General features: G+C 42.7%; 3 protein-coding genes across 5 annotated transcripts in view; all 3 read right to left on the bottom strand.

Annotated features, from left to right (window-relative positions):
• TNS2 (tensin 2) overlaps positions 1-42,455 on the bottom strand; it is a 167,497-nt gene extending 125,042 nt beyond the window's left edge. For all 3 annotated transcript variants that reach the window (XM_083356192.1, XM_083356193.1, XM_083356194.1), the window contains exon 1: positions 42,188-42,455. In XM_083356192.1, the coding sequence (XP_083212318.1) occupies positions 42,188-42,289 (102 nt within the window). In that variant the 5' untranslated portion in view covers positions 42,290-42,455. The remainder of the gene's footprint in view (positions 1-42,187) is intronic.
• Positions 42,456-84,734: 42,279 nt separating this feature from the next.
• Positions 84,735-120,372, bottom strand: EIF4B (eukaryotic translation initiation factor 4B). The gene is made up of 15 exons (XM_083356714.1): positions 120,351-120,372; positions 109,807-109,971; positions 107,753-107,961; positions 106,180-106,302; positions 104,506-104,560; positions 103,720-103,860; positions 98,528-98,644; positions 97,262-97,444; positions 96,235-96,472; positions 95,454-95,563; positions 92,824-93,043; positions 88,977-89,035; positions 88,671-88,785; positions 87,839-87,911; positions 84,735-86,892 (listed from the first exon to the last, which is right to left on the bottom strand). The coding sequence occupies exons 1-15, from the start codon at positions 120,361-120,363 to the stop codon at positions 86,812-86,814; spliced, it is 1,902 nt and encodes a 633-aa protein (XP_083212840.1). The 5' UTR covers positions 120,364-120,372; the 3' UTR covers positions 84,735-86,811.
• A 16,423-nt stretch (positions 120,373-136,795) lies between these two features.
• The window catches only part of KRT18 (keratin 18), a 9,208-nt gene continuing 1,824 nt past the window's right edge, over positions 136,796-144,179 (bottom strand). Inside the window, exons 2-7 of the mRNA XM_083352769.1 lie at positions 140,971-141,053; positions 140,193-140,349; positions 139,848-140,012; positions 139,577-139,702; positions 138,172-138,395; positions 136,796-137,045 (exon numbers count right to left, since the gene is read on the bottom strand). Of these exons, the coding sequence (XP_083208895.1) occupies positions 136,928-137,045; positions 138,172-138,395; positions 139,577-139,702; positions 139,848-140,012; positions 140,193-140,349; positions 140,971-141,053 (873 nt within the window). The 3' untranslated portion in view covers positions 136,796-136,927. The remainder of the gene's footprint in view (positions 137,046-138,171; positions 138,396-139,576; positions 139,703-139,847; positions 140,013-140,192; positions 140,350-140,970; positions 141,054-144,179) is intronic.

Raw genomic sequence — 144,179 nt, 5'->3', positions numbered from 1 at the left:
ATACCGGTACTTGGAGACAAAGACGAGGGCTAGAAATGGAGAGAAAGGATAGACTGTCTCCTCATTGTAGGTATGTAAAAGCAACTTGGCCCACTCTGCTGCCCTGTTGCTATTCTTAACTTGCATTACATTTTCTATGCATCAAATCTTTCTGCAAGTCATCCTGACCAACGTCTCTTAAGTAGAAAAACTGAGAAGACTGGTCCACACCGATGCTCTTGGACATCATGTTTTAGTTTCGCTCTTTAAATCACCAGCAGCCATTTCTAGTAGCAACTCTACAGTCCCCAGAGACTAGACTAGAGCTAAAAAAAAATGGCAGGCTCCTAATGTCTCAAACAAGAGGCCAAGGATAAGGGAGGCAGGAGACTGCAAGCCAGCAACATCTGGGGAGACCCAGATTTGTCCTAGAAGAAATGCTGGCAAAATAAACAAAAAGGGGAGGCGGGGACATGTACCAATGTGAAAAAAGGAATTATTTTTGGACTGAACATTATATTGCTATGTGGGGCAATTTACAGGGGCTTCACAATCAGCAACATGCAAACTACACTTAGGTGATGTTGTTCTTCAGAACATACAATAATCCTGATGGAGCTTGTTACTTTCCACAAGTCGTAATAGCTAATACAGGCTCAAGAGAGTTTCCTAAATTATGGAGAAGCAATAGAGCCTCAGCAGTGTCTACGTATGATCCTGTCTATAGGGTTTAGGTAGCTTCATTGTAGTCACCAATATACCCATGACCACTTCTCTGGATATTTGTTAGGATCCCCGTCCCATCTACCATAGTTGGGTCTAATTGCAGGTAGTCCTCAATTTACAACCACAATTGATCCCAAAATTTCTGTTGTTAAGTGAGACGTTTGTTAAGTGGGGTTTGCCCCGTTCTATGACTTTTCTTGCCACAGTTGTTAAGTGAATCTGGCTTCCCCACTGCCCTTGCTTGTCAAAAGGTCACAAAAGGTGATCACATGTCCCTGGAGACACTGCAACTGTCATAAATATGAGTCAGCTACTAAGCGTCTTAATTTTGATCATGTGACCATGGGGATGCTCAATGGTTTTAGGTGTCAAAAACGGTCACGAGTCACTTTTTTCAGTGCCGTTGTAACTTTGAACGGTCACTAAATGCATTGTTGTAAATCAAGAACTACCTCTATTTTAATTAATAAATAGGAAATTGTCTAGCTGCAAAGGAAAGGGAGGCCTTCTAGATAAACATTGTGCCCACTTATCAAGGAAATTGACCAAGATAATCTGGGGACACAGATGGCTTCTGTGAGGGGGGCCAGGAGAAAAGTGAACATTTGCCTTCACCCTCTCCGTGTGGCTGCCATTTTGGGAAGCGTCTTCGGCCTGCCTAAACTTCCCAGCATCCAACTCTCTTCAAAATCCAACGTCATTCTCAATTAGAATTACTTCACCAGGGATTTGGTAGAAGAGAGACTTGAACTCTAAATGTCCCTCTTTCAAAGCTTTTCTACTTTCCGTCGAGATGCCAACCTTCTCCTATACCTTTAAGAGTAAGGTAATCTGTGAAAATAATTTGCTGGTGAGGTTTCTCCTAGTTATAAATATAAGCATCCACTTAGAAAAGGGAGGTGGTTGTAGAGCCATTAAAATAAGCATACCAATTTACTAAATTCTTTTAAGTTATTTCTGATGTACTATGTTGGAAATTAACTGATTAGTTAAGGAGAAAAGCAACCTAGAACTAAGGAGAAACTTCCTGACAGTTGGAACAACTAACCAGTGGAACAACCTACCTCCAGAAGCTGTGAATGCTCCAACACTGGAAGTTTTTAAGAAGAGACTGGACAGCCATTTGTCTGAAATGGTATAGGGTTTCCTGCCTGAACAGGGGGTTGGACTAGATTTAATTTAATTTAATTTAATAATTTGATTTCTATACCGCCCTTCTCCCGAAGGGCTCAGGGCGGTGAACAGGGCAATACACAATAAAAATCAAATACAAAAATTAAAAAACCATTAAAAAACCATTAAACATCATGCCCATAAAATCAATACATATTAAGTTAAAAATTAATTTTAAAAACCCAACCCCATCCCGTCAGACCAGGCCAGCTTGTTCGAAAAAGAATGTTTTAAGATCGCGCCGGAAGGAGCGAAGGTCGGGGGCCGTCCGGAGCTCAACCGGTAAGCGGTTCCAGAGGTCTGGCGCGCCCACAGAGAACGCTCTCCCCCTGGGGGCCACCAATCGGCATTCTTTGATCGGCGGCACCCTGAGGAGGCCCTCTCTGTGGGAGCGCACTGGACGGAGGGAAGTTGACGCCGGTCGCAGGTGTTGCCGTAGGTAATCCGGACCCATGCCATGAAGGGCTTTGTACGTCATAACTAACACCTTGAACCTCACCCGGAGAGCAACCGGTAGCCAATGCAGCTCGCGGAGCAGAGGTATAACATGGGAGTATCGGGAAGCTCCCAAGACGACTCGCACGGCTGCATTCTGCACCAGCTGGAGTCTCCGGGTGGACCTCAAGGGCAGCCCCATGTAGAGAGCATTACAGTAGTCTAGACGAGAGGTCACGAGCGCATGAGTGACTGTGCGCAAGGCATCCCGGTCTAGATAGGGCCGCAACTGGCGCACCAGGCGAACCTGGGCAAAGGCCCCCCTAGTCACAGCTCCAATATGCTCTTCCAAAGAGAGCTGTGAGTCTAGAAGGACCCCCAAGTTGCGGGCCCTATCTACGGGGGGTAATAGCTCACCCCCCATGGCCAATGATGGAATAATCGGAATTTCCCGGGATGCCGGCACGAACAGCCACTCAGTCTTGTCAGGGTTGAGTCGAAGCCTGTTCCTCCCCATCCAGACCCGGACCGCCTCCAGGCAACGGGACATCACGTCGAGGGCATCACTGGGGTGGTTTGGGGTCGAAATAAAAAGCTGGGTATCATCAGCATATTGGTGATACCCAACTCCAAAACCACGAATGATCTCACCCAGCGGCTTCATATAGATTTTGAACAGGAGAGGCGAGAGAACCGATCCCTGAGGAACTCCACAAATGAGAGGTCTCAGGGTCGATCTCTGCCCCCCTGCTAACACCGACTGCGAACGTCCCAGGAGGTAAGAGGAGAACCACTGGAGAACTGTGCCTCCCACTCCTAACCGCCTGAGACGTCGCAGCAGGATACCATGGTCGATGGTATCAAAAGCCGCTGAGAGGTCTAAAAGGACTAGGACAGAGGAACAACCCCTGTCCCGAGCCCGCCAGAGATCATTCACCAGCGCGACCAATGCCGTCTCCGTGCTGTACCCGGGCCTGAAACCCGATTGGTACGGGTCTAGGTAGTCAGCTTCCTCCAAGAACAAAGGGAGCTGATGCGCCACCACGCTCTCAACAACCTTCGCCAAAAAGCGAAGGTTGGAGACCGGACGATAGTTGTTTAAAATTGCTGGGTCCAAGGCAGGCTTCTTGAGGAGGGGTCTCACCACCGCCTCCTTCAAGGCGGCGGGAAAACTACCCTGACTCAAAGAAGCAGTAATCACTGCCTGGAGCCAGCCTCGTGTCCCATCCCGGGCTGCATAAGTCAGCCAGGAGGGGCACGGGTCCAACAAACACGTGGTGGAGCTCAGCTTCCCCATGATCTTGTCCACTTCTTCAGGGGTCACAGGATCGAACTCTTCCCAGATTAAATCGACAAGACCGCCCGTATCCTCTTCGTCAGACTCTGCCCAGTCGGAGTCCAAACCGGTCCGGATCCGAGCGATTTTGTCCGACAGAAATCGACTAAACTCCTCGGCTCGACCCTGCAAGGGTTCCTCCCTCACCTCCTGATTAAGGAGAGAGCGAGTCACCCTAAACAGGGCGGCCGGGCGATTATCTGCGGACGCAATGAGGGTGGCAAAGTGGTTAGACCTAGCCACCCTCAATGCTGCGAGATAAGTTCTCGTAAACGACCTTAGTCATAACCGGTCGGATTCGGATCGGCTGGACCTCCAACAGCTCTCTAGGCCCCGTCTCCGACGCTTCATCTCGCGGAGCTCCATGGAGAACCATGGGGCCCGTTGGGATCTGCGTCTGGTCAAGGGCCGCATGGGTACAACTTGGTCGTGTGCCCCTGTGGCTGCCCTTTTCCAGGCTTCCACCAGGGCATCGACCGAGCTGTGAGCAAAGGAGGCAGGTGGAGGCCCAAGCGCCGTTTGGACCCGCTCAGGGTCCATAAGGCGCCTAGGGCGGAACCATCTTGTTGGCTCAGCAACCCCACGACAGGGAGTGGCAAAACGGAAGACCATCCGCAGGAGATGATGATCGGTCCATGACAGGGGTGAATTAATTGGGGAACCCCCCCCAAGATCATCTAACCAACATCCGGATAGAAAAACCAGATCGAGCGTGTGACCCCCCCCCCGTGAGTTGGGCCCAGAATAACCTGCTTCAGGTCCATGGCCGTCATGGAAGCCATGAACTCCCAAGCTAACTCAGATGATCCCCCCAGGGATGGTAGGTTGAAGTCACCCAAAACTATAAGTTTGGGGAACTCAACCACCAACTCTGAGAGGATATCGAGAAGCTCAGGCAGGGCTGCTGCCATGTGTCTAGGTGAAATATACACCAGCAGCAAGCCCAACTGAGCTCTGGGACCACATCTCAGGAGGAGGGACTCACACCCGGCTATCTGGACTATGGTGGCCTCCCGCGGACATAAGGTCTCCCTCACAACATGACCTCCAAGGTCCCTTCCAACTTCTTCTTCTTATTATTGTTGTTGTTGTTGTTGTTGTTGTTATCTAAATATAAGATGGTCAAGTAGTTACCTCTCAAAAAAAATAGATAGATAAATAGCACAGGTGAGAACTACTCTATGTCAAGTTAAACTTTTTCTTAGGTCGAACTGGATTTGCAAAAAGAAAAGAAGACTGAAATTTTGTGCCAAGACAAGGGAAAACCACAAACTGCATAGATGTGGTGATCTAATTGCATATCTCCGAGTAACAGAGGCAAGGAGATTAACACAATTTAGTTCTGTGATAGCTTGCGTAAGGCCCCTTAACCTGGCCATGAAATTTCTCTGTTCTTGACTGAGATTTCCCCACATCTCCTAGCCTTCATAAAGGCTTAAATCTTGCTTTTTTTTAAGTGAAAAGACAAACGCGGCTTCCCAAAACACTGAGCTCTGCTCCAAATATCAATACATGGGCAGTGTTTCTCAACTTCAGCAACTTAAAGATGTGTGGACTTCAACTCCCAGAATTCCTCAGCCTGCAGGCCGGGGAATTCTGGGAGTTGAAGTTTACAGATCTTAAAGTTGCCAAGCTTGAGAAATATCGCCCTTTAGAGAAACAGAATTGCAGAGAATTGCAGGGAGGGGGGGGGAATTGCAATCCTGGACAATACAAAAAATCCAGGTCTCCTCAGTTCTCTAGGGGAAAAGCCAGGCCATGATAATGTTTTGTTCCGTTTTGTTTTCTTCAGGACAAACGCTGTCTTTCTTTTCGCAAGGTCTTCTCTGAAACAGAACTATTTAGAAATTGTGTGAAATACTTTAGCCCAGGGGGTCTTCAAACTTGGCCCTTTTATGACTTGTAGACTTCCAGAATTCCTCAGCAGGCTGGCTGAGGAATTCTGGGAGTTGAAGTCCACAAGTCATAAAAGGGCCAAGTTTGAAGACCCCTGCTTTAGCCAGTTCTCCCAATTTTATCACTTTGGCACCTCCAGAACTCTTTGTAAATCAGGGAGTGCCATCTTCTGGTTAGATATTAAACTGCATGAGAAATAAAATGAGTTGTAGAGAATAAACCAGGGGTGTCAAACTCAATTTCATTGAGGGCCGCATCAGCATTGCAGTTACCCTTGAGGGGCCGGGTGGGTATGGCCAGGGTGGGCGTGGCCTACTGTTTGGGCGTGGCTGGAGTGGGTGTGGCCTACTGGGTGGGCGTGGCCAGCTCTACATCGTTCACGTCAAGGGTGCCTATGGGGGCTGGGCAGGAGTGGGACAAATCTGAGGTTCTCTGGCAGGAGATGGGACCGGGGCAAGTGCCAAGGCATGGTCCACTGGAGGAGCCTCACTGATCCTCTCAGGCCATGCGTGTGGGGGGTGGCTGGACGGTGGTGTGGAGGTCAAATGCCCAGCCTAGCCCTCAAGCACCCACAGCATTAAGCCCACCCCCACTTCCCCAAGAGGGTGCCCAGCTGCTGTGCTTGCTCTCCTTAGCCAGGTTGCTCATGATGGGTATGAGAGCAACGTCAAGAGGGAGGCCCGGCTTTGTATCCAAAGCTTCCTTAGCAAAAGGATGGGAGACCACCCAGGTTAGGCCAGGAGGAGGGGGCAAGGGGATGGTGAAAGGGCAGCAGGGAAGGACTAAGGCAGGACTTCCCTCAGACCCTCCCTCTCTCTCCTTCCTTCCTTCCTTCCTTCCTTCCTTCCTTCCTTCCTTCCTTCCTTCCTTCCTTCCTTCCTAAGAACAGTGATGGGAAAATATTTGAAATGAGGGAGGGAGAAAAACAGGAAAGAAATGCAGCTGGGGAAGTGTCATCCTTCATGAGGAATGAAGAAATGCACCATCGCCCGGAAGTGGCCAGCACATGGCCCTCCTCACAGCGCCGAGAGGCTGAGCCAGTGGCACAAATCTGAAGAGAATCACAACGCTGCCAGCCCCTAGCCTGCCCGAAGTAGGCAGGGCCATGTGTTGGCCACTTCCAGGCGATGGTGCATTTCTTCATTCCTCACAAAGGGTGATACCTCCCCAGCATGCACCTAGGGGGCAGGGCCGATGCGGCAGGGGCCAGTCCCTCACTGTTTCCAGAATGGCTTTGCGGGCCACATGAAACCACTTCGCGGGCCGGATCTGGCCCCCGGGCCTTGTGTTTGATATGTCTGGAATAAACTCACAAAAGTCCCTTTTGTTTCCAATGCTCCATTGTGCTGCTATTCACACGCACACGCACACGCACACCCCAACACACATACAAATACACAACTGTGGCTTTCTTCTCACATGTCAGTTAATACAATGCAGTATACTCTGTTTGTGACAATTTTTTTTAAAAAAAAAACAACCCTACATCAATGCATAGCATTGTAATTGTGGGAGAAGTTGGAGGAGTGTAAATCGTTCTTTGTACTTTATCATCTGTGTTTATAGCAGAATCCACACTGAAAGCCGCAAGTACAACTTTGCAGCCCCATGCAACATGGAAGGTCTTACAGATCATTTCAAACATTTCTCAAAATAAGGCTTCTAAATGAATGTGCTGTTCCACATTGGCTTTAAAATAACAACACTGATTTTTTGTTCATAGCCGTGCATATCTAATCATCATTATCATCACTGTAACCCCCTCCCTTTCCAAAACTGAAGGAGAGGAAATGGAGGATAACCATGAATTCCTTGCTTGCAAATGCTTGGCTACTACCAGCAATAAAACTGAAGTTAAAAAAAAATTCCTGAAACCCCCTGGCACCGAACAGTGGTAACATTATAAGATTGCAAAGCACAAAACTCAATCGCCAAGGGACACTGACATCAACAATACCAAAGTCATAAAGTCGGTTAGGGAGGGGGGGAAAGTAGGATGCAAAGAGAGTCTTTGTTAGCTTGGAGAGGGTTTTGTATATCTCAGACATCACACTACCAAGAAAAATATCTTATATACCTTGACATGGCTACCTGCACTGTTTTTCTACTGAGCTGTTCTAAGCACATAAAACAGCGACTGTGCAAGGGGTAGCATTCCCCAGCAGGCTATAAAGTTGACTTGGGTTGATTTCTGCAACTCTGAATAGCATTGGTTCAAGTGGCAAAGGTAGTCCTCAATTTATAACCACAACTGAGACTCTAGAGATTTCCAGTGCTAAGAAAGCTGTCTGTTAAGTGAGCCGTGCCCAGTTCTACAACATTTTGCCACAGTGGTTAAGCAAATCCATGCAGTTGTTAAGTGAATCACATGGTCACAAACTGAATCTAGCGTCCCACAATGACTTTGTTTTGTCTGAAGCTGGCTGGGAAGGTTGCAAATGGCGATCACAGGACCCAGGTGAATCTGTAACCGTGGTAAATATTTGCCAGTTGCCAAATTTCGATCATGTGATTTGTGGGGATGCTGCAATGGTCTTAAGTGCAAAAGCTGGTCATAAGTCACTTTTTTCAGGGCCACTGTGACTTTGAATGGTCACTAAACAAATGACTGTAAATTGAGGACTAATCTGAATTCAAGTGGTGGTTCATGGTGAGCCAACTTTTCACAATTACTTATCTGCGCTGTCTTGTTATTTATTTATTTATTTATTTATTTATTTATTTATTTATTTATTTATTTATTACCAAGATTTATAAGGCTGTACAACTAAAGTGCTGTGATTCTGAGCGGCATACTAAATAACAGCTCCTCCTCTAAAGTTAGGTAGTCCCTTACTTTTATTTTGCTTTTGAAAGAAAACTGATTTAAATTCACTTTTGTGTTGACCCACGAGTGCACCAATCCACTCAAGGGGATCCCTTCGAAACGTCCAGACCAGCTATTTTGTGTATATTCTTTACACATTATTTTGTCACTATTTCCATAAGATTTAATGTCTTCAACAAAGCTATCCAGGATGTCATTGCAGAGGCCAAATATCATTTCTGTAAATGTCTATTCCTCTCCTAGACTTAATAATACCAAATATATATTTAAAAATGCATTTTAATCTGCAACGCTATCAAATACAGACTTGGATTACTTTTTTTTAAAAAAAAAACAACCCACGATCATCCAATAAGGTCTGGAGGGGGTTTTTTTGTAAGTAAAAATTTATATTCAACTAATTGGACAAGTCTTGATTGGATATAGTAGCCCTTAGGTACTTTTTTACTCTTTGGAATATGAGAAAGAAATAAACAATATTATCTGAAAGAAAGAAAAGTCTGCTTTAGAAAAAAAAATAATCAGTGTGAACTGAAGTATCACAGGACGAGACAATATCCAGCACAGTCTCAAAATGTTATTTTCTCTTTTCACCCACCTCCTGGATGCAATTAGACCCACTGAGGTTCATTTTTTTCGGAGTATAGGTTTCACCGCAACATTCACATCTGGGGCTTTCAGTGTTTAAATTCCCTGTCAAGTTAATAACTCCCTTGTTTGGAAAAGGAGAGAAAAACGGAAGTCATTAGATCCTGGGTCTGCTGCAGTCCATCAGGTATGCTGACTTACAGGAAGGAGACACCCACCCCCCTCTTGCTGGAGAGAATTTCTGTGATTAAGATGAATGTTTTACCTGGAATGCTATTTTTCGTTTCAGACCATACCTGTTTTGACAACTGTTGCACCATTTAAACAATGGCAGAAATGTATATCTCAATCTATATGGGAGGGGGATGGAGGAAACACGAGTTAAATATAGGGTGCTATATAAGAAGCAAAGGGGAAAAAAGAGGATTTGGGTTTTACCTGATTTGAAATTATATTTTACAGCTTGATGTTTAGCTTGGGTGAAAGGGTGGGTATTACTGGGAAATAGAAGGCTTTTGAAATCAGAACAACATCAATTTGGGAGATTTGGGAGGCATAGATATTTAAGGTATGATAAAGGTAGGGTTAATATAGATTCTAGAAACTATGACAGGTGGTCGACCTTATTGAAGTTACAACAGCACTGAAAAAAATTGACATGACTGGTTTTCACACATGACCGCTGCAGCGTCCCCATAGTCATGTGATCAAAATTTGGGCAATTGGCAACTGGCATGTATTTAGGACAGTAACGCTGTCCCGGGGTCGTGTTTGTAGCCTTCCAAACTGGCTTCCAACCAGCAAAGTCAATGGGGGAAGCCAGATTCACTTTAACAACTATGTGATTCACTTAACAACTGCAGTGATTCTTTAACAGCTGTGGCAAAAAAGGGTCGTAAAATGGGGCAAAATTCACTTCACGGGTGCCTTGCTTAGCCACAGAAATGTTGAGATCAGTTGTGGCCAAATGTCGAGGGGCACCTGTTGGTCAGTCATTCCATACTGAGAGTAAGGAATAAATACAAATCCAAATTGTGCCCAAAAACAAATTTGTGGTTCTCAGTTCAAGAAGCATTTTTTTTAAGACAAGACAAGATAAGCAAACATCTTGGAGTGAGATATTTGTACCAGAGGATCAGGCAGAGCTGGCAGGCGGAGTTAAACACGCCATCAGCTGCATTGCCACAAGAGATCCAGGTTTAGCGCCCCCCCCCCCGTGAATTCCACCGAGCCTTAACTAGAGCCAGTATAGTGCTGACTGTGAGTTGACTAGATTCTTGCATATAGGTTTGAGTAAATCATCTACGCTGCAACTTTATGAATGGTCCTGATCCTTTTCGCCTGATATGCTGGAACTTTTTCAAGGGGAAGATAAAATAAAATCAAGAGAAGAACTGGTAGCTGATGGATATAGTGCCAATGGTTTTTGTATGTTCAGTTAGAGAGGTTTAAATAAACAAAAGGATTTATGGTTTTGAACATTGTGAGTCTGAAATAGAATTGGGTACAAATGATGGACATGTCATTTCCAAAAATGTATAAACTTTTATTGAAATTTAAAACAGAAGAAGACAAGTAAATGAATGTTAAAAAGGGGGGGTCCTCAAAATGTTGGCTGTAATATACAAGTGGAACAATGGGAAAATATATGGCTGAAAGAATTTTTATAAAGTGATATATCATTGTTATATGTCACCAGAGAAATTGCTAGAACAGGGGTGTCAAACTCAATTTCATTGAGGGCCGCATCAGCATTGCGGTTGCCCTCAAGGGGCCGGGTGGGTGTGGCCTGGGTGGGCATGGCCTACTGGGTGGGCGTGGCTAGAGTGCGTATGGCCTACTGGGTGGGCGTGGCCAGCTCTACATCATTAGGCATCAAGGGTGCCTATGGGGGCCTGGGCAGGAGTGGGACAGATCTGGGGGTCTCTGGCAGAAGGAAGGTCTCTGGGCCAGGGCCAAGGCAGTGGGGGCCGTTCCCTCACTGTTTCCAGGATGGCTTCGCGGGCCACATGAAACCACTTTGCAGGCCGGATCCGGCCCCCGGGCCTTGTGTTTGACATGTCTGGTCTTGAATGTATAAAGGTATCCCAAATGTACCTTGAAAATATGGACAATTTGAAGGGACATTTACACTTTCTGTAAAAAAAAGCTAGAAAGTTTTGGATACAAATACATACATTAATTCAGAAGACCTTAAAGATTAATATATAATTGAAACTGGAGGATTAGCTTTCAGGATTGATGGACAAACTGCTGGAAAAATGTCACGGAACTTCGTTTTTATACATGAAAATCGCAGCACGTTTATTATATGTGCAAAGATGGAAAGACTCAGTATTACCCACAGTGGAGGAATGGTTTGTAAAAATAATGGAACTTGCAGAGATGGCTAAATTGACTTCCTTGGTTAGCGAAAAGACAATATTTACATTCACTGTAGACTGAAAAGCCGTTACAGACTTTCTGTGTCAAAAAGAAAAAAAATGAACTTTTGATTTATGGTTTGGATAATTAGAAGAAATGGATTATAGCAAAAAGATGTTTTTATAACCAAGGTGTAACAGGTAACTTTGTAATTATATTTGCTCCTTCCTCCCCCCCCATAGGTTATAGTAAAAAGATTTCTTTGTAATCATAAAGTAAGAGGTAATTTTGTACCCATAATTGTTGTAGAGAAAATTGAAAACTACTTCTTTCTTTTCCTTCTTTTTTCATGTACTTATTTTTTTCTTTTCTTTTCCTTCTTTTTTTATTCTATATTCTTTTAGTTTTAATCTACTTGTCAAATTTTTTAATAAATATACATTTTAAAAAAGGATATCCAGTTCAAAGCATAAGCATAAGCTATTTAAAGAGTCTTCCAAGAGAGTTAGGTATTTGTGGAGAAAATGAGAGGTGAAGAGTGAAAAGACACATACAACACATAGAAATCTGAGTTAAAAATGAGGGAAACAGACATTTCCAGATTTGTAATTCCAACAATATTGAGTCTATATTTTTTAAAAAATAAAATAAAAATGCACTTAGTGGGAAAGCTGCAGGCACACAGAGCTACATACCCACTCCCATGATCTTAAATGTTTTCCCCAAACCCCATATTACTGGTTTAGATTGCACAGTTTGTAGCATCATTACAATACAGGTTGTTTAACATTTAAGGCTTTGCAAGTTAAATATCAGTCTAGTTTTCCTTAACCTTAGAAATAAAAATGCTTCCTTCTCCAGTTTTGGCAAATCCTTGCCTATTTGTTTTCTTGTTCTTGGTAAATTTTCCAATTCAGTCCCTTGGACATTAATAAGTGTCTTGACCCTCTGGAAGGTACCCAGGCCTGCTCAGAACTATAAAATCTAAGATTTCAAATCTGAAGTGGTTTCCTAGAAAGTAAGTGAAGTAAGGCTTTGATGGTTAATTATTGGTAGCTAAATTCATTGGTAGCTAAATATTGTCACACCCGTTTTAACCCTTGTTACTTGAATGTGCAACACTAGCCTTGACTATACATAGTTAGCAAAAATGGATGCATTCATGTGCACTGCTATGTCAGAATGAGTCCTATTATAGTGTAGCTCAGTTTAATGAGTAAATGGATAGAAGATCTTCAGGAAATCTTAAGGCTGTAGGCTAGCTGGAAGTAGATCCCACAAGAAACCAAGCACAGACCTCTTTTGTTGTTTTTCAAGAAACAATATGCCTTGAATAGTGCCAGGAATTAAGCTTGACTTGAGGGATCCTGCTGTGCTAACTCGTCCTGTTCGGTTGGTTTATGATTTGGTGTATTGGGAAAAGAACCAAGTTAATTGTCTGATGTGAATGCAACCATTCAACCCAACAAAGGCCTCAACTTGGGACAGAACATAAGGATGATGGGAAAGCAAGAAGATTTTTCATTTACAGTACTTGGCCTGTTCTTGATTCACTCTCAAATACCGCTGATCTGAAAAAAGCATTTTTCTAAAAAAAAAAAAATACAATTGAGTAGGATGATTCAGAAGAGCTATTCAATAATGCATTAAAACCAGCAATTTACTGGTCAGGAAACCAGGAGACTGTGAGTTCTACTCCCGCCTTAGGCACGAAAGCTGGCTAGGTGACTTTAGGCCAGTCTCTCTCAGTCCAACCCACCTGACAGGGTTGCTGTTGTGGAGAAAATAGGAGAAGGAAAGGAATATTTTTGTTTACCACCTTAAGAATGAAATATTAAATTATATTAAATAATAAAAAGGAGGGATATAAATAGAATAAAATGAAATAAAAAGCCCATAAAAATCCTGTCAATATGCACAAATTCCCAGATGGAAACATCATTTATTACCCGGATTATATCTGTTAACTGAGAGGGCTATCTACCTGTCTGGCTACTCTTGATGACAATTGCTGTCCCCAACTATTCTGATTTGCTGCTAAACGACTATGCATTTGTAGCACATGATAAGCTAAGTGATTCATTGAGTCCCACGGTTTGTTCTCTCCCTCTTTTGCCCATCACCAGCCAACTGGAAAAACACCTGACAAGCACAGCGTTGATTCTCAGTTCTAGGTCTGGAACGCCAACGGAATTGTTTCCTCCCTCCTCCAAAGCAGCCGAGCCACAAGCTTTTACTTACAACTTCTCTCTCTTTCTTTTCCTTATCAGCAACCAAGGCACGCTCAAGGAGGCAACCATGGTACATTTCACTGTGAACACACTGTCACCAGACTAGTGAGAGATTAGAACTCACAGACCGCCAACTAGTCAGCCTAGCATTACTATGCAATTTCATAGATCAGAAGTCCTCAACCTTTTGGGCACCAGGGACGGGTTACGTGGAGAGAGGTTTTTCCGCGGACCGGATGGGGTGTGGTTTTGTGTGCTGCCTGCATCAAATGGATGGGGCTTTGCTGGTTTGTGCGGACTGGTTGCTGGCAGGCTGCGGCTCAGTACTGGTCCACGGAGCGGGGGTTGGGGATCTCTGTCATAGATGACTATGGCACAATAATCTCAAATGGCAGGGAAAAAATGTGGCCAGTTGCAAGAAGGAACGACCCAAATGAAGACAAGAGCATCTCACGAAGTCTGCATGGACTTTTAAGAGCCCAATATTTTCTTCCTTTGTTTTACCTTTTCGTTCCACCACTCTGCAGTGTGGGGGTGGGAGCACACCAAAGGTGAGTGGAGCAAGGAGAAAACATTCACGTCACTGAATTTAAATTCAAATTCAGTTTGATTCTGTGCCCTACCATGTATTTGGAAGCTCAAGGCAACGTACGTAGGGTTTTTCCTATTTTAAATTTGAACTATATAATTAAATACTGCCCATATGTTTAATTATTTCCCTCTTCTTTCTCGTAGCTTTTGGAGAGGCTGCATGTGCTGTGTGTTGGATGCTTATATTTCCTGTGTCTGCATGTGAGTGCTCTTGAGATGAGAAATCTGATCTTGGCAATGAGTAATGAAGCCAGTGAAGTCACTATTATGACTGGGAGATCTGTTTCCAGAAATGACATTATAAATATGTATAGAAAGCCAGTTCAGTGTAGTGGTTAACGCATCAGGCTAGAAATAGGGAAAACGTGAGTTCTAATCCTGCCTGAGGCACAAAGCCAACTGGGAACGTAGTGGCAGTCACTCACTCTCAACCCTAAAAAGGAGATAATGGCAAAACACTTGCAAAAATGTTGCCAGAGTAACAGGAAACTGCTAGGAATCTAAAAAAAAAACCCTAGAAGGCACAAAAACAATAATAACCTCTGGCTAGCTATATTCCTATCAGGAAGAAAGTCCAGGAGCGTGTGATCCATACATTTGAATTTGGGGAGAAAGGGAGAAGAAAGTGATCTCAGATAATCAATGCTTCCCAATCATAACTGTATTTTGTACTCTAAATCCAGACTCTTCTTATAACTCTTTCTTTGGTCCCAACCTTTCATCCTTTCCCCCTCCCCCAACCTCCTTTCCCCTACTTCCTTTCATTTTAGCATGCAATTAGTAATTTAATTATCTGGATCTTATCTTAAGAACACAAGTGACATTGACAGGCTGTCCCATTTGTCTTCTCTAAATAACTGCATAATTTCCTTTTTCTAACCGGGACTTTCCAAGCACAGAGTACTGTATGGCCAACTTCAAGGGAGCTCAAAGCCAGAAAAATTGTAGTAGTTCTGTCTGTTGCTGTTTCCATCATTACTTCCATGCACACACTACATCAGCATAGGAACCAGTCTGGTCTAGTAGTCCTTAAGGCACCCAGGCTAGAAAGCAGGAACCTGTGAGTGCTAATCTCGCCTTAGCCATGAAAGCCAGCTGGGTGACCTTGGGCCGGTCACTCTCTCTCAGCCCGCCCCACCTCACAAAATTCCTGTTTCGGAATTAGGTAAAGAAGGCTAAACAAGGAGCCACTAATACAGGGCTTTTCAACCAGTGGTACGGGTACCACCTGTGGTACATTGGCACCTGGCAGGTGGTACGCGACCATCCTAGAAAAGTGGTAGTGGGGGAGGGGAATGAGCTGAACCGGTGGCAGCACCCCACAAGCCTGAGCGAGAGATGCCTGGAGCTGCAGGACTGTCAGGGCTCAGTGGAAGCGCCAGGATCAGCATCAGGCTTCAGCTGGAGCTCGGTGCTAATCCTGGCGCTTCTGAGCCCAGAAGAAGTGCTGATCAGCTGGAATGCTGCAGCATCTCCAGGGTCTTCTGATTTACATTCAGATGCTTGGCAACTGATTCATATTTATGACGGTCACATTGTCCCAGGGTCATGAGAAGTGGCCAAAACCTGCTGCAACCACCCAGTAGATGGGGGGAATAAAAACCAAACACCACCCCACCCCACCCCTGGTGCCAATCCTCAACAGAAATGCTCACAACAATGAAAACCTAGGACAGGAGGAAGAGCACCACCTGGCAGGCAGGCAGGCGTCTTGCTCAGCAGTGGCTTGGGGGGCACTTTCATCAGTGCCATTGTAACTTCGAACAGTCACTAAGCGAACTGTTGTAAGTCGAGGACTACCTGTACTTCATCACTTTTTTCCTTTTTTTTTTTTTGGTCATCAAGGTTTTGACACCTTGCTAGGCGACTGGTGGTACTCGGCTGTTGCCATATCCTAAAAGTGGTACAATGGGCGAAAAGGTTGAAAAGCCCTGCACTAATAGAGCGAATGGAATTAAAAATGGCTATATGATTTGGGATGAAACTAATGCCAGGGAGAATTCAACAGCTAGGAATCACGCACACTGCACAGAGTGAGGGGCATCGTTTGTGCAGCTCGCTCCAGCCCTCCAATTTCCAACCATTTCCCTCCAATTTCCCTTTTCCTTCTCTGTTTAAGTTATTATGAATAAGAGAGATATAAATAAGAGTCTTCGTAATTATTCTAAAAACCCCTATTTCAGGGTTTCAAGCTCAATAATGTGTAAATGTTTGAACTAAATAAGGAAATAGCCAAGTGGATATGAGTCATTTTTAAGAGAGGAATAATGGCTACATTATTTGGGATGAAACTAATGCCAGGGAATGCTGGTTAAAGATGTGGATGGACAGTGTTAGATTAACAGTGGGAATTGAAATAAATACTGTGAATTTTAGCATCCAGGAAAAAGAAATGATGAAAATAATGACATAATTGCTCTGAGATGTTGAAGGATGATTCTGACAGCAGGTGTACATGACATAACTAGGGGAATTTAAAAATGCAAATGCGGTTTGCTTACAGAGTGGTTGTGCAACATGTGCAAAATGTATCTGGGCCTGAAAATAGGAATAATGCCATAAGTGTTCCCCTGTAGAAAGGAAAAGATAAGAAGAGAGAATGCAAAACCTACAGAGTGATTTGTTTGTTAAACATACCTGAGGAGATATTTAGCAGAATTCTGAATAATAATAGTAGTAGTAGTAGTAATAGTAGTAGTAGTAATAGTAGAAGTAGTAGTAGTACTAGTAGTAATCATCATCATCAAAATCTGAGAAATGCAGTGCAACATTGCGTTTGAGGTGTGCAGTCCAAATTTTTGCTCTTTAGCAGATTTTTGAGAAATGTCGGGATTGGGGAAAGTACCAAAGATACTTTTCAAAAGGCAGCTGGACTTCTTTGCATTTCTTGAAGACATTTTGTTTGTCATCCAAGAAGCCTCTTCAGAACTGAAGAAGCTTTTTGGATGAGAAGTGAAATGTCTTCAAGAAAGAAAGGATGGAGAATCTTCATAGAATTTGAGAAAGACATTTAATGGCACATTTGTTGATTTGGAGAAAGCTTATGGTACAATGAAGAATAGACTGAATTCCATTACTTCGTTAAATAGAATTGAGAACCAGGTAGGAGAAACCTGAAAATAAAGTGAATAAAGCAGAGTGGGGTACATAAAAAGGTATATGGTGAAATAAGAAGAGATATGGTCAAGGATGAGTGGATGCTGAATGAATGTGGGCTTCATACAAAAGTGACATAGTTTGATTATATAGTGAAAATGAAGATTCAGTTTGCAACAAATATTATGAAGGAAGAATAAATGGATCAAAAGTTGATAACAATCTAAAAACAGGGAACGGAGCAGTCTAAAGCAGGGGTGTCAAACTCAATTTCATTGAGGGCTGCATCAGCATTGCGGTTGCCCTCAAGGGGCCGGGTGGGTATGGCCAGGGTAGGCGTGGCCTACTGGGTGGGCGTGGCTAGAGTGCGTATGGCCTACTGGGTGGGCGTGGCCAGTTCTACATCGTTCGCATCAAGGGTGCCTATGGGGGCCTGGGCAGGAGTGGGACAGATCTGGGGGTCTCTGGCAGAAGGAGGGTCTCTGGGCCAGGGCCAAGGCAGTGGGGGCCGTTCCCTCACTGTTTCCTGGATGGCTTCACGGGCCACATGAAACCACTTCGCGGGCCGGATCTGGCCCCCAGGCCTTGTGTTTGACATGTCTGGTCTAAAGAATAAAAGGCAAAGTTCAAAGCAGAATGTGATGAAAGCAAAGATGATTTGGAAGAACAGAAATGTACAAGAAGAAGAGATATAGTGAACGGGACTGTGTAAAGTAGATTAAAGTCTGTTTCCTTTTCTTTTCTTTAATATTTTTTAATATTTTTGATTTTTAATTCGTTTTTAATATTTATTGCCCTGTACACCGCCCTTCGGAGTCCTTCGGGAGAAGGGTGGTATAAAAATTTAATAAATAAAATAAATTTAATAAATTAATGTCTTTGGCTTACCCTTTCGTGTTCTGTGCTCTGCATAAGAATTTCTCTTTCTTTCATAAAAATCCCCTCAAGAGCCCCCCCCCTTAAATTATTATTTTTTTGAATAGGGGAATACTTGAAGTATTTAATGTGTATGTGACGCTTTCCAGATGCTTATGGCATTGTTTCACCAAATCAAATCACAGAGTCACCATCCCCAGTTAGGCTCTGATCAAATTCACTTTTAAAATGCAGATCCTATCATGCTCTATAAAGGCTGGGGTGGACGTCACAGCACTGGAAGTTGCAAATCCTGCAGCCCTAAGACTTGATTAGGTCACGCAAGACCATGTGCAATGTTGATGGCTGCTTGAATGGAAATGCAATCAGAGCTCAACAAAACGAGGCTAGTAGTAGAGGTAATTGTGCAAGTTTTTTTTTCTTCTGCTGCTCAATTGTGTCTGAAAGTCAGAGATGGCCTGGACAAGTCCCTGCAGTTTTCTTGGCAAGAGTTTGGAAGTGATTTGCCATTACCTCCTTTCTAGGACTGAGCAAGACTGACTGGCCCAAGGTCATCCAGCTGTCTTTGTGCCTAAGGCAGAACTAGAATTTGGGTCGCTCCATTTCTAGTCTGATGCTTTAGCTACTATACCGAACTGTCTCTGAAATACAGATGTGCATAATGATTTGCATACTCTACAGATGGACAGAAAATAGGCGTTAGGTACACAAGTGAGAATCTCTTGAGGAACCTCCGGAGAATCTGATGTGGGGTAGATTCTGAACTGCCACCTTCTGCTCTTCTCTTCTCTTTCTCTGCGGTTCTTACATGCAAAAGAAGCACGTCTCATAAAAACGCGTCAAAGATTTCTTTCAGTTTCTTACTTCCACTCCAAATGAAACTGAACTAGAGAAGGTCGGTCTGTAGAGCATCTTCTCAATCAACAGCAGTTTGGGGAGTTGACTACAAAGGGAAGAAATCTAGCAAGAGGGGATTTGTCCCCCTTGAATAGGCCAACCCACCTTCAAAGTCACAATGTCACGGTCACTTGACTTGTATTAGAAAACAGATCCCAGAAAAATCTATTTGGGGATTCTCATCTGTCATCCTGGTAATGTCCGAGTAAAGACCATGAAACCGGCTCCAGCTACTAATGGGCAATTGATTATAGCTTCTGCCTGACTCTTTCCTTTCCCCCCCCCCAACCCCCATTTCTTTCTTTTCTCCCCATTAAAATGTCTGGGAAAGAAATAAGTGACGGCTGAAGATTTCTCTGAATCTTCCTCAGCTTGGGGGGTCCTAGAGTCACAAAGGATGGTGGGAGCTCTATCCAAGACAGCTGGAAGCTGCCAGGAGAGCCCCTTCCTCTCTCCCACCAAGACCAGAAAACCTCAAAAGCACAACCAGAGGTTAACCCTCTCTGCACCAAAACAGCTGTGTTAACAACCCCTTGCTGCCTTACCGTCTTTTCTCATTGGGAGCCTACAGACAAAAATTACGGTTGTTAAGTATTCAGAGCAGTGCTACTAGGAACTGGCCTACTTCGCTGAAAATCAAAATCCCCCTTCTACTATCTGTCCTAAGACTAACCTAAAAGTTTAACAAGTGGATATAGCTTAGGATCTTCTGAAGTCATGTTCCTCAACCATGCAGACTACGCAGATCCTACTTTCTCACTCTCTGCAAGCCTGAGGATGTTTGAAATCTCCCTCTCCTCTCAAATCCACTGGTGGCTTTCCTTTGTCTCATAAACAGGAGTAACACAAATGTTTGTTTAAATAAAAGAATGGATACAGTTAGAAGGAGCTGGTAGCAGAGCAGGAGAGCTGAGGCATTAACCTGGTCCTTCTCCTGCTTCTGTACTTAAAGTTTACCCCCTCAGCAGGAGCTCCCCTCCAGGGCAAAGGTGGGCAAAGGTTAAGCACTCCAATAAAGGAGAATACTTGTAGCTCAGAGTGGAAGTGAGGGGCCCTTGTTACTCTTTGAGTTTACTTGTTTTCTTGCAGACATTTCATTACTCAAACTACAGTAGGTAACATAATCAGTGCTAGCACTGATGATGTTGCCTAATTTTGGGTAATGAAACATTGGCAAGAAAGCAACTACGGTAAGCTCATAGAGCACCAAGGACCCTTCCTTAAGCACTCCTCTGCTGATTAAGCACTCCTCTGGCTCCTCGAGCTCTCTGGTCCAGGCTGAGAATTTTAATTTTAATTTTAATTTTAATAATTTTAATTTTAATTTTAATTTTAATAATTTTAATTTTAATTTTAATTTTAATAATTTTAATTTTAATTTTAATTTTAATTTTAACTGGGGTTTTACTTATTCAGGGACGAATATAATTTTTTTTAAATTTGTTTTTAACTTTTGTATTTTTGTTTTTAATCACCCTGTAAACCACCCTGAGTCCTTCGGGAAAGGGCGGTATATAAATGTAATAAAATAAATAAATAAATAAATTTACCAGCACATTTTTAATCCACAAAAAGGGCATCGAGCCTCAAATACTGTACACAGTTTAGTAATAATAATAATAACAACAACAACAACAACGAGTATCTGAAGGGTAGTGAAGAAGATGCGCTGAAGCTAGTATATAGGAAGGCCTACTAAGTACTGGAGACACCAAACTGGCCTACAAGAAAGACCAAATGAAGAACAGAAAAGAGGCATGGGAAGACAATGTATTACATGGCCTGTATATTTAAAAAAAACAACTCACAAGGAAAGTAGATAACAACAATACCTGGCTATGACTAAGAGCAGGAAAGCTGAAGAAAGAAACAGAGGGGATAATTTTGGTTGCACGACACCAAGCCTTGAAAACCAATGCGTAGAAAGCCAGAATTGAGAAGACAGCAACATATAGCAAGTATCACCTCTGCAAAGAAGCTGAAGAAAGCTGAAGTTCACCGGGTTAGCTGTTGCAAGAAGACCCACCACAGACTGACTATAAACAAGAACATAACAAAGTGGCAACAACGGTGGATTGGAAGATTCGCAAGAAATATCATTTGCCTGCAAGCAAGAGTTGATGGAAGCATAAAATAAAGAAAGTAATAGAAAATGGATAACCTAATGTGATCTGAGTCTTTAGAATTCAAACAAACAGGCACCTGCTACAAAACACCCCAGATTTAATAAATGTAATGATACCAAAGAATGGGCCATCACTTATAACTAACAAGATAACTAAAAGAGCCTTGGTGGAGCAGTGGGCTAATGCCTCCTTAAGCAACACCAGCTGCCTGCAATTAGTGCAGGTTCGAGTCCCACCAGGCTCAAGGTTGACTCAGCCTTCCATCCTTCCGAGGTAGGTAAGATTGTTGGGGGCAATAAGCTGACTTTGTAATAATGCCGCTTGGGGGTGTGTGTGAAAGCCCTAACAAGCAGGCATATACATAGAATGAAGGCTACTGCTAAGCTTGTAAGCCGCCCTGAGTCTTCGGAGAAGGGCGGGATATAAATGGAATTAAAAAAAAAAGATGCATTCTGGTTTGCTGGCTAGAAAGGGCACTTATTGCAAGATTGGTTGAAAGAACGATCCAGTTGGAGGTTAATTTCTACTGAACTCAAGATTGTATTCCTCATACACAATTAAGTCATGGCAACATTTTTCTCCCTTGTTCTCATGACATAGCTTTCCCCTTATCCAGGACACAAATAGATCACCTCAAGTTGTTCTTTGTATTAAAGAACATTTATTCCAATATTGTCCAACAACAGCTGCAAAGTAAAATTGTCACCCATTATCTTGGAGAGAAGTCAGATCAGTGACAGAGACTAGGAAGAGTAGACCCCCAGTAAGGCATTGATGACACTGATCATGGGGACAGCAAATGCTATACTGAGATGGTTGCTGCCAATTCGTGGATGAATGACAGCCCTTTAAATAGTAAAGAGGAAAAGCACTCCAGTCATAAAAATGGACAACCTTGCTCTCTGCTGAGTATACCGACAGTATCTACTCCAGATTCAAGCATGATTTCTCTTTGATCATCGTCTCCAAACTCTGCATACACTATGAAAACAGGATCCTACTCAGCCAGATACATTAACTAGCTAAGTTTTATTAGCTTTTGTAGGATTACAGCTGCAGAGTAATTCCTTGTATTTATTTAAAAGATATTTTATCCCCAGACACGATCACAATGTGTTTTATTTCAACTTATATTGGTGCACATCAATCCCTGACAGTGTAGGTCAGGGCTAGGCAACCTTGGCTTTTATGACTCGTGGACTTCAACTCCCAGAATTCCTGAGCCCGCCAGGCTGGCTCAGGAATTCTGGGAGTTGAAGTCCACGAGTCATAAAAGAGCCAAGGTTGCCTATCCCTGGTGTAGGTCATCAACTACACTGTCAGTGATGTGTTCTAGATCAGTGTTTCTCAATTTAGTCAGCTTGAAGATGTGTGGACTTCAGCTCCCAGAATTCCCCAGCCAGCCTTGCTGGCTGACAAATTCTGGGTTTCAAGACAACACATCTTCAATCTGCCAAGATTGAGAAACACTGTTTTAGATCATGTCCACAGCAAAAGTTCTTTAGAGAAAAAAGGGGAAATATATCTTCAAAAATGGAATACAGCAGGTAGAGGAGATGAATTTAACGCAGGCTGGGGATGAAATGAAGGCAATGTCATAAGGACATGGCATAAACGTTCCAGCGGCACGGTCCTGCGGTTGGGGAGTTACGGCTCTTGCAAGATCCAGTTTTGGTGTTTATATTTCTCCGTCCTCCAATGAGATTAATGTATTCCTCCTTCCCACCCCATCCCCCTTTTCTCCTTGTAGATAGGCTGGCCATACTGGCCCCAAATCACCCCCTGAGTTTCACGGCTGGGTGGTGATTTGAGCACAACTCCTGTCCTCTTAACACAGCGCTGCAGTTGCAAGTGTGATCAAGGTGAAGATATGGCTCCTTGTGACTTCACGGACACGTCCATGTAAATGGCTGGGGCAGAAGCAATTTACTCTGGCTCTGTTCCAGGACCTTTTCTCTGACTTCCCAGTTTAGCCTGCAGCTTTGGAGTATCCTGGTGGTCTCCCCCATTCCCCCCCCCAATTACTAATTAGGTCCAACCCAGTTAAGTTTTGAGATGCAATAATTCGTAAAGGGATTATGAGACTGTTTTTTCAGAGAACACAAGCTATTCCTTGAAGCTTAACCAATCTGTTTTAGCATAAGCCTTTGTGGCTTTGTTCAGGATAAAAGGGTATTGTTTTCAACCTTATTTAGATGCCAAAAACTGGCGGCATGGGTTCTCACCATTTTAAGACACAAATGTTAAATGCTGCATTAGAAGACTAAAATTGGATTACATAGAGGAGAAAAGTAATACAAAGTCCTAGAATTTCCTTTCAAAATCATGGAAAATCCGAAAATTCTGGTCCTTTTTGATATGGCCACTGCCTCACACTTCCTTAATGTAAATTTTGTGTGTGTGTTAGTGTGTGTGTTTGTGTATGTGTGTGTGTGTGTTGCTAATTGCCCTAAATAGAATCTGGCATTCTCACCTACATGCTGTTACTCCATTCATCTTGTTAAATAATGGACTAAGTAATATTTATTTTTATTTTATTTTATTTTAATTCCATTTATATCCCGCCCTTCTCCGAAGACTCAGGGCGGCTTACAAGCTTAGCAGTAGCCTTCATTCTATGAATATGCCTGCTTATTAGGGCTTTCACACACACCCCAAGCGGCATTATTACAAAGTCAGCTTAATTGCCCCCAACAATCTGGGTCCTCATATCATGTATCATGTAAAGGAAATCCTAAGCTGCAGTTGTACAATAAAGAAAGGATCCGAAAGGAATGTTTGTCTAGGTTAGAAGACGTGTACACAGGGGATTGGAAACAATGCTGTTATATAAATAATCTGTCGTCTTACTATTGCTACTGATGAGTTCTGCATGTCACGGCTTGAAAGTAAGTTGTTTTGTTTAAAAAAGAAAAAGAAACAAGATCATCAATGTTTTAGGGACACTGATTACAATGGAAAAGATTAAAAAAAATCATCTGTAAATACTAAACATGAATTACCAAAGAGAAATTTAGTGTGTCTGTCTGTCTGTCTGTCTGTCTGTCTGTCTGTCTGTCTGTCTCTCTCTCTCTCTCTCTCTCTCTCTCTCTGTGTGTGTACGTGTGTGTGTGTGTGAGAGAGAGAGGGGGGGGGGACTGACTTATGGAAAAATTTCTGTGAGTGGGGCAGATCCTTATGGGAAGCAGAAGATATTACCCAAAGTAAGAAACTAAAAACTTTAGCACTGTGATGTCATTTATGATGAAGCTGAATATGTAATGAGGTTTTGAATGATTGAGGGAAAGAATTACCACAGAATTTAGCACAGAACTTGGAAAAACATTGCCAATCCTTGATTTATCGTTACATACAGGGAAGCAGCAATTCTGTCTTCTTTGTTCCCTGAACTATTGCCAGACCATGGCTAAGATGATTTTGGTTAGTTTAGGGAAGTAAATCAATTTTTGAGAAAGCAGGTTTTTGAGATGCTAAAGACAACTTCTTGTGGGTTGTACAGTCTTTCTTCTCCGCATACAGCAAGCACTTGGTACCAGAAAACAGCCACAAGTTTTCACCTGCTTTACCTCTAACATCCTATGACCAGAGGCATAACTTCAAAGGTTTCCAGGCTGACTTCTTGGCCGACGAGGATGCCTCACAGCAGAGGCTGGCAAATCCTTGGCTTGGATCCCTCACTTCCAAATCAGGGCTACAATCCAAGCCATGCAAACTGTGGTTTTGTTTGACTCCAGCAGGGGTTTGTGGGCAAGGCAGCTGAGAACTGCTCATGATGGAATCTCAAAAATGATTGAACAAGACCTCAGGAATTCTGATCCCAATGTTTCCTTTTCGCTAGAGAGATGGGGAGAATGGGCAGAGAAATTCCCTTGCAATTAAGACTGATGGGCCCTCTCAATTCCTGGCAAATAGATGGGGAAGAAATGGAGGTAGTGACAGATTTTATTTTCCTGGGCTCCAAGTTCACTGCAGAGGGGGACTGCAGCCAAGAAATTAAAAGATGCTTGCTCCTGGGGAGGAAAGCCATGGCAAATCTAGACAGCACACTAAAAAGCAGAGACATCACCCTGTCAACAAAAGTGCGTATAGTCAAGGCTATGGTCTTCCCATTTGCAATGTATGGCAGTGAAAGTTGGACCATAAGAAAGGCTGAGCGCCAAAGAATTGAGGTCTTTGAACTATGGTGCTGGAGAAGACTCCTGCGAGTCCCTTGGACTGCAAGGCGATCAAACCGGTCAGTCCTAGAGGAGATCAACCCTGACTGCTCTTTAGAAGGCCAGATCCTGAAGTTGAAACTCGAAGACCGGCCACCTAATGAGAAGGAAGGACTCACCGGAGAAGAGCCTAACGCTGGGAAAGGTTGAGGGCAAGAGAAGAAGGGGACGACGGAGAATGAGGTGGCTGGATGGAGTCACTGAAGCGGTAGGCGTGAGCTTAAATGGACTCCAGAAGATGGTAGAGGACAGGAAGGCCTGGAGAAATGTTGTCCATGGGGTTGCGATGGGTCGGACACGACTTCGCAACTAACAACAACAACGGGTCCTATTGCCTCTGTTAGCCTTGCATTGCAATTAATCAGTCTATCAAAGCAGGAGTTAAGCTCTAAAACAAATCAACACCAGCAATATTTTTATAACTAAAAATTACAAAGTGATCATTGAAAATTAGTAATGGGATTAGACCAAATCACAAGAAAAATATAGTTCCCCAATATGTTACTGTTCTACAGTAACAGTCCCTGAAATGGTTGCTTACCAACCTGATGGTTTTACCAAGATACAAATATATGGACAAGAAAGTAACTTAATAAGCAATGTTATTGTGGCAGTCCCAGATAAATAAGAGAATTTGGAATATGTGATCTTCCACTTTCTTAATTTGCTGAAGCACAGAATTCCACTTTTTTTTTTTTTTTTTTTACAAAATTTAGGACAACTTTCTCCAAGACTCTGAATACACTCTGGAAATAAATAGTAGAATGTAGGAACCAGAAGTGAATTGTTGGACTTTCAGAGGTTTTAGCTTACAAGAAAGCCAGCCAACATGACCAGCAGCCAAGGAATTGTGAGTCCTGCAATCTGACCACATCTGGGATACTATTGATTACCCGGCTCTGAATTCCAGAGGATGCAAAAGGATTAGAGGAGCTCCTCTCAATTAAATGATCTCAAGCATATTTCATAAAATTCATCCTGTTCTGAAACCTATTCTTCCTAGAGGAATGGATAAGAAAACAACCTTCATTGATTTACAGTCTTAGACCACCCTGTTGGCCCTAGACAAGAAACCAAGTTCTCTTACTTTTGGAAAGGACTTGATAACCAGAATTTTCATCCTGAATTTTACATTAATCTAGATTCCAGTATGAGTTAAAGTGGAACAAGGTATATAGGATGCCGTTTCTGGAGCTGCTAAGCTCCAGAGGCTATCTTTGCATCCTTATTGACATTTCCATTCAGCAAACCTGTGTCGGACAAGTAGAAAAAATACAAACATACACGAATGTGTAGATATCGGAAAGGATTAAACACAGGAAATACCATACACAGTCTTATCTTACTGCATATCCTCTTCAAGCAGGATATGGGGAATTTCAAAATGAAGCACTCACCTGGTTTAGACTGATCTGAAAGCCTAAGCGAAATCAGAATATGTTAGTCTTTGGATGGGAAGTTATATGGCCAGGTTGTTCACCAAAGCACCAGAGGGAAGGACGAGAAACAATGGTTGGAAACTGGTCAAGGAGAGAAGCAACCTGGAATTAAGGAGAAACTTCCTGACAGTGAGGACAATCAACCAGTGGAACAGCTTACCCCCAAGAAATTGTGAGCACTCCATCACTGGAGATTTTTAAGAAGAGATTAGACATTCACCTGTCTGAGATGGTATAGGTTCTCCTGCTTGAGCAGGGGGCTGGACTATAAGCTTTATTCTATTATATATGAAATTCAGGATGAAGAGCTAGATTAGAAAGTAGAAATAATATCCCTGAAGAAGAGAACGGGAAATTACTTCTATATCATGCCATGAAAATTGCATGGCTCAGCTGACATAAATTACTCAAAGCTGAGATCAATCTCGAGGATATTTGATTTGTCATAGTGACATAACTGAAGAATACTAAGGATTGTAAGGACAGGAATATATGTCCTGTATATCTTTGTTTCAAATTATTCCTTTTCTATTGTACCTTGTCTGGTGACATCATAAACTTGCTATACACTTGGTCACCTTCCATGGAGGAAAGAAGGGGAGAGACAGAGAAGGACACAGATCTTGATATCCTTCCATATCACTCTCCATGAATAGAACCTTGCCTTCCATAATCCCCTTGTTGACTGGAAACAATTGAAGTGGACAACCCAACAAAACTAGAAAAGTGCCCAAGTTGGAGAAGGCTTGAATATCTGACCCTCAGTGATGGTTATTTTAGGCAACAGCCCTACGTTAACCACCTTTAGCTCTAGAATTCAGGGATACATTAACTGGAATCCCAAAAGCTGGGATGCAGTCCCATAGAGCTCTTCCAAACATTGCCAGAAAACTGGGAAGTAATCAAATAATTTTTGTAAAAGAAAACCTACTACCACCTACTTTATCCTGTTTCTAACTCCTGACATGCTATATAAAGATTAATTGCCACCTTTGATCTAGACTAGTAAACACAAGGATCTTCAATCTAATGCCCTCCAGTTGGGCTTCATAGGTCCCAGAATCATCTGACAACGTATTTGCTTAAGGATTATGAGAGTTATCAAGCACAACACACCTGGTGGCTGCTAAACCTTGAGTGATCAGGTTATCTTATAGCCCTCATTGTTGCCTCCTAAATACAGTTGCAAGAAAAAGTATGTGAACCCTTTGGGATTATGTGGTTTTTTGCATGAATTGGCCATAAAATGCGCTCTAAACGTCATGTAAGTCACAACAATAGAAAAACACAGTCTCCTTAAAATAATAGTACACAAACATTAGCTGTTGTCATGTTTTAATTGAAGATAAGATGGAAACATTCACAGTGCAGGATGGAAAAAGTATGTGAACCTTTGGACTTAATAACTGGTTGACTCTCCTTTGGCAGCAATAACCTCAACCAAACGTTTCCTGTAGTTGCAGATCAGACCTGCACAACGATCTGGAGTAATTTTGGACCACTCCTCTGCACAAAACTGTTTCAGTGTAGCAATATTCTTGGGATGTCTGGTGTGAATCGCTCTCTTAAGGTCATGCCACAGCATTTCAATCGGGTTGAGGTCGGGGACTCTGACTGGGCCACTCCAGAACGTGTATTCTGTTCTGTTGAAGCCATTGTTTTGTTGAATTACTTGTATGCTTTGGGTCATTGTCCTGTTGCATCACCCATCCTCTGCGGAGCTCCAGTGGCGGACAGATGGTCGTACGTTTTCCTGCAAAATGTCCTGATAAACTCTGGAATACATTTTCCCATCAATGACAACAATCCGTCCAGGCCCTGAGGCAGCAAAGCAGCCCCAAACCATGATGCTCCCTCCGCCATGTTTTACTTTGGGGATGAGGTTTTGATGTTGCTGTGCTGTGCCATTTTTTCTCCACACATAGTGTTGTGTGTTTTTCCCAGACAACTCAATTTTGGTTTCATTTGTCCACAGTATATTTTGCCAGTAATGCTGTGGAACATCCAGGTGCTCTTTTGCAAACTTCAAACATGGACAGATGAAACCAAAATTGAGTTGTCTGGGAAAAACACACAACACTATGTGTGGAGAAAAAATGGCACAGCACAGCAACATCAAAACCTCATCCCCAAAGTAAAACATGGCGGAGGGAGCATCATGGTTTGGGGCTGCTTTGCTGCCTCAGGGCCTGGACGGATTGTTGTCATTGATGGAAAAATATATTCCAGAGTTTATCAGGACATTTTGCAGGAAAACGTACGACCATCTGTCCGCCACTGGAGCTCCGCAGAGGATGGGTGATGCAACAGGACAATGACCCAAAGCATACAAGTAATTCAACAAAACAATGGCTTCAACAGAACAGAATACACGTTCTGGAGTGGCCCAGTCAGAGTCCTGACCTCAACCCGATTGAAATGCTGTGGCATGACCTTAAGAGAGCGATTCACACCAGACATCCCAAGAATATTGCTACACTGAAACAGTTTTGTGCAGAGGAGTGGTCCAAAATTACTCCAGATCGTTGTGCAGGTCTGATCTGCAACTACAGGAAACGTTTGCTTGAGGTTATTGCTGCCAAAGGAGAGTCAACCAGTTATTAAATCCAAAGGTTCACATACTTTTTCCATCCTGCACTGTGAATGTTTCCATCTTATCTTCAATTAAAACATGACAACAGCTAATGTTTGTGTACTATTATTTTAAGGAGACTGTGTTTTTCTATTGTTGTGACTTACATGACGTTTAGAGCGCATTTTATGGCCAATTCATGCAAAAAACCACATAATCCCAAAGGGTTCACATACTTTTTCTTGCAACTGTAAGGCAATGTAGTCTGTGGTTTAGCTATGGTGTAGATCAGAGGTCCCCAACCTTTTGAGCACCAGGGACCGGTTCCATGGAGAAAAGTTTTTCCACGGACCTGAGAGTGCGTGTTTTTGTGGGCTGCCTGCATCCCACAGATGGGGCTTTGCCTGTTTGTGCGGACCGGTTGCTGGCATGCCACGGCCCGGTACCGGTCCACGGACCAGGGGTTGGGGACCCCTGGTATGGATTGTTCTATAAAACCAGATCTAGGTTTCTGTAGGACAGCCTTGTTGCTTCCCTTAGCTGAGCTGCTTCGATGCAAAATCCATTGTATAAAGTATTATCCTTTGCATTGTAAGTGGAGAGGATGGAAAGAGCACTTGCAACACAGTGAAAAGGGGGGGGATCGGGCCTGGGATTTGACATGCAAAAGGCTGGGGGTGGCTGCCATGCAGAACCCCAAAGTTACCTGGAAAAGGAGGGAAGGAAAGAAAAAGAAGCATTCATTCTAAGAGGGGAATGAATGTTTAATCTTTTCTCTAACCATTTCTTTGCTCCTTCTTTTCCACTTGCTGCCAAAATTGCAAGGGTAAAGCTGAATGAAATACGTTAATGGAGCTGAGAAATGACAGGCAAGGAAAGCATTAAGCCACAGGGAGGCAGATTGTTGTCTTGCAGCTCCTTTGCAACTGCCCAATTTTTTTTTTTAGCATTGGCTTTCTATGGGCTAATAAGAGTTGAAATCCAGGATTCCTACCCTTACACTCTTCCCTGCTATTCCATGCTGAAAGAAATCTGTTTTATAGCTTGACCAGGCTCCAGTAGCTACAATCAGTAGCTCCTTTATAGCTGCCACTCTTTCAAGATGCCTTCTCCTTCCCTGCCAGCCAGCAGCCCCTCCAAAGAATCTTTCCATCGCTCCCTTGCGTGGATTAGGCGCCTGTGGCTTAGTGGCTGTTTTTTTCATTCAGTTCACCCCGCCAAAGGAGCATTGCTGCCGCCCAACTTGTTGCTCTTGCTCCAGCCAGGAAATAAAAATAAAAAGAAGAAGAAGAAGAAATCCTCATATCAGGTTTTAACCTCGAAAAGTGCAAAGGTTGTACTCAGAATTGGCCCAAGCCAACAAAACACAGAGCTAAAGAAGAGGAGCCTCTGGGTGGGAAGAAGAGGCAAAGGTCAACGCCTAGCTCAGGCAGAAAAATCAAGACGTCAACTCTGGGAGAAACCCTTTGAGGATGCTGGGCAAGCTTATTTTGGGATGGGGTGAGGGAGAGGAACTACGTTCATGAGAATAAAATACCTTAGGATGGGGGTAACGACAATGATGGTAGAGGACAGGAAGGCCTGGAGGAACATTGTCCATAGGGTCGCGATGGGTCGGACACGACTTCGCAGCTAACAACAACAACAACGACAATGAAAAAAAAGGTCCTGCATTTGGGTAGGCAACCCAACGTCCTTCAGGTCTGTTGGATTTCAACTCTCATCATTACAGCCAACATAGCAGGTGGCAGGAGATGATGGGTGCCAAAATTTAAGGCTATCAGATCTGGACTGCAAGTATTACAGGTAGTCAATGGCTTACAACTGGTTACTAACAACTGCATTTTGGACACTTGGTGAGCAGCCTGCATTGATGGCTACTTGCAGCGCCTTGTGGGCACATGATTGAGACTTAATATTTTTGCTGAAAACCAGCACCCCCTAGAGAACAATAGGTTCACTTAATGATCGCCGCATTCAGTTAATGAGCATCAGTTTCACTTAACAACTGCTGCATTCACTTAACAACCACTGCAGAAATGGTCAGAAAATCGGGTGCGGTCACATGGTAACCCACTTAACAATCATCATGACTTTTGATCAAAATTGCAGGCTCAATTACGGTCGTAAGTTGAGGCCTACCTGTAGATGGTAGCAAGAGATACAGAAAAACTCTGACTCTTTGCTGCCATCTAGTGTCCATCCAGAATGTTGTGGCTCAAATATGGTAAGACTGTAGTCTACTCCCAAATATTTGAAGGGTAGCAACTTTCCCAAATCTATTCCAAATCAGCTCCCAAAGACTGATTGTCTTGGGAAATTCTTCCATGAAATCTCATCTCATTCAGACTCCAGATTTGAATTGACTTGGGACTAGGTTATCTTTTAAGGACAGAATCTATATCACAGCAGAACCCAAAGGGCAGCATTTTCTCACCACTCACCTAGGCAAAACACCATCCATTCTCCAGAAGAACCCATACTATTTTATTTAAAAACAGCCCTCTCCCCACTCAGCAAGGATTGGTGATTTACAGGGCCAAATGCCAGGAAATTGGGTTGGAGTCCAATAAACTGGGGTCAAATGTAGCTTGTCCTAAAGCAGAAGTTTTAAGAATCTCCATACAAAATGAAAATGGTGGTTCTTCCCTAGCAGGATAATATAATAATTTTTAGCGCATATATTCAGCGGTGTGCTGGAGACAGCTTGTACTAGCTCAGGAGAACCAATCGTTCATTTTTTCTGGAATTTTGTCAAAAATAGGGCTGGCTTGAAACACCTTGCAGTGAGGTGGTGGCAATGTAACAGCAGAGCTGGTTATTATACATTTATCATCATCATACTACTACTACTACTACTACTACTAATTATTATTATTATTATTATTATTATTATTATTATTATTATTATTATTATTATTGATCATTGCACAATCAGCCAGATGTTCAGACTGGATTTGGCATTTTTGTCTAACTATTGAATCCTTATCAAGGACCTGGGATAGGCAGATGTGGATGTTTGATAGTATTACAGATATCGTCGCAGGATGGAAGCAGTTCCTAGTAAGGCTGTCTTTTGCTAATGGTGAATTTGTCAATGCCAATGGTGTTCAAGTGGTGCTCCCGTTGTTTTTGGATCATCATCATCATCATCATCATCATCATCTATAGAGAATATGTTGCATGTTCCAAGCATTCATAACTTTTATCCCAGTAAGATGTCCACAGTAGGGTGACATAAAAGATACGTAAAATAGCCTGTACATTTTTCTCCTCTCCCTACATAGTCCTCATTATATTTTCTATCTCTGAAGCCTTGACCGGATGGTTCAAACTGAAAAGAAATGTATTAGCTTATCACTCAATCATGTATTGTATGGAGCCTGAAAATGAATTAATAACCAAATACGAATGGGCATCAGGGGCATTTGCAGTAGGTTTTGCCCAGCCTTATTAAATGGGTTTTCTTCCTTGCAATTTTTCTGCAGAGATACTGAAGTATAATCTCTGATAAAATGTTGCAAGGAAGAAGAAATTCTAGCCAACCATGCCCTTTCCTAAAATGCGACATGCTCAGTCACGCTTATGGGGAGGGCATATCTTAAACAAAATAAGATTTCGGTTGAACTTGGGTTTCCCTTGGGCCTTTTCATGATTCATCCTTGTACACGGATGAGATTATAAGAATTGATACTTGGAGACTGAGCTCAAGTTAAGGAAGTCTGTATTTTAAAATTCTAATAAAAAATTTTTAAAAAAAAAAGACAACAAGGAAGTCTCAATGGGCATGGAGTGCTCTCTTTTGATTACCACCTGCTACACACACACACACACACACACATAAGGCTGATTCTGGTTAGAAGAAGGTGTAAATTCAAGACTACTTTAAAACAACATATCCATTACAGCAATAAGAACAATAAAACAAAGAAAAGGTAATTAAATAAAAGCACAATGTAACTTAAATCTGATCATAAAAAAGGCTACAAAATCAGAAGCAGTATAATTAAAATTAGACCTTAACTCTGGGGAAGAAGAAAAGGAATTTGCATTTCCCTGGGGCCCAAATAATAATGAGATATATAGAAAAACATTTCTCAATATGGCTCCCAGATCTGAGCTGCAAAAGTATTACAGGAAATGTTTTTTGCTGCCGTCTAAAGGATATTAGGATTCTTGCAGCCTTGGTTTGGTAGCCTTAGCTAGAGCCCTAAATATCTATCTATGTGCCAACTTGCCCAGTGTATTATTATTATTACTGAGACTTTCAGAGTTACTTTGTTCTTTTCATTAGAAGCTTCCCCCTCACAGTGCTTGGCCCATTAATTGTTTCTCGTTAATTTCCCATCAGAATTAATGATATATTTCCTCCATTAGTAATTTCAGTTTCCAGAGGTAGGGAAAACTTTAATCACTGGTTTACTCTCCTTAATTTTAGAAAGGGACAACAAAGCCAGAAGTTACAAGGAGGAAGTTATTAATTAAAGTTACAGGGAAATTTATCTGAATATGAGGAAGTATAAGTAAAGAGGTCATGGGGATGGGAATTGCTCAACAATAAGGCATAATAGTAGTGCTGTGTAGAATCACTATTTAAATTCTGCTTCAAGACCAATGCACCAAAGAATATTTCAATAGTTCTTAAAAGAACATGCTGTGGAAACAACATATATCCAAGCAAGATATAACTGATACATAACCCCAAATGGAATTGTTCCATTTGAAATTTTTATAACTAGCCCACTTCACAGAAAGTCCCCTGGCATGTAAAAGTAGATAAAACTAAGTAACATAATTCATATGCTGATTTTTTTTTAAAAAAATAAACACAATAATAATCACACTGCCACTAACAAAATGACACCTAAGGGACTAATGGCACCAATAAGTTGAAGAGCAAAACTCAGAACGCCAGAGTCAAAGGCCAGGTCTTTACTTAACATGAAATGTGGGAGAAGTGCCATAATATTTTTTCATCTTTCCAAGGTCTCCATATAACGCACCTCTCCCAGATGCATGATGCTGTGTGATGTACCTGTTTAGGCAGGCACATAGCAGAAGAATTATTTAGATTCAATTATATTTAAGCCTTAAATGTAATTTCTAAAACCTTGACTGGTTACATATAGGCTGTTCTTTACAGATTGGTTCTTTGGATCACAGGGCCTTACTGCCCCATTCTGTACCAGCTACCAGTTTCCAAGTCATCTCTACGGCCAGATCTCCAGGCAGTGCCTTGTGGTAAACCAAAGGGAAGATCAGCAGAGCACGGGTTTTTTTTTTTTTTTGCTAGAGGGATGATCAAGGTTAGACTAGAAATGAAATCCTTCAGTCTCGAGAGGTAAAAACCAAGTAAAGAGATGGTAGTGTTCTTCAAAGGCTTCAAAGGATGTTCCATGAAAGAAAATCAACGTCTCTTTTCTACTGTTCCAGAGGGCAGGGCACGGAGGAGTAGATTTAAGATATAGGAAGGCAGATTCCAACTGAAAGTTAGAAGAAGTCTCCCAGTGCTAAGAACTACCGTATTTGATAACAGAACCAGTTATCCAGAGAGGAGGTGGGCCTGCTTCAGGAAAATAACTCTTTCTTGAAGATGTTTTAAGGTAGATTCCCATCCTGAGTGCCAGATTGGATTTAATGCCCTAAATGGACCCTTCCAATTCTAGAACTTTATAATTCTGAAAGGAAATATTCGTGATATCAAAATCATTCTCAAATATAATCTGGAATGTCCTCTTCAGGCTATACCACTGACTCTTTTTAAATCAAGAGGACAATTCCTGATGGAATGATGCAAAGAGGTTTGCCACTTCCTGGATCTACCCCAACAATCACTTTTTACAAAGGATCATCAGCTCTATCACCCAAACAAATCTCCCAGACCATCCAGGGATATCTTAAATTCTATCACTTTGGAGGGCAGACCATTGTAATATGTTCTTTGTTCCTATGACAAGGTGATGTGGCTGCGATAAAATGGCTATGAAAGAAATTGTAAGTCTGAAAATTCTTTCTGAAAGATATTCAGGACCATCAGGATGGAGTACTCTAACACTAGGCTATTTTAACTAGCTTTGCCAGGTAGATTGCATGTATATGTATAACATCCCCATTTTATCTCTCTGACCCAAGTACTTGCCCTCAACACTTATGCTAGAACAGAAGGATTCCCTCAAGAAGAAAATAAAATTTATGGGTAAATTCTCCCCCACCAGCACTCTGGCCTAGAACAATGCTGGGTCAAGTACCCAAATGAGCAGAACTGGGTAAACTCAGTTCTACCAAGCACAAATATTAATGATACAAGGTTGGTCTTCTCTTCCCTACGCAAATCATGGATGGCAACTATGTGGCATTTTAAAATAGAACCACAATACCAGAAGAAAGTCGTCCTAAGTTCGAAGTTCTGGATCCAAATTTCTATTTCAGCAGCTCACATTGTCCAGCCACTTTTTCCTCTTATGGAAAGTAAAAATCTATTCATAGTACTATCTGTACTTATTCATCTATACTGCTCTTTATGTTAAGTAGATCATTTTGCAATAACTGTGTTTGTCTCCCTCAAACAAATAAGAGTCATAATTAAATCCATTTATAACAAATAGAAAAATGAGGAACACAGAAATCAAGACCACATATGATGGAGTGCTTTTTCATATCTTTAAGCCAGCTGATAATCACTGAGCTAAAATGTAATTTGCTATTTTATAAACTTTTTGAAGTTGGGTGGATGCTCTCCTCCCAACAAGACGTACTCCACTAGCTTACCAGAATCCCTGAGGGCAAACCTCATTGGATAAGATAGAAAACCTCTATGAATTTTGCATTACTTTTTCTAAAAATACTCAGCCTTCCCACAAAGAGGGTATAAATCCGTTACCAATTACATAACTTCCAACATTTCTCAACTGAAGACAATACAAGAACTTGTGTGGGCCTGTAAGATCATTCCCTGAATGGATTTGCAAACATACTAGGCTAGGCTAAAATGGGGTTGATAATTTATGATTTAGCAAGTTGCAGAAATCTGGTCACTTAGAATGTTGTGAGAACTTGGCCATCGCAATAAGCAATGATATGGTTTATTGGTTTGGGTGTCACATATATTATGAACATAGCAATTGTGTCTTCAATCCTTCTTTGGTGTATTTGAAGCAATTTTTCCATGTATTTAACCTTGCTGAACTGTATTTTTCATGTTTATTTTAAACTTTTTCAGTTATTTTCAATTTTTTTCATTTTCCTTTGCTAATTCTTCTTATTACACGACGTTCGTTGCTTTAGGAACACCTTATGGATTTAAAAAGGCAATATATAGAGAGAACTGCATTTTTGAAAATTAAAGTTATTTGAGGGAAGGGCAGGCAAAGGAGATACACTTTAAAAAACAAGGGGGAAAAACTCAGAACCACCCACAGTTCTAAGGCTGAAATGAAGTAACTGTCCCAACTCATGTATGACTAGAGGGGGAGATTTCATTAGAAGGAAGTTTAATTTTTCAAAGAGTTTCAGAGAGTTCTTGCTACTGATCATGTCTTTCCAGGGGCCATGGATTCCTCTCTTTCACAGCTTTTCCTGTCTTTACAATTCCCTGCCCCCTTGGGAACAAATGGAGATGAAAAAGAAAAAATGGCGCTCACTGGCTGATAATTACTACAAGATGTTACCCAACTATCATAGGTAGAAGTAGACATTTTCTAGAGGAAACCACTGCTTTGCCCACAACAAAAGGCTCCACTGAAATTTGTCAGAACAAATAATCCTTGAAATTACCTCCCTGTTGCAGGTTGCCCCTTTATCCTCAATTTAGGATGCAAATTGATAATATAGCACCCACAGAAATAATACATGTGACTTCTGAATATTAAAATTTAAAATTAAAGTAACTTTAAGAAACAAACAGTGGCCAAATTCTTATACAATTTCAGCAATCTTGCCTGGTTTCATAAAAATGCTGGGCATCTCCTCTGAGAATCCCAAAATCTTACTTGAAATCTATTGACCTTCTTACTTTTGATTTTGGGTGAACAATCATTGGACTCTTGTGAAATTTAGTAACTTCACTATATTTTGGGCATATTTTCTTTTGGGGACAATTGGAATGTTGAGCAGATTTCATAATGCCATTTAGAGACTGAAAAAAATGTGGGTCACTGATTCAAAAACTTGCATTCTCGCTGTGATGCTCTAAAACAGACATGTCAAACACAAGGCCCGGGGGCCAGGTTCGGCCCGCGAAGTGGTTTCATGTGGCCCACGAAGCCATCCTGGAAACAGTGAGGGAACAGCCCCCGCTGCCTTGGCCCTGGCCCAGAGACCCTCCTTCTGCCAGAGACCCTCAGATCTGTCCCACTCCTGCCCAGGCCCCCATAGGCACCCTTGATGTGAATGATGTAGAGCTGGCCACGCCCACCCAGTAGGCCATACGCACTCTAGCCACGCCCACCCAGTAGGCCACGCCCACCCAGGCCATACCCACCCGGCCCCCTGAGGGCAACCGCAATGCTGATGCGGCCCTCAATGAAATTGAGTTTGACACCCCTGCTCTAAAATCTGTTGATTCCTTTAAACACAGAAATGGTTTCCCCTCTAGCATCCAAATAGGCCAGGCAAAGCTTTTGCCCCAGTCCAAATGCACAGTTCTGTCAACGTCAGTATCCTGGTCCCAAACTAAAGTTTGTAGACCATTTTTAATTGAGCCTGGGAACAAACTGATAGCCAAGAAATAGCTTTTGCCACCTGCAAGTTATCTCTCTCTCTTAAGCACCCCGTTTAATTTTGAAGTTGTTGGTTAATAGTAATAGCTTGCAAATGCTTTCCACTGGTAGTTTGGAATCTAACATGAGGTCAATCACAACACGGGGAACAGTGGCAACATTATCGCTTTCTAATCTCACAGGCTGCACCTGAAATAATGATTGGGGAAAAAATAAGAAAAATGAAAATCCCCTTGTAATGAAACCTACAATGGGAGTACAGTTAGTCCTTGACTTATGACCACAATTCTGCCCAAATTTTGTTGTTAAATGAGACATTTAAGTGAGTTTTATCCCATTTTATGACCTTCCTTGCCACAGTTGTTAAGTGAATCACTGCAGCTGATAAGTTAGTAACCGGGTTGTTAACTGAACCTGGCTTCCTCCATTGACTTTGCTTGTCAGAAGGTCGCAAAAGGGGATCACATGACCTTGGGACACAGCAACGGTCATAAACATGAACCAGTGGCCAAGCATCTGAATTTTGATCACATGACCATGGGGATGCTACAAAGGTCATAACTGTGAAAAACGGTCATAAGTTGCATTTTTCAGTGCCACTGTAATTTTGAACGGTTGCTAAGCGAACTGTTGTAAGTCAAGGACTACCTGTACAGAGCAAATCCAGAATCAGGTTAGTGATTCTGATGAACTGCACATTCCGCTATTTGGGAATTAAAGCACAGATGAGTAGCTTTCATGCATCTCATAGGGATTAAAAAAACAAGTTCAGCTGGACTTCCCTGCCATGTCTGCATTAAATGGATAGGAGAACAATTGCACGTCCTCAGCACAGAGATGACAAATAAAGAAATTAAAGTCTCTGGACATCTTTACACTCATGTGCCACACAGTGATGGCCCACAAGGCGCCTAAGATGAGCACTTCCACAGTCAGGGAAGAAAGGTGGTGGAGAGCCTCTTCAGTCTGACTGGGAAGAGAATCTGTTCTTCCTCTTGGAAGGATCAAAAGGCCCTGAATCCATATCAATTTTTAAAAAGTGGGGGGGGGGAATTGCGTGAAACAGCATTCATAGAAGAATGAGTTGAACCTATTGCTCCCACTGTATTTGGGAACTGCCTTCCAAAAGGGGCAGGACAGCCAAAATCCAATCAGCCTACACCAGGGGTAGGCAACCTCGGCTCTTTTATGACTCATGGACTTCAACTCCCAGAATTCCTGAGCCAGCTATGGCTCAGGAATTCTGGGAGTTGAAGTCCATGAGTCATAAAAGAGCCGAGGTTGCCTACCCCTGGCCTACACATTCTCTCCAGAGCAGAGTAACAACTTGGAAATACATTGCGATCAGCATTACTAGTGAATGCTGCTTAAAATGTGGCTGGCCAGTTTATGGAATGGTTGCAATGCAGTCTTTTTTTTTTGTAGATGACTGACACAATTATAGGGTTTATTAAAAAAAATTAGCCCCTTTTCCATATTGCCTTTCAATATGAAGATTCTGAATGAAATATATAAAATGAAATCATGAACAAAAGTCGATGCCCTAATCCAAGAGAAGTAGCTTTGTGATAGTGATGACTCTCACAACTCACTGTTTTAAAATATGCCTTCTCCCAAATGTTCTTGGAAAGAAGAGTGTTTTGATCAGAATGTCTTATAGACATTTCAGGACTATTATGTAGTCACAGATTCAGCAATCCACTCAGAATGATGGGAAATAGAAGTTGGAAGGATTTTTGGAAGGCATCTATTCTAGACTAGTTTACAGCTCAATACAGGGAACTTTCAAATCTAGCATCCCTGACATATGACTAACCAGCCCGTTTTAAAATATTTCCACCCAAGGAGAGGCCAACATCTTCCTTGGCAGTCTGATCTTCTGACCGCTGACTATTAAGCCAAAATCTGGTTCCTTGCCATTTTCACCTATTAATTCCAATCCCAGTCTCCACTGAAAATCATTCTGCTCTGTCTTCTACAGTGCAGCCCTTCCGATATGCAAAGACAACCCATCTTTTTCTCCTGAATAAAGAAATGTCCGATGTTTCTCGTGTTATGAATATCTTAATAGCTTTCTTTCTGGATCGTTCAATGTACCGGAGTCTCCATTTATGCCATTTGGCATATTGAAAAATGACTTGGATAAGGAGTTAGAAAATGTGCAAATGAGACAAAAATATTACAAGGGGGAGAGGGAATAGCAGACACCTCAGAGGGCAGTATAAATGTTCAGGACAATCATGAAAGGCTAATATACAGTAGGAGAAAACAGCAAGATGAATTTCCAGAGTTAAAAACTCAAAAGTTTAAGTAGGAAATGTCAAAACAATGAGTATAGGATGAGGGAGGCACACTGGGCAAGAGTACAAATACAGACCTCAGTTGCATCAAAAGAAATATAGGGAGATGCTCAAGAGTATTTTTCCCTGTTCTGCATTGATCAGATTATAGTTGCAACTACTGGATCAACTTGCAGTGCAGCTTATCTGATAGGGAGCAGCCAAGATAATAATAAAGTGCCTGGAAGGGGGAAGAAAAAATAAAACTTAGCTGAAGGACTGGGATGTATTCAGCTTGGAAAAGGGGAAACTGCAAAGAAGATAACCACTGTCTTCAAGTACCAGAAGGACTGTCGTGCAAATACAGCAAACTTGTTCGGAATTATTTCAGAAGACAGGCCAAAAAAAAAACAAAAAAAACCAGTGGGTTTCAATTCCTGGCAAGTCGATTTCAGCTGGACATTAGAATTTCCTAAATGGTGAGAAGCTGTCCAAGGTGGACTGACTCCCTTTGCTGAGGCAAAGTCAATAGCAGCTGGATGTCATCTGGCTGGAGAACGTCACTCCAAACCCCTTTTATCGGCTTGGTTGCTCCCCATCAGCTATGTATGCCGTAGAAGCAGATTTTTGCACGGGACAAGGGGTCGGACTAGATCAGGGGTCGGCAACCTCGGCTCTTTTATGACTCGTGGACTTCAACTCCCAGAATTCCTGAGCCAGCATAGCTGGCTCAGGAATTCTGGGAGTTGAAGTCCACGAGTCATAAAAGAGCCGAGGTTGCCGACCCCTGGACTAGATCATCTCCAAGGTCCCTTCCGAGCGCTTCCATTCCAGGCGTTTTGCCTGTGAAGAGCACGCACCAATAAAGCTGCCGGCGGCGGTTCGCGCTACCGCTTGGGCAACCGGGGTCTTTTTTCCCCTCAAGAGGTAAGCGACCTTCTCCTTGGCTCCTTTCCGCCCTCAACGGAGCGCGGGATTGTTGGGGGCAATTAAGCTGACTTTGTAATAATGCCGCTTGTGTGTGTGTGTGTGTGTGAAAGCCCTAATAAGCAGGCATATACGTAGAATGAAGGCTACTGCTAACGCTTGTAAGCCGCCCGCCCTGAGTCTTCGGAGAAGGGCGGGATATAAAATGGAATTAAAATAAAATAAATAAATAAATAACAGCCGAGCGGGGGCGCAGAAGCCTCGCGGATCCTCGAGGCGAGCCTCGTCAAGAGGCCGCCGGTGCGCCCGTTTCTCTCCCGCCCGCCACCCCCACCTCCCCCGAGCGAGCGAGCGAGCGCCTTTCCAGAGGCGACCCAGCCTCTCTGGAGCCCCGTCGAACAAACGCCCGGCGAGCTTCAGGTCTCCGGGAACTTGTTTACTTTCACGCCCTGCCTCAGGAGGAGGAGGAGGAGGAGGAGGAAGAAAGCGCGCGCGCGCGAACCAAGCTGAAGTTCTGGGCGCGCATTTGAGGGGAAAGGGCGACGGGGCCGGGAGGGGGAGGAGTGGGGTGTGCGCGCGCGCGTGTGTGTGTGCAAACGAGGGGTGCGCAGCTGCCCCTCCTCGAATAAAAGTCTAAAGAGGCGTCCGCTCTTTGCACGCTTACGCACACACACCCCCTTTAACGTAACGCGCTCCCACACGCACACCTAAACACGCGCACAGGGCCAGGGTCAGCGCCCCTGGCGGCGCCCTACGCCGATCCTATGACGCAGCCCGTAATGCCGCGCTCGCTCGAGCCAGAAGAAAAACCCGAGGTCTCTCTCTCTCTCTCTCTCTCTCTCTCTCTCTCTCTCACACACACACACACACACACTCGCACTCACACACGCGCACGCACCTTGGTCAGCTGCATTCTGGCGGCGCCCGATTGGCTCGTGTCCTCTCGGCCCGCAGAGCAGCACTCGGGCCCCCAGCACTCCGACCCGCCCGCCCTGCCCATGCGACCCCCCGTCGGCTTTCTTGACTCTCGCTCCGGCGGCCAGGTTGCGACTGCGGGGACGATTTGCCTCCCCTTTCTGCTGCTGGAGGATCTGACTTGCAGGGCAAACTCCTCCCTCTCCTCCTCCTCCTCCTCCTCCTCCTCCTCGTCCCTCTGCCTTCCCCGCCCGCCCGCCCCGTCCCTGCCCCGCTCTCTCCATCTCCCTCGCTCTCCCGCGGTCGTCAGAAGAAGAAGAAGACCGAGCTCCGTGCCAGAGCAAACTCGGCCGCGCCAGATACGAAGCCCGGCGAGTTTACAAAACCCGGCCTGTAAACAGGTGGCGGGAAAAAAAAGAGAAAAAAAAGCAAAGCAAAGCAAAACGCCAACCCCGCCCCCCTAGATCAGGGGTCTTCAAACTTGGCCCTTTTATGACTTGTGGACTTCAACTCCCAGAATTCCTCAGCCAGGCATCCTGGCTGAGGAATTCTGGGACCTGAAGTCCACAAGTCGTAAAAGGGCCAAGTTTGAAGACCCCTGCCCTAGATGAAGGGAACTTTTAAGTTGTGCGAAGTCTTGTGGGTGCCCGTGTCTAAAGGTGGTTGTGCCTTTTCGGGGGAATAGCCTGAACTGAGGAAGGGGAGACGGACGGACGGGCGGGCGGGAGGGTGGGGGGGGGACCCGAAGAGCGAGCCGCTGGGAGAGATGACACACTCTTGGAAAGAGAAGGAAGATGGCTTGTCAGAACGCACAGGCTCCATCCAGCTAGCGTAGCGGGATAATTGGAAACATATTTACCCCAGGAAAATCCCTCCAGAGCACACTTGGAGAGTAACAAAGAGGCATGTGTGCGGTTCAGCCAGATCTGTATCCTGTTTCCTTCCAGCTTTTCAGGGCTCTGGGTCAGCGGTTTCATGGCCTGCATCTCAAAAGAGAGGAGGCAAGGCAAGAAGGGGGGAAGCGACCCAGGTCTCTGCATTTTAAGCAGGAATTGGGGGGGACGGACGAGGCTTAAAAGGAGCACGCGTGCCACGGGCGGTAAATAAGTCAACTGATAAATTTTTTGCTTGTGTCAAGTTTTTATACAGAGGAGCAAGTCCAACTAAGATCATTGTCCGCTGCTGGCTTACCTTAGTTTATGTTTATGTTTATTGGACTTCTATACCGCCCTTCTCCCGTAGGACTCAGGGCGCTTCACAAGGTATTTAAAATAACAATACAAATTACAAAAGTTAAGAATGTATTTGGAGGCAGACAACTGTTGATTAGTGAACCAATTCTTCTATCACAGCCATGTTAGTGACAAGGTGGGACTTATTTTTGAGTAAGCGTGCATAGGATTGAGAATCGGTTTGGTGGGGTGGTTAAGGCAGCAGGCTAGAAACGGGAGGCTGGGAGTTCTAGTCCCACTTTTAGGCACAAAGCCAGCTGGGTGACATTCAGCCAGTCACTCTTGCTCAGCCCTAGAAAGGAGGCAAGGGCAAACCACTTCTGAAATCTAGTCAACTAAGCTACAGGGACTGGTCCAGGCCGTTGCCACTTGAAGGCACCAAAACAAAACAAATAAACAGAAATGCGTAAGATTGCTAAGCCTAGCTCTCTCTTCTCTTGGCTGCCGTACGGGGAAAAAACTCAGTAGAAAAAGTTGAAAGCGCCTCCCAGCTTAACTAAAGACAAGCTAAAAAAAAAATATGGCCCCAAATGCTTGGATTCTAATCCTTAGCTTTTCTTTTTTTCTTTTTTTCTTTTTTTAAACAGTTAAGGATCTCTGCTCCTTGTGCTGGCAAAAATACGTGTGCATTGGAAAGCAATTGTGATGGCCGGTTTAAAGCTCTTTCTTCCAGATTGTTTCAGAGTAGAGGGCTTTAGCTAAATGTGTTTAGCTGTAGCCACTACTGGACGAATTTTAAAGGTTTTAAAACTGAAACATTTCTTGCTTGTCTTTTCTTTTATGCTATTATGTGCTGGAACTCTGATAAAAGTTTTATACAGTTTTTATAGACCTGCAAAGTTTAATAAGTTTATAAATTAACAAACTAATGTAAAATATTCATTGTAAAATATTCCATTTCAGTAAGTGAGGGCACATATTGATTGGTGAGCCTGAAAAATACAGAGCGCAGAACTTTTGTTGTTTAGATTTATGTTTGTTTATGGTCTATTATGCAATTATGTAGTTACTTTGAAGTCAATAAAATTATGTACTCTCCCCTTTTAACTATTGAGTGTCAGCTTATATTAGCTTTATCTCGAAACTCTCACCTCCATGTTGTTTCCTATTCTTAGAACTATATGTTGGGGTTAAAAAAAAGTTTTGATTTCCCCCCAAAGTAAAATCAGGAAGACAGCCTGGGAGACTCTAGTAGGTACAACGACAAACTTAATATCAAAGATGGTGCCTGGAGTTTGCACACGTGTAAGACTTCAGACTTAGTTGAAGAATGATTCCCTGCATGCTCCAGAACAGTGTAGAGATAGAGAGATTAGGAGACAGACCATGAGAACATAGTAAAAGAAATTGGCTCCAGGTTGGCAAAGGAGTGAGACAAAACTATATAATGTTCCCTTTATTTATTCAGTCTGTATGCTGAATTATACGTTAAGGGAAGCTGGATTGGAAGTAGATGAGTGCGGTTTTAAAATTGAAGGAAGAAACACCCATGATCTATCCTATGATGATGATGATGACCCTACTTTGATAGCTGAAAATGCAAAGGATCTGCAAGCTGTAGTAATAGAAGTCGAGATGCACGGTGAAAAAAAGGGGACTAAAATATAAAGAAGACCAAACTAAATGACAACTAATGACAGCTACCCTTAGAAGTGACAAAGAAGACATTGAAGTGGTAGATAGCTTCAGCCTTTTAGGATCAACCATCAACATTAAAGGAATCAGCAATCAAGAAACAAACCACAATATTAGTACTTGCTAGAGCAGCCAGGAAAGCAATGAGAAAGATAGTCAGATATTGTGATGTGTCTATGTCTATAAAAATCAGAATTGAGCTAACCACGGTATTCTCTGGGACGCTCTATGGCAGGGGTGTCAAACTCAATTTCATTGAGGGCCGCATCAGCATTGCGGTTGCCCTCAGGGGGCCGGGTGGGCGTGGCCTGGGTGGGCGTGGCCTACTGAGTGGGCGTGGCTAGAGTGCGTATGGCCTGCTGGGTGGGCGTGGCCAGCTCTACATCGTTCGCATCAAGGGTGCCTCTGGGGGCCTGGGCAGGAGTGGGACAGATCTGAGGGTCTCTGGAAGAAGGAGGGTCTCTGGGCCAGGGCCAAGGCAATGGGGGCCGTTCCCTCACTGTTTCCAGGATGGCTTCGCAGGCCACATGAAACCACTTCACGGGCCGGATCTGGCCCCCGGGCCTTGTGTTTGACATGTCTGCTCTATGGAAGCAAAAGTTGGACTTTGAAGAAGCAGGAGAGGAAGAGTAATGACACCTTTGAACTGTGGTGTTGGAAAAGACTCTTGAAATTACAAGAAGACCATCGAATAATTCAACCCAGAATTCTCACTCAAGTCACAAATGACCCGACTCAAATTAATCTACTTTGGACACCTTAGGCAAAGGCCTCATTCTCTGGAAAAGGTTGTAATACTGGCAAAGCTAGAAGGAAAGAGAAGAGCAGTAGGATGGATGAACTCAGCCACAAGGGTGTGAATTCCTGAAGGATCAGGTTAGGGAAGATCATCATGGGGGAAATCTCTGATTGCTAATAGCTGATACAGGTCGTTCTTTACAACTATTAATTTAGTGACTTCTTCAACATTAAAATTACACTGAAAGGAGTAACTTATGACTGCTTTTCACATTTACGACCGTTGCAGCATCCTCATGGTCTCGTGATCAAAATCTGGATGCTTGGCAACTGGCACATAAGGAAATGCCATTTAGGCAAACCGTTTGTATTAATCAAAATTCTGCATTAAGGTCTGGCCCAAAAGACACAGTGCGGGGAAGTACAGGTAGCCCTCAATTTATGATTGCAGTTGGGACTGGAGTCACCATGTGACCAGACTTAATTTTACTATTTTTACTGCAGCCATTCAGTGAATCATCCAGTTTTGTTAAGTGAACCGCGAGGTTGTTAAGCAAATGTGGCTTCCCCCATCGTCTTTGCTTGTCCGAAGCCAGCTGAGATGGCTGTAGATCACAGTGATGGCTGTCGATCAAGTGATTCAGGACACTGCAGCCATCGTAATATACAGTACCTGCCAGTTGCCAAGTGCTCGAATCTGATCACGTGACGGAGGGGGTGCTGCAATAGTCATAAGTGCAAGGAACAGTGGTAAGTCACGTCGTTTCAGTGCTGCCATAACTTTGAATCATCATTAAACAAATTGGTTGTCAGAATCCATTTATATCTCATTTCATAATTGTATAGGTAGAACAACGTGCTATTACTGGGGATTCTGCCATCTCTCCGAGGGGGGGGGGGAGAGGATGGTTACTAAAGCGATTTTCAAACAACAGGGGATGTTTTAACGGGGGAAGGGAGGGGGACAGACAGATCTGGTTTGCATCTTCATTTACAACTGAAAAGGGAAGCAATAACCATAAAACCAAGGAGAGTTCCCTTTCCCATGGAAGGACCTGACACCTAGCAACTGACGACAGCCTGACCAAATGGATGAGGGGAGGGACTGGAATGGGAATGGTTTATATAGGATTGAAATGTAACTTTTCTCAGATTCCGTCTTGTATTCCCACAATCGATTCCTTCCTAGTAAACATTTTCCTTTTGGACTAAACTTGCATCCAAGAGTTCTTATTTCCTAAGATGTGGATTGAGGTGGGTCCTGACAGTCGAGAACTTACGCAAGAGATAAAATTTCTCCATCATCTCCATCAGTTCCAGGTAGAGAAATCAACTATTATGAGAAGTAAAAATGGTGGAATCGAACTGTGCCTACCACTTCGGCTTTTGAAAGTAAAACAGCTTAAAAGTTCAGGGCAGGCTGTGTGATAATCTACAACTTCCCATCGTTGCTTCCCTAGTGTTGACATTTGATATGACTGCTTCCGGTTGCCTAATGGTAGAGCTAGCTTGGTGTCCCACAACGGTCCATAATTTCATTGGATTCTAGACCACTGTGCAAAAATTAAAGTAACACTTGTGATATCCTAATGCTGTTGGGAACGCTAACTTTAGGGAAAGGGGTGGGGGAACTCAGTATACTGTAGGTGACCATGTTGGGACCTACCAAATTGTATTGCCATTGTATCGGCAGTGGCCCAATGGAGCCATTTGCCAGCTCCAAAGACATGACTCCATCTGGTCTTGAAAGATCCTTCTAGAAAGGTTCTGGATTGTTTGGAATACAATAGTCTGTAATGCAGAACGAGAAGCTATTTTGTGAACATAGATATATGACAGGGGAAAGCGTCTATTCATATTACAGTTGCAGAGCCCTGTGCTTGTGAAACAATGACACAAAAGATAACGCTTCAAACCATTTCTCCCCTTCACTGTGGCTCTTTATTAAGGAACCTTACCCTTGTACACACTAGGTGCTTGTTTGGGATTAGGATGGAGCTTGTGCAACCTTGTCTGGGGAGAGACCGGGCAAGTCTCAGGAAGAGACTTAATAGGAAGGTCTATCTATGGAATCACAGTGTCAAAAGAGGTAAATGCCAGATCAAGTGCCAAGGAGAGGTGAGCAGGCAGAGGATTAACCACCCACACAACCCATAAGTTGCAAAGGGTGGAGCTGAAAGGCAGCTTTATAAAAATATTTCTAAAAGGCAATCTTTCTCTCTAGGAGGCCTTAAGGCCAGCACATACGTAGATGAATGATGGACTCACTAGGAACAGCCTGTAGCAACACCTATTCTACGCTAGTCTTTCCCAGCTCTTCTCTCTAAGCTGGGGTGGGAGAGGGGTGTGTATATCAGCAAGCATAGGATTCTCAGTGCAGGCTGAGTATCATGGACTACTCTAACGTGGATTCATTAATTAAGCCACAGTTTCTCAAACTCGTATTGAGGCTTACCGTACAAACATCCGCATGCAGCCCATCTCCCAAGCTGCTGGACAGAGTACAGCTGCTCCATGAAAGGATGTTTGTGTGACGTGGGAATAATTTCGATGCCAGAGTTGAAAGGAAACAAGTGACAGCCACAGCACAGGTTTGTGGTGAAAGAGTTCTTCCAACCCATCCAGTAAGTTGTCTTCAAGGATGCTGCCGCTGAGTTCTGTTTCAGAGTGTCCCCACCCCACCCCCAACAAGCAAAGTTCCTTGGTGTCCCAAGTTCGGTCCAACTTGGGAAGAATTTGGAGTTATATTCAGGAGGTCCCAGGACAGGGTGCAACTCTACTGACAGGAGGCAAACAATCGAAGTAGAAACAGATCCCGCCTGAGGATTTTGGTTTAATGAATGGCAGAGTTAAAACATCAAATTATATGCTGAACTTAATGGTCTCCTCCCAGCCCTTTGAGTCTTTATAGTATAGTATTTCAAAGTATAGTATATGTATTATAGTATATTTCAAAGTAAAGCCTTCCTCAATGGGCCATACTGCCTAGGAATCAGGGCATTGCCTGATTTTTGCAGTCCAAAATCAAGTGGAGAAAGCTGAGTTAGAACCAGTGCTTTTTTTGTAAAAGAAAAAGGTGCCGGAACTCACACATGTCATACAACCCACCTTGCCCTACCCTACAAGGTTCCATCCAAAAAAAGGTGCCGGAACTCCGTTCTGAGCGTTCTATGAGAAAAAAAGCCCTGGTTAGAACATAGGACAATAGAGTTCAAAGAGTCCTCAAAGGTCTTCTAGTCCAGGGCTCCCCAGCTCCCAGACCACAGTCCAATACCGGACTGCAGCCCATTTGGAATCGGGCTGTGCAAGTGGCAGGCAAACTAGAACACAGAACATAGAACGTTAGAGTTGGAAGGGACCTCAGTGGTCTTCTAGTCCAGGGCTCCCCAACTCCCAGGCCACGGTCCGTTTGGAATCGGGCTGTGCAAGTGGTGGGTGAGCATGCATGTGTACTCACCCACCACTTTACATAGAACCATTCCAGTGGTGGGATTCAAATATGCGAACAACTGGTTCTCTGTGTAGATGCCACTCCCGGAAATCCATTCTGGGCCTGGGCAACAAAAAATTAGCTACCGGTTCTGCTGAAGTGGTGCGAACTGGCTGAATCTCACCATCCCCTCTCCACCCCACCCCACCCCACTGGTCCGTAAAGCTGGAAAAGTTGGAGACAACTGTTCTACTGCAACCCCCAGCCCTAGCAAGAGTTAAGATTTATCATCTTCTTCTGTCTTTGCACTCCAACTGTTCTTGGTTTGTATCAGCTCGTTATTTCTAATACGTTTGACCAAATATTTATTCGTTATCTCTCTGAAATATTCAGTTTCACATTTTTGCTTAAGTTAAATAAAGGTGCAATTAGAATTGCAAGAATTAAGTAGAAATTCCCTCAATATCCATCCCCCTTTTTTATATCAGAGCAAGCGCCACTTTAGTGCAGAACAGAGTATATATTTTAAAAGCAAAATAGGAATTGAGTAGATCCTTATCCAGTACCCCCCCACACACACTTAAAAATTCTGTGAAAATCAATTTCAGCCTACGTAACTCAAAGCATCCAATGGCTGGGTGATCTTTCAGGTCAGATCTTTGGATGAAATCCTAGCTGTGGCTTTCTGGATTCAGTTGGAGCTGCACAACTATGTATCTATTGGTCTATTGATGTCATCCAAAATTTTCTGGAATTTGTTAGAAGCAGAAAGAGGGTCAAGCATCATAACAATTAGAAATACCAAGTCAGAGGCCAGTATAAAGAGTGTTGCCAGAAGAATAAGTTCCAAATTTACAATATCTTGTTTTAGAAGAATGTGTTGATTTTTTTTTCTTGAAAGTCTATTATTAGAAAAGAATGTGAACTGCTATAACTTCTAAAAAATGGGTTTGATTTTTTTTAAAAAAATATTTTCAATAATGTGTATAACCCCAGAGATTTTGTTCAGCCTGTTAGTTTTCATGGTAGAGGCTGAAAAGTTTCAGCAAGCTATAACGCATCAAAAAGTAGGCACTTAGTTATTGGGCAAGAACAGTTAAGCTTCCTAGCGCTTTACCAATCGAGTGTGAACTTGCAAAATAAATTCACTTTGGGGAGATAATTCATGACTTTGTAATGAAAAAAAAACCCCCAGAAAAATCAAGTTTAACATTAATTGGCTTTTTAAAAAGTTGTTTATAGCTGCGTTCATTTATTATGATCCAGAATAAATGAAAGCATTTATAGAACACCTCCATTAGAATAAAAAATTGACAGGATAATAATATTTGAGGGACCAATGAGATATGTCAGATTGGTCAGCAAATTTTGCAGAGTTCTTTTTTCAAATTAGACGTTGCACTATACGAACTCGTTGCGGCTGGTTCAACACAAACAGCCTTGTGCAGGGAATGGGCTCATGGTGAATGTGGAAGAGATCTGCAATGAAAGTTTATCTTGCATCCAATATTTAAACTTGGGCTTGATTCTCATGAAATCCTCATTAAGTTGTTCGGGAGAGAGTGGATCTGTCCCAGCCTAGGTATTTCCCCCCACCCCTACAGACAGACCAAGTTCCTGATGGTCCTCTATTTTGTATGGATTGTGTAGATTTAACTCAGAGAGTATTATTTAGGGCATAGCTCAATACTTCTGATCTATTACTAAAGGGAGGCACAGTTTAACATTCTTAAGAAGAAAGCAACAGTTCTTCGTGCATTCCCTCTTCCAGGTCACTCAGGGATGCTAATGATTCAGGTGAAATAATTTATGTGGGCCCACGACTGAATACATTCCATTTGCCTAGATCTTGGTTGGCAATTTCAGGATCTCACTGTTTTCTCAAACCTGGTATGTTCTGCTGTGCAATCCACCCTCCGGCTCTGTTGGACTTTGCTCTCCATCAGTTACAGCGCGAAGATGGAAGATGGAAACTGCAGTCAAAGTGCCTGGAAGGGACAAATGGTTGGGGAAAACTGGCCTAGCACTTCTAAGCTGCTACTGGCCCAGGTTCCTTATATGCCTTTTAGACTCTAAAAGAGAGGGAGAGAGGGAAGGAGGAAGGGACAAAGAGGGAGGGAAGAAAGGTGTTGTGATTCAGGGTCAGCCTGTGAGTTCGGCAGTTGGGTCGGACGACTCAGAGGAGGAGGAGGGGGGGTGTTGAAGAGCTTGCTGATGATGGCATTGAGGCTCCGCAGAGCCCTCAGCCAGGCCCCTCCCACCTGGTCACGACGGAGACCCAGCTGTGTGAGCCTGACAGCGTGGATGAAGATGACCCACAGCTGGCCCTGTTCAAGGACGCCCGACGCAGGAGGCAGTCAATCAGGAGTAAACAGAGGAAGGCAATGGGTCACCTCGGAAGGAGGCAGAGAGAAGCCACGCCCTGAACTGTATAAAAGGGGAATGCGTGGGAGGGCTGGTTTGCTGAAGGCAACCGCTTGATTAGTTCCTGTTTCATAGCTCCTGTTTCATGGTTGGTGTCTTGTTTTGCTGTTTTATGTTAATAAATTTGGCAGGCTTAATTCCAGCCTCTTGCCGTTTGTAAAGGGGTTGTCCCTGCCTTTTCTGCAGGGCCGGTAGCAGGCTGGTACAGAACAAAAGGAAGGAAAGAAGGAAGAAAGGGACAATGGGAGAGAGGGAGGGAGGGAGGGAGAGAGAGGAAGATAGAGGGGAAGAAATAGAGAGAGGGAGAGAAAGAGGGAGAGAGAGAGAGAGGGAGAGAGGGAGAGGGAGAAAGAAAGAGGGGGAGAGAGATTAAATTAGTAACACGGTTGTTAAGTGAATGTGGTTTCCCCAGTAACTTTGCTTGTCTGAAGATTGCAAAAGGTGATCACATGACCCTGGAACAATGTGACCATCATAAATATGAATTGGTTGCCAAGCATCCGAATGTAAATCACATGACCCTGGGGATGCTGTAACGGTCATAAGTGTGAACAAACGGTCATGTCACTTTTTTCAGTGCCGTTGTAACTTTGAACAGTCACTAGGCAAACTGTTGTAAGTCAAGGACTACCTGTACTTTATCACTTTTTCCCTATTTTTTTTTTGATCATCAACTTTTTGACACCTTGCTAGGTGACTGGTGGTACTCGAACGTTGCCTTATTCTAAAAGTGGTACAATTGGTGAAAAGGTTGAAAAGCCATGTTTTAGAGGACAGGAACACACAACCAAGGATGGCTAAGCAGGCCAGCTTTAGATAGCTTTAACATCCCCTTCCATTTCTCTACCTTGTGAACGGTTGATGTTTGTACTGTCTGTTTTCCAAGTCTCATGCCAGATTTGCATGTACTCATATCACATAAGGGTCACATTTATAGGCAAATTTATCTAAATGTAGTTGCCCAATTTAGGCAATCTTTTTGGGACTCTAGGCTTGTGCAAGGAATAGAAAGAGGCTTGTAGTCTGTCTGAAACTCTTTGACTTCTCTGTTCCCCAGTAAAAAACAAATTGGGCACCCAAATGTTATTTTCACAAATAAAGCTAGGAAAAGTCAACCTATGGGGCCACAGCTGTATTAACTTTTTTTATTTTATTCAAAACCAAACGGGGTTGGTTGGAGCTGAGTTACAGACAGCAACGCATGATGAGGCATCACCTCAGGCAATAAATTTCTCCAAACATTTTGTCAAATTTTCATAAAGGGAGAGAGGATGTTTGAGTCTGAGTTACGAGGTGGGTAAAGAATGAATAAGTGCCATTCTTTTATTTATATGATGCTTCTCTCTCCAGCAGTCTGCAGCTTTTCTGGTTTTCCACATCAGTTCCAGGAGGAGACATCATGAGGGGAATTTCTGAGAATGAGGAACAGATGTGCAACTGATGGGAGAGAAATAGGACTCTCCACTACCTTGCAACACTAAAATCTGCTCAAAATTTACCACAAGAAAAATAAAGATCATTTAAAGCTCTTTGAGAAAGAGATAGAAAAATAACTTTTGCCCCAGAAAGTAAAGGAGGAATTGCAAACTGAAAAAGGACAGCTTTGGGTACAAGATTATCTCCTCTAGAGCAGGCAGAAACACCCTGTGCCTCCATTTCATTCAAAGGATAAAAGATTTCCCTTTGTTGTGGTGCTTAATTAAAGGGTGACCACATGGTGGGAACGATGAGCCATTCATTCATTTTTATAGTGCTACTCAAACCCAAAATTGTTTCTCTTAAGGAAGAAGATAAATGCCCAATGTCTATAATGGAGACATAAGAAAGAGGCGGAGTGAGAGCAGGGTTCCTCCGTTATATAAGCTGACACTGATCTCTGAAATGACAAGTCATGATTTGCAATCAATTGCAAAGCAGACTCAGGAGGCGCCCTCTGTGCCTGATGTAGTTCAATCTGATGTCTGGATATGTAAACCATAGTCAAAAACATGGCTTATAAGAGCCTGAGCCCTTAGGGATGTTAAACATGTTCTTACTGGTGGGGGGAAGCAGGCAAATAGTCTAGATTATGATTTCTCTACATCTTGGGAAGCCTACACATCCTCTGGCTTCTTAATCAACAGCTTAACAATTTGACATGAAGCCACCAAAACCGATCTTGGTTTACCTGTTTCTAAAAATGAGTTTCAGATCAAGAGAGGCCCCCTTTTAGCTTTTTTATAAGTTCCTGTAGGGCAGCTCTTTTTTTTTCTTCTTCTTTCCGAGATGCCCTCCATCTGCATTGTACTTTAGTTTCTTTAACTTAACAGCCAGCCTGGACAACAGCTGCTCCCCTCCTCATCTTATTTTGGAAAGTACTGTCTGTTCCAGAGAACCAAACAGACCAGTAGATTTAATCCACCCACGTAATATGGGAAATTGCCTAGAGATGAAACTGATATTGATCTCAAGCCGAATCACAGCCCTATCAGATTATTAGAATTAACTGGCCGCCAGGGGGACAAAAATGTGGCTATGATGGGAAGAAAGCATTATCCAGCTCCAGAATTTCATCTGCTTGCTGTTGTTGCACCAAGTGAAGAGGACATGGGAGGAGGGAAGAGGGAGCTTCACTCATCTATGTAGTTATGTATGAGTCCTTTATAAGTCAAAGCAAACCAAGGGATGGGATTCAGCATCACAGAGTCCGTTTCAAAGCTGCTGCCATGTTGAGACAGGAAAAGGGAGTGGGAGGGATGCTTGGACTTAGGTCTCAAATTCAAGATTGTTTAGAGTTCATCCGTTAAAAATAGCCTGTTTCTGGTTTGTGCTGTTTACAGAAGATACTGCAGAACATTTTGGTTGCATACTTCTCAGCACATATTTCTAGATCTGCCCAACAGTCCTGTGGCTCCTTGCCCTGCCCTCTTCATTAACGCCGTATCATCTAGAGCCATGTGACCCTTGTTTCATCCAGCTGGATTAGCAAATCGCTTCACAACAAGCCAGGGCTGCCAAACCCACCAGATCAACTTCGTTCAACTTGAAGGCTATTTGTGTGGTTGTTTGTTTTTTTCTTCAAAAATCATACTTAATGTATCTCAACATTTCAGGAACCATTCCAAGCCAATATAAAACTTGGTGCCAAACATAGACCAGTGGGCCCAAACTTTCCATCTTTTTTGAAGCCCCACCTGTAGAAAAGGCTACCTTATGCATCGTAAAGGAGTCCACTAGTACGCACTCTCAGTTTACATAGGGCAATGAAAACTTTTGCTGAGTCTAACCATGACCTGGTATGATCCAATAAAGCATAGTGAAACATAGTTAGCTCTCTGTTACAGCTGTGCATTCCAGGAAAAGGACAGCCTTTTAGGGGAAATAATCTGCATAGAATAGAATAGAATAGAATAGAATAGAATAGAATAGAATAGAATAGAATAGAATAGAATAGAATAGAATAGAATAGAATAGAATAGAATAGAATAGAATAGAACAGAATAGAATAGATATTGTAGTTCATCTAGCCCAAGCAGGAGACCTTACACCATTTCTGACAGATGGCAGTCCAGTCTCTTCTTGAAAGCCTCCAGTGATGAAACACCAACAATATCTGAAGGCAAACTGTTCCATTGGTTGATTGTTCTCACTGTCAGGAAATTTCTCCTTATTTCTAGGTTGAATCTCTCCTTGATCAGTTTCCATCCATTATTCCTTGTCTGACCTTCATGTGCTTTGGAAAATAGATTGAACCTCTTGAGAAATCTCCAAGGAATTCCAGAGCACTTTGGATCAAAGTTTGCAAATCATTGACCGGGGGTACACATCTCTTCAGATATGACTGAATTACAACTCCCTGGATAGGCAGTGATGAAGCTGTAGTTCATCCACACTGGGAAGATCACAAATTCCCAACCATGTAGCAGTCAAAAAGAAGCATAAGGTTCCTTGAAACAAAATTTAAGACCCTGTGTTAGAGGCATTGGACAACAACAACAACAACAATAAAGTTAGAAGTGACCTTTGAGGTCTTCTAGTCCAACCCCCTACTCAGGCAGGAAACCCTAAACCATTTCAGACAAATGGTAGTCCAGTCTCTTCTTAAAAAGGTTGTACATATTCTTTTCATTGTCTCCAGAGATTCTGCAGATATTAACAATGCTTCAAAGCACAGCCAAAGAGAGTGGATGAAAGAAACTGTTGCATTATATGCCACAAGGATTGATGGTCTTCTGCGATAATCGGCAAATGAAAACACTCCAAGAGATGAAACAACAGCAGAGAGACCAAAACAACAACAACATGGTGACAGCATTTGAGTGAGGCAGGTTCAAAGCCACTCTCCACCAGGGCCTGGTTACTTGAAGAACCACCCATCTCTGCATCTGGCAGTAACACCAGCTGCCTGCAATTAGTGCAGGTTCGCATCCCACCAGGCTCAAGGTTGACTCAGCCTTCCATCCTTCCGAGGTAGGTAAAATGAGGACCCAGATTGTTGGGGGCAATTAAGCTGACTTTGTAATAATGCCGCTTGGGGTGTGTGTGAAAGCCCTAATAAGCAGGCATATACATAGAATGAAGGCTACTGCTAAGCTTGTAAGCCGCTCTGAGTCTTCGGAGAAGGGCGGGATATAAATGGAATTAAAATAAAAAAATAGATATGCTCTAAGTCTCCTCAATTAAACTTTGTCACCTTGTGGGACCAAGGAAGCCTGCCTTCTCTGTTACAGCACCTGCCCTCTGGGACAGCATTTCCCTGGAGGTATGGACAATTCCCACTGTCCAAGGGTTCCAGAGAGCTGTTAAGGCCTGGCTCTCTTCCCTGGTCTGAAGAAAAGTATTTGTGGACCTTCTGTCAAATCCTTTTTTCTGAATATTGGGAATAAACAGTCCAAACTGTGTTTTAGATGTGTGTGTTAATTTATGCATTACAATAGGTATATCTTAAGCACTCAGTGTCTGTTTGGACAAGGGCAGCCTTAATTAAATAAAATCAACAATTCTGCTGGACTTTTCTCAGAAGGATGGAGAAAGAGGATTGTTGGAATAGACTGGGGACCATTGAAAAGTGAGCCCAAAATACCCTGATTCATACCTGAATCCACATCTGTATCCACATCATCTAATAATTGTTCTCATAACCTTTAACCTTAAACAGGACATCATAAGGCAACAGTTTTTGAACCAAGGTACCTTAAATGAACCAACTTTAAGAATGTATCCAAAATCTGGGGCTAATGACTCCCAAGGGAATGAAATTTCCCATAAGGAAACTCAATAGGGAAGCCGGGAGTCATTCTCGCTCCCACTGGGAACTGGAGGCTAAAACGTATGAAGAATGGTTACAGGAATTGGGCATCTCTAGTCTAATGAAAAGACTGGAGGTGATATGATATCACTGTTCCAATACTTGAGGGACTCCCTAGAAAAAGGAGGAGATCAAACTATTTCCCAAAGCACCAAAATGCAAGACAAGGAACTTAGTTAAAAACTAGCCAAGAAGGGAAGCAATCTAGAACTAGGGAGAAATTTACTAACAGTGAGAGCGATCAATCCATGGAATGGCTTGCCTTCAGAAGTTGTGGGTGCTCCCTCACTGGAGGCTTTCAAAATGAGACTGGACAGCAGTTTGTCTGAAATGGTACAGGGTCTCCTACTCAAGCAGGGTAGGACTAGAAGACTAGAAGACTAGAAGACCGCCAAGGTCCCTTCCAACACTGTTCTTCTATGGTATGTTCTAGATGGGTTTTTTTACTCATTTCTGGTCATCTCTTTCTCTATTTTGGTAAGGAAATATCCCTGAAATGATGACCCAACAGCACATATATGCCTATCCACTAGCTCAGAGGTGGCCAAACTTGGCAACTTTAAGACTTGTGGACTGGGAGTTGAAGTCCACAAGTCTTAAAGTTGCCAAGTTTGAAGACCCCTGCGCTAGCTGAACCTCTTCATCTGAATAGACTCCTTCTGTGGCTGGTTCATGCCTTAAAGCAGACATGTTAAACACAAGGCCCGGGGGCCGGATCCGGCCCACAAAGTGGTTTCATGTGGCCCGCGAAGCTATCCTGGAAACAGTGAGGGAACGGCCCCCCTTGGCCCTGGCCCAGAGACCCTCCTTCTGCCAGAGACCCTCAGATCTGTCCCACTCCTGCCCAGGCCCTCATAGGCACCCTTGATACCAATGATGTAGAGCTGGCCACGCCCACCCAGTAGGCCATACGCACTCTAGCCACGCCCACCCAGTAGCCCACGCCCACCCTGGCCATACCTACCCGGCCCCTTGAGGGCAACCGCAATGCTGATGCGGCCCTCAATGAAATTGAGTTTGACACCCCTGCCTTAAAGTGATGGCACCTCCAAACAGGCTTCCATTCACCCTGTATGAAACAACTGTCAGTATGACAGGTAATGTGCACTGAGAGGGAGATTTTGGCATTTGTAAGAACTGATGGCTGCACTATAATGCCCCTCCATTACTCTCCTGGTAGTAAAAACCCAGACTTTGTACTCGCTTATTGCCTGTGCAACTCTTTAGCATCTCTCTGTGTGAGAGTGTTTATATTTTCATGGGGGTTTTACCAGTTCGGTGTTTCTTTGTGGATCTGAACTGTTTATCTGTATTTTACTGTATTTTTATTTCATTTGTACACTTTAGGAAAACACTCCAGCGATTTTATATTGCAGGCGATTAAAGTATTAGTTCATTCTGCCTTCTTGAAGCTGATGTCCTGACTTCCCAGCCTCCAGAAATGTTGCAGTTGACTGCTCATAATCCTGGACTATGGAGGTTGTAGTCAAATGCTTTTGAAAAGCACCAAGGTGGGGAAGCCTGCCTGAAAACTCAGTGCAGTTATCTCACAGGGGTGCATGGTAGTTCTTAAAACAATAAACCCCACAAATGAGCCAGTACAAAAGCATTATTTAAATGTGAAGTACAATAGATAGTAGAAGGGACGCGGTGGCTCAGTGGGTTAGGACGCTGAGCTTGTCGATCAGAAGGTCGGCAGTTTGGCGGGTCGAATCCCGAGTGCCGCGTAGCAGAGTGAGCACCTGTTACTCATCCCAGCTTCTGCCAACCTAGCAGTTTGAAAGCACGTAAAAATGCAAGTAGAAAAATAGGGACCACTATGGTGGGAAGGTAACAGCGTTCCGTGCGCCTTTGGTGTCTAGTCATGCCGGCCACATGACCACAGAGACGTCCTCGGACAAGCGCTGGCTCTTCGGCTTTGAAACAGAGATGAGCACCGGCCCCTAGAGTTGGAAATGACTAGCACGCATGTGCGGGGGAACCTTTACCTTTACCTTTACAATGGATAGTAGTAAGATTTCTAATCAACTATAAAATAATATTCCACTCCAGTAACAATGAAAGTTAAATTTAACTTGCAATTTTAGGAAGAGTGATGGGGGAATCTCTTGATGGTTTTGAAGAACTGAAATAGAGCACCCTGTCTTAAGAGAAAACGAAGGAGGAATGCTTTTTTAATTTATTTTTAGACTTATACTAGCACAGGGTGTGACTGGAAGCAAGTCCAAGGAATCGCAGAGAGGTATCAGGGACACACCAAATCTCTCTCCTTGTCTCTCTCTTTTCTTCCCTGTCCCCATCGCTGGAATTTCCCAGCCAAGTATCAGATAGTAGTCAGACATGTGACCACTTAAGCAACTCTATATAATTTGTGTATGTGTGTGTGGGAGAACTTTAGCCATGCTGCATTGATTTAAAGGAAGCTGAAGTCTGATTTGCTTCTTGCCATACTGTAACAACTACACTCAGCTTTCTGGAAAAGGCAAAACGACCCCTTTAGCCTTTGGGAATTAAGCATAGTCCCATCTGCAATCCGTAGCTTTACTCTGGATTGAGTGGTTCTCCCTTGTCCTGTTAAGAAGCTGAAAATTAAAGATAGCTCTGGTAAAAAAATACATCAAGGATGGTACTAAGGAAGGGACAGGTAACTTCTGAGTTGAACTATTGCTGAATTATAACTTCCAACTTCTCCGACCAGTCGAATGCCTGGAAGTTGTGATGGTGATTGCCACATTTGGAGAGCCACTAGCTTCCAAGCTCTAGGCTACTGGGGGGAGGGAGCCTTGCCCTGGACATTAACCGTGACAAATGTGAGTTAATAATTCCCAGAACCCAAGTGGTTTGAATTATGCACCAGAAGGGAAGGGTGGGGGTGGGTGGAGTGGGGGGTAGAGTGGGGGTGTCCAAAATCACTGCTCCCTGTGCAGAGTTGGCAGCTTTTTCCAAGAGCTACCCTTCAGAAGAGCCACAACAGAGACTAACCCTTCCTTCCTTCCCCACAGGAAATTCATTCTGTTGTCTGTAGCTCCACTTGCTGATTTTGGCTGTTCTCCGGGCCTGCGATAAGGAGGCCAGACGAAAGGAGTTGGCCTGGGAAGGGAAGGCAAATTTCAACCGCAGGTCGGTCAGACTGCTGGGCTTCAAGCAGGGAAGAAGCCATAAACCTTCCCTGGAGCTTCTGAGGGAGCCAGCCTGAGGCCTCCATAGCAACCTTCTTGTGTGGCAGACCGGCTGCGCAGAATCCCCGGTTCTGCCTTGCTCAAGTGGCTCCACTCAGGAAAACGCTTAAGGACGGAAAGGGAGTGGGGGGGAGGCAAGGAGAGGCATAAACCTACAAAATGTGCTTTATGCACAAACAAGAGCTAGCAGGACAAGGCATACAGGAAGCCCAGTAGGCAGGAATCCGGCTCTGGCTGCCATAATGTATTTTCAAGTTTATATCAAAGGCCTCCGATTCAAGAGAATTGTTTTCTGTTAGCTGGACTCTGTGTCTTTGGTTATAATTCATTCAGCGAACACCCATTTGAATTCTCTTTCCCTTTTCTTGCGGGTGGCGGCGGCGGTGGTGTGTGAATATGATCAACTTCTGGCAAAATAGAATATTTCCTGGAAAAGCGGCCTGCTTTTTGCACTTTTAAGTGTAGTAGCACCCATCTGTACATCTCAGCCAAGGAAGCATTTCACAGCACAAGGAGAAACGCACATCAAGCCTTTGTGAAAGAAACAGGTAGGGATGTTGACAGAGAATGCCTTTCTTTATCTGGGCCAGGATGCATCCTGCCTTTGAAATACAAACCCTCACAGGGCATCTTAAAGCCAGCGAGTAGGGTACAATATATCAAATAATAAGCCCAGGAACTCTGCCCGGTAAGTTAAAACGACTGAAAGGGCCGCAGGTAAAGTATGAAGGGAACGTAAGTCTTGGCGATTAAATTAAAAATAATGGCTAAGATAGAAACAAAGTACTCTCAGACTCCAGCCATGAAAAAAAACAAAGGATCTCAGACTCTTCATTGTCAACTGCTGGCTTCACCTGGATCCTGTTACTCCTTAACGTCCGTTCAAGATCTCTCTGTGTAAACCACAAGATGTAGCAAAGGGGAGTCATATGGTGTGAGTGACACACTGGAACATCGTCCGTGACTTTCTCAAGAGCAAGCCAGAGAAAGAGGCCTCATTGTTAGAGAAACAGAGAGGCAGAATCTGAAGCACAGCCCAGAAAGCTACTGGAACCGCCCTGATTTTCTGATGACTTTTTCCTCAAGGGGGCGGTTAGTTTGTTCTTGAAGTCCATGTGTACCTTGACTTTCTTCAGGAGTTCAGGCTTCCCTCCCCCTTATTTTTATTTCGATCCACAGTAACTAGCTGGTCCAGAATAAAAACTATATTTTCCTTTATTTACTTTTTTCATGTTTATTTTATCCACCCTCTTTTTCTTATTCAGTTTGAAAGCCCCTCAGCTTCATTCTATCTTACTTAACAAAACTCAGCAGTTAAAGAAATTACCGTACACAAAACGTTTTGAGGGCTCCCACCTCAGCAGCTATTTGGCTTACAGGCTTATACATTCATATACCCTAAGAAATTGTACTGAACCTTAGGTGAATCAGATAGATAGATAGATAGATAGATAGATAGATAGATAGATAGATAGATAGATAGATAGACAGACAGACAGACAGACAGACAGACAGACAGACAGACAGACAACCTTTATTGTCATTTTTTACTATGGGCACAATGGCACACATTAAAAATGAAATTGAGTTGCTTGCTCTCACAGTGTACACATACATAACACACATTTAAACGTACTATATACAACATACGCATAGACCTAGACCAGGGGTGTCAAACTCAATTTCATTGAGGGCCGCATCAGCATTGCGGTTGCCCTCAGGGGGTTGAGTGGGTGTGGCCAGGGTGGGCGTGGCCTACTGGGTGGGCGTGGCTAGAGTGCATATGGCCTACTGGGTGGGCGTGGCCAGCTCTACATCATTCGCATCAAGGGTGCCTATGGGGGGCCTGGGCAGGAGTGGGACAGATCTGAGGGTCTCTGGCAGAAGGAGGGTCTCTGGGCCAGGGCCAAGGCAGTGGAGGCCGTTCCCTCACTGTTTCCAGGATGGCTTCGCGGACCGCGTGAAACCACTCCGCGGGCCGGATCCGGCCCCCGGGCCTAGTGTTTGACATGTCTGACCTAGACCTTTACATATAAGTAACATAAATATTAATCCATGTCCACCTGTTCATTTAGACTTCTGGAAACTGAAAAGTCCTTAGATGAATCTAGAAACTATTACCATCTGGAGAACTTTCCCACATGCACTGATCCAAGTTCTGCCATTTACTTGTCGGGTATCTCTTTGATCAAACTAAGCTTGTTCTCTTTTGAAGCAGACAAACAAATTCAGGTTTTATGTCCCGCTGCACCTGGTCCAGTCTCTCCTCCTCCTTTTTCAGTCACGGCTCTCCCTTCCCTTCAGCATTTTTGCCTTGAGTGAGGATTTTCAATGTCAATGGAAAATTCATTTGACCGGATTAATTTCCAGGACAACGCTCGGGTAGTCTAACCATATTCCTCAATGCTGTACTGCTAAGTTTTGGGGGGTTTGGGCAGGTAGCTATGATAAACTATGTGTATAGGAATTCAAGCCCTAAGCTCATAAGTATGGGAAGAAGAGAGATGATAGGGTGGGAGACAGCGGTGGGATTCAAATATGTGAACAACCGGTTGTCTGTGTGGATGCCGCTTCCGGAAATCCATTCTGGGCCTGGGCAACAAAAAATTAGCTACCGGTTCTGTCGAAGTGGTGCGAACTGGCTGAATCCCACCACTGGTGGGAGCCAGCTTTAGGGAATCAGAAATTAGGAATAAATGAAAATTGAACCTGGGCATATTTGGGGAACAAGAGCTGAACATGTACTGAACATATTATGGGAATAATCAGCCTAACAACCTGTAACATTTATCAACACATTTCTCAAGTGTTCCTTGTATTTCAGAGTACTGAATATCAATAATTCAACCCCCCCAAGTAACATCAACTTCATACCGTAGATAAATAGTATTTACTATTTTGATATGGCAGAAGATGTCCATTGATCTTTAGAATAATGCCAGTAAAAGGGTGATTTCCTGTTATCATATGCCATGGAGGAAAACAGTATAGGGATTAAATGCATCATTAAGAAACATTGTAATAACAGCAGTGGAATGCAAGAACTGGAGAAATGCCAGAATTTAGACTCATAGGAAGATGTGGATTACATAAACACAATGAAGTAGGAACTCAGTTAATTGTGTTTTGCAATCTGCAAGGAGAATTTTTTGCTTATTGCCAACGCCTGCTTTGAAGGAGCATAAAAACAGAATATATGCAGGCATTTTTTTAATTGAAAAGTTTTACAGTACATTTTAAACATAAATTGACCCCACCTAAACCCCCCTTCTTCCCTCCCCCTCCCCCCCCACTTCCCAGAGCTGCCTCTAACAAACTTGAGCTAGATAGAATATGCTATCTATGAATACACTTTAAATCCTGTCGCACTTTAACTCCCATTAGACATTGCTAAATAATAATGCATCTTATTAAATTCTAATACTCATTCATATGCTAAATGAAACTTTTTAGTCCCATATTTATTCTGAATGTAGTCAATCTATCTTCTCCATTCTGAAATGTATCTTTGTTGCGATTGATCTTTCAAATATGCTGAAATTTTTGCTATTTCTGCTAGGTTTGAGACTCTTCTATAGTAGGCAGATCCTCCTTCTTCCAATATTGCGATACCAAAAGTCTTGCTGCCATTATTAAATTCAACATCAGTTTAGTTTCTATAAAAGTACAATCTGTAATCATACCCAACAGAAATAACTGCGGAGAAAACCTTATCTTTTTCTTAAATATCTTCTGCATATTCCACCAAATTTTAATCCAAAAAGCTTTAACTTTTTTGCAAGTCCGATAGTACGTTGCATCGTCACAACCGCACCTCCAACATTTAGGTTGATAATTTGGGTACATACATGCTAATTTTTTGGGATCTAAATGCCACCTATAAAACATTTTATAAAAGTTCTCTCTTAAATTTTGTGCCTGTGTAAATTTTACATTTCTGACCCAGATTTTTTCCCAAGTATCTATCGTTATTGGCTCCTGAATATTCTGGGCCCATTTTATCATACAGTCTTTAACAAGTACCATTTCTGAATCTATTTCTATCAATGCATTATATATCCTTCTTATATGCGCTTGACTTTGATCTCTAATTTGTTTTACCAAATTTTCATCAGTTGTTGAAATACCAATTTTCCGATCTTCTTTCCATCTAGCTTGAATCTGCCCAAACTGAAACCAAGTTTGTACTATCTTTTCTTCTTTTAAAATATTGAATGGCTTTAGTTGCCATACATTCCTTTCCAATCTAAGAATTTCTTTATATGTGATCACATCATGTTTGAATCCCGAACTTATATTTTCTATCGCATGTTTAGGTATTGCCCAAATTGGTATTTTATAATTTAACTTATATTGATATTTTTTCCAGACTCGCAACAGAGCATACCTTAATATATGTGTCTTAAAAACATTATCCACCTTTTTATCATACAATAAATATGCATGCCAACCAAATAACAAATCATAACCCTCAATATTCAATATTCTTCCTTCTGTTAAATTGAACCAGTTGCTAATTGTCGATAAAGCCACAGCATCATAATATAATTTAAAATTGGGCATTTTAAGACTACCTCTTTCACGTATATCTTGCATTATCTTAAGTTTTACTCTCTGTCTTTTCCCTGCCTGAATAAATTTATTAATACCTTTCTGCCATTCCTCCAAATTTGAATCTTTTTTAAGTATAGGTATCATTTGAAACAAAAATAAAAATTTTGGTAAAACATTCATTTTCACTGCTGCAATTCTTCCCAATAAAGACAATTGTAATTTTCTCCAACTGTCTAGCTCTTTTTGTGCTTTTAGCCATAACAATTCATAATTGTTTTTATATAATTTCACATTTGAAGCTGAAATATATACCCCCAGATATTTAATCTTTTAAACTATTTCGAACCCCGTTAGGTTTTCTAGGAATTCCTTTTGTTCTATAGTCATATTTTAGACAATATTTTAGTTTTTTGCCTATTTATCTTAAATCCTGAAACTTGTCCATATTGCAAAATTATCTCCATTAAATCCATAACCGATTGAGTTGGTTGACTCAATGTAATAACCAAGTCGTCCGCAAACGCTCTTAATCTATAATCTTGATATTTTATTTTAATTCCCTTTATTTTATTTGAATCACATACCTTAATCAGTAATACTTCCAATGTTAAAACAACGGACATTACTGTCTTGTACCTTTTTTAATTTTGCAAGCTTCTGTTAAACTACCATTAATTATTATTTGAGCTGTTTGTTTCTGATATATTGCCCTAATAGGTTGTAAAAACTTATCCCCAAACTCCATCTTCTCTAATACTTTTAATAAAAATTGCCAATTCAATTGATCAAACACTTTTTCGGCGTACAGAAAAATCTGCGCTGCGGGGACTTGATTATTTCTTTCCAAATATTCTAACAAATTTACAATATGTTTCACATTATATTTCATTTGTCTACCACATATAAATCCTGTTTGGTCACTGTGGATTATTCGCTGCATAACCTGCATTAATCTATTTGCTAAATTTTTTGCAAATATCTTATAATCAATATTTAAAAGCGATATTAGTCTGTAATTTTTAGATTGGGTAAGATCTTGATCATCCTTTGGAATCAACATTATAAAAGCTGTTTTCCAGGATGGAGGTACTTCTCCTCCAGATTGAATTGTTCTAAATAACTCCTTTAAAGGTTCCACCATTTCTAGTTGTAAGTTTTTATAATAAATAGCTGTCAAACCATCTGTTCCAGGAGCTTTACCCACTTTTAGTTGTTTTATTGCTAAAATAATTTCTTCAGCAGTTATCAATTGATTCATCCCTTCCCTTTGCTCTTGTGTAAGTATAGGGGTATTCACTTCTTGTAAATATCTATCTATATCTAAACCTAGCATATAATTTTGAATAAAATTCTACAAAAACCTTTTTAATAATATTTTGCTGAAACACCTCTTTACCCTTATATTCTATTTTGCGACTTGAAGCTTTCGGAGTGTATCTTGCAGATCCATAAGCACCTGCCTCTTTGGTCTCGCTCCTCCCACTGCTTCATTATTAGTGGATTCTTGAATTGTGATTATAGGATACTGTTTCTGTTGTTCTTGTTGTTGTTCCTTTTGTCTAGTTGCAGCCCATGTCATTCTTTGACCCTTTGGTTCTTCTAATGGTGCCATGGGCTGCACAGTTTCCAGAGTTTGCTGTACTTCTTTTACAATCAGTGAGGTGATTTCTTCACCTTGCTGTATACCTTCCATTTGTGCCTGTCGCACTCCTTCTTTCTTTCCTCTTTTGAATTCTGGGGGTGGCGATGAACCTGCTTTCAGGACATTACAATAAAAATCTCGTGCCTTCAGAACTGTATTAAGACGATATCTTGTACCTGCATAATTCACCACTATCCCAGTTGGTATCTCCCATCTAAACTGGAGCTGTCATTTTTTTAGTTCATCTGCCAAGAAAACAAACCATTTCCTTTTTCTTAAAATTCTTGGTGGAATTTCTTTCAAAATTAGGACCTCTTGATCAGCCACTTTAAATCTGTTATGATAAAAAGCTTGAATGATCGCATTTCTGATCGTTCTCTTTGTAAAATAAACAACCACATCTCTTGGTAATTTTCTTTGCCTAGCAATCCAGGAGTTGACACGAAATATTTTATCTATTTCCATTATAAAATCTTCAACTCGCCATCCCAATATAGGCGCCACAGCCTTAGCAAATATCTCTTCCAAGTTTTCTTGTGGGTTTTCTTTCAGACCTCTTATCCTCAAAGCAAACTCCATGTCTCTATATTGTATCCTTACCACCTCATCAATTTTATCCATTTCATTCTCAGCTTCGCACATTTTAGCTTTCAGTGTCAAATTGCTTTGGTTAACTTCTTCCACGCATTCATCCAAACGCTCAATACAAACTGCCAACCCCTGAAAAGCCAGTAAGATATCCTCTCTTATTTCCTTATTTTTCTCATTAATGAGCTCCACCATTTGCTCAGATTGAAGTTTTAAAGCCTCTTGTAAGTCTTTTAATGTTAATGTAGGTGGGGGGTGCTGCAGGGGATGGCATCAAGGTCTGAAGTGCAGATTGTTGTTGAACTGGTGATGCCCCCGTGCTTCTGGAAATGGGAGCTCTAAGTGGTTTAGAAGCCATTTTAACACCCATTAACTTTCGTTTCTCACTTTCACTTTTCCACCCAATCCTTATATGAAAGTCGTGATTTAGCTTAGAAACCCAAGTTGCAACTTTGTTACTTCCCTTTTAATTCTCCAAATCTTTTAAATCTCTTTTATATCAGCTTCAAATGTTTTTAAAAGAGTCTTTTACAACTTTAACGACCTAATTTCTGTCTTCCTCCTTGGTCTTTTTTTTTCTTTTCCTTCCCATTCTCTCCAAACATTCATTCCGGCGCCATCTTCCTCCCGTTCTTTTAAATTAAACTTTGGATAAGAAAAAAAAGTAGCACCCCATGTTGTGACTCAGGGCCAGCCTGTGGGTCCGACAGCCGGGTCCGATGTATCGGAGGACTCAGATGTGGGGGAGGAGGGAAACGAACCGGCTGATGATGATTTGGAGACTTTGCAGAGTCCTCAGCCGGGAACCTCTTCTCAGCTGTGTGAGCCCGAGAGTGCGGAGGATGATGACCCACAGCTGGCCCTGTTCAAGGACGCCCGACGCAGGAGGCAGACGAGCAGGGACAAACAAAGAAAGGCTATGGGACTCCTCGGGAGGAGGCACAGGGAGACCACGCCCTGAGCTCTCTATAAAAGAAGTGTTTGGGGAGGGGCTGGTTGCTGAAAGCAACTTTTCCGTTTGAGAAGTCAAGCTCTTGTATTCTTGTAACAGTGTAATTAAAACTTGGCAGAAGCCTTTTGGTCTTGGACGCTTTCCAGACTCTTCTTTTGATTAGGGGTGCGAGAAGAGGGCGGGTTCAGAACACCCCAGAGTTAAAGATCATGTACTTGCTATTTCAAAATTCTCCTGCTCAGCTCTGCCTGCGTCCGAGTAATCCAAAGATGCAGGGATGGTTGCAGCATCCTGCTCTGTTCTAAAACCTTAAAACAGAGGAGTCCCCGAGTCCACAGCTGAATTCAGGCTCCACGGGAGCTCTCGCCCTTCACTCCCCAGACTAATCATTCTGGGGATCTAGAGGAGCTCTACCTCTACCTGAATGCTCACCCCCCTTCTTCTCCCAAAGGGGGGGGGTTTCCCAAACTGCAAAACAGCTGATTGTCACTGTTTTCGCGGTTTAAACGGAATCAACGGGGCTGACGGTTGAAATGACCACCATCGACGGAGCCTTGCCACCCGGAAGTTCATGCAGGCATTGTTGAGGGGACAACATTAGAAACAAATAGTCTCAATAACTGGAAATAAAAGAGAAAAGTGCAGTCGAATCAGGCAAGACACTTTCATGGATAAATTGTGAAACAAACTACTAATCATTGGTGTTAAACGTACCGATTAAGCTTGAGGGAATGAAAGAGAGTAACTGTGCTGGCAAATTTTGAGAACATAGTCTGAATCAATGTTTTTAAAATGCAAGAAAGACCCCGAGGAGTTATGGAAAGAGGGAAGATATATTGTGAAAACATATGCAGAAACTGAATACTTTGTTCTACCCAAACTGGCCAGTTAAGTTTATGTAATTTGACCAATATGCCAGAAGTGCAACCAAAATCTGGTTTTATGTCAACCTCGCTGCAAACTGGGATCACTACTTCAGAAATTAAAGACTCATCCACATGTCTGCCAAACTTCAGCACAACTTGCCCAGTAATCACCTTTTTAAAATAATAATAATAATAACATCAATAGGGCATTGCTTCCATCTTATCCCACCTCATAACTTTAGCTTAAAGTTCCTGTTTGAAAGCCACGTTTTGCCCTTCTCCAAACTCATATTTTGCCATGGGTATGATCTAACATTATTCATCAGCTGCTGCTGATGTGGTCAACAGTGGGAGATGCCTAGCTACTCTTGGCCATTTCTGGCTGCTCTTGGCATCCACCCACTTCTTTGGTCACGGAGAACTGTCTTCCATGGTTATTTTGGCTTAGGTTGCAGAAGCACATGGACATCTAGTTTCTGCAGAAGCCTCACCAGTATTCACATATTTCCTGAATGGTGCATTCTGAAGCACTTTTGAGGTATTTTGCTGCTCCTTAGAAACACAATATTAGCACTGCTTCAGAAGAGTGTTAGATCTTTGTTCAGAACTAGTCTAGGAGGCCACAGGCACAAAGGACCTCCCTGTTAGATGGGCTTGGGAAACAAGAAAGAAGCAACTCCTTTCTGAGCACTTGCCTATAATCCCCTTGCTCAGTCTTGTGGAGAGAGATGGATATCAATAGAAAATGTTTAGTAGGAGAAGAAATTAAGGTAAGGAGGATCCACCAATCACTTCTCTTAACTAGTCTTGCATTTAAGCACTAGGGACAGTGTCACCAGCAATTGCTGGCTAGTGGATAGCACTCTAATATGGCCGTTCTGCTATGCCCTATCTCTCAAGCCAACTTATTGTTGCTCATGCTTGCTATATAGCCCCTTGTGCCATTAACATGTCACCCTCTACAGGCTATCATTGGAAGCACGGATGCTCAGTTGTGCTCAATACTTTTCAGATCAATTGCTCAATTGGATTTATTTTCAGAGAGAGAGAGAGAGAGAGAGAGAGAGAGAGAGAGAGAGAGAGAGAGAGAGAGAGAGAGAGAGAGAGAGAAGAAAGTGCATGGGTCTACTCGCAAAAAACCTCTACATTTAAAAGATGTCAGTATTTAAGACAAACATACCAGTGATTATTTTTGCTTATTTAAAAGAGGATTTGCAACTGGTATATTGTAGCTCTTACTTGATTCAGCTAATACTTTTAAAATGTATTATTTTATCCTGATAAATTTAGAACAGCATGCAGCAATAAAATACCACGATTACTTAATGTTGCAGTAATCGGTTGCTTCACTTCATACACCCTTCATAAAATTCTCTTTGGCAAGGTTCTTTTTTTCTTGAACAGGTTATGACATATTTACCTGTGTTTAGCTTCAGAAATGCCCAAACTTGCAAACTGTTACTGGTTTACCAAACTTGGCATTAGCTTGCCCCCACACATGTATATTTTATTAAGAGACCAATAATAACATATGCAGAAACCAGGCACCATTGAATTCAGCAAGGCTTGTTTCCATCAGATCAATTATATTGACAGAGAGATGGAAAGAGAGAGAGAGAGAGAGAGAGAGAGAGAGAGAGAGAGAGAGAGAGAGAGAGAGCAGCAATTTAACACTCTCTCACTTATTCCATTCAAGTTTTTAAAAAACATTTTCTTCAAAAGTAAGTGTATAAGGAGATGCATTTTGAATCTTTAAAGGTAAAGGTAAAGTTTCCCCCGCACATGCATGCTAGTCGATTCTGACTCTAGGGGCCGGTGTTCATCTCCGTTTGAATCTTTAGGGTGTTGCAAAACTGAAACCAAATATATATTCTGAAGTGTCCTTTATCCAAGCTGGAAACCAGACAGAAGATGCTGGTATATAGGAGCAGATGAATACACACAGTTCAGTATAGGCTACTTTGGAACTAAATAGGACAAAGAGCCAATATGGAGAAGTAGTTGGAGAACTGGAGTCATGTTCTTATGACTCAGTTTCAAACCCACCTTCTGCTAGGTAAGTTCATTGGAACGTTTGGACTGTCACTGCCTCTTAGTCCAACCATCTCCTGTGGTGGTGGTTGCCTTGAGCTCCAAGAGGTGGAGGCTATAAATATCATTTAAAGTAAATGCAGCCAATAAAAATAAACAATAATGTAAGAAAGGTCCTGGAAACTCAAAACAGAAGAGGTTTAGATTCCTCCCTCAGTTTCAGATGTTTATCTCCTCTATAGATTACACCACAAAGACAGATAGGAAGTTTCTTTAGTTGGGCGCCATTACCAAAAATAGGCAAAAGGGATTGGGTTATGAAAATAACCATTCAAGTAGGACATTAGTCATAAAGGAGTAGCAGTCCAGCCTCCTAAAAGCTCAGGGCCAAACTCCTTTTGCACAGCTTCTGCCAATCAAAATGCTCTCACTCTGTGTCCACTTTTGCATGTTGCTTGTGTCCTAGGAATTTGGAGTGGCCATTAAAATGTTATTTTTAAATCTGTAATCTCCCATTAATGAGCCATCTCTGCTAAGAGGACAGGACAAATTATTCCTCTTATTGCATAATGTGACGGCATGACACATATGGCTCTGGTCTACCTTCTAAGTGCCAGAAAAATGGATGGATGGGTTGTGGAAGAAGATGTCAAGATATATAATGCATATATAGTGTGTGTGTGTTTGTGTGTGTGTGTGTGTGTGTACACACATACATGCATACACGCACAGAGAGAGAGAGAGAGAGAGAGAGAGAGAGAGAGAGAGAGAGAGAGAGAGAGAGAGAGAGAGAGATTGCAGCTGTGGGGCAACTTCAGTAACAGCCCTCCGTGTATGATCCATGCTTCATTCCATTTTGGTGACAGCTCCAACTCTGATTGGCCACAGTGCCTGTCTTTATACACACATGCCTAAGTACAATTTAGAGGCTGGACAGCTTACAATTTAAAAATAGGAACAGTGCAAAAGAAAGAAAAGAAAAAAATGCTTTCACAAATAAAGCTCCTCAAGCAAATATAAACCAAAATTCCAATCACTATGACTTCAACCATCACCCTGCCCAAGAACCTGGGAGGGTAGCCAGGTTTCCTGAATATAGTCATCTGGATCTACGCAAGGATATTATTTCAGAAGGCAGGTGCCACCACAGAGAATGTGTGCTTCTTGGGTCTCGCTAAATCAGTGTTTTTCAAACCTGGCAACTTTTAAGACTTTAAGCTAGGGAATTCTGGGAGTTGGAAGTCCACCCATCTTAAAGTCACCAAGTTTGATAAAAACACTCTGCTAGAATATATGGTTTTATCAATACAAAGTGTGCTAGGTCTGCCTGATCTTTCTGGAAAGGGATTTATAGGGTCACCTGAAGTGCGAAATGGACGGCAAATAAATTTGATACATGAAATAAAACGAAATAAATATAGGAGATAACCAACAGCCTGAGCTGCATTCAGAAACCAACCAATGAAGCTCGAGAATCGGGAATGTCTCAAGGATGTAATGGGGCACGCTATTTTCCACTGGTCAGCTTGTTTTAATATTTGTGTGGTTGTCAATGAACTGGCTTCAACCCTAGAAGCTTGTATTACAATCTGCCTTTACATCTCCTACCAGGCACCATTTCCATTTCTGCCCAGGCTGGGGAAAACACCATCCCCTTGTTTCCCCATTCCCTGCCCACAGCACTGAAAGCTTCCCTTCCCTTGTGTGTGTGTGTGTGTGTGTGTGTGTGTGTGTGTGTGTGTGTGTTGTTTTTCCCCCCATAACTTTAAGTTGCAATGTAGGAACATTGCTACTTTGTTTCTATGGAACTGGAGAATCAGTTCTTTCTTGTTACAAAGTTTCCAGGGATCTACAGCGGAAGTAGGAACCGAAGGACAGCCTGTTCCTTTGTTGCTTTGATTACTGGAGCATCAGAGCTACAATGGAACAAAAGACAAGAGGCAGAAGAACAGAGAAGAAAGAAAGAAAAATTAGAATACATTAAAGAGAAAGGAAAGGACTGTATAAAGATACTTTATCACAAGTATCGACAATTTTAGTAACTCGTCGCCCTCTTAAGAACACAACCAACAGTCTTCCTATATGCCACCTCTTATCTATAAACAAATTCATAAAAATCTCATTTTAATCCTCGTGCCAGCAAAGGTCCATTAAGGCAGAGGTCCCCAACCTTTTGGGCACCAGGGACCGGTTCCGTGGAGAGAGGTTTTTCCATGGACCAGAGGGGATGTGGTTTTGTGTGCTGCCTGCATCCTGCTTCTTTGTGCGGACCAGTTGCTGGCATGTTGTGGCCCGGGACTGGTCCACAGACCGGGGTTTGTGGGACCACTGCATTAAGGGGTACCACCAGATGGAACAACATGCAGGGAGTCCTTGACTTACAACCATTCATTGACTGACCATTCTAAGTTACAGCAAAAGGGTAACTTACAAAAGTGATAGAGACAACAGGCCCTTGGCAATCAGCATGCATTGATGACAGTTGCGCTGTTCCAGGGTCATGCGATCACCCTTTTTTAAACCTCTGAGCTTGGTTGTTTACTCGTTTTCCTGCAGACTAGCACTGATGACATTACCTAGCTTGGATAATGAAATGTCTGCAAGAAAGCAACCAAGCCTATAGGGCACCAAGGACCCTCCAGTTCAACGCTGAGCTACAAATATTCCTCTTTACTGCTTGACAGTAGCTCATGAAGAGCAGGGTGGTGGGACCAGTCAACTCCAGGCATGGGAAATAAGGAGATGCGTTGTCTGGTGGCTTGAAGAGCAACAATGGGAGGCCATTAAAATGTAGAACTGGGTCATTGCTGCTTCACACTGATCAAGTAAGGTGGCACAGCGTAATGGCAACGGAGGAGGGAGGTTTTTGTTTTTTTTAAATGATCCACTCTGGGTCTCAAATATGGTAGGCATGCTACTGAGTTTTATTAGAGATGGGATGCTGGAATTGAGGGTCCTTGGCCTGGACCAGGAGAGTTTTTGCTTTAGTAAGAATCTTTCCTTTTCTTCCCATCCAGGGTGGGCATCGCAGACCCATCAGACATAGGGTAACGTATCCAGCTCTGTTTACAAAAGCTTTCAAAACCACCCACCGCGGTAAATAGAGGAAATATATGTCACCACCTCCTTTTTGGAAGCAATTTTAGCTTGGCTGTGTGTTTGGGGAGGGGTGGTGGTGGTGGAAAAAGAGGCTTTCCATCTTCAAAATGTCTCCAAGATCTGGAACTGATTACTGCTGAGCAAGAGGGAGGAAAGCAGAGATGACTAAGCTGTGAGAAAAGCAAAATACGACACCCGGCAGCAGTGGCTGGCCAGGTTCCTGGGGAAAGGAGTGGGCGAAGTTCGTAAAGCAAAAAATGTATCCCTGTGGGAGGAAGGGACGGACGCCTTGGAACCCCCAACCTCAGAATCAAACGCTTCTAAATGCGACTTGGCTGTATGTCCCACTTGGAGGCTTCTTCTCAGGAAGAAGTATAGGAAGTGGATGCTGGAAGGTGAGACGATGCAGCTGCCATCCAGCAGGTTTCTTGGATATTGTTATGCTCTTGGGCATCCCCAGGAGCGTGGACCCTTCACTCCATTGTGCAAAAGACTTTTGATGTGCTATTTGTCTCCCCCTAGCTCCTAGCTCTTTTCTTTTCAGAGAGACGAAACAGGCAGGACGCATTCTCCACTCTTCATCTTTCAGCGGTGACTTCCTCCCTCAGAGCAAACATAGGCTGGAGTTCTTAGTGTTACACCTGGGCCTGGGGAAGTGGAAACGGGGAAAGGCATAAGCACCATTTCTGTTCAGACAGCAGAGCACTTGGTTGATGCCGAGTGAAGGAACATAAAGGGGAATGGACAGTCCAGAGACGGACACTGATTAGAATGACACTTAACCTTTGCAATATTGAAAGGGCTGTGCTTGAGGAGGAGGAGAAGCAGCCAGACACCAGAGCCACTTCTGTCCTTGAACCTTTCCTGGAATAGGTTGCGCAAGGGGGCTGCTTCATCTGAGGAGTAAGAATCGGCTCCCACCTCCACCCCATTTTTCACTGGAATAGTTTAAACCTCACAAACCTCAAAGGTCACTCCACCAAAAAAATGTCAAAATAACATTCAGGTTCAAAGAACAAACTTACATTTAAGATGGGCTCCCTGATAAGGCTTTAAAAGGGGCCCAAAACATCTGTTCCCATAATGTTGCTACATCACCGCAAAGTTCCCTCTGGCCTTTGGCTGCAAAAATCACCATCACCATCACCATCACCTATCCCCCCCATCCTTCACCTCGCCTCATAGCTTGACCAACCCTTCTCTTTCTTCACCCAGACTGATGGCAGTTCAAGTTTGGTAATTTTATTTTGGCTCAGTGTGTTAGGACACTGAGCTTGTCGATCAGAAGGTCGGCAGTTTGGCAGGTCGAATCCCGAGTGCCGCGTAGCAGAGTGAGCGCCTGTTACTCGTCCCAGCTTCTGCCAACCTAGCAGTTCGAAAGCACGTAAAAATGCAAGTAGAAAAATAGGGACCACTACGCTGGGAAGGTAACAGCGTTCCGTGCGCCTTTGGCATCTAGTCATGCCGGCCATATGACCACGGAGACGTCCTCGGACAAGCGCTGGCTCTTCGGCTTTGAAACGGAGATGAGCACCGGCCCCTAGAGTTGGAAATGACTAGCACGCATGTGCGGGGGAACCTTTATCTTTACCTACCAGTTGCTTTGCAGCAGGAGGAGATGGGTGATTTTAAAAGCAGTAAGCCAGTCCAGTTACCATTGGCATCTCATATGACCCCCAACTCATATGTTTGATTAAGGTCCAAAGTTTCTGTTCTAAAGTCCTGCTCACCAAGGACAGGCTTGCTGTGACAGCTAAAATAGTGGGGGCAGGGGGTCCTTAGTGTTACACCTGGGCCTGGGGGAGTGGAAACTTTCCACAAAGTCGAATGTTGGGGGGGGTGTACCAAGCGTTGCACCGAACATATTTCCTACTCAAGGTGTCACTGTGAACGACGATAAACTTTTCAACATGTCTGTAGCATCATTTTCATCCCTCCCGAAGTAGCCAGTGAATGGGTACATGGCTAGCTATACTCTATCTGAAGCATTTTAACGGACGGTTTAGAAAACTGAAAATGGAGAACTTTTTTTTTCCTTTTGAAAGTCATACAATGAAACTGGCCCACAGTGGAGACATATAAAACCCATTAACTCTTTGCTTCCCTCTCACTGTCATCTGGATTTTTCAGTCCAGATAAAGTAGCCCTATTTAGCCTCAATAAACTCCTCCCCTCCTCCAACACCACCATCACCAGAAACGTCTTCACATGGAGGAGTGAGGCTACAGCTTGGTCATGTCACCTTTCAGCAAGTCTGCCTCTGCCAAAGGACCAGATGTGTACAGTTAAGAAATTCCAATAGTTTTCTGCCTGCTGGCAGCAGGAACAGCAGCAGGGATATTAACTTTTTTTTTAAAAAAAGCAAAATGATATGTTTTAAAGGTTTGTAGAGCAAGGATAACACTGCAAAGGTTCTGGTCTTTATCTTATTGCTACAAAGGGATGGACAACCACTACTATCTCAAGAGTGCAAGTTATGAGTAAGGGAAGCAAAAATATCATCATCGGTGTAACATTTTCCCTCACTGGCTGTAAAAAAAATGTTTTCCAATTTATCAGGGACCAGAGATGCCATACGTCCAAAAACCATAACCCATTAAGTAACCTCCCAAATTAAATCTAAAACAACATTCTGGTTTTTTTACACAATGGCTGAAACATCAGAAATTGCCAAATCTTGCGGGATGTCAGCATTCCTGCATATAATCTTATGACATCTCAGGATGAAACTGCTAATATCTTATGAGGTCTGAAAAGCTGCCAATCCCATTTTTAGGCCATGTGATAAATACTAGAGAGGATTCTCCATAGTACTTGTCTTTTTTCATTATTTCTGTTTCCGATGGAAAATGACCATGCACATCATTTGAAAGTCTGCCCAGTACAACAAATCTTGGAGCTACTAGAATAAGCTGATGAGACCTAATGCCTATGCTTTAAATCCCATTTCTCTAAATTTGGGGGATGTATGACACAGTATCCTAGTTTGGAGTTAAAAGTGATGGTGTATTTTATGATCCAGTCCCCAGAGGAATGGGTGGGCATCTTCTATGCAAAGATAGAATATTTTTCCTTCAAGGCATTACAGTCTTTCTCTTTGTCATTCAGAAGGACAGAGATGGAGCTTCTGGGTTTCCTCATCCCTGTCATCAATGGTTGTCACCAACTTCAAGGAGTTCTTCACAGGTTAGTGCCCGAGTTGTGTATCCAAGTACAGAGTTGTGCCTAGATTTAATTTCAGATTTAATCTTTTTTTTTTTCAAGACACGGCAGCCAAGGACACACAGTGGGAAACTAAAATAGCATTTGGGAATTACCGTTTGAATTACTCCAAATACCCCAGATAAAAGGGACGTGGTGGTTAGGACACTGAGCTTGTCGATCAGAAGGTCGGCAGTTTGGCGGGTCGAATCCCGAGTGCCGCGTAACAGAGTGAGCACCTGTTACTCGTCCCAGCTTCTGCCAACCTAGCAGTTCGAAAGCACGTAAAAATGCAAGTAGAAAAATAGGGACCACTACAGTGGGAAGGTAACAGCGTTCTGTGCGCCTTTGGCGTCTAGTCATGCCGGCCACATGACCACGGAGACATCCTCGGACAAGCGCTGGCTCTTCGGCTTTGAAACGGAGATGAGCACCGGCCCCTAGAGTTGGAAATGACTAGCATGCATGTGCGGGGGAACCTTTACTTTTACCTTTTTTTACCCCAGATAAAATCTATGACGAGAGCAGAGTAGAAACTTTAAAATGCTGGGTTTTCAACACTTATTTCTGCCACTAGATGAACCTGTATCAGCCAAGGACAGAAAAAGTTTATCATCTTCAAGGGATTCCATGGAATACAATTTCTAAGCAATCCCTAAATCTATTCCCAACCCTCTGGTCTGCTTGCTGATTAATGACTTCCAGATTGCAATTTGTAGAGATTAGAGTCAGTTGAAGTTACATCAGAACCACACCTGGAGTGATGTCGAGACTGCATTAGGAACTTGAACACCAACCAAGCAAGGGCAAGTGGCAATACCGATAAAGTAGACATCGCATCAGGACCTTCTTTTAGAAGTTTTACACAAGGAGCACAAATCATAATGAAAGAAGCACTTGTTTACTTCCTGCCTTTTATAAGCCATGCCTTGATCACCACCTCTTTTTTGGCAGATGAGAAAACCGGAATTGGTTAAAGCATTACACAACCAGCTCAACCAGAGGGAAGCAGGCACAGAGGCTCCATTGTGCAAGGGGAAAGAGACATCATTTTGATTCCTTCAGAAAAATATGGAAAATAAGCAAACTTTAGTTCCTCTCTCTGACACTCTCCCTGCCTTCCTTTCAGATAAACAAACAAATCTGTTGCTTTTATTGATGAAGGCAGCATCTGAAGGTCAATAAGTGAAAGTCAAGATCGCCCACTAGATTTAATCCAGTCTCCTGCAAGAACTGAATTGCATTCTTGACCCTCTTACATCCGGAAAGTTTGGGATGCTTAAGTTTCTTAGGGCACCTGTAAGACCACTCAAGCGAAACCTGTGTTCAATTTAATGGCCTAATCATCAAAGGTACCAATTTAAACCTAGTTCTGTTTGGAGTGTGTTGCAATAGTTGAAAGGGAAGTGAGTGTGGTATGAATCATTTATTAATTTATTTTTATTCTGTCTTTATTATTTTTATACGTAACTCAAGATGGTCAACCTATTCTTCTCTCCTATTTTCCCTACCATAACAACATTATAAGGTGAGCTGGGCTGAGAGAAAGTAACTGGCCTAAAGTCACCCAGCTGGCTTTCATGGCTAAGATGAGACTAGAACTCATGGTCTCCCAATTTCTAGCTTGGTGTCTTAACCACTAGACCAGGAGTAGGCAACCTCGGCTCTTTTATGACTCATGGACTTCAACTCCCAGAATTCTGGGAGTTGAAGTCCATGAGTCATAAAAGAGCCGTGGTTGCCTACCCCTGCACTAGACCAAATGTAGAAATAGGTGCACTTGGCACATAAGAGGCATCCTTGCAAGGGCTATCTTGGGCATGGCTGATCCTTGCTCAAACCACAGAAGCTGAGAGTACAAAACAACCTCCAAATTGTGCACTAGTTGCAGCTGGGGTAAATGAAACCCCTTCCCTAAGTAAAGGAGATGAGTCACTGGAATAGGGAGATCCAAAACTCACAACTACTCAGTTTTGCTTGGGTTGAGCTGAAGCCAATTCTTGCCCAATTCTTGCAGCCTTCCGACACTGGGATGGGAGAAGGATGCATGGATGTCATACTTGATGAGTCTAGGATGGAGATCTATAACTGGTTATCATCATATTGATGACAGGTGACATTAACAAATGACCTTGCCAAGCTGTTTCATGTAGATGTTAAATAGGAACAAGGAGAAAGCACAGCCTGAAAGCTTCACAAAGGGGTTTTAGGTTAGATTTTTCCTGGTCCGCAATACTATAAAAATACAGCAATTGTGATTTGTCATCCTTATTGTCGCAAGGTAATGTCTACAAAGGATCCTATCCATCTTGATTGGGTTCACCCTTATGTTTCCCTCCAACAACAGTTGCTCCACCTCTTGGAATTCCTTGGAAAACCTCTCGATTCTACAAAACTGTGATGCAATCGAAAACCAGGGCCACCTCTTGTTCCAAGGGGCAATCAGAGCTTCAGGAAGAATTCCAGATTCTCTGAGAAATCCATCTTGGGCAGGCCAACTAAATAGATCCATCTCCCCATGATGAGGAGTGGCTGCGCAGAACTTTAGGACTAGCAGAATGTGATCTGCCTATGGCAGGAGGCTGGTGGTAATATCTCCTAATACCAGGTTGTGTCATCACTGTGAGCGCCTGTTACTCGTCCCAGCTTCTGCCAACCTAGCAGTTTGAAAGCACGTAAAAATGCAAGTAGAAAAATAGGGACCACTACAGTGGGAAGGTAACAGCGTTCCGTGCGCCTTTGGCGTCTAGTCATGCCGCCCACATGACCACGGGGACGTCCTCGGACGAGCGCTGGCTCTTCGGCTTTGAAACGGAGATGAGCACCGGCCCCTAGAGTCGGAAACGACTAGCACGCATGTGCGGGGGAACCTTTACCTTTTTATAGTTGCCATGAGCTACCATTTTCAGTCTGTGCCCAGATTAGGCAAATTATTGCCTCCTAGTATTGTTAGTTTTTTGGGAATCCCAGTGCTAAACCAGTCATGACTTCAAGTGGTTCATGTAAAGAGACTGCCACGAAGCAGGGAAATTATTTAGTAGCAGCAATCCCAAGTAATTTCTAGAGCCCATTTTCACCAGCAGTCTCACAACTGTGTGTGGGGCATGTCCTTTGAAAGTAATCAGGGTCTCACAAATTATTGTGGTAACTGCTCCACCCCTAATTTGGTTCTGTGGCCAAACGTAAAGCCCAAGTGGAGCTAAGTTGCATGGAACATGCACCAATGCTATGCATACCCCATACAACTCTCTGCAACCAGTTTGGGATTGGTGAATGGTACTGAGTCAAAATGACCCAAAATTGAGATGCTTGAAGCCACATATAGCAACATGGATGAGAAACATGTAAATGGGAATTGTTGGGGAGCCTCAGTTCCAAAGGAATTTCATACCCTCTCAAGATGATTCCAAGTCAGTAGAATTGGAAGATAGCAACTGATCACTTTTCTTTACTTGTGTCTATAGTGCTGGGGTATAGTGGTCAACCAGCACCCTTTTTGCAATTCCCAAAAATGGACATGCCCATGGGGAAATATTTAAACATTTTTTTAGAAAAGCTTTGGAGACTAAGGAGCAGAGGTTTAATGAATCGATTCTGCCTCGTTAAACCCAAAAGTACCAACCCTAGAATGAATTCCATCATTGCTAGCTTATTACTTTTGGAGTAAAGGTTTTAATAAGCTGAACAAAAACTCAAAGTCCTTACGTCAGTGGAAATTCAGCTGCACACTCTTGCCGTAGCAAGAACTCCAACTCAGGAACTGCACAAGAGTAAAAGCAGCAACATTTTGCACAGAAATCTGTTGGACTGGAGTAGGATTCATGCCCCCAGCAAGAGAGAAGTTAGAGCTCATTCATACACGTGGTCCAGATTGGACATCTGTTCCAATTACTTGTTGTCATGTTCAGAGCCTGTCTATTTTGACAGCCATAACCCTTTGTTGGTGCATTACTTTTGGCATGGAATGTGGTGGAACTAATCAACAGCATCCCTTGAGACTGAGAATGTCAATCATGACTGCTTAAGCATCCTGGCTAGTCAATTTATCAGCATCTGCAATTGCCCAAGACAGAGCAACTAAGATTGATAGATAAATTAGGATGCTTTAGAAGTGGGTGTGGAGCCAGAAATCTTCAGTGGTTGATCACGAAGGCTGATCTGTAGCAAGAGTACATTCAGTCCATTTCACGAAAGCCTGACAATGTTTACAGGACTCACACACATGCAAATTATTGCACATCTGAAGGAGAAAGTTCCTGCACCTCTAGGAATTTACAAAAGGAAGCCTTCAGAGTCATATGGACCCAAGCCAACTGCACATTCACTGGTATTTCTACTGCAATATTGACAATTTTACAGAAGTATGAACATGAGAAATGCAAACAGAAATGAAAACCAAGCAAAAGAAAATATCTGAAGAACAGCAGATGTCCTAGAGCAGGGTCTTTCAAACTGTGATCCTCACAACTGTGGAGTTCCATAAAAATTGATGGGATTCTGTAAGCGATTAAAGGGGAAAACAATTCATTTGAACAAAGCCGTTTTCCTGTCACTAGAACTTTGCCTCTTAATCAGGGGTTCGGGGAATTTTTCTTTTTCTTTTTAGCTGACAGATTCTGAAAAAAATGTGAAAGCCTCTGCTCCAGTCAACAGCCAACAAGTATTACCTTGTGCCAGTGAAGAAAACCCAAGATTAGCAGATCCCATGCCTCGGAGTATGTGTGCACAAAGGGGCAGAGCTGCCACCAAAATCTCCAAGGTTTGGTAAGTTTCTGAAGGTAATTCGCTCAGGGCAGAGCCTAATTTCTGCAAATCAGAGAAATTTGTGAGGCAGAAGCCCTTTTCATACTCTGTATGCAAATAAACACAGGCACAAAAGCAAGAGATTTCGCTGTAAGACTTTAAAATCTAAGAAATCAGTACCGATGGGGAACTAGCTCAACCTGATTCTTGTATACTCCTACGCACTCAACTGAAGCAAACCCTCAGGTGCCACTGAAAAATAAATCAGGAACTCTCATATCTAAGATTATGCCTAATTCTGTAGTGTGAGTCACATATCCCTAGCTCATTTGTGTTCTGCAAGGGAAGGTATTATAGATTGTCATTCCAATGTTGAACCTCAGGGCTGCACAGATCTGTCATTTTTTTTCCCTTTATAGTGCCAGTCAAGAACGGTTATTCTTCCTTACCATTCTCTCCTTCATGGCCTGATGTCAGAGGTTGGCTTTGCCAAGAATGTACATAAACCATTTGAGAAGTAAGATAACATAACAACCTAAAAACTGCAATGCTGGATCAGGCTCAATATTTATGGCTTAAAGCACAGTGACCTACCAGATGCAACTGGGAAGTTCAAAAAAAAAAAAGAGTTATCAATTAACTTTGGAAGGAGAATTCATATAGACAAGTTTAATTTGCATAGTTTATTCTTGATGGAATTCAGCCAACAGCGCAGAATATAAAGATCTATCAGTGCCTCACTTGTTAAGTTTGAGGTCACTGCTACTCTTAAAAGCAAACAATTCAGGCTAGAGCAGAAGTGGGCAACCTGTACCTATCCATATTTTGCTAAACTATTTGAAAAAGCTAAGTAAATGACACCTGGTTAGGAAGGGAGAGCCTTTAAGTCCAAGCTCTAGCTGGACTTCGTAATTACCAGAAGTTGAGCTTGATTTAAGGAAGTCTTCACATCTACTCATTGTGCAAGTGGCTTGGAACTCTTGAATAACTCAACACCCAAAATGCTAATTCCATACTCTTTTGGGCTACAGAAAATGGCTTCTCAGAAAAGAATAACATGCAAAATGCCAGCTCTTCAGCTCTCTCTTGTGGAATAAAAATAGCTCAGTAGTATAAATAAGATAGGAAAGCAAAACTCCCCAGCTGGATAGTTTTTCAAGGATATATGCATAAGTTGTTCTGAAGCGTTGCTGAACTAGATTTGGGGCATATATTTTTTTTAGTATGGAGTTGCCCACTTTAAATTTTAAAGAAGTCACAGATTATTCTGGGCTTCCAAAGCAGTAAATTTAGCTCAGAGGATATGATTCTTTATAATTATATAATTTATAAATCTTTATGAGTCACATATACAGACTTACAACAGTTCATTCAGTGACCCGTTTGAAGTTATAACGGCACTGCAAAAAGTGATTTATGGCTGGTTTTCACTTACGGCCACTGCAGCATCTCCATGGTCACGTGATCAATATTCACACTTGGCAACCGATTCATACTTATGACCGGTTGCTATGTCCCAGGAACATGTGATCACCTTTTGCGACCTTCTGCCAAGCAAAGTCAACGGGGAAGCCAGATTCACTTAGCAAACTGGGTTACTAGCTTAACCGCAGTGATTCACTTAACGACTATGGCAAGAAAGATTGCAAAATGAGGCAAAACTCAACAGCCTTCTCTTTTAGCAACAGAAATTTTGGGCTTAATCTGTGGTCATAAGTCCAGGACTAGTTGCACCAAGGTATATCCAAACTCTCTTTCCTATAAAGAACCACCACTTAAAATGTAGCTTCCAGCAAGTCATAAAATAATAATAGCACTCTTCTTAATGTTGGTAAAAAATTATGTCTTCCTTTTTCCTTCGGCTCTACCTTTTGGTATAACCAACGGAACTTCACACCCAAGACTTACTGCAGCCCACAGTTCACAAAAAAGGAATCCATGCCGTGGGAGAAGACAGAGAGACTCAGGCGCCAAGTCTGTGGTATCTCCTGTCTCCATAGCCAAGGTGATTTATGAATTAATTGTAAATGGCCATGGGATATTAAAATGGTAGTTTTTCACAGCTACTTTCTGCCTTGCCGATTTATTATCCGTTTTGGTCTTAAATCCAAACAAAAGGGAGAGGGGAAAAAAAGAAAATAAAATTTTGGGGGAATGTCTTGATTTTGAGATAAGTATGTAAGCGATATGAAACTTTGCAAAAGCCAAATGAACCCAAGTCTAAAACCCACCACCTCTTAAGCCTTGACCATAAACTTGTTAAATGAACAAAATCTGCTTTGTTAACCTTTCCTTCCTAAATCTGAAGAAATATCAACCTTTTATACCGGTAGCTTAAACAGAACGTTCGGGGAACACCTTGCACGCTTCAGAAAGCCTTTTAAAACCCGAAACTATGTACGCCACGTATATAAATTTCAAGTTAAAGGAAACCAGCACGCCTATACTGGGACTGCCCAGATATCAGTATCAATCCAGTAAGATTCCCTTGTGCAAATAATCCTTAGGGAGGAGGAAGAGGGTGGGGGTGGGGCTGAGACCAAGAAGAAACCCTTCATAAACGGGGGAGGGGGGGAGGGAGGGAGGGAGGGAGGGAGGGAGAGAGAGAGAGAGAGAGAGAGAGAGAGAGAGAGAGAGAGAGAGAGAGAGAGAGAGAGAGAGAGAGTTTGCAAAAGGGTGCAAGGTAAAGATCCTAGCCAGATTTGTCATGAACTCAATCAAAAAGTGCAATCTAGAATACACTCGAGTCCAATCTCGCAACAGGCAGCTTGGAGATCACAGGCAAACTATCATTCAAGTCAAGCTTCTCTACTTCTCAAAGAAATCTGTCCGTGAATCCTGCTCGTTCACATATCTGAGAACAGCATTCTTTGATCTACTGTGATAAGAGGCAGCATCTTCTCAAAAGGACCTTTTTAGCTCCGAAGAATTATTTTAAAGATTAGTTTTATTTGGAGAAAAACAAAACAAAAAAAAAACCAAGAAAGGGGTGGGGAGGGGAATTTTACATAATAAAAGACATCTCCCAGGAAGTCCATGCAGATTACAAATCATTTTCATAGAAGATATTTTGTACAAATTTTACATGTTTTTCAGAATGTGTAAAACGCACCTCAATCCACTCATGAACTTGTCTCGATAGTAGAGAGAGACAGAATATTCAAGATTGCTGGAAGAGAATGCTTCTGGGATTTGCAAATTAGCAGTTTCTCTCCAATACAGCTCCTCACTGTTAAAAGACTCAAAGCAATAATGCATTTCCAACCCATGTACTGCCCTCACCAGATCTCATCCCACTGTTCCATCTCCCATCTTTGAGAAATGACAATACTCTTTCCACTTCTAAAAGCTGATTTAACTGTAGCTTAAAAGTTATGAAAATAAGACCCCAACTCTACCAACTTTACAATATCCTGGATCCTCAATTTAATATAACTCAAGATTATTTCAGGAGTAAAAATCACATTGTTCTTCTCTCCCCAAATTAGGTAAAATAGTCCCTGCTGAATGCATGCTCATCTCATAAAATCCAGCCAAGTCCTAGGCAAATACTTGCTTCCTATGTGACTATGCATTTGTAAACTGGCTATTAAACCATTGTGCTGCTTCAGTTCCCTGTACTGCAATTCTTTCTTCCCCTATGCGTTTGCTCAGAAAAATGAAAGAAGGCTAAAACAACAAGTGGCAGAAATTCCTATTCCCAAGTTTAACTTCTGGTAGGTGGCTATATTTTTTGAAGAAAATTAAGAGGAAAGTCAAAAAGTTTGCTTATCCAAGTTCCAAACCACACCTAAGCTAGAGGAGGGAGATGAATCATCACATAATGCGACAAAGGTGCTCCCACCATTCTTTTGATGGCCCCTGCTCTCTTTAAACAGTGCTCCGAATTGAAAAGGTGCTATTACTTTGTGACAGTATTGTGATTGCCCTTCAGTGATTAAAAGCGGACAGAAGGACAGAAAATACTTCCAAGGAAAGTTTATAATCTCCTAAAATTAAACTGCTCCCTAGCATTTCTTCATATAGCACGGTACCTTTACAAAGGTTCCTGGAATTTAGTATTTAGATGGGAGCTTCAAACAGATAAACTTTCTGCACGGTCAATCTGTATATTCTCCCTGCCAACGCCACACAGCTCCAGTGACTACTGACACGAAGGCTGATATTATACGAGTTGAATGAAAAGTTGCTTCCCATACTGGAACAATTTGTCAGTGACGCCAGTTGCTGGAATGGGTGGCGATACAGGCCTGAAACTTCCAGGAAGGGAGTCCTGGGAGCAAAGGCCTTGTGTTCAACCTCAGTTGGTTGGGACGTTAACACTTTCTAAAGGCAGATGATGGGTGGGAAGCCACCCATCACAGCCAAAAGGGCAAGGCATGCACCTAAACTCCGGAGATACCTCTTGGGCAAAGCTGGTAATCTTCTAACTTGGAAGTTAACTTGTGTCCCTTCTTTCAACTAATTAAGGTAATACTGCTTTCCCTCCCCAGTGCATTAACCGCTTTGAGAGTATATTATAGAAGCCACCCAAGCTACCAAGAGGGAAAGAGACAGTTTAGCTGTCCATATTCCCGATGCGCTCAGTCACACACTAAGCCTACTAAAGCACTAACCTTAGCTCTTAATGGAAAGGACCCGAGGCTCTGAATACGATTGGAAGCAGCGTGAAGTAACATTCAAACACACACACGGGGCCTATTTCTTTCTTTCCTTTTTAAAGACACCTGCCATTATTTTTTTCTTTCTCTTGCTATACTTTTTTTTTGCAGGGATTTCTCCAGTAAATTCAATACTTTAAAGGCTGCAGCAGCATGCAAGAGAAATTCTATATATATATATATTTCTTATTTTTTTAAAGAAAGGTTTAAGAAAGGGCTCTCCCAGGAGATGTTGACTTGTAGGCTTTTATTTTTCTGTCTTGTCTGAATAAAGGTTTCATTTTGCTCTCCAAAGGTTCCTGGATGGCAACCGGCTAGGAGACAACACGGAGGGGGATGGAGAATTTAGTTAGCATACTCTTCTGCTTCAGCTTCGTCATCACCATCCACTGACAAAGCAGCATACTTGCTAGCACAGCTAAATTTCTGCAAGGAAAAAAAAGGGGGGGGGAGAGGAGAAAATCAGCAGATATCAGAACACTGATGACTGTCGGTATTAAGTTTTGGGTTATTTGTACAATGTATTTCAGACCTTCTATACAGAATAGAATGTATAGCTGGTATTCTGTATTCTAGGTAGATAAAATGCTCTGTGTCAGAGGTCCCCAACCTTTTGGGCACCAGGGACGGGTTACGTGGAAAGAGGTTTTTCTGCGGACCAGAGGGGGTGTGGTTTTGTGTACTGCCTGCATCCTGCGGATGGGGCTTTGCTTGTTTGTGCGGCCCGACTGCTGGCATGCCACAGACCGGTACCGGTCCATGGACCAGTGGTTGGGGACCCCTGTTTTATGTAACAAGCAAATTGGTGATCATGCCAAGCTATTCTTTAATCTGGAGACACTAAGAAATGAACCAAAGGCTTTCTGTCTTTTGCAAATTTTGCACCCCAGAAAGTGAATTCATTCTTCGTTATTCAATTGAAGCCAACTTCCATCCTTAGCTCCCCAAAGACAGTGGGATAACAAATATATAGTCCTTTTAAAAGCTGCTATTCATTTTTTAAAAAGAAGTCTGTATCAAATATATACAGTCTGTATAATTACCGGATCAAAATAATTCCTTCGATCATCTCAAGAAGCTTGTGTTCTACTTCAAAGGGTTTGGGACAAAAAAACGCAGCTGTTCTCAACTTTATTAAGAAGTAATCACTACACAAATGTCTCAATGGAAGAGAGAACAACCCTAGCAGTGAAACCACAATGTATAAAGTGTAACCTCTCATTAATGTCATTTCTGTTTAGATACTGATAACTGCTGAAAGACAAGCAAATCCCAGTATGTAACAAACCCATTTAGTCAGGAAAATTGCCTAAACCTCTTTGTATTTAACTGTAATTCCCCCCCCACAAAAAATAATAGATTCATTATTTACAGGGGTAGGGTTCTCTTCAAATTTCTTTGGCTCAGATGCAGATCTCGAGTCATGCTCCTCCTGGCTCTCTTTCCTAAAAACGAACAATGCTACCATGTTAATTTAGCAAGCAAATTAAGAGAAATATGTTATCATTTGAGCATTAACTCTACCTCCAAGCCCCAATGCCAGGGAATAAAAAGCTAAAGATAGTGCATTGCATAATTCACAAACAAACAAACAAACAAATCCCTGGTGTGGTAGTGGTACAAAATTAAACATGCACAGAGTTTTGCCTGCTCAGTAATAATTTTCCTGCTGATGGTTCTCCAGCACGCCCATTTTCCAGGAATAAAACAACTGAGTGTATTTATACGCGTGTGCAAAATAAATAGTGCCGTTTGTTACGATCATCTACTTCAGGGGTGTCAAACTCAATTTCATCGAGGGCCGCATCAGCATTGCGGTTGCCCTCAGGGGGCCGGGTGGGTATGGCCTGGGTGGGCATGGCCTACTGGGTGGGCATGGCTAGAGTGCGTATGGCCTACTGGGTGGGCATGGCCAGCTCTACATCGTTCGCATCAAGGGTGCCTATGGGGGCCTGGGCAGGAGTGGGACAGATCTGAGGGTCTCTGGCAGAAGGAGGGTCTCTGGGCCAGGGCTAAGGCAGTGGGGGCCGTTCCCTCACTGTTTCCAGGATGGTTTCGCAGGCCACATGAAACCACTTCACGGGCCGGATCCGGCCCCCGGGCCTTGTGTTTGACATGTCTGATCTACTTCTTTCACAAGAAGCGTGAAATGGAATGGTGTATTCCATTCTGTTAAATAGCGAAGCGCGACAAACCAGTATTACCGATCCAAGTCTTGCCAATGGTCTCTGCTGCCTCCATCTCCAGGACCTCGGCCAGAGCTCCCTCTACGACCCTTGGAAACACTCTCCTTTCCCCCATCAGGTCTGTTTTCATCTCCTGGAACAAAGGGGGTGGGGGAGGGGCGGGAAGCTTCCATCATCCTATTCCCGAGAGGCCAAATGGCAAGGCTTATTTGGCCTCCCTTTGGTTTCTCAGGAAAATGCAAGGAGAGGAGACAGGACTTTTGCTCAAAATAGTTCACACCTCCCTGCAGGCCCCACATGAAACTGTAAGCATTCCAGCCTTACCTTTTCGTGGGGCATTTTTCGAGGACACCTCATCTTCTGATAGCACAACTTGACTGCCACTGCAACACAAGAGGTAAATACTTGAACTAATTTGCGCACACATGCACCCAGGCTATTATTAGGTCAAAGTCTTCTCTCTTTAGGAATTAATATAATTAATATAATATTTGTCAACCTACATCTGGAGGCAAAAGTACACCACGCAATAACAACCCCACTAAATACTGAAAACTGAAGTAATTTGGACTCTCAAGTGAAAACAGCTACCAGTATCGGTAGTCCTCAACTTACGAATACAATTGACCCCAAAATTTATGTTGCTAAGTGAGACGTTCGTTAAGTGAGTTTTGCCTCATTTTAAGACCTTTCTTGCCACAGCTATTAAGTGAATCACTGCAGTTGTTAAGTTAATAACAGGCCTGTTAAATGAATCTGGCTTCCCCATTGACTTTGCTCATCAGAAAGTGGCAAAAAAAGGGATCACGTGACCCCTGGGGACACTGCAACCGTCATAAACAGGAGTCAGTTGCCAAGCATCTGAATTTTGATCTCAAATGAACACAGGGATGCTGCAATGTTGGTCAAGGTGAAAAACGGTCGCAGGTCACTTTTTTCAGTGCCGTTGTAACTTTGAAGGATCACTAAATGAACTGTTGTAAATTGAGGACTGCCCTGTATCTGGAGATGCTTTCTCCAGATAATGGATCATTATACTTCATTCATGCCTCACATGCTGCTTCAAAAGAATAACAGATCTTCTACTTGTTGCACGGCAGCTTGGCCTTGCAAATATTTTAATTAACATAAAGCCATTTTTTAACTACGGGTAATCCTTGACTTACAACCAGTCGCTTAACACTCAGTAACGATGGACTCAAGAAAGGTACTTCTGGCCCATCCTTGAAATTATGATTCCTTTGCCATCCACAGGCTTATATCATTGCATTTCGGGTGCTTAGCAACCAGCTTATAATTACAGCTTATTGCAGCATCCTGTGGTCAGATGACTGTGTCTTACAATTTTGCTATTTTCCCCCCTAAACAAACACCAAAAACCCCACTGGATAAAATGTATTCACACTTATAACCCTGTAACTTCACTTTAATGACTGCGGTGACTCACTTAATGGTCATAAAATCAAATCTGGTTATGCGGTGCCCAGATTTACCACCACAGCAACTTATAACCAAAATTCCAACCCCAACTGTGGTTTAGGTTGAGGCCTACTTATAGAGTGCCTTCAAATATATACTTTTTAAGATGGCTTAAATTAAAAACAGTAGATGGTTTCAGTCTATGTGAATGTGTATGTCTATCAGACTTAATCAGAAGTTGCAGAAATGTTGACTTTGTGCCTGGAAGCACTGAGAATCTGAATGGTGAGTAACAGGCTACATCTCAAAGTAGTCATGAATGCTTATTGCTTCAGAAACCAGCACATTCTAAGGCAGGGGTCTTCAAACTTGGCCGTTTTATGACTTGTGGACTTCAACATCCAGAATTCCTCAGCCTGGCTGAGGAATTCTGGGAGTTGAAGTCCACAAGTCATAAAAGGGCCAAGTCTGAAGATCCCTGTTGTAAGACAAAACTACTCTCAGACACTGATGGGCTTATTTTCTCTCAGAAAGAGCTACTAATTAAGCTACTGCTGGAACAGCTGGTGAAAACTACGCCAAGAATGATTTTGCCCAGTTGGGCCTGGTAGACCAAATGTGGCCATTACTGGCAACGATCACTGCTACTCTCATCACTTTATGACTACTGTAATAAGCTCTATATAGGTTGTCAGTGAAGACCACCTGGAACAGGGATGTCAAACTCGCAGCGTCACGTGACGTGTCGCGATGTATCGTGACTTTTTTTTTTCCATTGCTGGCAATGTGGTGGGTGCGGTTTTGCCATGATGCATCCGGCCCGCGGGCTGGCAGTTTGACACCCCTGACCTAGAAACTGCAACTTCTACAAAATGCAGCAGCTTCCATATTAATTGTGACATGATACTTCCATGTAACACAGTCCAACGGGAGCTACGTTAGCGCCAGTTTGTTTTCAGGTGCCCCTTAAACTGCTGGTGATCATCTAGTCTTCAGGTTCTGGCTAGATAGAATGTGACCAATACCTGGTTCAGTTCAGCAGACAGAAGTAACTCAATATGACTTCTAGTAGTCCCAAGTTCAGAACATTCCTCCCAAAGTGCCTTCCTAGTCGTCATGACTAACACAAGGCAGGTATGTAAATTAAATCAAGAGCTTACAGACAGACTGAACCAGGCATCTTCAAACTTGGCCCTTTTATGACTTGTGGACTTCAACTCCCAGAATTCCTCAGACAGCTTGCCTGGCTGAGGAATTCTGGGAGTTGAAGTCCACAAGTCATAAAAGGGCCACGTTTGAAGACCCCTGGACTAAACGAACTACAGGAAATGGGAGACTTAAAAAAAAACTGAAGAGGTGATGACATCTTAATTTTCAAAGCAAGTGAGCATTTGGCAGATTAAATAAATCAGATAAAATACTTATGGTGGTGAAACTCCTGTCAGAATGAAGACTAAGAGTAACAAATGAAATTTAGGGAATTTTGATAAAGTTACATTTAAATTCTTCAAGTATTATCAGCTGAATTTCTTGCATTCACTTCTATGAACTTATTCAGTAAAGGTTTTTTTTCCCCCCATAGATGGGAAAGCCCTAATGGAAGTTTTTGTGCCACTCTTTATTTCTTTTAAAATTCACCAGCTCCAATATGCAGAAAATGTATGTCAAAAAGGCTTTTACTTTGACAAGGACTTCCATAAAAGTCTGTTTTGTTTTTTTTAAAAGCCCAAGTATAAGCAGATGTGAACTTCCGGTTGCCCTTGCTAAGAGTTTTTACACTTTCTGATTTATTTAAGCTATATTTCATTTACTAAAGACCAGAACTAGTGATTATTATCTATCATCTTACAGAGATGTACCACTTCAGTCACTAAGCAGTTATTTTCTGATGCAGGTCCGTCCGTCCATCCATCCACCCACTTACTCTTTGCTATATTTATATCTCATCTTTTATTCAGGAGTTCAAGCAATACATTCATTAGAGTTACATTGAGCCATAATTCTAAAACATTAATATGCTTTCCTCCCATTCTTTTCTCAAACATCCTCCTCCTTTTGAGATAGGTTAGGCAAAGAGTGAGTGACTGGTGACTGGCCAACCATTACCCTATTAATTTTTATGGCTATGAGTTTCCTTGCTTCGATACGTTAACTATCCCATCATAGCAGTCCCCAAATACTTAAGGAGACTTCCTGTCTGTGAGAACGTGACAAGTGCAGCTGAATAATTAAAACCATTTAAAGTGGCAAAATATTGCTTTCATACATGGAACTCATTCACACTGGGAGGTCTTTTTTTTTTAAAAGGTTACAAAAGGTCAGGCTGTTCTGCTAAAGAGAACAGGCAGGTAACTTGTTTAAATTTGAGAACTATTTCCTGAATGATGGGCAATAAGGCAGCAGATCCAGTTTTATTTATTTACACAGAACATGAGTATACCTGTTTCACATCGGGGAATGGAAATCTTACCATTTCTGTCCATTAGACAGACACGCTGGCTAGACCTGATAAGAACGGCGAGCCCAACAAACTACCACCTATCCCCCACCTGCTCTACCATTTTTTCTTCTTCTGAAATTGTGGTAGAAATTCAGATTTCAGAAGAGTCCTGATGAAGCCACAACACTGGCGAATCACACAGCATTTTGCCACATTTTCAAATCCATGTTGCCGTAATGGCAGTTCTTGCTTTAAAACAGGAAAAGGGAAGAAAAACAAAAGCCCGTAGCAATCTCCATTCTCTAAACTCACCTTGTTGGGGAATGCTGATCGGAGTCAGAACTCTGCGAGAGTGCCGGGTGCGAGTTGCTGCTTCGTTTCACCCAGGCATTTTCCTTCGGAGGAGGAGCCGGCATTACTTTCAAAGGAAGCTTCTCCTCTCTGGGGGTCTTGGAGGTTGGAGAAAGGCTTTCGTCCTCTTTGCCGAGGCTTTCATTGTCCAACGATTTCTCACTCTCCCTCCTCCGTGAAGCTACAATGGCAGAACAGGAGACAGAAGCTGAGTTTCCTTCCACAGCCAGGCCATTCGACATATTTTTGGTATGGTGGAATGTCTCAGGATTAGTCAGCATGTTTCGCCAAAAGGTACCATCAAAGTTACCGGGGGGGGGGGGGGGGGGAGGAATTGCAAGTGTAGTGCATAATTATAGAAGAAAAAAATCCATTCGGATTTTATATTCAATCCACAAGGCGTAACAATGGATTTATTTAAAGCCAAAATCCATGGGTCCCAAATTGGGTGCAATGGTGCGTGCGCGCGCGTGCACACATACACACACACGAATTTGAACAGCCTTCACCCTGCTGGCCTTTAAATAAGCCTTAAAGAACTGGCTCTCTTTCCTCGAGCTTTATGGATAGTTCGAACATCTGTTCCGCTGGCATCAACTTTTGTTCCTTTTTTTGTTGTTGTTGTCTATTTCTTTAGTTTTTAATCTGTATGCCACCCAGAGTGATCAAGAAATTGGGCAGAGCTTTATAAATATGATTATAAATAAAACAGAAACCTTAAGTCTAACTAGGCTGCATTATATCTGTCGCAGTCTGAAGTAGGCATGTCTAACCTGCAATCCATATGCGGTCCTGGATAGCAAGTAATGACACCCCCCCCAAGATTGCAATAAATATAAAAAAAATAGAGGAAGTTTGTTATTTATATATATTATATATTTTATATGCGGCCCACGGCCATTCCTCTTGACTCAATGTGGCCTAGGCAAGCCAAAAGGCAGGACAAGACTGGCCTAAATAGAATATGGTAATCAGGCTAGGGAAGAGCCACCCACTGTTATCTTTGTCATATTAAATTAATTTGATCCTGTTCTCTTCCCAAAAGTTCCAAATATTGCATTTTCAGGTTGCAGATATATCGGGCCTATGAACCTTAATGAAACTGGCTTCATTTGTTATTGTGGCAGACCTACTGATCTCTACAATATGGTTGTACTGTGTAGTAAGATGCATCAAAGATATACATCCTTTGAAAATGATTTGAAAGAAACATTTTGGACCAGGCGGAATATAGCACCAACAGCTCTGTACTCTTCCAACGAGGCAGCATTACATTTTTCAGATGTCCGTGGCAGCTCAAAAAAAAAAAAAAAAGATGCCAAAGCTTTAATGAATCAGGTAATTAAAGTTAATATAATTCATACATGTGTGGTGTCCTACGTTTAGATAAAGATGCCTTTTTACATTTTCAGTATGACTGAATCTAGCTTCCACTCCCTAGATCAGACATGTCAAACACAAGGCCCGGGGGCCGGATCCGGCCTGTGAAGTGGTTTCATGCAGCCCGCGAAGCCATCCTGGAAACAGTGAGGGAACGGCCCCCACTGCCTTGGCCCTGGCCCAGAGACCCTCCTTCTGCCAGAGACCCGCAGATCTGTCCCACTCCTGCCCAGGCCCCCATAGCACCCTTGATGCGAACGATGTAGAGCTGGCCACGCCCACCCAGTAGGCCGTACGCACTCTAGCCATGCCCACCCAGTAGGCCACACCCACCCTGGCCACACCCACCCGGCCCCTTGAGGGCAACCGCAATGCTGATGCAGCCCTCAATGAAATTGAGTTTGACACCCCTGCCCTAGATCAAAGCTGTAATAATGAGGTTTCTCTGTTGACTGAAATGATTGTGATCATACTCAAATAACCGGATAACATTGTTTAGGAGTCTTAGGAAAGGGAATTAGGGAAAGAAAAGATTGCAGGTCATGCTGACGGTTCAATGCTCTTATTAGCTTCTACTAAGGCTCATAGCTTTGTTTGACCTTGATTTCTTATCCTGGCAACACGCTCTCCACCCCCACAAAGATATGTTTTTGGGTGGATTGTACAAGAGGCAACCTTTTGGAGTAAGAGATTCAGCTACCATGAAAAAGAAAGAAAGATGTCTGGATGAATCTCAACCCCAGATATACACATTGTAAAGGTAAAGGTTCCCCCGCACATGTGTGCTAGTCGTTTCTGACTCTAGGGGCCGGTGCTCATCTCCGTTTCAAAGCCGAAGAGCCAGCGCTTGTTCGAGGACGTCTCCGTGGTCATGTGGCCGGCATGACTAGACGCCAAAGGCGCACAGAATGCTGTTACCTTCCCACCGTAGTGGTCCCTATTTTTCAACTTGCATTTTTTTACGTGCTTTCGAACTGCTAGGTTGGCAGAAGCTGGGACGAGTAACAGGCGCTCAGTCTGTTACGCGGCCCTTGGGATTCGACCCGCCAAACTGCCGGCCTTCTGATCGACAACCTCAGCGTCCAAACCCACTGAGCCACGGCGTCCCTTATACACATTGTAAGACTGGCTAAACTTAGAACAAGCCACGGGGCTTTCCAGCTCAAGAGAAAGGTTTAACTTCAGGGCCCGCCAATATTTTGATGACTTACTTCTTCCTGTTGGGCCAGACCCCACAGAAGTAGTCATGCTGCCGGTCTGTGAGGATTCGCTCCCTGTCCGTGACCGCTCTTGGTTCTCTTCGCTACGCCAGCTGGGGTGTCTAAGGACACAACACAGAGAAACAAAACCACCAAGTAAGAGCGAGCCAGGGTGCACTTTTAGGTCTCCGTTACAAAACTGCCCTCCCCACCACGCAAGTATCACCGCAAGTGTTTTTCAAGGCAAATTAAAAGACACGGGGGCTGTTCGGGAGACAGGTGTACTTGGCGGCTTTGCAGAGGAATCCAGGCAGTCCTCAACTTACAACAGTTTGTTTAGTGAAGTTACGACTTCCTCAGGGGGGGGGGGAAGCGACCTATGGTTGTTCTTCACATTTATGACCGTTACAACACCCCAAAGGTCGCATGATCAAAATAGAGGCGCTTGGCAACTGGTTCATATTCATGACGGTTGTAGTATGCGGCGATCCCACGACCCCCTTTTGTGACCTTCTGACAAGCAAAGTCAATGAGGAAGTCAGATTCACTTAACCACTGCAGTGATTCACTGACAAACGTGGAAAGAGAGGTCGTAAAGTGGGGCAAAATTCACTTAACAGTCGTCTCACTTAGCAACAGAGGTTTTGGGCTCAATTATGGGGCACTAAGCCAAGACTACCTGTGTAGGGAGTGCCACTTGCGAGACTGTCAGCCTAAGTTTGAATTACAGAGGCTTTTTCCTTTCCGAGAAGTACCATTTACCCTGCAGAGAACGTGACCTTGCCCTGCTCACCGTTCCCGGGGCCGTCTGTCTAGCCTAGGCTTATCATCTTCCAGCTGGCGCTGCAACTTCTCTTGCTCCTTCTGTAGCCTTTCTTCTACTTCACGCTCTCTTGCCGCAGTGTCCACAGGCTTGGCTCCTCCAAAGATAGAAGCTGCGCGGCTAGACTGAGTCGCCGGCGCTACAGTTGTATCTTCATCCTTGGGAGTGCTCCGGGGCTTCAAATTCAGTTTTGGCCTCTGAGTAGCACCTAAGAGAAAAACAGCAACATACAAGTTGAGAGGAAACTCATGGTATGCACGCATGTGCACGCATGTACACGCACACATGAACAAAGGACACAGGTGAATCCTAAAGAACCGGCTTCAGGTTGAGGAAAATCCAACAGCCCAAGACTCATGAAAATTCACATAGCTTGTTTCACCTAAACAAATTACGTGAAACTGGAGGCCACAGAGAATTTGAAAACTGCCAAGAAACAAAAGACAAATCTTTCTGAAAAAGAGCATTTTCCTTCCCACGCAAGAGCAATCTACTTGACATTTCCCCCACTAACTTTGTGTTTTGAGGGCAGCATACTAGAACCATGGTGGCGAACCTGTGGCATAGGTGGCATGCAGAGCCTTCTCTGTGGGCACACCTGCTGTCGCCCCAGTCCTAGGCCTTTAGCTGGGTTTTATAAAACCTTTTAGCTTTCGGCCTCCGCCGCCGTGTGCAAAAAAAAAAAAAAAAAAAGGGTTCAATCAATCAATCAACTTCTTGCCGGAAAAAAAAAAGATCTCACAAAGTTAGGATTGATAGAACGTTTTAGTCCCACCCAGGCTGCCGTTACCACCACAGCCACGCCCAGCCAATGGGGCACACCCAGCCAATGGGCCATGCCCACCTGGCACCTGACGATACGTAAGTGGGTTTTGGGTTGCAGTTTGGGCACTCGGTCTCTAAAATGTTCGCCATCCCTGTACTAGAACATAGTGGGATATGGGTAGGAGAGAAAAAAAAGGGCCGCTTGGGTGGAAACCTAATGTGTCAAGCCTACCTCTCTCATCCCGCCGGCTGTCATCCCTGCCATAGTCATCCCGCGAGCTGCTCCACCTATCCATTCGATCATCCCGCCTCTCGTAACGGTCCTCATAGCGGTCACCGCCACCCCTGAAATCATCGTCCCGGCGGTACCCAGTGCCAAAGGCTCTTCTGCCACTGCCTGACCTCGAGTCGTAACCTGCACAGGAGTAAAGTTATCCCAGTTCTTTCTTGCACAATAGGAAATGGGTTAGAGCCGATGACAAAAAGCTGATGGAGCAACATTCATTTAGAGTTTTCACAAGACGCTTCATGCAATTTGCTGCAGCAACATTAGCACAGTGACTCCTTTGTACAATGCCTTGAGGAAAATCGTAACACGGTCATCTCAGGAAACTTAGGTCAGGAAAATGATTCCCATTAAAAGCACATCTTTCTAAAGTCCCTGATGAAGCTCCACACCGTCAGAACTGGATAGTAATGCTAGATTTTAAGGGTTCAAGAGGATTTTATACACAATTTGCAAGACCGTCCAAGAGACACCTCAGGAAAGCACTGTAACGCTAGAAAAAAAACAATGGAAAAAAGTCTAGATAGTGTAACTAACAACAGCTAAAGGGTTAGCTAACTAGAACTCGCATACAAGCATTTCCCCATGTTTACGAGTTTCTTACAATCATGCTAAGCCATGTTGGGAGTTATTTGATTTTGTGCAAATTCAGTCAGCTGTGCTTCTTCAATAAACAATTAAACAGACCCTTAAGAGCTATTATTTCATTCCATACTGAATCACCCAACCTTGGAGACAAACCAACAGTCCTACCATCACCAGAAGCTAGGAAAGAATCAGGGCCCAGAATCAATAAATCTCTTATTTACTTTTAAATCTTATATATCCCTAACCAACAGAACAACAGATGAGTGTGTGTGACAAGATGCTATTGTGCAGGAACAAGTTAAGACGCAACGTGTACAGTGGGAAATATTTGCAAACATGTTTTTTTTCTTTTCAAATGATTGCTTCTGAGCTTCCGTGCTCACATTTTCTCCTTAACAGTTCTCTGCATCTCACATCTGAACTCCGATTATATTTCCTTTCAAGGCGGAAATGCCTCTAAAGTCCCCTATGATGAATTAGGAGAAATCTGGACTATTTTGTGCTAAAGGTAATGCAGGAGGATACAAGAATGCAAAAGCTACAGAGATACGGTTGTATGAAAATCAAGTTGCCTACGTAACATCTAAGCGCCAACCCCAGAATGAAACCAGCCAGCTACAGTACCTCCCCTGTCATAGTCTCTACGGTCATCGTAGCGGTCTCGGCCTCCAAAGCGATCCATTTCCCGTCGGGGACCATCACGGTACCGGTCTGAATCATAGCGATCCCGATCCCGATACCCTAATAGAGAAAAGAAAACTTATTTAATTTTACGCAAAAGAAAACTCTTGAGCCATTTTTCCTAAAAGCATCCCACATAATGAGGCAGGCAGGCTTCGGGCTCTATCAAGGATTGCTTTCTTATGCGTTCAATTTCTACCCCAGCTTCGTGTTTGTACAATACGCTCAAGGCAACTTATAGCAATTCAAAATGTAAAGCATCATAAACTATAATTAAAATGCTTAAGTAAAAGCAGCATGATTAGAATTAATGCAAGAGTTTGACGAAAGGGATTTTACTTTGCCATTTTCATAAACTTTGTGAGATTGGAAGCTCAACGGCTGATTTTTTGTAATCTTACAGCATTTCCATGAAAAACGAATACTCTTTTATTATGTCCGGTGAGAAAGCACTTGCATTTGAAAACACTGCCTATATACCAAAGACATATGGTGAATTGCTTCCATAAAATGATTAAACTTTATTAGATACCTTGGAAAAAAGAATTCAAATTAAGAGGTAGCCTCTCACCACGCTTTTAATTGCTGGACATAGTATACAAACCAGTCTTGATCAGGCCCACTAAATTGTATTATTTAGCTTTTCTATATTGCTTTTACATGCTTATTTCTTTTATCCGCCTTTATTATTTTTACAAATAACTCAAGGTAGTGAACACATTCAATATACCTTCCTCATTTTATTTTCCTCACCACAACAACCTTGTGAGGTGGGGGTTGGGCTAAGTGTTGTGACTGGTCCAAAGTCACCCAGCCGGCTGGCTTTCCTGACTAAGGTGGGACTTGAACTCACGGTCTCCTATTTTCTAACCTGGTGCCTTAACCGCTAGACTAAACTGGCTCCTACATGCTACATCCAAGTTAGTCCTTGAGTTACGCAGACACAGTTGTGAAAGTTACGATTCAGTGACTGTTCGAAATTACGGTGGGACTGAACGCACGGTACTTGCACCCGGCTCCCCACAACCGCACGATAAAAATCCAGACACTTGGCAGTCTCCCTGCATTTACAACCACAGGAGTGCTTCAACTCCCCTACCCACCTCCCCAACCCCACCCCCAATCTCTGCCTTTTTGGCCCCCTTCATTCAGCTGCCCCCATCTAACCTTCCCCGCCTTCTTGCCGGGCACGTTCTGATCAGGCGTGCCTAGCCTGGCCCTTCCGTGAGACAGGGGCTGGTTGCGTGAGGCCCTCCCTTCTGGGATCGCCTGCAGTGGGTTCCCTCAAGAGCCCATTGGGAAGGAAGCACCACGTGGCCAGCAGCTGCCTCGCTAAGCTGATGAGCTGGGGCGGCTGCAGCTTTGCACCGCGCTGTTGCTTGGCTGGGGCAGCTAGGTCTTCCTGGGATGGCTGTGGCTCTTGCCCTGCTGGGCTGGGCAGCTGCAGGTTTGCATTGTGGGGCTGGGCTGGGGCGACTGAACGCTAGAGCTCAGGGGCTTCTTGGAGCAGCTCAAGCTGGGGGATGCCAAGAAGACCCCAAGCTACACAGTTCTGGGGCTCTTTACTGCCCCACAAGGCAGGGTGAAGGGCAGTAGGAGGGAAGATGGAATACAGGCAATCTCTCCCTTGTGGAAGAAGAGGGGCTCGGGACTAAGAGGGATCAAGCCAGGAGTGCACTGGATCCAGATGAGTCATCGGTTAGCAACTTGTGGGACATGATTAACGATGGCAACAAAGGGGGGGGGCGTGGCGGTCAGGATTGCCATGCTAAGTGATGCAGTCCCGTGCTTTAGGAGATTGCTTTACGATGAAAATTTCAATCCCAACTGCCATCGTTAAGTCAAGGATTGTCTGTATTACGGTGTATATCGGACTTCCTCAAACTTGTTGTGCAGCTGGATGTATTTGGAAACCTAAGTACATATTTACGGGTACTCTTGCAAAATGGTTACTTTGGAGGGCACGACAAAACAGTCACTAGAAAGGAAACTGCTGGCCATCATATCCAACATAAGAGCCGTCGTGCTGGCATGGTTACAATGCAGGACTGCAGGCTAACTCTGCTCACACCGCCAGGAGTTTGATTCCTTCCATCCTGACCGGCTCAAGGTTGACTCAGCCTTCCATCCTTCCGAGGTCAGTAAAATGAGGACCCAGATTGTTAGGGGAGCAATAGGCTGGCTCTGTAAACCACTCAAGAGAGGGCTGTAAACGACTGTGAAGCGGCATATAAGTCTTAAGTGCTATTGCTATCCTTGTTTAGGACTGGCAATTCTATTGCTAAGCAACATGGTTATTAAGCAAGGTATCGCATGACTGCAATCTGCAGTTTTACTGTTGGTTTCTCCACTATGAAGCATCACGTGACTACGGCCAGTTACTACTGGCAAATGCAGGGACCAGTTGTAAAGTTGCTTTTTCAGTGCTGTTGGTGACTTCAAATGATGCTAAACAAGGCTGCTGTTAAGTTAGCCTCCCTCAATACTTCCTATCACTTTTCTTGCTTCTTCTGGGAGGAAATTGGCAAACTTTGTTGCCTTATAATCATCACCTAGTACAGGGGTAGGCAACCTCGGCTCTTTTATGACTCATGGACTTCAACTCCCAGAATTCCTGAGTCAGCTCTGCTGACTCAGGAATTCTGGGAGTTGAAGTCCATGAGTCATAAAAGAGCCGAGGTTGCCTACCCCTGGCCTAGTATCTTCATTTTCTAAAATACTCATACAGGGTCTTCGAGACATTTTTTCAATTTGCGTCATTTATGGCTGTAAGGGATGAATGTAGCATTTTAAACTATGTCTAGAGCACAAATTATTGTTTTCTAGAGGACCCTGCTTCAAGGAAAACAATGGAGAAGTTAGGAAGGCTGTTCAGGCAAAAAAGAGGAAAGTTAGTGGCGCTTGAGCGTTACTAAATCTGCTCCTCTTATGCAAAAGAGACGCTGCATGGCTTCATTTAGCTGCCTTATCCGGGTTAAACTAGTTATCCGAAAACATTTAACAGAAGAACACTACAGAATTTACAGCTGAATTTGTACTACATTTGCAGAACCAGACCAATCAAAATAGCTGAAACAGAACCAAAACTTGTGCTCCTGTCACTAATGGAAGCATAATGACCAACAGATGGAAGCAGCTTGTGGTTAATATTCCAGCTATCAACGTTTATGTACTGTAGTTGGGAATATGCAAGCCTTCCAATACTAGGGATACGGATCCTTTCCTCACAGCTCTTGCTCAACCTATAAATGGTTACTATGACCAGGAGAGCCTCTGCAGTTACATCTGGCAAGCTAATTACAATGTCTTCTAGATTGAGAGATTCTGCCTTTTAGCTGGAATCCTGTCTTTGAAAATCACCTGGAAGCTCCAGCTGCATCTAAGTCAGGGGTGTCAAACTCAATTTCATTGAGGGCTGCATCAGCATTGCGGTTGCCCTCAAGGGGCCGGGTGGGTGTGGCCTGGGTGGGCGTGGCCAGCTCTACATCATTCGCATCAAGGGTGCCTATGGGGGCCTGGGCAGGAGTGGGACAGATCTGAGGGTCTCTGGCAGAAGGAGGGTCTCTGGGCCAGGGCCAAGGCAGTGGGGGCCGTTCCCTCACTGTTTCCAGGATGGCTTCGCGGGCCGCATGAAACCACTTCGCGGGCCGGATCCGTTCCCCGGGCCTTGTGTTTGACATGTCTGATCTAAGTCAACAGCCTGAGCTGTGTCAAAAGCTTCAAGGTTCTCCTATGTTATGCTCTGCACTTGCTAGTTTTTTTCCCCCTAGGTAGAACTTATGATGCTTGTTGTCACTTCAGAGGCTTTCATAACTCAGGACCTGAATAACTACAGAACTGCCTCTAATGCAGACATGTCAAACTCGTGACGTCATGTTTGACACCCCTGCTCTAATGGCTTCTGCCTATCCAACAAGATCTAACAGCTGAGAGCCAGTTTGGTCTAGTGGCGGAAAGCACCAGAAATAGAAAGCAGGAGACGGTGAGTTCAAGTCCCACCTTAGCTATGAAAGGCAGCTGTGTGACCTTGGGCCAGTCATTCTCTCTCAGCCCAACTCATCTCACAGGGTTGTGGTTGTTGTGGGGAAAATAGCCGGAGGAAGATGTGCTGGGTATGTTTGCTGCCCTGAGTTATTTGTAAAAACAATAAAGGTGGGATACAAATAAAACAAACCAACAAGGTGTATTCACGGGGCTCTTTTCTTCAAGGTCGTCATCTTCCTACAGCTTTGGAAACGAGCTTTCTTAGCAGCACTCCCTCCTCTTTGGAACAGCGTACCTCCTAAAATTAGATTGATCCATATCTGGGAAGCTTTAGAAAGACTATTAACATGTGGCTTTTCCGGACAACCTTGGGTAGGAAATGGATATGAATCCTGAGCCCTTGAGCCTAGTGTTACTGTAACCGTAACTGTAATTTAATTGACCTTTTGGTATTATTTCTAGCCTCCTCATTATTATCAGCCTCTCCTAGAGCAAACTGTAAAAACTGCTTTATTTCTGGGAAGCGAAGCAGGTTATGGTCTGGAGATGCTGCCTTTCTGCGGTGGCCTCGGTCCTCTGGAATGGGCTCTCCTGGGAACTGAGACTGCATCCAAATTAATAGCCTTCCAGAAGTTAGTTAAGACTAAGTTATTCTGGCTTTGAATTGTGACATCATCGGGGATGTGTGGTGCAATTTTAATTTAAATCAATTTTCACCTAAAATTTTACGAACCTTTTGCTGCGTGTTCTAATTGTGGTGACCTGTGAAAAGTTGCAGAATGTAGCGGCATATGGATCAAATAAATGCTATTAAAACTTAAAAATGATTAAAGGTGTGTGATTGCTACAGAAGGACATCTGATAGGGATTAGTTGGCTTCCTCCTGCAGTTGGTTGGCCACTGTAAAAACAGATCGAACTAGATAGGACCAATCCAGCAGGGCTCTGCTTACGTCCTTATGAAAACCATCTAACAGTCGGTAGCCTAGTAATATTTAATTTTAATTTTTTTTAATTTTAATTCCATTTATATCCCGCCCTTCTCCGAAGACTCAGGGCGGCTTCACAAACTTAGCAGTATCTGCCAACAGCTCAGAGCAACAATATCTGTTTCAGATTTTCGCAGGAAATTACAACGGTGCAAGAACTCACTGTCTCCAAAGCTATCCTCGCTTCTGCGAGGGGCATATTCATCAAAGTTATCTGTAGCAGGACGTGCCCTCCAGTCAGTCTCAAATCTTTCTGAATCCCGGTTACGATCACGATCTCGGCCAAAAGAGCGATCATCCCGATCTGCAGGAAGAAGGCAAAATGACCCACAACGTTTAAATAGCGCATACAATTCGTCCAGTTTCATTGGGGAAATTACAAGTCCTCTTAATCAGAGCAGATGCATGCATGGCATTCAAACTGAAGCCTGCTGTTCAATACTGTTGCGACAAAGAATTATTTTGGACAAACGTGTGTGCAGGTCTTCTTTCAGCCATTGTAAAAGGAGGAACAATGGAAGCAGAATCTAATAATCCCAGTGCTAGAACAATACAGTTGGGCACGGCATGACAAAATAACTTAATGTGAACAGTAACGGGGGAAAAAAAACCCTGCTGAGTTGGTTTATTGGTAGTTCTAAAAAACAGGACTCCTCTAGTCCCTGACATAGGGCCCGAGAGGCATTTCTTGGACACAGAAAGCAAAACTTGTAACTTGTTATTCTACAGTGCCCAGAGTCACTTTGTGTGAAATGGGAAGCCATATAAATTAGATGGACAGACAGAGACAAAGGAGGGCTGAACTTCGGTATCAAGAGGGCGAATAGAAAAAGTAGCTTACTGTAAGAAGGGATAAGCAAAACTCGTCCAATTTCCAGAATACATTTCCATACCAGCTGAATATATCTGAATGTCTGTAAGTCTCCACTTACTGAACCCCAATGCTTACCTTTATCCTGAGCTTGATCAGCAACATCCACTCGTATTCTCCTGTTCCCTAGACACTAGATATGCAACAAAATAGTTGTTACGTTCAAATATGAAATTATATTTAGCTTATCCAAATGGAATTACTTAGTGGCTGGGTTTATACATTACGCTCAGCCACACTTGGTTTTAGCTATGATTTAGTCAACCATTTCATTCATACATCATGCTAATTTGTGTGACGCGGACTGCAAACTACGATGGCTTGGATCAAACACACTGTTATGTTGTAATTTTAGGCAATCTGAGTTCCAACAGCTCTAAATGTTGACAAAGTCGTGTAAATACTACCCATTAATGCTCACACATTTGATTACAAAAAACACAATTGTGTATCACCTTAAGAATACATTCATTTTATTATTTTTAATCCACAATATTCAAGGTGACCCATGACATTTCATTGTTTTTCTGCAATAAACAGCATGCCTATCTTTCTGAATACTGAAATTATAATTATAGATTTTCACTGATGCAGCTATATTCAGGATCTTCAGAGATTGTTGGGGGCAATTAAGCTGACTTTGTAATAATGCCGCTTGGGGGGGGGTGTATGAAAGCCCTAATAAGCAGGCATATACATAGAATGAAGGCTACTGCTAAGCTTGTAAGCCGCCCTGAGTCTTCGGAGAAGGGCGGGATATAAATGGGATTAAAATAAAATTAAAAAAAATAAATAGGAGATGCATCGAATTAAAATTAGCATATATTCTCTCTTGGAATCTGAGGTTCCCAAAATGTTAGGCTATCAAGTTACTTTAAACTAAAAATAGATTGGATGGCATCCTTTTCAGAAAGGTAAATTAGATTATATAGAATTGAAATGGTCAGATATGAATTGAAATGGTCAGATTTTATGTCAAAGCTCTAAGTCACATCCTGGACAGAGGAAACCTAATAATCTAAAAGGGCCTTGAGATATTCCATGAGGACCATAAAATGTGTCTAACTTTATTCTGATTCTTTCTCTGTTCCATACAAATACAACTTACGTGTATTTGAAGGCTAAACAGTTTACTATCAAAGAACAAGGCTTACAAGTAATGTGTCTGTCAGTCCTATATATATATATATATGCATATATGTATGTAAGCAGCTATACATCCTGCCTCAAACAACTAGAAAATAAAGAGCAACCCCAAACTATAAAGCCCTAACATAAACTCATTAGATCGATAAGACCAATTATAATCAGCCCAGAATAAAAGTAAACATAAAAGACATCATGTATGGCTAATTTTACTATCATACATGGACCCTAAAAAGGAAGAGAAAAAAAGATTTATATGTCTTCATATGATTAACTGATTGATTTGGGGCTCTCGAATCATTTTCAACTCCTAGTGACGACAAGACGCAGACAGAAAAATGCCTTCATATATTCCATTTAGTTTAAAATACTTGAGGGGGACACCTGGATCTTATATAATTGGTTATCTTTTTGATCTGAGTTCTTTCCCTGTGAATATAAACTGAATTATGTCTTCAAAACGAAGTCTTTTCTTTAAAACTGTACCCACTACTGAAGTGAAGATTTCATGGTTTATCTCTTTGGATCGTTCTTAGCAGTCATGGATGGTAAAATGCCAAGAGCTGGGTTAGAGACTTTGCTTGCGTTTGACAAGTTTCAACCCACCTCTTCATTGAAGCTCAAGGCACGGAGCAAGGAGTCTATATCTTCAAACTCAGCATATCCAAATCCTTTCAACCTTTCTGGGTTAGTAGGCTCTCGGGGCAAACGAACAGCACTTATCTGCAGCTAAATACGAAGGGGGAAAAAATTCAGTAGTCACTGCATATAAAAGTAATATAATGATAGCATTACAGTTCAAGTCATAATTGAAAAAAGTGCAGTTAAAAATGATTTGTGGCTCCCCAACTCTGCCGTGGTTTAGAAGAGCCATGAAAAATGAGAGTGAGGATGAGGGACAGTAGGACCTCCTTGCTTCAATGTGCTTGCCATCTTTTATCTCAAATGGGTTTTACTATAACGTCTTTGTTGTGAGCTGCCTAGAGTTGTTGAGAGTTTAATAAATTACTACAAAAATTGCAATCAATTAAAAAACTAAAAAAAAAACATTGGTTTACTGGTAACAGGCAGAGTGAACCACTTGAAAGAAAGACAATAATGGATGCAAATACTAAATTTCATTCTTTAAGTCAAGTCACTTATTAAGACAGAACTGAGTTACATTATCCCAGAATCAATATATTGCCCCTCTTTTTTTGTTGTTCCAATTATCAGAATTTGGACAAACAAATTCTGGACAAGACAAATATTTAAATTTGTAGCAATTTGGAAAATAGCCTAGGATTTGCAAAGTTACAGCAAGGAAGAGGTTTCATCAGCTTTTGGAATGACACAATTTTTCCTGTAAAAATTATTTTAAGATAGCCATAGCAGATCCATGAGTACTGAAAAGACATTTAACACTTTAAAGGCAGCTTCATCAGCCTGTCCTGGCCAGCATTTCTAAACAAAAGGTTATTACTGTTGTGATCTGTGAACTCATGGTAAGTGCAGAGTGATTAGAGAGGCAATTCCCCAACGGTATGCCACAAGAGAACTGCCAGTACTATGAAAATAACTGCTCCTGTGAGCCCAGGAAGCAGCTGTTCATAGAAAAAGCTGTCTGTTGCCTCTTTTCAGCTCTATGCTCTTCAATCCAAATCTAGATGGGTGGATAATTCCGTCCAAAGTTTGACTAGATCACTCATATCAGGTATAAACTCCAATCCCCCCCCCAAAAAAATATCAAGACTGCAGAACAGTCAAAACAATGATTTGAGTACAATCTCAAATTTCTTATTTAGGACTTCTATGTTTTAGGCTTAAAAAGAACAAATGTATTTAAAAAAAGTTCAGATTTGGTTTTTTCCCTTTTCAGGTTCTTGGAAGTATCCCCTGTACACTGAAACGTGTTTGCAAAAAAACCTGAAGAGATACTCTGAAGTCACTAGTTTTGTGATAGTACAAATAATCATGGTAGCCTTTTTAATGTTTCTGCTAAAAGCAAACTCCCCAGAGTAGAGACACTTAGACAACACTTGAGTACACAGGGCTGTTATGCACAGGGTAATCTCCGCTCTTTAAGATTTTCTAGCATCTCTATTTCATTGAATATTTTTCCACCTTATTCCACATAGCACTAAGAAGAAATAAACATGTTGCCTGCAGGGAAACTCAAGTTACCTCCTATTATACTCACATTAAGTCCTCTGAAGAAATCCTTAATGGATTCTTCTGTTACATCATAGGGCAAATTTCCCAGAAAGGCAGTGTAGGGGGGTGATTTTGGGAGACGGCTTCTGTCAATATTGGGCTCCCGAGCTGCCCGAGGTGCAGTAGGCAGGATGGAACGGTCAATTGGAGGGGCTCGATACACATCGTCATCATTGCTATGCCAGGTGGTGGAAACTAGGAAAACATTTTTTGCACATTAACAAGTCCAAAGTCTTTACAAATAAATACTATGCTGATTTGAAGTGGCAACGCCATTATGTTTCTAGGGATGAATACCTTGTCAAGAGCTATATTTGTTTACTTTCAATAACAGTGTTACGTGCAAAACCACAGGCAATTTCTAAAGGTAAAGGTTCCCCCGCACATGCGTGCTAGTCGTTTCCGACTCTAGGGGCCGGTGCTCATCTCCGTTTCAAAGCCGAAGAGCCAGCGCTTGTCCGAGGACGTCTCCGTGGTCATGTGGCCGGCATGAGTAGACGCCAAAGGCGCACGGAACGCTGTTACCTTCCCACCGTAGTGGTCCCTATTTTTCTACTTGCATTTTTACGTGCTTTCGAACTGCTAGGCTGGCAGAAGCTGGGACGAGTAACAGGAGCTCACTCTGCTACGCGGCCCTCGGGATTCGACCCACCAAACTGCCGACCTTCTGATCGACAAGCTCAGCGTCCTAACCCTCTGAGCCACCGCGTCTTTCTATACTACGTTACAAATAAAATTCCTCCAAATTCCTCTTATCAAAAACACTATATGAAACCAACAGGAATCTAAGACATTTGCTGTTACAAGGATAATGAGTATAAAGTGAGGGGGGGGGAAACTATTCCTGAAACCAACAGAAGAGAATATTATGTTGCTCAGGGTTGAACTTTGGAGTCCTTGTTGCTCTCTGAGGTTTGGCTGTTTCCTTGCAGATACAGTAACTTGCCCTGCCAGGTTTGGCAAGGGTGTGGCTTTCTTCTTGGTTTATCACTATGGTTCTATGGAGATAAACTACATTTACACACCATTCGAGAGACAATAAAAAACTAAAAAGGCAAGCCAAAATACATCCACTCCAGCAACCAACACCCAGATAAGAAGGGGGTTAACAACAGACAAACAATCAAGGAACTACCCAAGGGGAAAAAGTTGCATCCTTACAAACACTGGCGGGGGCAAGCTACTGTATATAAACAGGGAATAACCCTCACACTTACTAGTACCAAAGATATTACTTAGTTGGGTAACGAAACGGTTGCAAGCAAACAATCAAAGTCAGAGAGCACCAAGGACTCCACTATTTGTGAAATTCAAAGGTATGGCTATTTTTTTTAAAAAAACAACAACACCCGTTTTTACTAGCCAGCAAGAATGTATTAAAATGCCCGAACGCATAGGAAAAATTGTTTTTCTTTCTACTGAGCAAATTAGTGAGTTATTTCTCAGAGAATCCTTACTTCTTAGGAAATGTTGCTACTGCATATATGAGTTTATCATGCTAGTTTGAAATATAAGGAAGGCGCAAACTTGCCTCCACACTAGTGCTGGCTTCAGAAATGCTCCCAACCACCTTTAAAGCTCAGCCTACTGAGTATCTGACAGTTGTTCTTGAATGTAGGTCTGAGCTACTAAGATTAACAATTTCTGTGGATGTAAAAACTCTTGGTATCTATTCCACTTCATTTAGTCACTAGAGGGGTACAAATGGTTTCCCATTGGAAACTCCCTATTTGAAACATGCTATTCTGAGCCGAAAACAAAATGTTTCAGAATATTTCAAGCTCAAAATACTACCAGAAGTGTCAAAACAATTCAAAACAGCTGTTTTGAACTCAACACAATTCCCCCCCTTTTGATTTGAAATGTTTTCCACACCATTAATAGCTGCTTATTCACAGCGCTAATAAAAAAAATCCAGCAGGGAAGCTAGGAGATTAAACCTTGCCAAAAATATTAACTGGCTATTTCTTAGTGATAGAACCTTGCCTATTGAAGTAAAACATTATTATACAATGTTAGGAGAGTTCGTTTCCTCCTTACCATCTCCTTCCAGGTCGTCTGTTTCATCTGCCCAGCTGATTGGTTTTGGAATATAGGTGGTACCACCACCGCCACCGCCGCCGCCACCACCACCACCACCACCACCATCCTCTGCCAGAAAATCCGTCAGAGTCAAGGTCTTCCCCTTCTTGTTCTTCTTCTTAGCTGTAAAAAACAAGAGGCATGTTCACAGTCTAAATATGCTTTCCTTAAAAGACCTGAAATTGAACTGCTGTTCCATAATACATATGGAGGAGGATAGCCCAATGCCGATCATTTCCACCACGCTACAAAATATTCAGTTAAATAGTTTAAGATGCTGTTTTGAAACTGAACTAAAAGGGTAGTGTAGTGTATCGCTATTTAAAGTTAGGTAAAGATAGCTTCATTTTTTAAAACAACAAAGGTAAATTCTAAACGCAGTTTTGAAAAATGGGTAAAAAAAAATAAGTTACGAATAGTTAATAGCTACTATGCTTTATCTGTGCTTCAATAAACTTTGCCTAGAATATCAGCCTTCAAGCACAGTTAAAATGAATTACAACTGCAGGAACATATTTTCCATTCCCTTATCTGCCTTCTCAACTCTATGTAAGTAGTAGCCGTGGGGGAGCCTGTCCAAAGCTATGTTCTTATCTGCCCAACAAGGGAAGTTTTTTTGGCAAGTTAAAAAATTTGTCTGTCCACTTCCAGGGGAGATTTGGTGAAATGAAAATGCAGAGCCAACAATCGTGGCAAAGACCAAGGAACTGGTAGGTAGATCAGTTCCTTGGAGTTCTCCAGAAAAGGAGAGGGTGAGAGATCGCCCACATGTGCTCAGGGCAGCTGCTGATTGGAAGGAAATTTCAGGGCAGACGTTTTGCGTAAGTTTGAACTCTGGAAGATGATGGAATCAGACGTCTTGCTTGCAACCTCAAGGGAGCTTTTTAAAGCAGAGTTCCCCAACGTTTCCAGCTCTGCGGGCGGGGGTGGGGACAGGTGATGGTGCCGCACAAACGGCCGGCAACTGCGCGCAGCTCCATTTGCACAAGCGCCTGCTGCTCACTTAAATGGAGCTCACCTGCTCGCCTGCTGCTTGCAAGTGAGGATGCATTTGTCGGCCATTTCCATGGCCTGGTTGCAAACCTCTCACGGCCCGCTAGTGGATCAGAGCCCACCGGTTGGGGACCCCAGTTTTAAGTTCTAAGTTCACAAACCATCACCTCTAATCATGTTCAAAAATTGCCTATTAACCGTCTTAAAGCTATTAGAGACCTTCAAAACGCATCATGCGAGTTTATTTTCAATTCTGAACAAAAAAAATTACAAACTTAAAAACTTTAAAGAATTTGAAATAAACAACAAAAAAACTAAGATTTTGATCTAAGAAAGTTATAAACAGAATAAAGATCCAGATAAATTTGGAATATTGGCTTTTATTTTTAAGATTTTTGAAATTAACTATAAAAAAACAAACAGCTTCTTGTCAAGTTTCTAATCTGATTATTTTGACTATGTTGGCTAATTTTAAGTCATAACAAAGTAATGGCCTTAGAAAATGGACATTAGAGGGAACTAAAAATCCTAAGAGAAGAAAAATGACCAGTTTTGGGACTTATAAAACAATAGAAAAGAGTAAAATATTGGAAATATTAGAGATCTTTGAAGAATGGAGCAGAAATTAGTAACTATACTAATACACACACACACACACACACACACACACACACACACACATTACTGTCAGTAATCATATATCCTTCTATGAATAGACTAAGTCTAAAACAGAGGTCTCCATCCCCCCTGGGCTGTGACCTATTCAGAACTAGGCCCTGTGAATGGTGGGCCGCCGTTCATGCATGCACAACTTGATTTGCACAAACGATGGGCCAGCGCACGTGCACACGCAATTCAACTTATGCAAGTTGAGCTCCATGCACAGGTGTGTCAGCCCACTGCTCATGCAGCCTGGTTCCCCTCTCACCCCTGCCAGACAGCCAAGTCACAAAAGCTGGGGACCACTGGTTTAAAAGATGCTAATGAAGAAATGACAGGTATGGAACAAATGTTATCTGACAAGATGGAAAAAGTACTAAAAATGGAACTGCAAATGAAAGACCCAAGAGAATGATTTGGAAAAGGATGCTTTACTGGCTTTATACAAAATAACTTATGTTTTTAAAAATTAAAAAGGAAATAGAAATGATAAACCAAGAGAATGACATGGAAAATGTCTTCTTATTAGAGCTATAAAAGAGGCTTGTTCAAGACTTGAAGCAATCTGAGCAATGGGGTAAAAAAGAATGAAAAAGAAATTAAATCCAACGACAATATTTGATTGGATTAAAGATTAATACTGTTAGAAAGAAGAAATACAAAACTGATTTATCTAATCAGGGTTAAAATAAGCATTTTTGCTCACATCTTTCCCCCCCTATTATCTTCTTTTAGTTTGTAGTTGTTTTTACTAATGTAATTAAAATTCTTAATAAAAGTTATATTTTAAAAAGAAACTTGCTTGTCGATAAATGTATTTGCAAGAGACCCTATTATAATTAACAAACTACTGTCTTTAAATAACAAAACTTTCTACAGTTATCACAGAATTCATCAAAGAATAGCTACTTATATTCTTAGGTAAAGGTAAAGGTTCCCCCGCACATGCGTGCTAGTCGTTTCCGACTCTAGGGGCCGGTGTTCATCTCCGTTTCAAAGCCAAAGAGCCAGCGCTTGTCCGAGGACGTCTCCGTGGTCATGTGGCCGGCATGACTAGACGCCAAAGGCGCACGGAACGCTGTTACCTTCCCACCGGAGTGGTCCCTATTTTTCCTACTTGCATTTTTACGTGCTTTTGAACTGCTAGGTTGGCAGAAGCTGGGACAAGTAACAGGCGCTCACTCTGCTACTTATGTTCTTAGGGGTGTGCAATTTCAGTAAATATTGCAGTCTATGTTCATAAAAGTGATAAACTTCAACTGACCATTGATTTCCAAGGAAGAAAAAAATATCTGAATCTGACCTGTACTTTTTAAAGACAGTAGTCTACAGTACTCCTGAAACAACTGGATGGTTTCTATATTAATCATTTCCCATTTCTGCAAAGTACTCATATACCCGCAACATAAAAGATAGGCAGCTGATTATTGCCAAATAAACATAGCTGTATCACTGATCATATTAATCCGAAACAACCTTAGAGTTAATTAGCCAAGTCTGCAAGTCATGGCAAAACCCACCCATAGTATATCTTACCAGAATACGTGCAGTAAATTGGGGAATTCTAACCAAATTTGTCCCCAAGACTGAAAATCCTGTATTTGTAAAATTCGTATCATATTAATATAATTTCAAAAACAGTATTTCAAAATTCAGAAGAAGAAAAGATCTGGTCCTACGGTAACTGTCTGTAATTTGACTAGTAGAAAGAATTCAGCTGCCAACCACAAAGTGCTGTTAATTTTAAGAATTTAATTTAAATGTTAAATGTCACCATCTGTTCAAATGGTAGTTAATCCTCTATCATCTATCTATCTATCTATCTATCTATCTATCTATCTATCTATCTATCTATCTATCTATCTAGATCAGGGATGTCAAACTCAATTTCATTGAGGGCCACATCAGCATTGTGGTTGCCCTCAGGGGGCCGGGTGGGTATGGCCAGGGTGGGCATGGCCTACTGGGTAGACGTGGCTAGTGTGTGTATGGCCTACTGGGTGGGCGTGGCCAGCTCTACATCGTTCACATCAAGGGTGCCTATGGGGGCCTGGGCAGGAGTGGGACAGATCTGAGGGTCTCTGGCAGAAGGAGGGTCTCTGGGCCAGGGCCAAGGCAGTGGGGGCCGTTCCCTCACTGTTTCCAGGATGGCTTTGCAGGCCACATGAAACCACTTCGCGGGCCGGATCTGGCCCCCGGGCCTTGTGTTTGACATGTCTGATCTAGATATATAGATATAGATAAAATTTAAAAATCCTGAGACACTGATTATAATAGCATAAATGAAAACTGAATAAAAAACAATAGAAAAAGGTATACAGGGTGGCCTAAAATAAATTCCCTAATGAAAAAAGATATATGAAGAGAAAAAATTAAGGACATATAACGATGAGAAAAGCAAATATAAAAAGAGAATGGTATAAAAGATTGGGGGAAAATCTTTATTCCCATGTCAATTCATGCTAAATAATGCTATGTTATAAAAGCACTGTCTTTTCAATTTCTAGGAGTGACTAGTTGCTGCTTCAAATTTGTTCTGGAGCAAACGTATAATATGAGCTCAACACACGGATAAATGTCCTTCTCCAAAAACTGGTATCACAAAGACAGTTACAGTGTGCTAAGATTTCCTTTATATTTGCATTATTCTTAAAGGGCAATGTGCATTCAGAGGCTACTGTAAACAATGTAGATTTTGTCTCTGCAATTACTAAGGAAAACTAATAAGGAAGCAACATTAAAAGAATAACAATCCAATGCTAATAAGAGAGTTCATTACATAACACCTTTACTAATATTTCAGGGTGCCTGCAGATTCTGTTAGGGTTATATCTTCTCCTGTACAACAGTTGCACCCTAAGAATTTTGCACGAAGGGTAAGACATTGGGGCCAATATATAAAATGGATTGGCAATGCTTTACAAATATTTAATGATTCAGCTGCTGCTCTCGGCTCATGTTACTTACTTTCTTCTGCAACCTGCATAGTACTTGGTCAGTCCCTGACCAAAGATAAACGGCATGGTTTTAAACTATTTGCTCCCTCCCGTCTCTTATTAAGAGTGTAATCCCTATAGACAACTTACAGAGACATTTTTATTTGCCTCCATCATGTCTCCACATTGTGATAATTTCAATTACATCATCGCATTATGACTTCATGGCAAGACTGGCAAAAGATGTGCCTTTAAGTACATGAAGAGTTGCCTTATTTGTGTCATTAGTTAGACTTTCTAGATATAAGGACCTCCACAAGCAAGCTCTGCATATCCAGAGGAGACTGGAATCCTTGAGGCCAATTGGATTCCATATTTTAAACATCCCTGTTAGAAATAGAATCACTGGACTATGGGCTAGACTCAGAAACCAATGATAAACCATTTCCATCTTGAGAAAAAAGCAATGATAAACCGCTTCCGTACATCCAAGTTACATGGATGTACAGTATCTATGAAGTAATGATGAACAAATTTGCCTTAAACATTTTACTATCATAGAGGAGAGAAGCTGGTACATAATACATGCTATATGAATGCAAGGCCCCAGGTTTAATTACTGGTGTCAACAGCCAGATTAGGGAAGCGAAGACTCTGGAAAACCAGAACAAATCATGGTAAATAAACTCTTTCAGATTCCAATTAAAAATATAAAATTTTCATATAAATCTGTTTATGGGTTCAAAACAACAAAAATGGGTTCTCAAATAACACCGAGTGGTATTGGTTTTCTTCATTTCACCCTAGTGTATATATGAACTCTGTAATTTATAAACCAGGATTTTTGGTTTAATATAATATATGAAATGCTGATTTATCCTTCTTACAAAACAATAATTGTTTGTTTGGTTTGAGCTTGGAATGTTATTTGAGCTAAACTAAAAATGTCTTCTTTAAAGAAATCATAGCTTAATATTATGTTAGTTTTTTTTAACTCAATATATGCTTTCAACCTCATTAAATGGAATTATAAAACTCTTCTGTTAATGGAACTGGAATGGAAGCCAACTGTATATCTCCTATTTTCAGTCTCTCACATAACCTCAAAATCTGTTTTGGCAAGTTTGGGAACTATAGTGAGCTGTAAGAAGAAGCACAGAGGTAAAACCTCAATGTGAAAATCATTTCCAAGCTATTGGAAAACAGGCTGCCTTTATTCTGTATCCTAATTTTCCCCCTCACTTTTCCATGTTGTGGGTACGTACTCTATCGTTCCAGTGCAATGGGAGAGACTGTCTCTTTGCTTGGGAATCTTTCATATTTTATTTCAAATATGAATATTTCACATATATAGTGATATATAAGCTTAGTCTAAGTGCTGACAAACAGTATATGTCAAATACATTGCTATTAACTGTATAAATTTATCTTTATGGTGTGCTTAGTAACTCTTTGGCTATGGAAGTAATCTTTAACCAAGACAAGAGTCCGGAACAACATTCCAAATAATATTCTGTTGAGCAAATTGCCAAAACATATCCTGATATAAATCAAACCTAACTTTATGTCACATATATTCAGATCATCAGATTGTTAACAGATCAAATCTACATTTATATTACATTTATATACATTATCCTATTATTATATGAGCCATGGTGGCGCAGTGGTTAGAGTGCAATACTGCAGGCTGACTCACTGCTCACTGCCATGAGTTCAATTATGGTGGGCTCAAGGTTGACTCAGCTTTCCATCCTTCCGAGGTCGGTAAAATGAGGACCCAGATTGTTGGGGGCAATAGGCTGACTTTGTAAACCACCCAGAGAGGGCTCTAATATTGCTATTAATTTTCATCTGCCTGAAATAGCAAAAATGTAGCCAAAAGCAATACATCTAGGTTTTTTTGTCCTTTTCACCTATATTCCCACTCTACCCACAAAAGCATCTAGACTGGAAATAATGCAGTGTGGGGAAATAAACTGAACATTATACACACTTAATTCACACAGACATTATTGTTCCAAACTATATATATATATATATTATAAAGTAAATGAGGAAAAGATAACAGGCAATTTCTAGGTGCTCGTTTGGGAGTGGGGAAACCACCTGAAGAGAAAAAAACACCCTTATTGTTAGCATTATCTTGAAAAACAAAATAGGTTTAATATAGAGAGATCATGTTTATAAAGTGATAAATACACCTTCAATATTAATTTTCAGAATTCCAGCATGAAGCAAATTGTTCCCATATTTATGCATCGGACAATGAATTTGCAGATAGCTTTGGGACAAATATTGGGAACCACCTTGGTATAATGTTTAAAGTATTAGGCTACAAAGCAGGAGAGCATAAGTTCTAGTCCAGCTTTAGGCACAAAGCCAGTGGGGTGACTACTGGCCAGTCATTCTCAACCTTAGGAAGCAGGCAAGAGCAAACCACTTTTGAAATTTGGCCAAGAATATTGCAACAATTTCTCCAGGCAAGCACCCAAGGTTAAGACTAAGATTAATTCGAAGGCACATACAGTATTTCAAATCAACACTGATTTGAAGGCACATACAGGCATTGGGGCATATATGCCTGAGTTCTGGGAAAGCCCAAAGTTTCAACTGTGTTGATCTGTTTCACGTGCTAACAATTGGGTGTTGGTCACAGTGTGGGCAACCTTGCAACAGGACTTCTGTTTAAGACAAAGGATCAGTCACAGTCTGGGAATTGCATAATACAATTTAAATGAATCTAAACCTTTTAGAATTACTACATGGTGCTATTCCTAAAAGGTTTAGATTAATACAGCTAGTTTGGTTTCTGTGGTTAAGGCATCAGCTAGAAACTCAAAGACTGGTCCCACCCTTAAGCACAAAGACAGCTGGTTGACCCAACTTGGGCTAGTCATTTTCTCTTCAGTTCCAGGAAGTAGGAAGTGGCAAACCACTTGCTAAGAAAACTGCAAGGACTTATCCAGGCAGCCTCCAAGAACTGGATATCATTGAATGGAAGGGAAAAAAGACCCATAGTACTTACACAGTACTTTTTTTTCTGCTGGACTTCTTGCATAAATTAGTGATTGGTGCAGTCAAGTTATAGTACACTTTAGAATACTTCTACAGAAATATCTACAGTATACTGGCTAGCAACCAATTTCTATTGCAGTTATATTTGTTTTGTAATTATATGTACATTTAAAACAACCATGTGCATTCTATGCACCCAGCTGGGAAGAGGGATTAAGATCCCTAAGTAAATGTTTTTAATTATTATGATTCAATTTGTCATCTTTCCTCTGGGGAATCGCATCTAAATTAGAAAATTTTGCTACATTCCTTATGAACTGAGAATGCACTTCCTAGATAACATGCAGATGCAGGTAAAAAATACTGGAAATCAAAAAGCTATTTTTTAAAGAAACTTTCTGCCAGTACTAATCTTCTGAGAAATAATGTGATAAAATTCTTGACATCTAAATATTCTTCTAATATGTTTCATCAATCAAGCTAGGAACAATCCTGCTACCTGGTAATCCTATTAAATCTATCACAGATCTATCCTTTTTCCAAAAGTGCCTTTTGGGCAAATAGTGTATTTGAGACAGTAATGGCAGATAAGGGTAAACAACTAGAGATAGAAGTATGTAGCCAATTAGAAATTAACTAAGGCTTTACCATTAAAAAGTGGTCACACTATGATCTATAGTTATGAGGAAACCCTGCAAATAAAAGCTTCAAAATTAAATCGCAAAATTCTATTCAAGGATCCTGATAAGTAGTACATTTCAAGCCCAGGTATTCCTTCCAAGAACAAAGCTACATAAGCAGCATTATCTGGAGTACGCATATAACAGCGGCAGCCAAAAACCCGCTGAAAAGAGGATTGCAGGGTAGGCTTTAACTATTCATATAAGATAACCAAATGCTAAAAGTCATCCAAATCATTTGATATTTTCATGAGGGACGTCATTCATGATTCATGTTTCCCAACAGTAAACGCACACTCACAAACACATAGGAAAGCAGAAGAACATAAAATGCATACGCCCTACCCAATCTGCTTCACGATTTACTGGCTTTCTACTTATAAAAAAAGAGAACTACTGTTTTAAATTTGGACAGACTCAAGGAGACAATGGAGGGCAGGAGAGCCTGGGCATGCTCTTGAGGCAGACTTATTTATTTATTTATTTATCTTATTACATTTATATACCGCCCTTTCCCGACTTAGCGACTGAATAATTTTTTTTTTAAAAAAAACCTGTTTTAAAAGCCTATGCTATAGGTCGGAGTGATAAAAGAGTTCATCCTACCACATATATCACAATGCCACATTCCAACAACCCCCCCCCCAATTGTGGCAGTGGCGTTATAAGGCTCTCTATAACGGGGGGGGGGGGACACACACACACACACACACACACCCCGTGGCAAATGTCAGAAAGGTAATCAGCCAGCATACAGAGCTATTCTAGGAAGAGCCTGAACATAAAACCCCATTTTTAGAAATACACAGGACGTTTAATTGACGAAGAGCATGGGAGGGCAGGTGAGAGAAAAGGAACCTTATGCAGACTTTACTGCATGCATAAACTAGGCAGTGCCCCCCTCAACACACACACACACACACACACACCCATTCCGAGAAAGGGAAGGTCGCCTCCTCCCATTTCTAGAGAGGACGACACATGACACAACATTTACCTAAGGCTCCCGGAACGTTTATTTATTTATTTTTTAAACAGCGTTTCCCCTTCCTTCAGAAATCCCTTAAGAGCGGGCCTCCCACAAGGTAGGCCAATCTTCTTACGTCATGGCGAGACATTCACCAGAGAGGCCAGGGGTCGGCAACCTTGGCTCTTTTCTGACTCGCGGACTTCAACTCCCAGAATTCCTGAGCCAGCTATGCTGGCTCAGGAATTCTGGGAGTTGAAGTCCGCGAGTCAGAAAAGAGCCAAGGTTGCCTACCCCTGAGATAGGCAAACAACGGCTGAGGGCCCAACGCCACCTCACGTCCTCGTGACCACGCAGACACATCCCGACGGGCACCTTTCAGCTCTTAAGTATTTTTTATTATTATTATTATTATTAATTCCTTCTCCAGATGCGGGAGAGAAGCGGGGGGAAAGAGCGCTGGCAGAAAGCGAGCGGGGCTTGCCAAAGTGAAAATGACGGGCCGCGGGGCGAGGAAGGCCAGCCCAAATCTCACTCTCGTCGCGCGTTCCGGCACTACACCACACATCTCGCTCCTAAGCCCAGACCAGGGGTAGGCAACCTCGGCTCTTTTATGACTCGTGGACTTCAACTCCCAGAATTCCTGAGCCAGCTTGGCTGGCTCAGGAATTCTGGGAGTTGAAGTCCATGAGTCATAAAAGAGCCGAGGTTGCCTACCCCTGGCCCAGACTGTGGGGAAGCCATCAGGAGCTTACACCCACGTGGGTGCCGCCCAGGTTCTTCTTCCCCTCCCCCCTCCCATCCCCCGACTTCACCCGTCGCGACTGCGCATTGGAATGCGGCCGAAGGTTCCATCTGCTCGCCGCCTCCTCCTCCTCCTCCTCCTTCCCCCCCCGCTCCCCCTCCCCTCCCCAGCCCGCACGTGCAGATCGTTCGGTCACTTATTCGGGCACGCGGCGCTGCTTCCGCCCGCCCGCCCGCCTTCCAGAAAGCCGCGTGGCCGAAAGCAGAATCAGCAAGGCCGCTTGTCGCGTTCGAAACCACGGCGCGCGCCGATCCGGCTTTAGCCCCCCCCCCCCGCCGCCGCCCTCGTCGGCGCCCAGCGGGCCCCAAAAGAGACGCCGAGGGGGCCCGCGGACGCTTCACTGCAGGCCTCTCCCCTGCAACCCGGCCTTGGAATGAGATCAACCCGGGCCCTGCCGGCCTGTCTTTCAAGCCAAGGCCCGTGTCCCGCGGAGCACCGCTCACCTGAGGCCGCCATGTTGGGATGAGCGAGAGAAGGCAAAAGGCCCGGATGCGCCCGTCACGTGATTATAGCGAAGGCGGCACCACCTCCCTCAGAAGGGCGGAGGCAAAAAAAAAAAATTGGGGGAGGGAATTAGGCGAGAAACCAAAGGGGCGAATTGGCTCTGCGGTTCACCACCCCAGAGCGGTGATGGAGACCAAGCGCGAGGGAACAAACGTCGGAAGGCCTGGATAGGAAAATTTCCTTTTTAAAAAAAATCTTCGCTCTCCGGCGGTGACGTTGTTACTGAATATACCGCAGCCTGGTGCCTCGGATAAATTAATATTGGACCTCCCATAATCTGAAAATCAGAGACTTTGGAAACTTTAGAATGAGGAAATGAAAATGTGGATAGGCATCGGAGATTTTGAACTTACTTATGTTTTTACACGAACCTGCAATTAAAATAAATTGTCTTAACGGTTTCCATTCTAGGTATTTTGCTCCTAAACCCATACCTTCCTGCCAGCAATATTGCATTGGACAAAGGTTTTACCCATGAAGAATATTTTATTTGCCTTCCTTTCCCGTTTTTGTCCAGCTTGCTGGCTATCAGGGGACAACATCCAAGATAGAATGCATCAGAATACGATGTTTTATTTTACAAGTAGGCCTCCATTTACAGTTAAAATGGCATCAAAAAAAGTGACATGACTATTTTTCACACAACAGTTGCAGCGTCCCCACGATTGGCAACTGGCATATATATTTGTCTTATGTATATGTATATACATATACATAAGGTAAAGGTTCGCCCGCACATGCGTGCTAGTCGTTTCCAACTCTAGGGGCCGGTGCTCATCTCCGTTTCAAAGCCGAAGAGCCAGCGTTTGTCCGAGGACGTCTCCGTGGTCATGTGGCCGGCATGACTAGACGCCAAAGGCGCACGGAACGCTGCTACCTTCCCACCGTAGTGGTCCCTATTTTTCTACTTGCATTTTTACGTGCTTTCGAACTGCTAGGTTGGCAGAAGCTGGGATGAGTAACAGGCGCTCACTCTGTTACGTGGCACTCGGGATTCGACCCGCCGAACTGCCAACCATCTGATCGACAAGCTCAGTGTCCTAACCCACTGAGCCACCGCGTCCCTTATACATATACATACATACATACGTGTGTGTGTGTGTATCAGGGCTTTTCAACCAGTGGTAGGGTACCACCTGTGGTACATTGGCACCTGGCATGTGGTACGTGACCATCCTAGAAAAGAGGTAGTGCGGGAGGAGAATGAGCTGAACCGGTGGCAGGACTCCACAAGCCTGAGCAAGAGATGGTTGGAGCTGCAGGGCTGTCAGGGCTCAGTGGAAGCACCAGGATCAGCACCAGGCTCCAGCTGGAGCTCGGCGCTGATCCTGGCGCTTCTGCTGAGCCCAGAAGAAGCGCTTATCAGCTGGAATGTTCCAGCATCTCCAGGGTCTTGTGAGTTACATTCAGATGCTTGGCAACTGATTCACATTTGTGATGGTCAGTGTCCCAGGGTCATGTGAAGTGACCAAAACCTGCTGCAACCACCCAGCAGACGGGGGGAATAAAAACCAAACACCCCCCACCCCACCCTTGCTGCCAATCCTCAACAGAAATGCTCACAACAATGAAAGCCTCGGACAGGGGGAAGAGCACTGCTGGGCAGGCAGACAGGTGTTTTCATCGGCTGTGGCTTGGGGGGCACTTTTTTCACTGCCATTGTAACTTCGAACAGTCACTAAGCAAACTGTTGTAAGTCGAGGACTACCTGTACTTCATCACTTTTTTACTTTCCTTTTTTTTGGTCAAGTTTTTGACACCTTGCTATGAAAAGCCCTGATATATTGTCCATGCAACGGGTCATGCCGGCCACATGACCACGGAGACGTCCTCAGACAAGCGCTGGCTCTTCAGCTTTGAAATGGAGATGAGCACTGGCCCTAGAGTTGGAAACGATTAGCACGCATGTGGGGGGAACCTTTACCTTTACATATATATATATATATATATATATATAGAGAGAGAGAGAGAGAGAGAGAGAGAGAGAGAGAGAAAGAAAGAGAGAGAGAGAGAGAGAGAGAGAGAGAGTGTCCCTGTTGCGTGTGATGATCACCATCTGTAACGTTCCCAGATAGCTTCCGGTAGCTGGATTCACTTAACAGTCACGTCACTGTCCATATAAATTAGTTTTCATTATTTAAAATTTTTACATACTAGTTTTCGTTATTTAATAATATTTTACAATGCCCTAGCCTTAAGTTGCTTCAGAGAGCCTTTGCTGTAATATGTGGAGAGAGTTGTGTGGAGACTGTGCGAAGAGAGTTTCCTCCCTTAAATTCCAGGGAGTCTACCTCTGTGAAGATCTTACCTGAAAGGCCCAACAGAGACTTCACTTTCTCAGGGTCTTGCGGAAGAACAGGGGAGAACAACGGCTAATAACCCTTTTACTAGTCTACTATAGAGAGCGTCCTCTCGTACTGTATTGTGGTTTGGTATAATAGGGACGCGGTGGCTCAGTGGATTAGGACGCTGAGCCTGTCAATCAGAAGGTCACCAGTTTGGTGGGTCGAATCCCGAGTGCCGCGTAACAGAGTGAGCACCTGTCACTTGTTCCAGCTTCTGTCAACCTAGCAGTTCAAAAGCACGTAAAAATGCAAGTAGAAAAATAGGGACCACTACAGTGGGAAGGTAACAGCGTTCCGTGCGCCTTTGGCATCCAGTCATGCCGGCCACATTACCACGGAGACATCCTCGGACAAGCGCTGGCTCTTTGGCTTTGAAACGGAGATGAGCACCGGCCCCTAGAGTCGGAAACGACTAGCACGCATGTGCGGGGGAACCTTTACCTTTACCTTTTTATGCTGGTCTGACAGCTGCGGATAAGAAAGCATTACAGAGGGTGGTGAGCACAGAACAAGACATTGTGGGCTGTCCCCTGACACCACTGGATGACATCGTCAGGGCTCGCTGCCTTGGAAGAGTGAGGAAAATTCTCAAGGATGATTCATACCCTGGACGGTATCTCTTTACTCTCCTACCATCGGGTAGGAGATATAGGAGTATAGCCAGCCGTACCAACAGGCTGAAGAACAGCTTTTATCCATGGGCTGTTAAGCTTTTGAATGGGAAATAATTTTATAAACTTTATGCATGATTGACTTGTGAGGCCGGTGTGTTGTGCAATTAGCTCACATGGTGTAATAAGATGGAGGGTTTGTGTCACTGTGAGTTGGGGATGGGGGCACGAAGGGAGGCTCAGCCAATCTCAACGTATACATGGTTGTACTTTGACAATAAAGGTTCATTCAATATCAACTGACTAAAATATGTAAACAGACAAATATATCTTGATTAAAAAGCTAGACTCCAATCGTCTGCTTGAAAGATAAAAAGATATACCTAGTGACTGAGTTGTGATGAGCTAAGCTGGCTTGTATTTCCATTTCAAATTTTTATTTGTAAACAAAATTTCACTCAACTTCAGCTTTGGAAAACAATTATTTAAAACTGGAAGAAATTTGTTTTTTTCAAAGAATGATCCTGCATATAAAATACAGCATTTGTCATTCAGAGTCTGTCTGATTGGAACAGCAGATAACCCCTGAAAAAATGTTCTGTATCTTAAGAAATACTAGAAATGTATGATTATTTAAAACAGTGTTTTTTAAAGTGTGGTCATAGGATCCCTTGGGGTCCCCCCCAAAAAAATCCTCAGAGGTCTGCAAAATCAAAATTAGTTATCAGCCTATGTTGAAAAGTATTAAAATCCCATCAAACAAATGTGAGAAGTGGTAACAGCACTGAATGCCTATTTTATCAATTATTTCAAGTGCCAGCTGTTATATATTTTGAACGGCATCCTCCCACTTGTCATATCTTAACTTCTGATCAATATATTTATTGCCTGGACTGATTAATTTTTTAATTTAATTTAATTTTTTTTTAATTTTAATTCCATTTATATCCCGCCCTTCTCCGAAGACTCAGGGCGGCTTACAAGCTTAGCAGTAGCCTTCATTCTATGTATATGCCTGCTTGTTAGGGCTTTCACACACACACACCAGCGGCATTATTACAAAGTCAGCTTATTGCCCCCAACAATCTGGGTCCTCATTTTACCTACCTCGGAAGGATGGAAGGCTGAGTCAACCTTGAGCCTGGTGGGATGCGAACCTGCACTAGTTGCAGGCAGCTGGTGTTACTTAAGGAGGCATTAGCCCACTGCTCCACCAAGGCTCTTTATCCTATAGACTCCTCCCTATCCCAATTATTACTGTGAAATTTATAAAGAATCTTGTGGAACTTAATATATACATTATGGCATAGGCTTTTGTCACTTTATAGCCAGATATATGGAGTTCATCCCAATCATGAAATGTTGTTCCTATCTGGGGGATACACTTTCATGTACAAGTAGGATTAAAAAAGTAGGTGAGCAGTGAACTACAAGCATTAATAGTTGCATTATATTTTTCGTTGCCTACATATTTTTCCATTTCATTCCTGACTGTCTCAGTGCTATTGGGGTTTTTTCTCCTTTTATTATTCTCATAGTAGCTGATAAGGCATTTTTGTGGCTCTGATGAAGTGGGCTCTTATCCAGAAAAGTTGTTTTTTTAAAATGGCAGCAAGCTCTCTCTGTGTACGCCTGTTTGCCTTCAGATGGACTATAAACGAGAGTTAATATATGTCTTAGGATCAAATAATTCCTAACGTTACATGTTGTTGTTGTTAGCTGCGAAGTCGTGTCTGACCCATTGCGGCCCCATGGACAATGTTCCTCCAGGCCTTCCTGTCCTCTACCATCTTCTGGAGTCCATCTAGGCTCACGCCTACTGCTTCAGTGACTCCATCCAGCCACCTCATTCTCTTTCGTCCCCTTCTTCTATTGCCCTCCATCTTTCCCAGCATTAGGCTCTTCTCCAGTGAGTCCTTCCTTCTCATTAGGTGGCCAAAGTATTTGACTTTTAGCTTCAGGATCTGGCCTTCTAAAGAGCAGTCAGGGTTGAGCTCCTCTAGGACTGACCGGTTTGATCGCCTTGCAGTCCAAGGGACTCGCAGGAGTCTTCTCCAGCACCATAGCTCAAAGGCCTCAATTCTTTGGCGCTCAGCCTTTCTTATGGTCCAGCTTTCACTGCCATACATTGCAACTGGGAAGACCATAGTTACATACTGTACGGTATATGCCTATGGAGATCTGAATGTTCACTGACTAATCGGGAAAGAAATCTTAGAACATATTGTATCCATCATGATAGACATCTCGTATCAATCCTGGTTTATCGGCAGGAAGGACAAGGGAGACGCGTCTTCGTTAACAGGTTTATTTTAGTCAGCCCGGACAAATGGAACAGTGAACAAACATGCTTTATATAGGCAGCTGTCAAACGGGACAGCAAATCAGCTGGGCGCATTTTCCCTCCAAGAACAGGGGGCCAATCAGTCAGCTGTTAGGGCAGAATTTCCCCAGCGACAACGCTTAGCGGGTAACTAGGCAGGGGATCCTGTCAGCTGGTTTTGGCGGGCGGCCGGCGTTTTGACAGCTCGTCGCCGCGACTGCGCATGCGCCAACTTTGACAGCTCGCGGCGGCCGCCGGGGGCTTGCCGCGAGTTTGACAGTTGGGTAGTGAATGCGCATGCGTCAGTATTTGACAGCTCGCGGCTGTCGCTGTGGGATAGCCGCGGTTTTGACAGCTCGCGGCTTAATGCGCATGCGCGGCGTTTGACAGCTGTCAAACAGCCGCGTGTACTCGCGGGAGCGTCTGCGCATGTGTCATCTTTGACAGCTGTCAGTGCGGCCGCGTAAATGCGGCCTATGACAGCTGTCATTATGGTTTGCAGTATATTGCAAATCCTATTTATTTATTTATTTTATATGCTGCCATCTCGCCATCCAGAGTGACTCTGGGTTGGTTACGGTGCAATAAAATAGAAATGTAAAGTACAGTTGTAAATATGGAAGCAGTTAAAATGACAAGAATTAAAAAAGAGTAAAAAATCACACGGAGCAGGGGTGTGGTGCCTTCAGTCACTGCACCAACCGCTTCCAGCCTGAAAGGTCCCATGCAACTGGCAGAGATAGGTCTTAAGGTTCCTCCTGAAGGCCAGAAGGAGCAGGCCAGACTCACCTCAGACAGCAGGATATTTCAAAGGGTGAGGGAGAAATAGACATCTCAGAACAGATCATTATCTATCATGATAAGAGAACTTAGAACATTTCGATTAGATATGCAACAGCTACAAATGTAAGCATCTGCATCCAGCCACGATGATGCCCAACTGGCAAAACATGGGTTGTGACCTCACGACACACCTTTTCTTCCATGTTTGTATTGTGACTTTGCACAGCAGTGTCCAGGGGGTGGAGCTGCATTCCAAAGATGTGGCACACATTTTGTTACTTCAACCTGCCATTTACGCAACTGACACCACAATTTTATTACACGAATTACAATATTATTACAGTACTTTCTGTCGCTCTGATTACAGAATAGAATTTCAGAAGGGCTATTGTAGAGTTGGAAAAGGCAGTGGAATAGAGGAAGAAAATGGTTTTTTAATTTAGAACAAGGCAAAGAAATGGCAGCTAAACGTAAAGCCTTGTTCTAGCTGAATTTGATTTTCGATGACTTTAAAGTATCTTGACAATTTTCTTGGCAACTAGATGGAATTGCTTTGTCTTTTTTTAGAACTTTCCAGGGTAGCCTAATATTCCCTGGTGATCTCCTAGTTTATTTTATTTTATTTTTTTAAATTCCATTTATATCCCGCCCTTCTCCAAAGACTCAGGGCGGCTTAGAAGCTTAGCAGTATTTTATTTATTTGTTTTGATTTATATACTGCCCTTTTCCCGAGGGACTCAGGGCAGTTTACAGGGCAAATTAAAACAGTGCAATGTACAAATTAAAATAAAATTAAATTAATAGCCCCCCAAAAGTTTAAAATTTAAAACTTAAAACCTTAAAACCCCTCAGTCCAGGCCGGCTAACTCAAATAGCCAAGTTTTTAGGTCCCGGGGAAACGAGTGAAGGTTGGGGGTGATCCGGAGTTCCACAGGCAGTTGATTCTATAGGGCAGGCACGCCCACCGAGAACGCTTTCCCCCTGGGGATCGCCCGCCGGCACTCCCTGACCGGTGGGACCCTGAGGAGGCCCTCCCTGTGGGAGCGCACAGGACAATGGGAAGTTGATCCTGGCAGCAGGTGCTCCCTAAGATAATCCGGACCCATGCCATTTAGGGCTTTATAGGTCATCACCAGCACCTTGAATCTCACCCGGAGGGCAACTGGAAGCCAATGCAGCTCGTGGAGAAGAGGCGTTACATGGGAGTATCGGGAAATCCCCATCACAACTCGCGCGGCTGCATTCTGCACCAGCTGAAGCCTCCGAGTGGTCCTCAAGGGCAGCCCCATGTAGAGAGCATTGTAGTAGTCTATCTGGGAGGTCACAAGCGCATGAGTGACTGTGCGTAGGGCATCTCGGTCCAGATAGGGACGCAACTGGCGCACCAGGCGAACCTGGGCAAATGCCCCCCTGGCCACGGCTCCTATATGATCTTCCAAACTGAGCCGTGAGTCCAGGAGGATGCCCAAGTTGCGGGCCCTATCTACAGGGGGGGTAACACCTCACCCCCCCATAGTTAGCGATGGAATACACTGGTTGATCCGAGATGCCGGTATGTACAGCCACTCAGTCTTGGCGGAATTGAGTCGAAGCCTGTTTCTCCCCATCCAAACTCGGACCGCCTCCAGGCAACGGGACATCACGTCGAGGGCATCACTGGGTTGGTTCGGGGTGGAAAGAAAAAGCTGGGTATCATCAGTGTACTGATGATACCCCACCCCGAAACCACGAATGAGCTCACCCAGTGGCTTCATATAGATGTTGAACAAGAGGGGAGAGCGGACCGACCCCTGAGGGACTCCACAAACGAGAGGCCTCGGGGCGGACCTCTGCCCTCTTGTCAACACCGACTGCGAGCAGCCCAGGAGGTAGGAGGAGAACCACTGTAAAACAGTGCCTCCCACTCCCAACCCCCTGAGACGCTGTAGTAGGATACCATGGTCAATGGTATCAAAAGCCGCTGAGAGGTCTAATAGGACTAGGACAGAGGAGCAACCCCTGTCCCGAGCCCGCCAAAGATCATTCACCAGCGTGACCAATGCCGTCTCCGTGCTGTACCCGGGCCTGGTTAAATGCTAACCAGGCGGAATCCTCCATTTAGCTGAGCAATGGAGATTCAAGAGAGGTATTATTCTTTTTTAAGTTCATCTTCATGCAGTGCAGCATTTAATTGTGGAAATTATGACAAGATGTGATGATGTTCACCAGTGTAGATTATACCGAATGGTGACTATTCAGACTGATGCATGATAAAGCTATTAAAGCTACTAATTCAGATGACCACACGCTAGCTTCAAATTCACAGCATTGGACAGGCCTTGGGCATATCCAGGAGCCCAAACTGTAGAGGAGCAGCAGAAGGAAACCTTTCTCACCCATTTTGGTCTAGAACAATAGTTTAATATAAAGGACGGAAACTACATTGTTAGGAAAGTGCTTTCCTACAACTGTGCTTCTACTGTAGTACAGAGGTCCCCAACCTTTTGGGCACCAGGGACCAGTTATGTGGAGAGAGGTGTTTCCACGGACCGGAGGGGGCGTGGTTTTGTGTGCTGCCTGCCTGCATCCCGTGGATGGGGCTTTGCTTGTTTGTGCAGACCGATTGCTGGCATGCCACAGACTGGTACTGGTCCACGGAACGGGGGTTGGGGACCCTGCGTGTGCTTAAGACTAGACTAATGAGATACTAATATTTCCATAGACACTAGAGGGCAGCACCAAGCTGCATATCATGCCTTGCATTGCTTTGGCAGGCAGCCACATGGAATTAAGTTAGCCTTTCACCTTCTCTGGCTTCCTTCAACTTCCACAGTCCTTGCTAGATGTTGATTAAATAACTATAATATAATAAAACTACTTCATATCAGAGCTGCATAGAGACCTGGATTTGAAGGGCAAGAGATAATTAAAGCCTACTGCAAGTCTCCTCTTTAAATCAAACATTTATTGGGATCCCATGAGACCAACTGTGCAAATTAACTAAATGAACTAAATTCGGAATAGAGCTGGAAGGGATCTTGGAGATTTTCTAGTCCAACTCCCTGCAAATGCAGGAAAAGATTCAATTTCTTTAAGGACTTGTAACAAGGGCAGTGTGGCTGTCCACACATGCTCTGAATCATCCTTTTCTTCTTTGAATCTAGGCAGCTCCCTAACCCTACTTCATTCACAGTTTACATTTGAACACTGAAGACTGGCACCGTCACTTGGCAACTGGAGTTCGCTGCCCAGGATCTACCATAAGATGGGGCCTACAATTGACTCCTGCCTTGGCTTTCCATTAAAAAGGCCTCCATTTGACAAACAGCCTAAGTGGCGCTGAGTAACTGTGCCCAGTTGCCATCTTCATTTCCCACTGCATCTTTGATGCTGTAAGTGATGAACCTCAAAGCACAGGAGGGGTCTTCAAACTTGGCCCTTTTATGACTTGTGGACTTCAACTCCCAGAATTCCTCATGCCTGTCTGAGGAATTCTGGGAGTTGAAGTCCACAAATCATAAAAGGGCCAAGTTTGAAGACCCCTGTCAGGGGGAACTTAAAAAGAGAAGTAGGTTTAGTCTCCAGGTGCTGGTGTTGCCTGGCAGAGCCATGTGACCCAGATGGAGCCACCACCAAGAGGGCACAGTTCAGCTTTGATGGCACTAGCTCTCTCATTCCTGATTCTGGCACAGCTATCATCATTATAATTATTCCATTGCATTTGTTATTCGTTCTCTATAAAATGCCATTTCTGAGTGAGATTTATCTCTGTTGCTCTCCACATAATCTCTTGAGAGCATTCCATTATATAAATGAAACCCCTCAGAGGTGATAGTTTGCTCCTTTGTGCAAAGGAGTCCTCAGCAAGGTTACCAGAGGCTGACAAAATAAGGGCATATCTCCTTTTTGTCTTCATGTCTTCTGTCCAGCAGGCATAGCCTTAAAATCAAATATCCAGAGTTTTGAGGCTGTTTTCACAACAATAGTCATTCATAGGACTGCCCCCAACCTCTGTTCATTCCGTCGGGACCTGAAGACCTGGCTCTTCGAGCTCTCTGGCCCAGGCTGAGAATATTTTTAATTTTAATTTTAACTGGGTTTTAATTTTCTCAGGGTTCTATTTAATCTCTTTTAATTTGTTTTAACGTTTGTATTGACTGTTTTTTAAATGCCCTGTACACTAAACCGCCCTGAGTCCTTCGGGAAAGGGCGGTATATAAATCTAAATAAAATAAATAAATAAATAAATAAATTCAAACGTTTGCGTATTGTCACCTTGTAAATTGCCTTCTTTCTTTCCCTTTACAGCCCAGATTTGCACTATTTAACTTATTTCCTGATTCTAGCAGTCTGCTTCCATCCAGCCCTTTCAAAACTATGATGTCTATAATCTGTAGATCACAGGACTCCTTATACATTTCTATGGTGAAATTTACAAAGCACATTGTTATCGCTTCCATATTATTGCTAGCATATATTTTGAAAATAAAGATTGGTTGGAAAAATATTGTGATTGGGGGAAAAATAGTCTTTCTGATGCTGGAAAAAATTACATCATATACATACATGTAGGCCCTAATTATTTTAAATTTGTTTTTGCAATGTTTGCCTTTTTTTGTCATAAATACCAAGAAAATTAACTTAGTGTGTCGTCCTTTCCGATTGTCCCTGTCTTCCTTTGCCTGTTCAGACCATCTTATGGAACTAGGCCACAGCCTGGTAATAGTAAAGTATATTGTGATAGTAAAGGGTCTCAGCTGAGCTTCTGCTTCTTCTCTGTTCTAGAAGGGCTTATTCCCCAAACACAGAAAAATAATTTGCAAAGGGTTGAAAGGACAAAGCACCCTCAGCAAGCACAATAACAAACATAATCTTGACAAGTGTTTCTTAGAATGGGGTCTAAAGACACCCCCCCCAACCTAGCTATTCAGAATTATTATAAGCAAAATTATTTCCCACATACCGAATATATTTTCAAAAATGTAAAACCATGTCACTCTTCTCATTATTATTTTTATTTGTCAAAAATGTTTTTTTCATTGAAAAGTGTTTATGCGAATAGGTAATGGGTTTGTTATTTTTACATGATTCAATCGATAAATATTCTATGAAATGCATCAATTATCATTTTAATACGGTAAATGTCAGTACATAGAGCCCATACAAAATTATGATCCTCCGTAATTTTTTAAAAAGAGAAGGGGTCCCGAGAGGAAAAGATTTAAGGAACATTGAAGCACATTTTGCTGTCTGGAGCAGGAGCGCCCTGATACTCTTTCCATGTGCAAAAAATCAACAAGGCAGTTGAAACTTTCCATAGTGTTTCTAAGGCAGCAGGCTAGTCTCTGGGCTGCCTCTTAGCAACTGTCCCTTGAGGCAGCCATCTTGCTCCGCTGGTAGACGTAAACTTACCAGAGACGGTGTTGGAAGGCCTGGAAGTTCAAGAGAAAGGGATGTACTTTGTTTGCTTCTGGTTTTGTGAAAACAATTGGGGGAAGAGATTCAAAGGTCTCTTTGCATGTGCACATTCTTTAAAAAGAGTTTAATGCAAGCGTCAGGACAACTCTTCCTAACCTGGTACCAGTTTACTTTGCTGATCTTCAATCAGGGCTATCCCTATGAAGAGATAAGTTCTACAATGGTCATTTCCTATGCTAGATTCAGACCCATCATTCAAGCAAAGGGTTTCTCTAAGTAAATTCTGAACCAGATATGAGATCTGCATTCATTAGAGTAATCTGAATAAAAACTGGGCCTGGAGGTTGTGGGGTTATGCCTCAAGTAGATACCAAAAATCTCTTAGAATCATGATGAATTTATTAGGAATCCTTTATCCTTGTCAATGATGAGAGCTGAACTATTGGATTTCTGAGAGGTGATTGAGCAAAGAAAGTTGCAAGATGGGTTCATTAGGTTGGTTCTGTTTTGGTGTGCTGTTAAATTTGTAGGCCTCCAGTTTGGAGAATTCAACAGAAACTACAGATTTAAAAAAAACCTGTCTGATATCACTCCATTTCTCAATCTACACATACCTTCTCTCTCTTTGGGTTCAATGACTCTTTGATGAATATCTCAGGCTTCTATTTGATGATGAGGCAGAAAGGAAGGGCTTTTGTTTATGTATTTTCCATGGTAACTGAGTTACTGATTTATCTGAATTCAAGGTTATCATCCTGATGACTCTCTCTGTTGTCTGGCAGGATCCATAGTCATTAATCTTTGGTCCAGCTGGCTTCAGACTTTTGTCTCTACCTTGGACTTTGGAGGTATCAAAATCTATTGAGCAAGAGGCTGCCTGAGCTTTGCAGATTTTGTTATATCAAGGATCTCTGCCAGCAAGAGTTCCCTAAAATAATCCTCTCCTACTTCAAAAACCTTTGTGATCTTTTAGGACAATTCCCCTTCACCCACCCACCCTGCCAAACTTTTCAGATTGAAACTTTCATGATGCTGCACATTGGGCACATCGACTAAGCAGGGTTACACTATCTCAATTGCAAAACTCCAGACACCCACGAGAGGCAACAAAGAGAGTTTATCTCTTGGTCATCGCATTGGATTTCAGCACTCTTAGACTTGGACAGGTGGGAATTGGGACCCCAGTGGAATCCAGAGGGCTGTATTTCCTTGCCCGTCCCCATTGTAGATATTTGCAATCGGCATCCTGAGCATTGAGTAAACCAATTATATTGTTGTGAAATTGTTGAGCTTTAACAGCCATATATGTCCTTGGCTTTCTTTTTAGCCAAAAAAAAAAGATCTTTTAGTCAAGCAGTAAGAATGCTCACGTAGGTGGTATGGCCAGAGGCAGAGTCAGCCCTAAAGGGAATTCATGATAAGAGTTAGTAGGCAATTGTCATCTCTGGCCTCCTTTCCTGAGAATAACAGGATCTCTCCCAAGAAACAGATCCTTTCATTAGAAGAAGGAACTGGATGGCATGCAGTTTTATAGTTTTTATGGGAGTAGTTTATTCCCAGCAACTGAATGGCAGGCTGTTTTAAAGGGGGGAGGTGAGACCAAAGGTTATCAGCTGCTGATAAGTTAATTTGGAGATACCCATTTTGAGTCAAAAAATGTCTGGGAAAGACTATATTGGTTTTTTTTTACCTTTAACTCTTTATTGCCTTGGCCTGATAAATGATCTATGGAAAAAGAATTGATGTGAACTCCTTCTGGCTGTAGGGCTGCCTTCTGTTGATAATTGTTATGGACTGGGCCCATGTTGGTAGCTCTGGCCATGAGGAATAATATGCCCATAGCAAGAACTTTACTCATGCCTCAGCTCTGCCATCTCAACTCTCTGAAATTATTTGGTTCCTTTAGCAACTTGAATTTTCTCTCTTTCAGACTAATGCGCCTCTTCAAAGTATTTAATATTCCACCTTTTCCTTTTTTCTAAACTAACCAACCCCCTAAAATCTGTACAAAAATTGTTTTTTGTTTTTTTGGGGTGGGTGGGTGGGGGAAGACACTGAATTTCAGAAGCACAATCTTGGATCTCTAAAGGTTGCTAGAAAGTTGCCGGGAGGCCACCCGTGGCCCTGTTAGCAGCCACGGGTCACTCATCCGTGTTGTATTACAGCCGAGCCAAATTAAGTTCAGGGCCAAGAACTGCATTTTGCTCCCCACTTAATTTAGCCTTCTTTCTCTTGCTATTGTTCTTCCCAAGCCAGATTTTACATAGTAAGCTTCAATAGCTGGCATTCAGGTATATTCTACAGCAGGGCTTTTCAACCTTTTCACCCACTGTACCACTTTTAGGATATGGCAACATCCGACTACCACCAGTCGCCTAGCAAGGTGTCAAAAACTTGATGACCAAAAAAAAAAGGAAAAAAGTGATGAAGTACAGGTAGTCCTTGACTTACAAAAGTTCGCTTAGTGACTGTTCGAAGTTACAATGGCACTGAAAAAGTGCCTCCCAAGCCACAGCCAAGCAAGACACCTGCCTGCCTGCCTGGCGGAGCTCTTCCTCCTGTCCGAGGTTTTCATTGTTGAGCATTTCTGTTGAGGATTGGCACCAGGGGTGGGGTGGGGGGTGTTTGGTTTTTATTCCCCCCAGCTCTGCTGGGTGGTTGCAGCAGGTTTTGGTCACTTCACATGACCCTGGGACACTGGGACTGTCATAAATATGAATCAGTTGCCAAGCATCTAAATGTAAATCACAAGACCCTGGAGATGCTGCAACATTCCAGCTGATCGGCACTTCTTCTGGACTCAGCAGAAGCGCCAGGATCAGTGCCGAGCTCCAGCTGGAGCCTGGCGCTGATCCTGGCACTTCCACTGAGCCCTGACAGCCCCGAAGAAGCACTGATCCTGGAACTTGCACTGAGCCCTGACAGCCCTGCAGCTCCAGGCATCTCTCGCTCAGGCATGTGCGGTGATGCCACCGGTTCAGCTCATTCCCCTTCCCCGCTACTTCTCTAGGATGGTCGCGTACCACTTGCCAGGTGCCAATGTGCCACAGGTGGTACCTGTACCACTGGTTGAAAAGCCCTGTTCTACAGGGGTACCATATGTCACTTGGAAAAAAATCCAATGGATTTGATAGGAGGAACCATACTGCCACCTGCTGTCTGTTCAGAGTTTTGCAGCCCAGGCTTTTAGGATTCTATTAAGGCAGAGGTCCCCAACCTTTGGGGCACCAGGGACTGGTTACGTGGAAAGGCTTTTCCGTGGTTTTGTGTGCCGCCTGCATCCTGTGGATGGGGTTTTTCTTGTTTGTGTGGGCCGGTTGCTAGCATGCTGCGGCCCGGTACTGGTCTATGGACCAGGGGTTGGGGACCCCTCTATTAAGGGTACTGATGGCAATAAACAAGGTTCTTGGGGAAAAATTAAAACGTTTTTAGATTTTAATGTTTAATTACATTGCATACCCAAAACATGGTATTCCTTTATGAGCAGCTTTGGATATACTCTTATGTCTAGATAGCTTCCAAAACATTATATATTTCTGGAAGAACACTTGTGTATCTAACTCTCAGCTTTTGAATTGGCTTTATATCAATCAAAAAGATCAGCCAATATGATTGTGTTGTCTAGGTTTCATATATGTATTTTGTTATAACTGGTAATTTTGTATTATAGAAAAATAAGATACAACTTATCACTGTTATTTTCTAAAAATACATTGTCTATTAATATTTCATTTTTTCCCTTTTCTATTTTACTTCTATGGTTATTTGTATTTGTATTCTTTAAGAAATTAAAAGTTTGCATAGTTGTAGACAGTCCCCTGGAGGTGGATGGATAAACATGAAATAGATACGAGGACTTGTGATATTCTCTGGGTATCTGGGTTGTTTAATGTTATTCATGGTTAAACAAATACATCAACACAAGAGAATGTAGGTTGGGGACGTGAATGTGTACTTTTACATGCAGAGAATGCAATGTGAAAAACCAGATAGCTAGGAGTGTGTGCAGAAAAAGTGAGTAATTCCAAATTATACATCACTAGTGAATAACTAGAATAAAATAGATGAATCTGTGTTAACTTCATGGAATGTTTACCAGTTATGGAAAAATGGAGAAATGACACCAAACACTGGTAGAAAGATAATGTCATGGTTCCTACCAGGGCTTTTTTTTCTCATAGAATGCTCAGAATGGAGTTCTGGCACTTTTTTTGGATGGAACCTTGTAGGGTAGGCAAGGCGGGTTGTATGACATATGTGAGTTCCGGCACCTTTTTCTTTTACAAAAAAAGCACTGGTTCCGACTAATGAAACACTTCAAAGAACCTTCAGGCATTATTTATCCTAAAAAGTCTTTCATAGTGAAAACAAAGTACCGGCACAACACGGTTGAATGCCAAGATCTGAATTCCCCTCCCTTCAGCACCTAATATCTGGCCCAATTCCCTCCTCCAATTAGCAGTAATACTAATAATGGGTAATACTGATGTCTTTTGTGTGAAGGACCGTTGTTCTCGTCTATCACTATTGATTTCTTCAGATTTCTCCAATATGCAACTATAGGAGAGGGTTGGATTTGATTTTAGGCACATCCCCCCCTTCTCGTGTGACTGCAGAAGTGAGATTAAATTTGTTTGCAGTGTGTAAGTTTACACTGCATGTTACACCAGGCAAGTGGTTCCAGGGTACAGAGTTGAAATGTTTAGGTTCACAGGACACACTACACACCATGAAGTATTTTTTGGATTTGGTTGAAAGGTGTGAACCCAACTAAAATAGCCTATCCGAACCATGGGTTAAGCATTATGCACCAATCTAGCCAATATGAAAAGTGCTCCCTAAACACACACACGTCACCAGAGGACAGCTCTCAATGCTGGGACTCTGGGGAATTTCTCACAATAAAGGCACAAGCACAACACATCACTGCTTTCAGGCACACTGCTTTATTGAGTTGTGTAACGAATCAGCCCCAAACCCTTCTTCAGCAACCTCCCCCTTCAAAATAAAATGATGCCCCTGCAGTTGCACCAGGAGGTCTGCTACATCAGAGGAGATCAACGCTTTAATGTTTTGGTTTCGCTGGTCTCCGACACCAGTTTGCCATCCACAATTTTGGTGGAGTGAATCTTCTGAGAGACTTGCATGGTGCTTTCCAGTAAAGCATCTTTCAGGCTGAAGGAAGAGAGGAAAGATTTGGGTAATGAACAAAAGTCCTTTCCCACATTTAATGTTGGGATGTAATTATCTCACATATGTTACTGGTGTAGCTTTGTAAGTTCTAAGCTACACGTTATGGGCAAAAAAAAAAAAGATTGAATTCACTTGGATAAATCACTGTATACATTCTAGAATGTTACATTATGAAGTGCTTTCCTAAGATAACATTCCCTGCTAGGCATGTTAGAATAGTAGTAATTATAACCTCAAGGTACTTGGAAGGCATCAAGTTGGGGCAGGCTGCAAAAAAGCAGCATTATAAAATTACACACTGAGTTGATCTCAGGTTACTAAGGCTGCAGCCTGCACTTTGCATGTAATGCTGAAAACACTGTAAATATCAATTTGTTCCTTTCAGGCCCAGGTGTGACTGTTTTTATCATGTAAAGGATCCATATTCTAAGCCAAATCTACTCTTAGGCCCTCATAGTGTTTCTCAACTATGGAAACTTTAATATATCTGTCTGGCTGCAGAGTTCTGGGAGTTGAAATCCACATATCTTGAAAGTTGCTAAGGTTGAGAAACACTGGACTATAGTATTTAAAAATAACTTAGATATCAGAAACAGCTTCCCCATAGCTACTTTCAAATATTCCTAATGTTTCTGTTGAATTAATTTCTCAAGGATATTAACTAGAATTTAACAGAACTAGGGCTACTGTACTTCAAAATTTAAATTCAATTCAGCTATGTGTGTGATATGTCCTTTCACAAGTGTGATAAAAATTGTTTCAGAGCGATAATCTAAGTAGGCACAGAATATGTCAGTGAATTTTTTTAAATCTTAAAAACTGATTGAACACTTGCAAACATAACCATCCTTCATAGAAAAAAGACAACTTTATTTCTATCACAGCTTATCTCAGATTGTTTGGAAAAAGTGATAGGTGGGTCTTAGAATATGAAAGCTGAAGGACTACTCTGGATGATTTGATGTTTGGCTCCCTAAGCCAATATGACCCTTGATAAGGAACTGCACAATTAAAACCTCCAGGGGAAATGTATACAGATCAAAGCAAACAACTCAATTTCTTTGTCTATTCTAGTCCTGAAGAGGCAAACAAAAGTGGAAAGGCTTACTTTAATTCCTCTCCGCCCTCCAGCAGATGCCTATAGGTAGCAATCTCTGATTCCAGCTTGTCTTTGATGTTTAACAGAGCCTGATAATCATCTGCCTGGCGCTGGACGTCATTCCGTAGCTGTGTCAGTTCAGCTTCTGTCCGCAGCAGAATTCCATTCAGATGTTCTATTTGCACTGCATAGCGAGACTCCACTTCAAGCAGGTTGCCCTCCAGACTGGCTCTCTGTAGGGGGAGGGGATGACAGAACAAGAAGGATCATTCTTTGCTAAGCCAAAACTTTTTCTGGTCTGAGGTAGCATTTCCATACTGCAATATTCCTCATTACACCCCACCCACCCCCATGTGATAGTTTTGCTTCATTCATGAATTCATGATCGCTCATTTGGTACCATCTGATCTCTTGTGGAATAATTCTACATTTGGTTGCCTTCTTCTTTCCCAATCCAAATCTGACTCACTGGTATTGCATATTGGTGCTGTAGCAGCTCTTTGGTCACTGAACAAAACAAATTCTCTAAGTCACAACGTCATGTGACTTAGTGCCTCCGATCAAAGAATGTCGATTGGTGGCCCCCAGGGGGAGAGCGTTCTCTGTGGGCGCGCCAGACCTATGGAACCGCTTGCCGGTTGAGCTCCGGACGGCCCCCGACCTTCGCTCCTTCCGGCGCAATCTAAAAACGTATCTATTTGAGCAGTCTGACCTGGTCTGATGGGTTAGGGTTGGGGTTTTAATACATCTTAATTATTGTTTTAACCTTGGGCACTTATTTAATTCGCTTTTAACTTTTGTATCCTGTTTTTGTATTTATTGCCCTGTACACCGCCCTGAGTCCTTCGGGAGAAGGGCGGTATAAAAAATGTAATAAATAAATAAATAAATGTGACATGTTGCGATGTATCGTGACTTTTTTTGCCATTGCCGGCAATGGGGTGGGTGCGGTTTTGCTATGATGCATCCAGCCCGTGGGCCGGCAGTTTGACACCCCTGCTCTAACGGAAACTCAATATCATTTTAAAATTGTTTTCAGTATTGGAGACATAAGAAGCCAAAATTTAAGGCAGCATTTTCACTGGCACAACACACTAAGCCCTTGGTTTGTTGGGCTTAGTTGATTAAGCCCATCCAACTGCAACTAATTTGATTAGCTATGGTCGAAACAAATCACAGTTTGGCATAATGTGTGAACCCCGACAAGGCCCTTAAGCATGCATTTTCTTCAATCCCATAAAATAGCCACCTCTCCATCTTAGTACTGTCAAGGGATGCAGGAAGACAACAATCACTATCTAAGACAACATGCCTCATATCCACAGCAGCTGGTGATAATACAAAGTTGTCCACCCTAAACCCCTGCAAAAGATAACCCCAAGACTGATTCCCACGGAAGCTCCTGCCAACATACCACATTGCGCATAGATTCCAGTTCAATTTCCAATGTTTGGGCTGTACGTCGCAAATCCGTAATGGTGATACGGGCCGTTTCCACTTCTTTGCTATTTTGGTTGATGATGGTGGTGCTCTCTGAGATCTAAGCAGAAAATATGAAAGCAGGTTGTGTTACCGTCTGAAGCTCTCTCTTTCAAATGGTCTCTTGGTAATACATTTTGTGGGTCATATAAGGGAGTTTAAAGAGGTTAGCGTGGAGAAAGGTAGGAATTAGCTCTTCTACCTACCTGCTGGCTCCAGTACTTGTCCAAATCCTCAAGATTCTTCTGAGCCAAGGAATCATACTGCGCACGAATCTCTGCCATTATCTTGGCCAGATCCTGTGATTTGGGAGCATCTACCTCCACGGTCAGACCAGAGTTGGCAATCTGGGACTGCAAGCTGGTGACTTCCTAAAAGGTGCAAAAAACAGGATCATTTGGGCTAACTCAAGAGTTGAAAAGACAGCCTGGAATGAAGGCAACCCATGATTCATTGTCAGCTCTCTTACACCATAGGAGAGTAATTAATTCTCCTAAACTACTGGAACTGTATTTTCTAGACTTCACTGTCCAGTGCCAATAAAGACTTACATCTTGATGGTTCTTCTTCAAAAAGATCAGTTCTTCCTTGAGGGCTTCGATCTCACTTTCCAACTGCAGACGGCTCATGTTGGTGTCATCGATGACTTTGCGGAGACCAAAGATGTCACTCTCCACTGACTGGCGAATAGCCAGTTCAGCCTCAAACCTGGGCAGTGGGAAAAGACGGGATTAGGTTCCCACCGTAATCGGGTTTGTGAAGCAAAAGGGCCGTTGGGTATTATGCCGATAGCAACGAGTTACTGAGAAAGAACCAGAGATTTATAGAAGCTGTATCCCAGCCAGGGAAATGGTAAAATAGCACAATTAGATGCAAAATTCTGCTTTCTGATATTTATAAACCGCTTCCCATCCTTTCGGCCACATGCTTGAAATTATGTGAATAAGGCCTAACATTTCAGAAAACAGGGAGGCACTTGACTTAAGATTTATATTGATTCAGTCTTTTGTGCTCTTGCCCTCTACCATATTAGTGAACTCAAAATAAATTAGCAACATCAAAATAAAGAGAAAAAAAATGTGTAGAACTCAGAGAGGTTGCACAAAGTTCCTGACTTTTATTGTTTATAAACCTTTTCAGGACGTTAAAAATAGAGTTTTTAATTTGTGTTAGCTTTCTTTTTCTAACAGCCTTCCCTATTCCTTTAAACTTGAGGTGTAATCCAAACTAGCTGGAGAACATTAGACTGCAGGTTGAGACTTTGGTTGTTCCCTGGGCTGCTGGACAGGATTCCAGAGCCAGTTTGTGAACTGGGAGGAAAACACTCACTTGACACGGAAGTCATCAGCAGCCAGACGAGCATTATCAATCTGCAGGACAACACGAGCATTTTCCACAGACTGATCGTAGATCTGAGCAGAGGAAAGGAAACACACATGGCATACTCATATAAATGCGAAATAAATATTTGAGTTACCAATCAGAAAAAAAAATAAAATAAAAATTGGGACACTCTGGCACGTTTCCTTTAACAGCATAAATTAATTGGCAGAAAGCTACAGGAGAAGCCTCTCCCACCACAAACCCAATGACACAGATTTGTGCCCAGCCAGATGCTACAAAAAGCAAAACTTTCGACACCAGTTGCTAAACCCCGCTTCTCCACGCGTGCTTGGATCGAGATTCCCAGATGGGATGGGGGAATCAAAAGCTTTACAGTAACCAGACCTGAAACTTCCTTTGTTTTTGTTTTTTTATTTATTTAGGGAAGGCTAGTGCAATCTAAACCTACAGGTTTTCAGCCAGCCTACAGAGTTTCCATTGTTTGCCTAAGCCATTCCAGGTGCAACTCACCTTCTCAGTTACCAAGGCAACAGGGAGACCAAGATTTTTTAAAGGAGAAATTGCCTGCTTTGCGCTCAAGCAGCTTCTCAAGTGCCTTCACTTTTCCCAATGCGTGTCTCCAATAGACCTGGGGGCCCAGGCGCTGAAGCACCCAGAAACCACAAGTTCTACTTCCAGGCAATGTTGCCACAAATCTGTAAAATTAAATTACTTTGAGCAGGCCAGGGAAAGAGTTACATTCTACTGTGTAAAGCTTTCAAGCTCACTAATTTTGCTGGGTTTACAGCTGCTTTTTGAGGAGTAGGGGGAAGATATGAATTCAGCTACCAGGGGATCGTTCCTTTAGAAAGGCATTTTCATCCCCTTGTTCTCATGGATGTTCAGCATTAATATTTTTCCCCCCTGCATTAGAAGCTGACATTGTGAGACACTTTAGCCTAGCCTTCTTCCCTTTTATACTGTTGCAGAGCAGTGTCCAACTCAGCAGTAATTCCTTAGCAACTACAGTATAAGGCAAATCCTGAAGTTTTTTGTTTTTTGTTTTAATCTCATTTATATCCCGCCCTTCTCCGAAGACTCAGGGCGGCTTACAATCTAAAGGCACAAATCAATGTGCTTAGCGGTGCATGTGGGCTCTCTGCCCAAAGTAATTTGTTTCGTTTGGGATCGATTCTACGATGATTCAGCCATTTTGTGAATAGGCAAACCCAGAGCATTCAGGACATGTTGACAAAACTCCAGATGTGTGTCCCTTTCCCCTGCCAAGAATTTGGAACCTTAATTCAAGTTCATTTAATTCAAGTATTTGGCATTGTCCCTTAGGAGAACTTCCACACACACCTAGTTTTATGGCCACGGACCGCCTTGAATAAAATGGCCACATGCAAAAGTGAACAGGGCTCCTTTGCCTTAAACAGCTGAATGGAAGGACTAATTTCAGCAGCCATTGAAGATGCTGAAGGAATTCTGACCTCTTTGGCATTTACAGTGGCTGGCTTACAAATATGTAGAGGGGCAGCCATGAGCCCCCCCCCAGGGCTAACTCTCAGGAAACCTGCCCATATTACAATCTCAGTAAAGTCTCCTAAAAGTGGGGTACTGAATTTCCAATAAGCCAGGTAGCCAGTGCTTTTCTTATTTGTACCTGTCAGTAAAAACTAATTTTCTATTGCCAATTGAATGGGGGAGAGAAGGGACATGGAAAGAAGACAGAGAAGCAGGCCTAGCCTATTTTGATTTAAATAGCAGCCTGCCCTCAAGGATTATTATATAGGGTAAGCCAGGTTTCCTAGAAACAACCTAGTAGTAACAGTGCTATTGTCATCATGTTCCTTTAGGGCAGGGGTAGGCAACCTCGGCTCTTTTATGACTCGTGGACTTCAACTCCCAGAATTCCTGAGTCAGCTGACTCAGGAATTCTGGGAGTTGAAGTCAACGAGTCATAAAAGAGCCGAGGTTGCCTACCCCTGCTTTAGGGGATTCCTATAGGTATCCGGCTGGCTAGAATGGGAAGAAGATACTGGTTACAAAGGTCATGGCCAGCCTTTGATCCGATTCAGCAGGTTTAGCACAATCACTTAACTTCCAATGAATTGATGGGCCGTATATCATGTAACCTTTGAGAGTACAAAAGAGCTGGAATCTAAGACTTAAAAAAAAATAAAAAAATCAGGTGAAAAATAGTAGTATTCCTTTCCCATATTCATGAGAAAAGCCACTACCAGCCATGTTTTTTTTTTAAAAAAAAAACTTAGTTTCTAGCAGGCAAAAGTAATAAGGAGGAGGGTTCTCTGGAGAATTGGATATGTTCCAGGCAACCATACCTTGAGGTATAAGCTAGCAAGAGCTTAATTCTGCTCTCCTGGTAACAGATCTGCCAGGTGTTATAGAATGGACTTAACTCAGAAAAAGCACATCCCCCCCATGCATAAAGTGGCTATGCCTGGCTTTGATATGGTGTCAGGTGTTACTTAAAAAAAAGAAGAACAGGGCAGGGCAGAGCAAATAGGGATTGGAAGCTGTTCTGAAAATGCTTCCCAGGGAACAAAAAGAAATTGAATCTCTTTCCCCCAGGACATTTATATTCTTTCACTTTCTGCCTTTGCACCACACCCTCTTCTAACCAGCTCTCTTGCGTTCTGTGCCATATACTTGACTTTAACAGGTGCTGAAGCTTTTACCGTTATCTTTATTGCCTTTGTTTGCCAAATGATTTCACACATACCATAAAAATGATTCACAAGAACAAAATCCTTTAATCTACTCAGTCTTTTAACAAAGGATTGGGAGCATTCCTGTAAGCCAAAGTTCCTCTTTTTCAAAACCACTGTAACCCAGACCTTCCCAGCCTCCTGCTCTTCAGAGGTATTATACTGCAAGTCTCAAAATCACCAAATTGGGAGTTAGCTGTTCTCTCCTGCTGTTATGTCTGCATATAAAATTTTCCTTTCTCCCCAGGTTGGCCTTATTCTTTCTTGCTTGGCATTAAGCTGCAGGAATTTTAACTCTTTACCTAGGGGCAGGAAACTCTCTTTACCTGTCCAAGATTTATCTCAGGTTTAAGATGGCCTGATGCTTATTGTTTGACCTTCTGAAAATAGAGCCAGACATACTTTTTCATTCCTCTACAATGCTCTAGACTGGTTCTGTATTAGAGGCATTGTGGAATTGTAAGTGGATGGGTACATTTAGGC

The sequence above is a fragment of the Vipera ursinii genome, assembly GCF_947247035.1.
Source record: "Vipera ursinii genome assembly, chromosome: 2".
NCBI lineage: Eukaryota > Metazoa > Chordata > Lepidosauria > Squamata > Viperidae > Vipera > Vipera ursinii.
This window is presented reverse-complemented; position numbering and strand designations above follow the sequence as displayed.

What these genes read in the sequence shown, in the direction of transcription:
- EIF4B (XM_083356714.1), bottom strand. An exon ending in CGAGGATAGCTTTGGAGACA is followed by an intron (nt 98,645 to 103,719) that starts GTGAGTTCTTGC and finishes TTTCTCTATTAG; the next exon opens with GGTATCGGGATCGGGATCGC. An exon ending in TAGAGACTATGACAGGGGAG is followed by an intron (nt 97,445 to 98,527) that starts GTACTGTAGCTG and finishes ACTCCTGTGCAG; the next exon opens with GTTACGACTCGAGGTCAGGC.